The sequence below is a fragment of the Lethenteron reissneri genome, chromosome 48 (genome assembly GCF_015708825.2).
Source record: "Lethenteron reissneri isolate LAM-NWPU_2019-01 chromosome 48, ASM1570882v1, whole genome shotgun sequence".
NCBI classification, from domain to species: domain Eukaryota; kingdom Metazoa; phylum Chordata; class Hyperoartia; order Petromyzontiformes; family Petromyzontidae; genus Lethenteron; species Lethenteron reissneri.
Genome location: NC_083826.1, coordinates 1,380,879 through 1,524,698, shown reverse-complemented (window position 1 = coordinate 1,524,698; position 143,820 = coordinate 1,380,879). Strand labels below are relative to the sequence as shown.

The 143,820-nt window shown below is 48.4% G+C and overlaps 4 protein-coding genes across 9 annotated transcripts; 3 read left to right on the top strand and 1 right to left on the bottom strand.

The window, feature by feature from the left end:
- The first annotated feature begins 59,216 nt into the window (after positions 1–59,216).
- LOC133354680 (DBIRD complex subunit ZNF326-like) lies at positions 59,217–83,468 on the top strand. 3 transcript variants are annotated; one of them, XM_061571728.1, is made up of 14 exons: positions 59,217–59,312; positions 60,978–61,067; positions 62,821–62,930; positions 64,443–64,479; positions 68,929–69,766; positions 70,339–70,438; positions 70,795–70,835; positions 72,167–72,212; positions 73,778–73,811; positions 74,386–74,533; positions 75,322–75,418; positions 76,436–76,569; positions 78,021–78,116; positions 80,186–83,468. In XM_061571728.1, the coding sequence occupies exons 3-14, from the start codon at positions 62,888–62,890 to the stop codon at positions 81,179–81,181; spliced, it is 2,610 nt and encodes an 869-aa protein (XP_061427712.1). In that variant the 5' UTR covers positions 59,217–59,312; positions 60,978–61,067; positions 62,821–62,887; the 3' UTR covers positions 81,182–83,468. The 3 variants fall into 3 exon arrangements, with proteins under 3 accessions (XP_061427712.1, XP_061427714.1, XP_061427713.1); XM_061571729.1 differs by lacking the exon at positions 59,217–59,312 and adding an exon at positions 60,523–60,716; XM_061571730.1 differs by lacking the exon at positions 68,929–69,766.
- A 2,017-nt stretch (positions 83,469–85,485) lies between these two features.
- On the top strand, positions 85,486–94,857 carry BRCC3 (BRCA1/BRCA2-containing complex subunit 3). Its single transcript, XM_061571782.1, has 8 exons — positions 85,486–86,186; positions 86,950–87,070; positions 88,322–88,408; positions 89,449–89,537; positions 90,508–90,563; positions 90,734–90,865; positions 91,748–91,791; positions 92,887–94,857. The coding sequence occupies exons 1-8, from the start codon at positions 86,082–86,084 to the stop codon at positions 93,036–93,038; spliced, it is 786 nt and encodes a 261-aa protein (XP_061427766.1). The 5' UTR covers positions 85,486–86,081; the 3' UTR covers positions 93,039–94,857.
- Positions 94,858–98,502: 3,645 nt separating this feature from the next.
- LOC133354720 (calphotin-like) lies at positions 98,503–109,957 on the bottom strand. The gene is made up of 9 exons (XM_061571774.1): positions 109,841–109,957; positions 106,893–107,372; positions 106,408–106,462; positions 105,627–105,660; positions 104,703–104,850; positions 104,485–104,599; positions 103,765–103,898; positions 101,569–101,664; positions 98,503–100,123 (listed from the first exon to the last, which is right to left on the bottom strand). Exons 2-9 carry the CDS (start codon positions 107,145–107,147, stop codon positions 98,666–98,668), a joined length of 2,295 nt encoding a protein of 764 aa, XP_061427758.1. The 5' UTR covers positions 107,148–107,372; positions 109,841–109,957; the 3' UTR covers positions 98,503–98,665.
- A 304-nt stretch (positions 109,958–110,261) lies between these two features.
- On the top strand, positions 110,262–129,340 carry LOC133354578 (DBIRD complex subunit ZNF326-like). Of its 4 annotated transcripts, none has more exons than XM_061571524.1 (13): positions 110,262–110,351; positions 112,056–112,154; positions 112,884–112,991; positions 113,505–113,547; positions 114,434–115,175; positions 119,261–119,330; positions 121,009–121,080; positions 122,538–122,547; positions 123,758–123,899; positions 124,325–124,436; positions 124,736–124,869; positions 125,569–125,664; positions 127,325–129,340. In XM_061571524.1, the coding sequence occupies exons 1-13, from the start codon at positions 110,336–110,338 to the stop codon at positions 128,090–128,092; spliced, it is 2,412 nt and encodes an 803-aa protein (XP_061427508.1). In that variant the 5' UTR covers positions 110,262–110,335; the 3' UTR covers positions 128,093–129,340. The 4 variants fall into 4 exon arrangements, with proteins under 4 accessions (XP_061427508.1, XP_061427507.1, XP_061427506.1 ...); XM_061571523.1 differs by having other exon boundaries at positions 119,261–119,372; XM_061571522.1 differs by having other exon boundaries at positions 114,434–115,247.
- The last annotated feature ends 14,480 nt before the right edge of the window (positions 129,341–143,820 follow it).

Genomic DNA, 143,820 nt, shown 5'->3' with positions numbered 1-143,820 from the left:
CGGGGTGGGTGGGGATGTGGGTGGCGATGTGGGTGGGGTGCTTCGGGGCTTCTTCCATCGTGAGCACGAAGCGAGAGACAGCGCACGAGCAGAGGCGGAATTCACGCCTAACCCCATCCTTATCTGTCGCTAACCAGGGCTCCGTGGGGGAATTACTGCGGGGAAGATTTCCTCCTCTGCCGACAGCAGCCAAGCAGCCGGCTTCGTGAATGTTTTACCCCCTCGCCGTTTCAGCACGAGCGAGGGTTGGTTGTTGTTGTTGTTGTTGTTTTTGTTGTTGTTTGTTGTTGTTTGGGATGCCGGACTTGACGTTTAACCCACTGGACAATGCGGGCGACGGAGGTGGCTCGGTTTAATCACGCGGCTTGGCAATATAAAACAACGGTATGAATTTTTTTTAATTAATCCTTTCTGGCAATAAAACAGGAGGGGGTTAAGATGTTCAAACCAGGAATCGAGTCTGGATGAAGCACACGCGTGCTTGTCGCGAACATGCAAACAAGCGTGCTCTGATAATCACGGCATTGTCTTTGAAACTGATTGGCCTACACCAGAGACAGCTGCCTTATTTGAGGCTTTCATACTTTGAGACTGGCAAAAAAGGTCCCATGCTGAAACAATGTTGCTGGGATATTTTTGTTGAGTTTAAATCTCAACCCCTCATTCCCTCTGGCAGGTCAGGTGTGGCGACCTAACGTTCAGGTGCTTCCCATCTCTTCCAAGACATTTGGCCAGCGTGGAAGAGTAGGCCAAGTGCTCATTAAGACTCACTTATTTCTAAGGGCCTTTTCTAATTCTTGAATCCTTTGTTTGGAGGTTGGATCTGATCGGTGTAAAGGGGAGGATCGTGAAGAGCAGTAGGAAGGGCAGTCGCCATCCAGCAGCAACGGAGGGTGGAAGGGCGACGCTCACAACAACGTGCGGAGCGCCGGGCGGCTAAAACGCAGCACGTTGGCACAGTAGGGGGCACAGCTGGTGCATCTGCCAGCCATCTCAGTCAGTCAACCCGTGGCATCTGGGGTCTGTTCCGTAACCGTAACCTCCTGCCAGCAGCGAGCCTTCGACACTTCATGTGGCCCAAAGTGCACCTGGCCTGGCACAAGCGCCGTGGTGACGTCGCCGCCACTGAATGGCAGCTGCTGGGTGTTGTTGCGGGTGTGTTTTGTACAGCGCCCTTGTGATCTACGGGCGAAAAGCTCTTTCGAAGTATACATTATCATCATTATTATAATTCTTAGAGCCCCCGTCTGCCAGCAGTGACATGATGCAAGCGATTACAGGGCCGTACCTTGATTTTATATATTTCTTCCCACTGGGTAAGGGTGCCTTCAGGCTGAGTCAACGTAGAGGGAGCCCAGACCCTTTTTCAGATGGCAATTATCACTGGCACGATGGGACGGGGAATTGAACCGAGGAAAGCGAGGCGATAGTGTGGTGTGCGAAACGTCACCAAAGATCCCCCGTGTAGCCTTTAAGGGACTGTAGGGGCAAGTGCTGTTAGCGAGCACCTATGACGGCCGGCACGGCACACGAGCGGGTGGGTGGCTAGCATCGCGCCCGACCGCGTTTGTCTCCCTAGTGGCAATGTTTACACACCTCAATAGGTACTCATTTGAGGCTGAGTCGACCTAGGGGAGGCCCGGGACCGGTTCAGATAATCGTCACTGGTGGGGGAATCGGACTCGTGTCGCCGGGTTCATATCACAGCGCGCTAACCGCTACACTATCACTCCCCACCCACACACACCACACACACATGCAGCCACACACACGCGCGCGCGTTACCGCCAGCGCTGCTATTCATAGGCACGCCACCACACTGTGAGTGATGAATAACTCTTTGTCGGAGCCAATCTGGGGAAGGCTCAAGCAAAGTTCAGATACCAGCTGCCACTTAACTACTTGTTTTTATTTTGCCAGATAAGGCCCCTACTGAGCTGTATAGCCCCTTCAGAGGCGACCGGGCCACAAATGATAGCTCAGCGAAAGTCGCTTATTACGTGGAAAGTTATAGCAGCCAAATACTCTAAACGCGTGATATTGATTATAAACGTCGAGGGAAGCCCCCAGAGGACTTGGAGAAAAATCCACGCGGCCACGGGGAGAGAGAGAGAACACGCAAAACCCCTAATCTAGAGCAGACATCGTCAGTGTCGGGTTCGAACCCACGCCCCTCCCGTGTAGCAGCGAGGTAGTTAACATCTCACTACCGTGCTGTGCATCGTGACCAGGGACTCGAACCGAGATATTTGGGGTCAGTGTGTGACCTTCTCTCTCTCGCACTGGCGGTGATCTTGAGCTTGAGGCCAGGCAGGTAACCCAAGCCCCTTCCTACCCACCACATCCCCGCAGAAATAGCTGGGCCCTTCACGTGTGGTTCTCAGATAATGCCTCGTCCAGTCACCCACTAGCAAGCCCCCTGAGAAGAAGCACTGTGGTAAAAAAAATAGTTTTAATAAAAATCGAGACAACGTTGAACCCAGGGAGAAAATGAGAAATCTCCACGTTGCTTAATTAGCGGCAACCCGTGTCCGTTCCATGAGACTCAACACTTTAGTCAACATTACCGTGGTCCGCCTTCACGGCAAGTGTATAAAGAGTGAAGTATGGCTCATTACCAGAAATGTCACATGACATGTACTTTTCCTTTGCGTGCCACGTGGGTGGTTTTATTTGTTATTTGACGAGCGTGTTTGAGTCCTTGTGTTGTTCGCGCTTCGCGTGACACTGCCAGCGCAGTGGGAGCATCAGCAGATAATTACTAATTATCGATCACGGATGGAGAGTTGGCAGTAATTGTGGAGGCGTAGGGTTAGTCGTCTCCCCAGGAATCGAGCACAGAATGTTCGGGTTCGAGAAAACTTCAGATCATCTTTCCCAGCTGGCAGGCATTCACATTGTGAAGTGGAGCTCCTACAATAAAAAAACGTAATTATGTTCCAGCAAGAATAAAACACAATATGCCAATATAGCCAACAAAAAAGAGCGTTTTAAATCAGTGCATAGCAGCTGACATGACACACTTAAATAGGAGTCACTCTAACAACAACAGCTGCAGACGCTGCAAAAGCAGCAACAACAGTAACAACAACAGCAGCAGCAGCAATAGTAGCAACAACGACAATAACAGAAGCAACAACTGCACAACAGCAACGAGAACAGCGGCAACAACAACAACAGCAGCAACAGCATCTTGCCAGACACGCTGGCAAGATGCCAGCGTGTCTGTCCGGTGCTCGCTGAGCTGCGTTGGCTTCTGGCTGCCGCACCAATACAGTGGCAGGACGCACTTATACTGATAGGAACCACCTGGTTCCACCTGGCCACAGGGGATTATTGTGTCCGTCCGTCGTGCATCCAAAAATGGGAGGGATGGGGCTGGGTGGAGAGGGGAGGGTGGGGAGGGGCTGGGTGGAGGGTGGGAGGGGTGGGGCTGGGTGGGGAGGGGCTGGTCACCCCGTGGTGCCCTTATAAAACTCAACGTTTAACCTACTCACGCCGGCTTGTGCCCGCCCTCACAGTCGGCCATATTTGCGGAATACACCACGCCGCCGTTGACCCTGGCCATTGACCGAGCAACCCAACGTTCCTACCAGCTCCCTCCGCAGGAATGTGTTTACACACAACGTGCTCGCCACTAATGAACCACACATTATCTCGCTGATCTCGTCAAGGAGCATACACCACCATCACCACGCGAACTGCGGTCATCCTCGCAGCGGCTTTTGGCTGGTCATTGAACAAAGGTGGTCACTGCATCGCGTCCTTGATGCGCTTTTGCGTCCGTCTGGAACGCTCTTTCTTCCGATATTAGGAAGCCACTGGAGCTACGCACTTTGAAATAATCTAGCTTGAAAACGTATTTATTTATAAACTGATGTTTGTGTTTAGTTTGTTGTCTTTCCCCGCACCGCGGATTAGCGCCGTTGGCTACGTACGGTGCAAAATAAATTACAATATAAGTTGACTAAACAGACACGTGGCGTCTGACAAAGAACACGGAACAAAAGCTGAAAAGTGCACAAAAAAGCACAGCGATGCACGCCGGTCATGCCACTGCGAGACGGAGAGACAGGAACACACGGCTCAGAAAACATGCACATTAGAGGCATCGCATTGACCGCGAAGAAAATGACAAGGGCTTGGTTCAGGGACACCACCACCAGAAGCGATGGTCGCGGATTGACCCGCGACGGACTGGCAGTCGGAGGAAGCGACCGTGCCGGAGAGGCGACCACCGTGATGGCGCGTGGAGAGGAGCTCACCGTGCGGGAGCGAGATGGACTTCGCCGCAGCCACAGCACCGACGGATAGCGACCCCGTCGGGGGAACGATCGTTCCGGCGGGCAGTGGATCGATCGACGCTGCCGGTGATGAACGACGATTTCGCAAAGCGAGGGCCGCGTAGATTGCTGCGACCGCGATACAGTTCACGGAAGGCTGAATGTGGAGGGCGAAACAGATTCACCGACGGATGCAGCACCGGGCCGTCGAACAACCCACCGAGAAACGCACTTCAAATGTCGCGAAAGGGGCCGTCCATAAATGACGTCACACGATTTTTGACCCCCCCCCCTCTCAAAAAGTCAGACCCCCTTCAATTATGACGTCACAAAGCTCTGCCCCCCCCCCCAAAACCATATTTCCATTTTGAAAATAAAACATGCTTCAAATCGCATTAAACTATTGTCATTGTAGTGCGTATTTAATGTGGGGCTGCACTATGATGTTGTAGGAGTGTTGTTATAACAATTATATATTGATTTAAAGTTGCGCATTTTGATGTGACGTCTTCTTCTTCTTTAGTGCTGCCTAACAGCGTGTGCGACTTCACGATGATATTGGTCCCGGTCTAGCACGGCGTGTAGAGTTTGTGCTGTTGTTAATTGTAGCCATGTTTTGATGTTACTGAGCCATGTCGTTTTTGGCCGTCCTGGTCGTTTTTTCCCTTCGATTTTTCCTTCCAGGATTTGCTTTAATAGCTGGTATTTGTGGTCGTTTCGGGCAATGTGGCCTCGGTAGTAACACTTCCTGCTAATGATGGTCTTCAGCAGTTGCCTGTCAGTGCCCATGTCTTGCAGAACTTGTGTGTTGGTGGTTTGGCTGTCCATGGGATTTTCAGCATTCTTCGATACAGCCACATCTCGAAAGCTTCGAGCCTTTTTGTTGCTGTTGTTGTCAATGTCCACGTCTCTACTCCGTACAGCAAAATTGACCAGATGTAGCATTTCAGTGTGCGCAGTTTCAGTGATATACTCAAGTTGCGGTCTGCAAGGAGTGTTTTCCATTTAATAAATGCTTGCCTTGCTTGTTCAATTCTGCTCTTGATTTCGACTTCATGGTTCAACTGATCGTCAATGATTACACCAAGGTATTTAAATCGGTGTACTTGTTCCAATTTTTCGCTGCCAAGCTTGATTGTTATTTCGCTTGTAGTTCGGCTGACCTTCATAACCTTTGTTTTCTTTTTATTAATTCGTAAGCCCCATATTTGACTCTCTGTGGCAACCTCGTCCAAGATTTGTTGTAGGTCTTGTTCCGAATCGGCCAGCAGTGCAGTGTCGTCGGCATACCTGATGTTGTTGATGTATTGTCCATTGACTTAAATACCAATGTTGTTATCTGCTAGTGTTCGATCAAAAATCTGCTCCGAGTAGATGTTGAAAAGACTGGGTGAAAGTGGGCAGCCTTGTCGTACACCTTTTTGTATTGGTGTTGGGTCTGTCAATTCGTTGTCATATCGGAGTTGGGCTGTTTGCTTCCAATAAAGAGCAATGATGAAGTTGATGTCGTTTTTATCTAGTCCCAGTTGTTTTAATAGAGCTGCTAGTCGGTCGTGGTCGACTGAGTCAAAGGCTTTCTCGTAATCTATGAAGCAGATGTACACTTCTTTCTGATGTTCGTAGCATCGCTGTAGTAGTATCTGTAGACAGAAGATTGCTTCTCTTGTGCCTAGTCCTTTGCAGAAGCCAAACTGTGTGTTCTTCAATGCATTTTCGCATGTGGAGCGTATGCGCTGTTGGATCACCTTCAGGAAGACTTTCAGCACGTGGCTCATCAAGCTTATCAGTCTGTAGTCCTCGCATTTCCGGCTTGTTGCTTTCTTTGGTATGGCCACAAAGATGGATTGTAGCCAGTCGGATGGAATTTTATTGCCATTGTATATTTGATTGTACCAATTAGTCAGTTGTCGTATGTTGTTACTGTCTAATAGTTTGAGCAATTCTACATGGATTGTGTCGGGCCCGCACGCTTTGCCTGACTTAGCTGTTTTGATTGCATGTTCTACTTCTGATGTTAAAATGTGTAGAGCGTCTTTCGACATCTGTTGGTCTTTTTCTGCAGGTGTTCTCGTGGCGCCATAGAGCTTGTGTATATAGTTTGTCCAGGTGTCCATTTTTTCTTGTTTATTTAGGATTGGTTGGTTGTTGTCCGCATACAAGGTAGCTGTTGGGGCTGGTCTGTAGATGTTACCAGCTTCTTTGAGCTTCTTGTGCAGAGTAAAATTGTCATGTTTTTTAATTAGTTCTTCAATCTCGGCGCATTGTTCTTCCATCCACTTTTCTTTTGCCTGTCGGATTGCTTCTCTGATCTTCTGTTGCATTTGTTTGTACTTCTCCAAGTTGTTGTTTTTGTACATTCTTCGTTGGCTCATTAGATCGAGAATACAATGTGTCATCCATCGTTGTTTCTTTTTCGGTGGCTGATGTCCCAGCCTTAGCGCGGCGAAAGAGTTTGTGTACGTCTGAGAAGCTGATCGCTATACCGTCGAGAGCCTAGTGCTCTCAGAAGGGTCACCCAAGGCGGGAAGACTTCAGTGGAGACGTCAGACAAAACCCGTTTCGAAAGGTCCCCACATGACCTTTTCAAATAAATGGTGATCCAAGAAAGCAACGGGAAACTACTTGGATTATTTCTCCCTTGAAAACTTCAATGATGACGAGCAACATCAACACAGGCCCTGAGTATGGGCGTCCTTTAAATAGGACAGGGGGGCTAAGAATCTCCGAGCTTGTGTCAAAGAACCCTTTCAAAGTAGCAACTTGGAACGTTAGAAGTTTACTTCAAGCAGGAAAACTAGCCAATGTCATACAAGAAATGGATCGACTTAAAATCAACATAATCGGTCTAAGCGAAACTAAATGGCCTGGAACAAAAACGTTTATATCGAGCGAACACCACATCTTCTGCTCCGGAGGAGAAGAAAACACCAAACAAACATGCGGTGTCGCCTTTATAGTACACAAGAAATTAGCGAATAAAGTCAACAACTTTACCCCAGTATCAGAACGAATAGCACTACTACAATTAGCAGGCAACAAAGTCAACGTGAACATTCTACAGGTTTATGCTCCAACAGCAGATAAACAAGATCATGAAATCGAATCGTTCTATGAGCAACTAACCAACACGCTGAAGCCGCTGAAGAAGCAAGACATCACTATAATCCTCGGCGATTTCAATGCCAAGGTTGGCCACGGTCGAATGCAGAACATTGTCGGAGAACACGGACTAGGAACAAGGAATGAACGAGGCGACAGACTGGTTCAATTCTGCCAAGAAGAACGTTTCAGTATTGCTAACACGTGGTTCCAATTACCACCTCGACGACTGTACACGTGGACCTCGCCGCAAGACTCCGACAACAACATCGTCAGGAAACAAATCGATTATATCCTAATTAACACCAGGTTTAAGTCCAGTGTGATTACAGCAAAAACCTACCCTGGAGCCGATATATCGTCAGATCATAACCCAGTAACAGCTACAATAAGACTCAAATTGCGATCAATACAATGTACAAAGACGAGACGAGCAGACCTGGAGAAACTGAAGAACAGCGCCGATAAAAGACAAGTACAGCAACATCTCAACGATAGCATCCGCTCAATAACAACAGAAACAGCAGATGTCCAGGAGTACTGGCGCTCGTTCAAACAATGCATCACAGAAACAACAGAAGTCATGCTGGGACATCAGCCACCGAAAAAGAAACAACGATGTGACGTCACGTTTCTCAAACCCCCCTCTCCCCTCGTCATACATCGTCACAAATGTCTGACCCCCCCCCCCCTAGGTGCGTGACGTCATTTATGGACGGCCCTAAAGGCTCAGCTCCTAATGACGTCCCGCGGTTGTCAAATCTCAATTTGCGCTCGTCCCGCGGAAGGGCGCCGGGCCTCCCGCTGCGAGAATATGCAGCGGCCTCACGCCTAGAGGACTGGCAGCAAAGCTGAACTAAACTAAAACACATTTTTATATCAGATGAAGCCCATTGAGCTGCATAGAGTAGCTCTTGTTTGAAGACGCGACCTGGCTATCACAAACGAGAGCCCAACTAAGTGGCGTATCGTGTGGAGGGGAAAAGCCGAAGGACCCGGAGAAAAATCCACGCGGAGGGAGAGAGACACGAAAACTCAAAATGTACAGCAGGCGTCAGGGTTGGGATCAAACGCACGCCCCCCCTGTATACCAGGCGAGGTAGTTAACATCTCGCAACCGCAGCGCACTAACCCATGCCTCCACTGCCTGCTCAAGCATACATTCACACAGTCATGCTCTCTATCATCATCATCATCATCGTCAGGCATAGTCAGTCCACACCGCCGGATGAAGATGTTCCCACGCTCTCGCCATCGCCCACGGTCTCGCAATGCGATCATCCGAATGAGTTTCTGCACGCCAGCCGATTCTATCGCTCCAGCATCCGTGTCCACACGAGACGCCACCTCGATGAGTTGTCATTCGTGGCCAGATCGTTTCTCACAAAGAGCTAAACAGCTCAGTGCGCCTTACCTGGTAAAATAAAAAATAAACATAATTCTAGATTTGAAGCTTTCGTGACTGCAAGAATTCATACTCTTAGGTTTTTTCGGTAAAGTCACGTAGGTGAAAAATAAATAATAAAGATAAATAATATAAATAATAGAAAAAATAAGAATTATTTTATTTATATTATTTTTTATATTATTTTTATTATTTATCTTTATTAGTTATTTTTTACCTACGTGACTTTACCGAAAAAACATAAGAGTGATGTTTGAAGCAGTCCTACTCTGCCTGGGGACCGCTTGGGGAGGACTTCATGCAGCAGTGGATCGATCATGACCGACCGACGACGACGATGACGGTGATAACATCAGGCAGCACATTGACACCCAATTCCTATACTGGCGAAATCCTTGCGGCTGATTAATAATGGCACAATCACTCCAACCCAAGATCGCGGCTCCTCTCGCCCTCATCCACATCGCCGTGACCCTCACGGTCTCGGACACTTAACGCTGTTGGAGGGGCTCCGTCTTCGCAACATGCAGCCTCTAAAGCCTCCGTAGCAGTGCCTCTTGGCATCGCTACGTGACTGCGCTAATGCGATTAAAATAAAACGTGGAACGTAAATGAAAGCGCTTTCATAAAGATTAATTGAAACCGTTCTTTAAAGAAGTGCTTTGTCTTCTTTACACCGATGTCGAATAGTAACATAGCGGTGGTTGTTAAGGGGTCCACAACTCGTAGCGATGGCCAACAGGGCGCGTGTGGGGGGGGGCAAGGCGCCCCCCTCACCCCCCTCACCCTCAGCCTGCCCTCAGGCGCCTCACGCCGCTTGACCCCAACCCCGGAGCGGTTGGACAGCGCGGGCATCGAGCGGCAATTCTCCCGTCAAAGGTTCAAACGCCGACGCGTTGACCCACAAACACCACCCCACCACCACCACCCCCCACCACCCCCGCCATCACCACCCCCCACCACCACCAACCCCCCCCCACCACCCCCCACCACCCCCCACCACCCCACCACCACCCCCCCACCACCCCACCACCACCACCCCCCCACCACCCCCCACCACCACCACCCCCCACCACCCCCCACCACCACCAACCCCCCCCACCACCCCCCACCACCCCCCCACCACCCCCACCACCACCACCCCCCCACCACCCCCACCACCACCACCCCTCTCTATTTATAGACTTCTGCTAATTAACGGCAGATGGCGGCGCCTCTCTCTCTCTGCGGCTTCGCTCCTAATCGCTCCCCTCGGTCAGGGAAGCGACTCCCCTCTCTCCCCTCTCCCGTCCAGGACAACAGGGACGCTCTGAAATATTCACGAGCCGTGTCGCCCTCCCTGCGCGGGGAGTGCCGCTGAGCAAGAGGGGGACGCATTCTCGTGGACGGGGAGCGAGGCCTCTCCATGGGACGATGAGCGGATGACGCCCCCCTGACACCGTGGACATTGACAACAACAACACCGCTGCTGCTGCGTGAGAAGCCACTGCGGTTCGTGCTGCTGCTGTATGCTGCTGCTGCTGTATGCTGCTGCTGTATGCTGCTGCTGCTGTATGCTGCTGCTGCTGTATGCTGCTGCTGCTGTATGATGCTGCTGTATGCTGCTGCTGCTGTATGCTGCTTTATGCTGCTGCTGTATGCTGCTGTATGATGCTGCTGTATGCTGCTGCTGCTGTATGCTGCTTTATGCTGCTGCTGTATGCTGCTGTATGCTGCTGCTGTATGCTGCTGCTGTATGCTGCTGCTGCTGCTGTATGCTGCTGTATGCTGTTGCTGCTGTATGCTGCTGCTGCATGCTGCTGCTGTATGCTGCTGTATGCTGCTGCTGTATGCTGCTGCTGCATGCTGCTGCTGTATGCTGCTGCTGCTGTATGCTGCTGCTGCTGTATGCTGCTGCTGTATGCTGCTGCTGTATGCTGCTGCTGTATGCTGTTGCTGCTGTATGCTGTTGCTGTATGCTGTTGCTGCTGTATGCTGTTGCTGTATGCTGTTGCTGCTGTATGCTGCTGCTGTATGCTGCTGCTGTATGCTGCTGCTGTATGCTGTTGCTGCTGTATGCTGTTGCTGTATGCTGTTGCTGTATGCTGCTGCTGTATGCTGCTGCTGTATGCTGCTGCTCGTGCTGCGTGGTTCTGCGCTGTGTTTTTTTTTATTTTCCGGGTCGTAACCGCGTGTCGTTCGGCACCGTGTCCGAGGGTTCGCTCCACGTTGCCGGGAGATGTGGAATTGGCTGTATCGATCGTGGCGTGATTATGATGACGATGGTAATCGTGGTGCTGATGATGATGGTTGCTATGATGATTCTTCTTCTTCTTCCGTATGGCTGCTGATGTCGATGAAGAGCAACAGCTGTCATTTCACACGCAGGTGGTCAGACCCAGATGAACTCGTGTCAGGAGCCGCGGAGTGCATCATCGCTGCGATGTCTCCTACGTCTTTGTTGATCTGGGCCTTGCGTCGTGATCACGTGGTGTACGGTCTGTTCTGGATGACCGCAGTCGCCACACCACTACTACTGGAGAGTTGTATTTTTGTTTTCCATTTGTGCACCATCAGGTATCCGCATCTGCTGCTGCCATGGTTTGTGCAGCGGATGCGATTTAGGGTGGGACCATGAGTTCTAGATTTGAAGCTTTCGTGACTGCAAGGATTCATACTCTTAGTTTTTTCGGTAAAGTCACGTATTTTATTTTTATTAATTTTAATTTCATTTTTTACCTACGTGACTTTACCGAAAAAACTAAGAGTATGGAACCATGAGCTTCGTGGAATATCAAACCCCGGGATCTTCTTACATTGGGTGTTTCATGTAACAATGACGGTGGTAATAGTGGTGGTGGTGATGATGATGGTTGATATGATGATGTTGTAGCAGCAGCAGCGGCAGCTGCTGTTGATAATAATACTTCTGATTGCATTTTTAATTGAAACGGTTTTACTGGCAAATTCCGACGAGACGAAACGCCTCATTGTCACGGGCGTCTAGGGCGCAATTGGCAGAGGAAGCAACAGCAGCGGCATCGGATAACAACAAAAAATGACAACAATGATAACCACGTGCCGCACATCCGACTCGCTGGGGACTGGAGATACGGGCGCAGACGTATAAAGGTCGGATATGTGAATATCAACATAACACGACGTTTACATCGTGCGGAAATACTTCACTGGTTGTGAGCGGTTCATTGATCGGAGTGAATATATACAGTATGTGACCGTCAGATATTGTGTGTATATATCTTACTAAACAAGTACTCGAACTCGTAACTTTTTAATGGCACCTCCAATTCACGCAGGTTGGCTACGTACGGTGTGAAATAAAATCAAAATATGCACATCACACGACTGGTCGAACGCTCATTCATCACAGGCCACGGCGGTGAGATGTTGACTACCTTGCCTGGTATACAGGACGTCGTGAGTTCGATTCCGACCCTGACGCTTGCTGCTGTATATTTGTAGTTGGCGTGTCTCTCTCTGTCTCTCATCATCATCACGGTGGCTAGGAGATGTTAACTACCTCGTCTGGTATACAGGAGGTCGTGGGTTCGATCCCGACCCTGACGCCTACTGCTGTATATTTGTAATTTGCGGTGTCTCTCTCTCCCCGTGGTCGTGTGTATTTCTCTCCGGGTCCTCCGGTTTCTACCTCCACATTTACAAAACGTCGTGCGTTCAAATTACGTGGCTTCTATAAATGTCCACTTCGTTGAGCTGTCATTTGTGGCCAGGTTACTTCTGACCAAAAAAAACAGCTTTACAGCTCAGTGATGCCCTAGCTGGTAAAATGTGTTTATTTTACTTTATTCTTTTTCGACTCACCCCGTTGGTGAGCGGCCACGAACCTGTCACACTCCCGTCACGCTCCCGTCACACGCCTGTCACGTGACGCCGTCACGCGCGCCCTCACGGTCGGCACCGCGCACTTGCAATCCAGAAGTCGCCCGTTTTATTCCATCTCCCAGTTGAAACGACGATGCAAGTTTCTTACAATCCCCCCCCCCCCCTCAAGCCCTCACCCCTTTCCACTCAGCAGTCTAACTGGGTTCATCGCAGTCAGAATCAGGTTTTTTTTCATTCATTCCTTAGGAACTCGATGAGCTATGAAGCATTTTTTTTAACAGACGTCCACAATGATCGTCAGGCTGCGCGTGGCGACAGGGTCAAGTCTGGGTTCCCCCACCTCATCCAACATGTGTGGCTGAGCGGCGTGGAAGAGTAGGCCAAATACCCTCGAGAGGGGCTCTCTAGACGCTCTCCAGAGCTCCTCTAGTGGAAGCCCTTCCGCCAACAGCGGCGCGAGCGAGCAATTGCACGGCTGCGCCTTCCCCCTCCTTGTACAAGTGCAGTGCATGGTGAGACACGTGTGGCAGCACGGTAACGAGGACAGCGCGGCTGTGAGAGAGGTCGGCAGGAGGTGGCTCAGAGGTCAGAGGTCACTGCTGAGCTCCAGGGTTCCAATCCCCCGAGGCAGCTGTCTGCGAGCAAAGAGGATCCTCAGGTGGAGTGTGAGTCGATGGTTTCATCCCGGTCACGAATGACTCTACAACAACAAAAACCCCAACACGTCAAATGTGTTTCTGCAATTGATTTTCATCAACTCCATCGCTGAGAAGTAACACCCTGGAAGGACGCTCCTCTGGTGGGATCTCAGATGTCGCTCGGCGATTTCCGCTGCCGAACACGGAGCACCGCGAGGGGTCCTGGAATGGGAACTTTGTCTAGCGAAGTGACGCCGATAGGACTATTAAGGGTAAACTTATGGAAACAAATACATTACGTAGCTCCACAGATGTGAACTTATCAATTATTAGTATTATTGCTGAGCCGCCCATACTGGACATCTGTGATAAAAAGAGCTTCATAGCTCATCGGATTCCTCCTCTTGCTGCAGTCTAAATACAGATTATGATGATTCTGAATATTGTTACTATTAATATTGTTACTATTAATATTGTTACTATTATTACTATTAATATTGTTACTATTAATATTGTTACTATTAATATTGTTACTATTCTTGCAATGGGTTTATCAAGGCAATCTTCACTGGCATAATGAAAATATCCACGGGGGGTTGTGTGACACTCCGATTACAACCGAAACGTGCACGGCGACAGAGCGAACGACACCGCTGGGGACTCCACGTGGCCCCACACTTTCAAGTGCAACGCAGGAATTGCCCCCTCCGCCGTCCACATCCAATCTTCACGCACCGCGTGTTGCTCAGCCGGTGCCGTCTCTTCTATTTGACCGCGGCTATCGAGCCGCGCGACCTCGCGGATTCGAGCCAGCCGGCGGCGGACCCTTACAGCTCCAGCGAACCATCCCAGCGCTAGACTCAGTGCCCAACAAACTCAGTGCTCAACCAACTCAGCGCTAGACTCAGTGCTCAACCAACTCAGCGCTAGGCTCAGTGCTCAACCAACTCAGCGCTAGGCTCAGTGCCCAACCAACTCAGCGCTAGGCTCAGTGCCCAACCAACCCAGCGCTAGGCTCAGTGCCCAACCAACTCAGTGCTCAACCAACTCAGCGCTAGACTCAGTGCTCAACCAACTCAGCGCTAGGCTCAGTGCTCAACCAACTCAGCGCTAGGCTCAGTGCACAACCAACTCAGCGCTAGGCTCAGTGCCCAACCAACTCAGCGCTAGGCTCAGTGCACAACCAACTTAGCGCTAGGCTCAGTGCCCAACCAACCCAGCGCTAGGCTCAGTGCACAACCAACTCAGCGCTAGGCTCAGTGCCCAACCAACTCAGCGCTAGGCTCAGTGCACAACCAACTCAGCGCTAGGCTCAGTGCCCAACCAACCCAGCGCTAGGCTCAGTGCACAACCAACTCAGCGCTAGGCTCAGTGCCCAACCAACTCAGCGCTAGGCTCAGTGCCCAACCAACTCAGCGCTAGGCTCAGTGCCCAACCAACCCAGCGCTAGGCTCAGTGTTCAACCAACTCAGCGCTAGGCTCAGTGCCCAACCAACTCAGCGCTAGGCTCAGTGCACAACCAACTCAGCGCTAGGCTCAGTGCCCAACCAACCCAGCGCTAGGCTCAGTGCACAACCAACTCAGCGCTAGGCTCAGTGCCCAACCAACTCAGCGCTAGGCTCAGTGCACAACCAACTCAGCGCTAGGCTCAGTGCCCAACCAACTCAGCGCTAGGCTCAGTGCTCAACCAACTCAGCGCTAGGCTCAGTGCTCAACCAACTCAGCGCTAGGCTCAGTGCCCAACCAACTCAGCGCTAGGCTCAGTGCTCAACCAACTCAGCGCTAGGCTCAGTGCTCAACCAACTCAGCGCTAGGCTCAGTGCACAACCAACTCAGCGCTCGGCTCAGTGCCCAACCAACTCAGCGCTCGGCTCAGTGCTAAACCATCCCAGCACTCGGGCGCGTGGTTCAAATCGGAGAGGGACGCATCGATCTCAGCGCCCGCCCCCCCGAGTCACTTCTCGCCGCAGTTCAATTTTCTTTCGAAGCGGGCGTCGCCTTCAAAGGAAAGTGTCGCGGTGCTGTGGGGGACAATGTGGATGTGGCCGAGGCCGCATCGTTTCACTGCCTTTACAAAGAATTGGACATTGCACTTTTATATGTGTGTGTGTGTTGAACTATTTTCGCACCGTACGTTGGCAAACGTGCTAATCGGAGGTGTTGTTTCCTCTATTGGACCACGGCGATCGATGTATTAATACATATTCTGATACGTTCTGTTGCTGCTGCTGCTGCTTCCCATCGTGAGCTCAGCACCGTGAGACGTCACGTGTCCGGTTCGATCACCGTGGACCGTCAAAGTCCAAATGTTGATGTCCACGGGGACATCGCGACTCCGCGAACATTCTTTGTGAACCTCGTGGCGCTTGTCTCAGGAGGGTCCTGCCAAGTTTTGTGCAGCAGGGGGAGAATATTGCGATGGAGATTTGGGCCAGGACGCCAGCCACACAGTGGATCCACTCTTTGCAAATGACGTAACGGGATCTTTAACATCATATTCTTGGTTCTTTCGGTAAAGTCAGGTAGAAGGGAAACAATCAAATAGTACAAACATAAAACAAAAAAAATCCTCACGACGTTTCGACTGCAACACAAGCAATCATCATCAGGTGTGAAATCCACAGCAAGAATTGTTTTTAAAAAGTGGCGGTTTGTCTTAACTTCAGCACCACGGACAGCGATTTGGCAGTTGGCCAGATGGACGAGTCCATCTATGTTCGGAAAAGAGGAGGGGGGAGCAGATAATGGAATGCGGTCTGAAAGTCACCGTAAGCGTGAACACAATCAATTAAGACCCGAAATGGTTGATAAAATCCTTCCAATGATTACTAAGCCAGAATCCATCTTCTCAGTTGAAATTGTCTCTGTGTTTGTATATGTGAATAGCCTCATGAACGAACCTCTCATGGTAGCCAGATGGCTTTCACGTCCACTGTGAAGCAGACGGCGCGTAGTCGTCATTGCGGTTCCTGCACTACCGCAGCAGTGATCAGCGCGGCCGCTCGATTCGAACCGTGAACTTCTGCAACAGGCAGCGAAGACGCTACCGCTCGGTCACGTCACTCCAAAGCCAAAGGTCCCCGATATAGCCTTAACATACTGTTGAGGCAAGTGTTGTTGGGGAGTACCTATGGCAGCCGGAACGGCACACGAGGGTGTGGGTGGCCAGCACCACGCCCGGCCGCCTTTGTCTCCCCCGTGGCGATGTTTCCACCATCGCACCAGGTGCTCATTTGAGGCTGAGTCGACCTCGGGGAGGCCCAGGACCGGTCCAGATAATCGTCGCTGACGCTGGCGGCCGTGAGCGGGAATCGAACACGGGGTCGTCTGTTTCGTCAGCTTAGCTGCGCTAACCGCTGCACCACCGCTCCCCCCACGTCACCTCCCACACCTGTGCGGACACGTGTTAGTCCCCTCGTATATGGGTAGGTTCCACCGCTCCAGCTACTCCGGCCTTTCCTACCGCGAAGGTGAAGGGCTGCGACATCTGAATGCACGGCCGCTACTGAAAGTGCTGACACTCGGCGATGTTTTCCTGGACAAATCAAATGGCACCGCGATTGTCATTATAACCTCATTCCTGCTGAATTCTCCCGAGCAGAAATAAAACAACGATTGGACGCGCGCACGGCTGCGATGCGACGCGCGGAAAACAAACAAAACATCCGGTGAAGAAGAACTCATCCGTGTGGGATGTGTACACGTTCATATATTTATACGTCTTCATTTGCTTCGTTAAATTGGGACGCGTGGAGAGGCAATATCAGTAATCGCATGTGCGCATGCTGTTTGGGCAAATCCGGTGGACACACTGAATATCACGCGTCTCTCATGGCTGTCACCGTGTCTCTGGGAAGGAGTAACGAACTAAAACATCTGAGCACAATCAGCAATTACGGTGCGGCCTTAGCCGGAAAGATACATAATAGGCGACGTTTCAAGCGATGGCCCTTCTTCACAGCACATGGATAGAGAGAGCAGAGAGATCGAGGCTCTACCCCGGTGTTCTTCACTAATTTTCAAAGGTGGGGAGGGGAGGGACACTTTAGCCGATAAGCCATCATCAGTGTGAAGGCCGCCACACATTTGAACCCATTGGGGGTTTGACAGCAGCACAATGATGATAATGCGGGGTGTTCTCACTCGCTGTGTATTCATAAGAGAGGTTTTTTATGGGTTAAATCACGTAAATTTGTCGTTAAACCCGTCACCACCCGTCGACCCGCCAGCACCTGTAAATGCTGTGTATTTTCTCTCCAACACACCGGTGTGCTGTACTAGTGACGAATCGGCAAGTTATCTGTACGTGACAAACCTTACCAGTTGGGTGTGTCGGGTGGTGGCGGGTTTAACGACACATTTATATATTCACGCGATCTCACCCAAAACACCTATGTTATGGATGACATTGGTCGCGAAAGCCTACAGCGCGTGAAACTCGCTGTGTCTTGCCGTGTGTCCTCACTCGCTGTGTCTTGCCGTGTGTCCTCACTCGCTGTGTCTTGCCGTGTGTCCTCACTCGCTGTGTCTTGCCGTGTGTCCTCACACACTGTGTCTTGCCGTGTGTCCTCACTCGCTGTGTCTTGCCGTGTGTCCTCACTCGCTGTGTCTTGCCGTGTGTCCTCACTCGCTGTGTCTTGCCGTGTGTCCTCACTCGCTGTGTCTTGCCGTGTGTCCTCACTCGCTGTGTCTTGCCGTGTGTCCTCACTCGCTGTGTCTTGCCGTGTGTCCTCACTCGCTGTGTCTTGCCGTGTGTCCTCACTCGCTGTGGATTGTCGGGGGCCGCCAGTGGCCCACGGGCCTTGCAACGAAGGACGCCGCTCTACGCGATGTGCTGATGAAGGGCCATTGACCCGAAATGTCGCCCATTGCGTCAGAATCAGAATCTGTATTTACCCCGGAGAAATCCGATGAGCTATCAAGCTCTTTTACACGGACGTCCAACACTTGCCTTGTTCAAGCCACACAGTGTCGTTTGATGAACGCGTTGAGTTGTTTTACCCGACAACTGTGTCCACTGTTGCCTGGAAAGCAAACGCATTAGAAGAAGGAATTTAATTCAATGTTGTGATGGAGTCGTTGGTGTGCTCTTTGTGTTTGTGCGCCAGCACCGATGCAGCATCGCAAGAGCACGTGTTTAGCAAGGAGCACGCTTGTGGGAAACACAGGAATAAAACATCATCGCTGCACATTGCGTCATTTGTTTCCACTCTGCTCTGTCTTGTTGTGCCAATGTGCTCGAGTGGTGCACGCATCTTTCCGACACCAATCTCTCTTACGTCGCCGTCAAATCATTCTCTGTGAGGTCTTCCTCTCTTTCCTGTTCCTTCCATTTTTACGAACAACACACTTTACATTTTCCTGTTATTGTTCATCCTACATACGCGTCAAAATAAACATGCAAAAAGTTAAATCCGTGGTTCAAATACAACAACAACCCATGCATTCATATGCTGCCCATTGACATGTCAACAAGAGTGCAGCCCATCCTAGGAACTGGGTGGCATGACAACTCACCTGAAACTCACCTGATCTTCAACCTAATACTCACCCGACACAACTCACCAGACACGCACCCCTCACATACTGCCGTGGCGAGATGTTAACCACCTCGCCTGGTATACAGGAGGTTGTGGGTTCAACCCCGCCCTTGGCGATGCCTGCTGCTGTATATTTGGAGTTTGCGGTGTCTCTCTCTCATCACCATCACGGTGGCTAGGAGATGTTAACCACCTCGCCTGGTATACAGGAGGTCGTGGCTTCAACCCCGCCCCTGGCGATGCCTGCTGCTGTATATTTGGAGTTTGCGGTGTCTCTCTCTCCCCGTGGTCGCGTGGATCCTCCGGTTTTTCCTCCACATTTAGGAGCGAGGTCGCGCGTTCAGAGTTATTTGGCTGCAATACACTTCCCCACGAGGATGATCCACTTCGTTGAGCTGTCGTTTGTGATAGCCAAGTCGCTTGTGAGAAAAGAGCTATTGTATAGCTCAGTGCGCCTGAGCTGGTAAGTAAACGAACAATTGTTTTAGACATAATAGAGGTATTTTGGGTTAGATCGTGCAAATATATAAATGTGTCGTTAAAACCCGCCACCACCCGACACAGCCAACTAGTAAGGTTTGTCACGTAAACAGAACGTGGCTAATTCGTCACTAGTACAGCACTAGTGTAGTAGTGTATAGTAGTGTAGTGTATAGTGTAGTGTATAATGTAGTGTATAATTTAGTGTATAGTGTAGTGTATAGTGTAGTGTATAGTATAGTGTAGTAGTGTATAGTATAGTAGTGTATAGTATAGTGTAGTATACTAGTACAGCACACCGGTGTGTTGGAGAGCCAAGCCACAACATTTACAATCTGAGTACGACGTTTTGCCAGTGATTACAACTAGCTTCATCAGGTGACATCCAGATTTGTGTAGAACTCCACCTGTTTCCTTATATGGAGGCATAGATGTGGTGACCACACTTCTGCGCCCTTGCGCGAAGTGGGGTGGGGGGGTTAAGGAGAGTTTATGGTTTCTATAGCGAACGAGCCTGGCGTGGCTGAGTAGGAGCCATGTTGGGTTGCTTTTTTTTCCACTGCAACAACCCGAGCCGTGCCGCGGACGTCTCGCTCAATGCATTCAAAGAGTTCACCCCCACGTCCTGCCATTGATTGGCGCCCGAGCCACATTCAGGTGTCTTGTGTGAGGCCACTTTCACGAGTTGGTTCTGGCTCAGCTCAGCAAATTACCCAGTGGCATAACGCTGATGACGTCACCCTGCTGCTCTATTTAAGACCGGGAGCAAGTGGAGGGCTTCACTATTCTGGCAAATCGCCGATGATGCTGGATGTAATTACCAGCGAAACGTCGTACTCAAAATTTTAAATGTTGTTGATTCACTCTTCAACACACCGATGGGTTAAAGTAGTACATTATTTGTATGATTGGCCGTGTCGGGTCGTGGAGGGTTGCGACACATTTATAAATAACGCCATCTAACCCAAAAGCCGCTATTATTAATAATATTGGTCGCAAAAGGCTACGTGTTGAACAGCATAACGCTCCTTTGCAGTGCCAGTTGGCAAGCGTTTCCACTCAGCAGACACACCCCGACGAACACCGCTTGACCTCACACCTCACCAGACACCACTCACCACTTAGCAATCTCCATCTGAGCAGACAATTGACAGTCCAGCAGGCAGCACATAATTCATTTTAATTTGTGGGTAGTCTCTATTTTACCCAGGTCAAAAGTTATAGGTGTCTACACAAGTCAAAATTAACCCTCTTTCACCCTGGATTCTTACGGTCAGACCTCACTAGAATCTGCGTGCTCGAGAAAGTATTGTGAATGGTAGACACAACACAAGTTAATTAAGTTACTTGTGTTCATTAAAAAGGCCAGTTTTGGTAAAACATTGCTTCAAACATACCAGATTGACTTAGAAGCTGGCCTTTGACGGGGTCTCTAGGCAAAACTGTAGACTGTCCGACTGGTCTCTGATGGGGTCTCTAGACAATAGACTGTCCGACTGGTCTCTGATGGGGTCTCTAGACAATAGACTGTCCGACTGGTCTCTGATGGGGTCTCTAGACAATAGACTGTCCGACTGGTCTTTGATGGGGTCTCTAGACAATAGACTGTCCGACTGGTCTCTGATGGGGTCTCTAGACAATAGACTGGCAATCTGCTCACTGACGGAATCTCTAGACAATAGATCAACAAACCTAACCCTGTTCATACATTTTGCCCTTTATTCAGCACCACGTTCAGACATGAGCAGGACACTGTTTGGATGGATATTGCATTTGAACAGCAGGTGGTACAATTGGCGATGACATTGTCAAAAAATTGGCAACCCCCGTCCAGCCACACTGGGGAATTTTGTCAGCATCTGCTCGCGCACGCCACTTCTGTCAAAAGTGCTGCAAGCCAAGGAGCCTGGGTCTCTGTGGGGTTTTGCCCCAAATTAATTACTGTCCACCGGCACTGCAGAAGCAGCTGCATGAAGCTCAAGAATGCCTAACCGAGTGGCTCTGTGGTCAGAGTGCTCGACTCACTATCTGACGGACATGAGTTCAATTCCCAGTCGAGACGCAACTGTGCCTATCATCATTAGCATCACTGACGTCGGCAGCTCACTCCTGGGGTCGAGAGACCGAGTTTTGTGTTTTTTGAAGAGTTCGTGCCCGCCACAGGAATGTGGAATTTCCACCACTCTTTCAGGGCTTTCAATGGAGATTAGTACCGCCACACACTCTGTTCGGAAGGGTTAAGTTTGCGACTTGAAAGAGCTTCTAGACACCACTTGTGTTGTCAATCTTTCACTAAATTGACAATCACTACCTTAAAATGGAACTGGCCAAACATCCAAACGCAGGACTCTCCTGAAACGTTTTGAGGTTCAGTGAGGCTCTCCGCACTAAATATCGACCTTACACTTCACTATACCCAAGGGCAGTGTGGTGGCGGAGTGGGTTGTGAACCCAGTGACCCGAGGTGGATTGGCGGACCGCTGCTCACATCACTGGTGAACTGGTCCTGAACCCTCGCTTCCACAACGCGCACTGACCAGCGTGGTGAAGTATGGTCAAACAACGCCCATGACTGACACGGCATAGGAGGGCCCTTCTTTAACCAACAGTGGACTGACGGAGGGCTGTAAACAATTGTATTCGACACCCACCGAGTGTTTTGTAAGAATGCAATGCAATGCGGCATTGTTTTAATAATACCATCGTTTTCAGTCGGGACAGCGTCGTTTTCGATCGTATTTATTTTCAGGTTTCTCAGAATACGTTGTCCACATTTTACGAAGTCAAAACCAACGCATCCTATAATTATTCTCTCAATATCAAGCACATGCGTTTTTTTTTACCTTTAACTGGGTAAATTGTGTTAATACCAGTGACATGAAGTATGGTCAAACAACCCCCGGTAACCAAGAGGGCGTGGGGGAGGCCATAATCCAGAAGTGAATTGGCAAATGCACTAACGGGTATTCATTCCTACTTTGATGACTAAATTGAGTAAAAACGCGGCTGGAAATGTGCACATGAAACGGAGCTCAGTAAAAGCACGGCTGGCTGTGTAGGTAGCACCGTCTGGTGGCCACACAGCAGAACGCACATTCTCCTCCACCATCAACCAGCGTGATGGGCAAGATGGGCCCCCCGTAAAGCGTCCCCCACTTGCACATGCCGTCAACTTGTTGCCGCTGTCCTCCTCCGTCTTGTGCCAATATGCTCCAGCAGTGGCAACACCTTTCTGGCACCACCCTCTCATGTCGGCACAAGTTCTCACAGCTGCTGGATACCCCAAGACGACTTTGAGACATCGTTACCTAAATGTTGTGCCCCGATTGCATGCAGGAAGGTCCGGATCCAGCTCTTCGAGGATTGCGTGGAGGGTTGCCTGAGACGGAGCTGTTGTGTGGGGCTCCACGTGACGGCGATTCACCGCCAACAGGGATCGGTAACCGAGGAAAACAAGAAGAGACATTTTATGGGAATTAGGTTAAAAAAACCTCGATATTTTTCGAGAGCCGCAATCCATGCGCTCACAAGACGGTACGTAATCAATACAACGTCAAACCATGTTGTTTTCGAATCGCTGTTTGAAGAACAGCAGACGCACACAAAGATCTGCAATGCCGCGTTGCAAATATTTTTTGGCCGTTTAGACATTCGATAATAATAATTAGGAGGGTTTTTTTTATTATTTTACGTTGCAATGATAGCCTCGTGGAGCCTTAAGCTGCCCTTAAAGAGCCGCATACGGCTCCTGAGCCGACGGTTCAGAATATTTATTTATCCTGCAGGAAACTGTTACGCTGTAAAGCTCTTCATCACAGATGCCCAGTGGGGGCGGGTAAGGACGTCACAACAACAAAGAGTACAGAAAAACACGATATTCGTGCAAAGTACAGGAAAGGTAAACAAACCGCCCGAAAAACACAACCAAACAGTTTCATTTATTTGGTATAGCCCTGTGAGACATTCAGCTCTTGAATCGGGTGCAACCGCAACAAAACAACAAACAAAAACATGAACAAGAAAACATCTTAAAGTGACTATGTGACTATGCGCAAACAGAAAAATCCAGGAAAAAAACTGCAAAGTCTTCCAGAAAAAAAAGCAGCGTCCACCAAATTCTTAGGTTTTTTTCGGTAAAGTCACGTAGGTAAATCATCAAAATTAATGAAAATAAAATAAAATCACGACGTTTCGGAGGCAACACAAGTCTCCGTCATCAGGTGGGACCGTCACAGCCGGATTAGCTGCATCAAGTGAGGCAATGATTCAAGATGTAATCCCTTAAAAGCGAGTTGAGGGGGGAGGAGAGGGGGAGCTCATCAGAATGTGGTAGCCAATGAATGGAACGTATCGGGAGGGAGGGGGGCGGGGCTCAAAGACGGCACGGAGTGCCACGTACAACGCATCGGGAGGGGGAGGGGGGGCCTGATACACATGATAGAAAAAGAACGCAAATGCCCATGTTTATACCAATGCTGGCTGAACAATGAAGAGAGTACTGTTAAACACTGGGGATGTTAACACTCGGTAAAGTGAAGTAAAGTAGTGCCTGTCACGAAGCCATACAAATATACAAACACAGACATAATTTCAACCGTGATGATGGGTACAAACTTAGTAATCATTGGAAAGATGTTATCAACCACGCAAAAAAGACTTAATTACACTTTTTTGGACCATCTTATCTGACAGGCACTATTTTACTTCACTTTACTGAGTGTTTAACAGTAATCTCTTCATTGTTCAGCCAGCATTGGTATAAACATGGGCATTTGCGTTATTTTTCTATCATGTGTATCAGGCCCCCCCTCCCCCTCCCGATGCGTTGTACGTGGCACTCCGTGCCGTCTTTGAGCCCCGCCCCCCTCCCTCCCGATACGTTCCATTCATTGGCTACCACATTCTGATGAGCTCCCCCTCTCCTCCCCCCTCAACTCGCTTTTAAGGGATTACATCTTGAATCATTGCCTCACTTGATGCAGCTAATCCGGCTGTGACGGTCCCACCTGATGACGGAGACTTGTGTTGCCTCCGAAACGTCGTGATTTTTATTTTATTTTATTTTCATTAATTTTTATGTTTTACCTACGTGACTTTACCGAAAAAACCTAAGAATATGAATCCTTGCAGTCACGAAAGCTTCAAATCTAGAATTAGCGTACACCAACGCTGTGCGAAAATCCCAGTGGGATGCAAATCAAACAAGAACAATAAGACAACTTAGATTAAAGCCATCAGTCTAACTCCGTACTACACTCAACCATGCCCATCCTATACCATGCGAAGCCCACTAAGATATAAACTCATTCTCTCAGGAGCGACCTAGCCGCCAAGGGGACGTCCATAAATGACGTCACGAGATTTTGGAGGATTTTTGACCCCCCCCCCCCCGTCACTCGGCGTCACAAAAAGTCAGACCCCCCCTCAAACATGACGTCACAAAGCTCTGCCCCCCCCCCCCCAAAAAATAAATAAAACATGCTTCAAATCGCTTTAAACTATTGTCATTGTAGTGCGTATTTAATGTGGCGCTGCACTCTGATGTTGTAGGAGAAAAATTTCGATTTAAAGCTTTCGTGACTGCAGGGATTCATATTATTGGTTATTTCGGTAAAGTCACGTAGAAGGGAAATAATAAAATAATTATCACGCCTGATGATGATTGTTTGTGTTGCAATCGAAACGTCGTGCTAATTTTTTTTTGCTTTTATTATTTTATTATTTCCCTTCTACGTGACTTTGCCGAAAGAACCAAACGTGAGAACATTTATTAACAAGTATAACCCGTAAAAACAAAGTTTTTCACTCTAAATCCTTTATATGCGTGGCGGCTAGAGTCCTCTCGTCCTCTGGCTTGAGATGGCTGCCACCTATGGGTCAGATGATTGTCTGCAGTATTAAACAATTGGTAATTAAATATTTAATTAGTTTTCCCTAAACAGTGTACAATTTTGGAAAAAAAAAATCACGAACATTAATTGTCTCGCACAACGAGTCTGTGTGCAAAATGTCAGCTCGATTGGATCACGGGAAGTGGGTTAAAAAACGACCGAAAGGTTTGCACGGTCGTAAGCAAGCAAGCAAGCACGCAAGCAAGCACGCAAGCAAGCAAGCGAACTTAATATAAAGGATTTAAAAAGTATATTTAATTAAATAGTACGTGTTTTCTATATTTATTTAAAGTAGGGCATTTTGATGTGACGTCACATTTCTCAACACACCCCCCCCCCCTCGTCACACATCGTCACGAATGTGTAATTGTTTAAACTTATCGACCGGGCGATGGTGCCGATCACGCACGCGTTTGCATGCACTTTGAACTCATTTCGCACCGTGTACCTCGCCAACCGCGATAATTATCGGAGATGCTGGGTTACCCGGCTGCCCGTAAACCAGCACAGCAGAGGCAGTGGCAAGGGTTGGTGGGTCACAGACAGATGTCGCGTCCAGGAGCACACTTCCCCTGCCCATGCCAGGGGAAGGCTGGTACAGCCCCCTGTGAAAAAGAGCTTTATAGCTCATCGGATTACTCCAAGATAAATACATATTCTCATTCTGCTGGACTCCACCTCTTCTGTCTGTATGGGATAGCGTGTTTCTCCCCTCGCTTGGGAAGCCGCTGGCAAAGGCTCACCGTGTCGCCGCTGCCATCCCACTCGTTTGTGGTTCCTCCTCGCGCCTCTGAGTCGTCTTCTCTCTCTCTACGAGAGCGAGGCCGTTACCAGCTGACACTTGTTATTAAGGCCGACAAGACACGCGCATGCAGCCACACACACACGCGCGCATGCAGCCACATACACGCGCGCGCATGCAGCCACATACACGCGCGCGCATGCAGCCACATACACGCGCGCGCATGCAGCCACACAAACGCGCGCGCATGCAGCCACACACACGCGCGCGCATGCAGCCACACACACACACGCGCATGCAAGCCACACACACACACGCGCATGCAGCCACACACACACACGCGCATGCAGCCACACACACACACGCATGCAGCCACACACACACACGCATGCAGCCACACACACGCATGCTGCCACACACACACGCGCGCATGCAGCCACACACACACGCGCGTATGCAGCCACACACACACACGCATGCAGCCACACACACACACACGCATGCAGCCACACACACAGCAGCATGACGTTCAGCAGCATCACGTGCATCAGCATAACGATTTTCTAAACCATCTCAATGCACAAAACCCGGCCATTCAGTTCACCATGGAAATGGAGGTGAATAACACACTCCCATTCCTGGATATTTTACTTGGGCATGGCCTAAATGGTAAAATAACACACAGCGTTTACAGAAAGCAAACGCACACTGATGTCTATCTGAATGCAGATTCGCATCATCACCCAGCTCAGAAATCCTCTCTTATCAAGACGCTCATACATCGGGCTAAAACAGTGTCAGATGGTGAAAGTCTAGTGAGAGATTAAACATGTTAAAAGAAGCACTAAGACAGAATGGCTGCAATAATGCTCAAATTAACAGAGCACTAAATGCCAAATCACGATCGCAAAGCAAGACTGCTGAAAGCGATCAGATTGTTAAAGCAATAAAAAATACAATTTATCTCAGGAGTAACTGACAAATTAGCCCGTGTTTTGCAAAAGCAAAACATTACAATAATATTTGATACAGTACACAAAATTAAACAACTAGTAATTTGCACTAAAGACGAATTACCTAAATTATCAACAGAAGGTGTATATCGGATTAATTGTGTATGTGGCAAATGCTATATTGGACAGACAGGGCGTAACAGTGTAAGACTAAAAGAACACCAGAGAAATATTAAACTATCGCAAACAACTGTCGGCAGTGGCAGAACATGCTTGCCAACAGGGACACTCAATTGCTTTTGACAACGTTGAAGTGTTGTGTTAAACTAGTTACTACTGGCAAAGACTAATTAGAGAATCCATTGAAATTGAGAGAAACAAAAATAACTTCAATCGCTCAGACAGCTACAGGCTTAGTGCGGCCTGGAAGCGTATTATTAAATTAGATACATTACATCTTCTTGGTTCTTTCGGTAAAGTCACGTAGAAGGGAAGTAAAAAAAATAATAAAAATAAAACATAATAAAACAATTCTCACGACGTTTCGGCCACAACGCAAGTAGCCGTCCTCATGTGAAAACCAGGTTTGTCGAGGCGACAGCGTCTGAATGAAACAGCACACGTGCTTGGAGCATATATATATAATCTGGGTTGGAAGGGGGGGGGGATACATTACAATTCCTTATATGGGAAACAAACACTAACTGATTACTAACGTAGCATAATTACAATAAAACACATTCCAACTGATTACTAATCTAGTATATAATTACAATACCCCCCCCCTCAAATCGTTGTATCTGATGAGTTGATGAGTTAATGATGACGTCACCCTGCTGCTGCTCTATATAAGAACGGGAGACAGAGCCTCCCTATTCTGGCAAATTGTTCGATCATGCTGGATGCAATTACCAGCGAAACGTCGTACTCAAAAATTGTAAATGTTGTGGTTTCACGCTTCAACACACCGGTGGGCTAAAGCAGCGAATGATTTGTCTTTTGTCAACTTGACACTTTTTTTTACTGATTGGCCGTGTTGGGAGGTGGAGGGTTACGACACATTTATAAATAACGCGATCTAAACCCAACAACGTTGATTATGAATAATATTGGTCGCGAAATCCTACGTGTTAAACTGACTAACCTCTATGGGGAGGATACTTTTCTTAAAACCAGAAAATTGGAGAAGCTCCGCATTAAGCAGATGAAATTGATGTCTTCATTGGCGTTCCTCAAAAGGTGCAGAGATTCGAAGGTAATACCAAACGCAGTTAAAATAACACATCACATAAATTATTATAAAGCTAACAAAATACTTCACAAAGCTAGCGAATTATTATTAATAGAATACAACACAAAAGGAGTGAATTAGCCAACATTTCGGAATCGCTAAAGCATTTACACTTGGATCTAAGCAATAGTGTGTCCATGCATGATTGGAATATAATCGATACCATAACACAACAATCGGCTAATAATGTTTAATCTAACAAAAGCTAACCAAACTAACACATTTTATAGACTTTATAATAAACAGATCCCTACTAAAAACGAACAATTTAAAAACAAAACCGTAATGAACTTGACTAACACTGATTTAACCACTGACATGATTTCTAGCCTTTCAAAAGGCCTTAACTTTGCCGTTACCCCACAAGCAATTCCAGTGGATGAGATAATTGCTGAGGTAGAATCAGCAGTAAGACTCCTTCCACATAATGAGGCAGAGATGACTAGACACGAGGTTGCCAAAATAATTGAAAATAGTAAAGTACCAAAAGTACATGTTAACTCGAACGAGGCAAAAGCCTTAAGAGAGCTTCGTCTAAGTAAAGATATTCAAATCCCAGCAGCTGATAAGGGCCGCACTACTGTAGTGATGTCACGAGCCGATTATGATAATCCAATTGAAGATTTATTAGAGGAAAGTACCTACATTAAAATTAAACGAGATGCAACTAATACTTTGGAAAGTAAGACTACTGCTATCATTGCAAATTCATTAATCCCAAAAAATGAGCAATTCCTAATTAAGCCAAGGGCTTCAAAACCACCTAGACTGTATGGGCTGCCAAAGATCCATAAAATCGGCATCCCATTACGACCCATAGTCGGTACAATTGGCTCTGCCACATATAAATTAGCAAAATATGTAACTAAACAAATACAGCCCTACATCGGTAGGACATCTTCATTAATAAGAAATTCAGAACATCTTGAGAATGTGATTAAAGATATTAAACTTAACCCTAATGATATTTTGGTGAGTTTTGATGTGATTTCGCTATTCACTAAGGTTCCAGTGAGCGAGTCGCTTAAATTACTTGATACACGGGTAAAGAATACAGGTTTACCAAAAGATATTCCGAAACTCGCAGACCATTGTTTAAATAACACTTACTTCTTATGGAGAGGCGAATTCTTTAAACAAATGGAGGGAGCAGCAATGGGCTCTCCTTTATCTCCTGCTATAGCAAATTTGTACATGGAAAACTTTGAAACCAGAGCACTTGCCTCGAGCACATTAAAACCATCCTTTTGGTTTAGATGTGTGGATGACACTTTGGTTGTCTGGCCTGTTGTATATGTCGGATTATGAAATTTTTATAAAAACAATAAAAATTTAAAAAATGCGTAATTCGAGGAAATTATGCTAATGCATGTAATTATATGCATACATTGTGATAATCGTATTAATTTATGCGAGTGCTTACAATTATGTTAATGTGTGCAGTTATGATAATTAGGCTTAGCTTCGTTATCCAGAGTTGTATCAATCAGGATAAAACGATTATCTTTGATTAAACATGTATTAATTATCTTAGTGTGTTTAATGTTATGTTAGGTCTCCAAATTCATATATCAACGCACGATACAGTTCTTATAAATAAGACAGTTTTGCATGGACTTGGAAAGAACACTCAACCACTTTGTTTTAAGCAATTTTAATACTAAACAAACATATGACACTCTAATATGCAAAGGCGAAAGCATACGTCCATATATTCATTGGCGAGATTATGCAATTAACGAAAATGAATGACTAAAACACTTCTAACAACCGTAATTTCTCCTGTCCCACCGCACATCTCATGAGTTCCACCGCGTAATGAGCATATAAGGCAGTAGGGAGTTCTTAAAACAGGCATGCAGCGATATTCATATAAAGGCAACTTATTATACCCCAAAGGCGAAAGTATACGTCAATAGATTCATCGGCAAGTATATATATATTTAACGAAATGTCTGGGAATAATGGTGTGCGACGGTGTGCGTGCCCTTTTAAGGGATATTCTTATATTCTTAGGTTTTTTCGGTAAAGTCACGTAGGTACAACATCAAAATTAATATTAATTTTGATGTTTTACCTACGTGACTTTACCGAAAAAAACCTGAGAATATGAATCATTGCAGTCACGAAAGCTTCAAATTGGGATATTCTTATCTCTGGCTAAGCTTTAATTATTTAATTGGCAAAGTTCTATGACAAAGAAACAGGTTTAACACGATACTCTCTGTCTGTGGGCGTGTAGATTCGTGGCGAAGGTTTCAAAAGTTTAGCGCAAATTGATGAAACTATTGGTCGTTGATTAAAAAAACGAAAGGAAACAAAAGAAAAACTAAGGCCCTTTATAAATGGCGCATTTTCTTAGTTCTTTCGGTAAAGTCACGTAGAAGGGAAGTAATAAAATAATAAAAAAATAATAAAAATAAAACATAATAAAATAAAATAATTCTCACGACGTTTCGGCTACAACGCAAGCAGCCGTCTTCAGGTGAAGAATGAGACAATGCCAAGCTAGGAGCTTATATATAAGCTGCGTTGGAGGTGGAGGAAAGAGCGCCTTAACAAAAGAATGTGCATGTGAAGAGGAATTTAGCATATTCATGGAAAATGCGTAGGAGGTGGGCGGGGGGGTTTCAAAGTCATATTATGCCCATGCATTATGCAGGATCAACAGCACCAAGGGGGGGGGGTGCAGGGATTAGCAGTAACAAAGGAAAGGAATGTTAATGATATGTAGCTGCAGTTACTCAACCACCACGTAGAAAACTAAAGTATAAACTACATAAAAAACTAAAGTATAAATAGCATAGCGCCATCAGTATACTTACTATACTATACACTAAGCTGAGTTACTAACAGCAAGTAATACATTACAATTCTACGTCGTAAAAATTATATAATATGCTTCCATCTAAACTTTATTCTATTGCATCACACGAGCATATACCGTACTATATACTGCCAACATTGAATTATATACTGTATTGCTGTAAACCAACCTATATCTTATACATTTAATATAACACTATGTATTATTCTACCCACCCTAATGTGTGTCGAAATGGTTTATTACGTCCTTCCAATGATTGCTAAGCCAGAATCCATCTTCTCGGTTAAAATTGTCTCTGTGTTTGTATATGTGGATCGCCTCATGAACGAATCTCTCATGATAGCCAGATGGCTTGCAGAGAACCTCTGTCTTGGAGAAGTCAATATCATGTGAGCCCACTGAGTTGTAACAGTGATCTGCCACGGCTGAGGTGTTTGTCCTACCGTGTTTCAGGTCAGCTTTATGTTCACGGATGCGGTCCGAGACATGTCGTTTGGTTTCCCCAATGTAACTGCTACCACAGAGGCAACTTAGTTTGTAGACGCCAGGGTACTGTATGTCTGGAACCACATCTTTTACAGACGGTACCAGATCACGGATTTTATGTACTGTGTTGAATCGGACCTGGATCTTGTGTTTAATCAGGATTTTGGAGATCTTTTTTGTGACCCCAGCAATGTAGGGTAAGGTGATGGTCTTGAAAGGCTCCTCAACAGGATCCTTCTTGATGGTTGGAGTGATGGCTTTGCGGATTGTGTAGTCGGAGTAACCATTAACCTTAAGAGCTTGGCGTACGTGTTTGAGTTCACTGGCAATGTGTTCATGGTCGGAGATGCATTGGGCTCTATGATATAGAGTCTTGATGAGGGAATTCTTCTGGGATGGATGGTGGTGGGAATCCGGTTTTAGATAAGCATCCGTATGGGTGGCTTTCCTGTAGACAGAGTGGCTCATTGAACCATCAGGTCTCCTTTTGATTAGGACATCCAAAAAGGGTAGCTTGCCATCTTTTTCGACTTCCATGGTGAATCTGATGGCTGGGTGTATGGAGTTGATGTGGTCGAGAAATTGGTCTAGAGCAGCACGGCCATGTGGCCAGATGACAAAAGTGTCGTCTACGTACCTCTTCCATAAGGTCGGGCGTAGAGTGGCAGTCTGGATGGCGTCCGTCTCAAATTTCTCCATGAAGATGTTGGCTACAACCGGAGATAGGGGGGAGCCCATTGGGGTGCCCTCAGTTTGCTTGTAGAAAGTTTCATTCCAGGTGAAGTATGTATTGGTTAAGCAGTGTCTCACCAGGGGGGGTACCCCAGCATTCAGTCCATGATGAACCAAGTCTTCAATGATTGCGATGGTATCAGGTACAGGAACCTTGGTGAATAAGGAAACCACATCAAAACTGACAAGCAGGTCGTCTGGGGACAGGGCAATCCCCTTGATTGTCGATACCAGGTCAGTAGAGTTTAGTACCGCAGAGGTGGTTTTTCCAGTGAAAGGCCGTAGGATTTCAGACAAAAAACGAGCCAATTTATAGGTGGGGGAGTTGATAGTAGAGACAATGGGACGAAGAGGTGTATCTTCTTTATGTATCTTTGGCAAGCCGTATAATCTTGGTGGCCTGGCTGCAGAAGGTTTCAACGAGAACTGTTTGGTCTGATCAAATAATGCGGTTGAATCAGAAATGATTTTGTTGGTTTTAGTGACGAGGCTGTTGGTGGGGTCTCTTTTTATTTTTGTATAGCTGCCATCGTTGAGTAGTTCTTGAATGTTGTTATTGTATTCTATTTTGTCCATGATGACAGTGGCATTGCCTTTGTCGGCTGAGAGGATGACAATGTCTTCCCTCTTTTTTAATTGAGCTAATTCAAAACGCTCATCTTTGCTGATGTTGCTAGCTGGCATCTTAGCGTTTTTGAGGGTTGCAGAGATTTCAGATCTTGCTACGTCTGCAGCGATGTGACTCAAGCCCTTGAGAGCTACATCTACTCGAGCAATTATATCATTAACTGGTATGTGTCTAGGTGTGACTGCAAAGTTTAGTCCTTTAGCTAAAACGGATAATACATAGTGTTATATTAAATGTATAAGATATAGGTTGGTTTACAGCAATACATTATATAATTCAATGTTGGCAGTATATAGTACGGTATATGCTCGTGTGATGCAATAGAATAAAGTTTAGATGGAAGCATATTATATAATTTTTACGACGTAGAATTGTAATGTATTACTTGCTGTTAGTAACTCAGCTTAGTGTATAGTATAGTAAGTATACTGATGGCGCTATGCTATTTATACTTTAGTTTTTTATGTAGTTTATACTTTAGTTTTCTACGTGGTGGTTGAGTAACTGCAGCTACATATCATTAACATTCCTTTCCTTTGTTACTGCTAATCCCTGCACCCCCCCCCCCTTGGTGCTGTTGATCCTGCATAATGCATGGGCATAATATGACTTTGAAACCCCCCCGCCCACCTCCTACGCATTTTCCATGAATATGCTAAATTCCTCTTCACATGCACATTCTTTTGTTAAGGCGCTCTTTCCTCCACCTCCAACGCAGCTTATATATAAGCTCCTAGCTTGGCATTGTCTCATTCTTCACCTGAAGACGGCTGCTTGCGTTGTAGCCGAAACGTCGTGAGAATTATTTTATTTTATTATGTTTTATTTTTATTATTTTTTTATTATTTTATTACTTCCCTTCTACGTGACTTTACCGAAAGAACTAAGAAGATGAATCCCTGCAGTCACGAAAGCTTTAAATCGAAAAATGGCGCATTCTAATCATTCGAGGAGTCGCGATGCCTTCACGGCCAGCTGATGGTTCATGTAATTTGTAATCAGTCTTCTGATAATTGGCTAGAGTTGATAGGATTGTGTGGGTGAGATGGATAGTCTCTTAGATAAGTTCTTGTGCGAGATCAGGACGTGGATGCGTGCGCGTGTGTGGTTCTATGAGTGGGGGAGGGGTTGTGGATACAAACGGCTTCGCTCGAGCGTGGCTGCGGTGAGCTGCTGGCTTTCACGACTCCTTTCTCTGCTGCTAGCTGAGCGGCGTTGGCACGATGTGGTCTTGGAAGAGGCTCGGTTGCTTGGCGCTTGATGGGGCTTGGCTGCGCTTTGCGCCAGCACCCGTACACTCGAGCACTGGCAGGCCGGCACCGGTGCTCGGGCACTGGACGACGTGACGGTACTCGTTCACTCGTGTGCGGGCAGGCTGGCGTTGGGTTGACGTTGCGTGTCGTCGCTGGCTCGAGAATGATAACCGAAATCTCCGTCGGTTTCACTCGCACCTCGGCTTGGCTCGGTGTAGCGATTCTTTTTCGGTGGTGCATGCAGACCTCGGCTTGGTTTGGCAAGCCCGCTACTCAGCGAGCCATCGCCATTCTGGGTGATGAGAGAGCTCCTCCGTTGGAGGGAATGAGATGAGATGATGAGCTGAGCTCTGATGAGCTCCGATGGTGCGAGTTGATGGAATCGTGCCTCGGTTTTTATCGGGAAAATCCACTCTGTTTTTCGATTTGTTTCAAAGGACCGGAACCATATACTTTTTTTCGTTTGTCTGCGTGGACACAGCTGCGTCCGTGTGTCCGTGTGTGATTTATTGGAGGAATAAAGTTATTAAAGCGAAGCAGCTGTCCGTAATAATGAACCTGGAAAGAGGGGGGGGGGGGGGGTTCCTCGCGAAACGGCGTCACAGATGAGTCATCAGGCTAAAACCAGACTGACGATTCGCGTTCGCACCGAGAATTACATAATCACAATCAACGTTTTTTGGGTTTAGATTATGAATAATATTAGTCGCGAAAGCCTACGTGTTAAACTGAACGATGATGACCCCAAGAGCCCAATGAGCTTCACGTGTTTTTTTATTTTTTAAGGGGGGGCTTGGATCACATTCAGATAAATACACAATTAACCTCCGAATAAAAACGCAAAAATGCAACAATTCCACAGAACTAAAATGTAAATATGCAATAAAGTGCCATTATCTGCACGGATAAAAGAAATCAAGATTGAAGTGTCAGTTTAACATGTAGGCTTTCGCGACCAATATCATCCATAGTTTTTTGGGTTATATCGCGTAAATATATATATTTATATAAATATACGTAAATATCTACGAGGTTAGATCCCATATTTATATATTCACGTGATCTAACACCCGACAACCTGTATTGTGGGAGAGTCTCTTACAATCGTTTCACATTTTCGTAAACGTGATTCGTACAAACAGATAAGTTACGTTTGAATTCTGTTCATTTGCTTATAGTCAAAGTTAAAACTCAGAAACGATAATTGAGCACGGAGGTGGCGTGAATGATAATAACGGCTGCGTTTCCCCACTATGGGATGAAAGCACAAACCTCAAACGCCGTATTGAGCGCTCTGAAGCTTTGTGCTTGTGGCACATGATGGGACCGGGAGTCGAGTCAATTCCGCAAAAGAGTCAGAATATTTATTTATAACTGGGGGAGGAATCCAATAAGCTATGAAGCTCTTTTTCATTGATGCTCAGTGCGGGCGTGTCGGCAAGTTACAACAACAAACAAAACACAAACACGACAGGAGTGCGACAGAGAAACAGGGTATGCAAGTGGTACAATATAATTAATGTATTAATTAGTGAGTTATCGAAGTCTGACTTGTCGACATTAGACAAGGCAGCAGAAAGCACAACGCAATTGCAGACCACAACAAGACAGCGCCACACAGCAGTATAATTCCAAGTGCGCATCCCTGCACGCTTCTTTGCGCACGGAGAGGTGAACGCGATCACTTCTAACTGAATAAAGCCCAAGGTGGGCTTGGGCAGGATGTGGCACGGCTCGACGGCACGATGGCCAACGGTCAAGAATAATGAGCGAGTGGCAATCCAAGGGAGTGGAATGCGTTTTGGAATGCCTCCGCTGAGTAGACGGAGCGACGACATCAGTGTGACACGTTGTCCTGCTCCCATTGTCGTGCCCCCATTTTGCATGTCATGGATTTACCCTCCAACACACCGGTGTGTTGAACCAGTAACTAATTGGCACATTTTGTTTACTTGACAAACCTTACTAATTGGCTGTGTTGGGTGGTGGTGGGTTTACCGACACATCTATATTTACACTATATAAACAAACAAAAAACCTTTATTACGGACGAAATCAGGTCGTGCTCAGGCACCTGGGTGAATTGTTACATTGCAAGATGGCGGGAGGTGGTCGTGGCTTTGGGGAAGCCTTCGTTCAGCTGTGGATCGAGTGTGGTTGATGACGATGAGTCTATTTGTTGCTGTAAGTGTCCACGATGATAAGGCACTACGACGAGCTCTCCTTTGTGGCCAGGTCACTTCTGAAAAAGAGCGACATAGCTCAGTGATATTCTTAGGTGTTTTCGGTAAAGTCACGTAGGTAAAACATCAATTAATAAAAATAATAAAATAAAAATAAAGATCACGACGTTTCGGAGGCAACACAAGTCTCCGTCATCAGGTGGGACAGTCACAGCCAGATCATGTGTGTATCAGACCTCCCCCCTCCCCCCTCTGCCCAATGCGTTGGCGTGGGCAGCAGTGTGTCGCTTGCGCACAATAGCTTCCACGCCGTCGCCCACCTTTTTGTTGGCCCTTCTCTCCCGATACTTTCCATTCATTGGCTACCACATTCTGATGAGCCCCTCCCCCCCTCTCCTCCCCCCCTCAACTCGCTTTTAAGGGATTACATCTTGAATCATTGCCTCACTTGATGCAGCTGATCTGGCTGTGACTGTCCCACCTGATGACGGAGACTTGTGTTGCCTCCGAAACGTCGTGATCTTTATTTTTATTTTATTATTTTTATTAATGTTGATGTTTTACCTACGTGACTTTACCGAAAACACCTAAGAATATGATTCCTTGCAGTCACGAAAGCTTCAAGTCTAAAATTAATAGCTCAGTGAGGTTTGTGTGTGCCCTCGCTATGTGCTTTACCCCAATTACACCTGATGATGAGCGCTTGTGTTGCATTCGAAACCTCGTGATTTATTTTTAAATCCTTTATATTAAGTTCGCTTGCTTGCTTACGACCGTGTAAATCTTTCCGTCGTTTTTTAACCCACTTCCCATGATCCAATCGAGTTGACATTTTCCACAGACTCGTTGTGCGTGACAATGTTCGTGAAAATTTTTCCAAAATTTTACATTTTATAGGACAAATGTTATATTTAATTACCAATTGTTTAATACTGCAGACAATCATCTGACCCATAGGTGGCAGCCATCTCAAGCCAGAGGACGAGAGGACTCTCGCCGCCACGCATATAAAGGATTTGAAGTGAAAAACTTTGTTTTTCCGGGTTTGCTTATTATCTGATTTTATTTTATTTATATTTTATTTCCACATACGTGACTTACCGAAAAAAACAACTGAGTATAGGTTTAACTGGTGAAGTATAAAAAAAAGAATTCGAGTGGAATGTTTAGAAAGGCTTCACCAACTACGTTATCTCCTCTGCCCGTGGCTGTCCCCTCTCCTGTCGGTGTTGCGATGGTGCCCCTCGCTTTGCAAACGGAACCACTCCGGTCTCATCCACGTGATGCGTGCGTTCCACTCTGTTCCGTGCGCGGCGTTTCAAGCCTCATTGGCATTCAGACGCCACACACGTACAAGTGGTGCTGTGGCGTGTCGGTGTGGCTTGTGTCTGTGGTCTGAACAAGTTAATTATTTCAAACAACAAAACTATTATTTCACGGCATTAAACAGGTAATCTTGAATCTGGAATTGGATTTGCACGAATCATTGTCTCGTAAGCTGGGGGGTTTTTTTCCTGTGAGTCAAACAAAAAGGTTTGCCATAAATATTTCTAACACGTCCCTGCGGGGTGGGCTGGTAGGAACGAATAACCAAAGAATATAAACATAATGTATTATTATTACACTTGTTTAGCCAGGAAAGCCTCACTGAGTCTAAAGGTTTTTGTAGGGTCCTGCCAAGTGTTTGCAGTAGGGGGAGATGTTGCTACACCTAATCGGACATCGGACGATATAATCTATTGTAGGCTGGTTAATTTCGTTCCTACCAGTATCAGCATGACTGCCAGGGCAATCATAGCTACTCACAAAGTCCATGAATTGTTATTTATTTTTTGATCGAGCAATTGGCCGCATAAAAGCTGCTCACGCCGTCTACCAGGGGCATACAATTCTTGTCCAGACCAGCGACGGAATCCAAAATTAAGACCTCCACAGAAGAAGACTGCAAGGCTGGAGCCAATGGAACCATTTAGTGCTCCCAATTAAGTTTTGGCTACGAGGATGTTTCAAGTAATCTCGATATTCATAAACATTCCCCTGCAATTGCTACTGCGTGTCCATAATGTTCCGACGATAACATGCCTTGCGAATTACAATATGTTAAAAACTTCACTTCTTGCGTAACGATCAATTAATCCCGATTAGCTAAAGCTACCGGCAAAGGCGTGGCGGTTCCAACCAAGAACCAAGTGGCTTTGGGGAAGGGGGCTGGAGGGGACCACATTAAATACGCACTACAATGACAATAGTTTAAAGCGATTTGAAGCGTGTTTCATTTTGGGGGGGGGGGGGGCAGAGCTTTGTGACGTCATATTTGAGGGGGGGTCTGACTTTTTGTGACGCCGTGTGACGAAGGGGGAGGGGGGGGTCAAATCGTCCAAAATTGCTTTGAACATAACGGAACGCGATTTGGGGGGGGAGTGGGGCGGAGGTGGCCGTTGCTTGCAACTAAACAAACTGTTATTTACCAGGTAAAACCACCTGGGAGATATGAGCTATTTTTCAGAGGCCACATGTGACGACAGCTCATAAAAGTGGCGTACGTCATCATGGTCATCTTCGGCTGGATAGAGTATTTCCCACGCAGTGTCTGTTATGGGGGTGGTTTAACCTTACTACTTTGTGTGGTGGTGAGTATGGGTGTCTGTGGGTCTCTGTGGTGTGGTGAGTCTGTGGGTCTCTGTGTGGTGGTGAGTCTGGGAGGGTCTCTGTGGTGTGGTGAGTCTGGGGGTCTCTGTGGTGTGGCGAGTCTGTGGGTCTCTGTGGTGTGGCGAGTCTGTGGGTCTCTGTGGTGTGGCGAGTCTGTGGGTCTCTGTGTGGTGGTGAGTCTGTGGGTCTCTGTGTGGTGGTGAGTCTGTGGGTCTCTGTGTGGTGGTGAGTCTGTGGGTCTCTGTGTGGTGGTGAGTCTGTGGGTCTCTGTGTGGTGGTGAGTCTGTGGGTCTCTGTGTGGTGGTGAGTCTGTGGGTCTCTGTGTGGTGGTGAGTCTGTGGGTCTCTGTGTGGTGGTGAGTCTGTGGGTCTCTGTGTGGTGGTGAGTCTGTGGGTCTCGGTGTGGTGGTGAGTCTGTGGGTCTCGGTGTGGTGGTGAGTCTGTGGGTCTCGGTGTGGTGGTGAGTCTGTGGGTCTCGGTGTGGTGGTGAGTCTGTGGGTGGTGAGTCTGTGGTCTCGGTGTGGTGGTGAGTCTGTGGGTCTCGGTGTGGTGGTGAGTCTGTGGGTCTCGGTGGTGGTGAGTCTGTGGGTCTCGGTGTGGTGAGTCTGTGGGTCTCTGTGTGGTGAGTCTGTGGGTCTCTGTGTGGTGTGGTGAGTCTGTGGGTCTCTGTGTGGTGTGGTGAGTCTGTGGGTCTCTTGTGTGGTGTGGTGAGTCTGTGGGTCTCTGTGTGGTGAGTCTGTGGGTCTCGGTGTGGTGAGTCTGTGGGTCTCGGTGTGGTGAGTCTGTGGGTCTCGGTGTGGTGAGTCTGTGGGTCTCGGTGTGGTGAGTCTGTGGGTCTCTGTGTGGTGAGTCTGTGGGTCTCTGTGTGGTGAGTCTGTGGGTCTCTGTGTGGTGAGTCTGTGGGTCTCTGTGTGGTGAGTCTGTGGGTCTCTGTGTGGTGAGTCTGTGGGTTCTCTGTGTGGTGAGTCTGTGGGTCTCTGTGTGGTGAGTCTGTGGGTCTCTGTGTGGTGAGTCTGTGGGTCTCTGTGTGGTGAGTCTGTGGGTCTCTGTGTGGTGAGTCTGTGGGTCTCTGTGTGGTGAGTCTGTGGGTCTCTGTGTGGTGAGTCTGTGGGTCTCTGTGTGGTGAGTCTGTGGGTCTCTGTGTGGTGAGTCTGTGGGTCTCTGTGTGGTGAGTCTGTGGGTCTCTGTGTGGTGAGTCTGTGGGTCTCTGTGTGGTGAGTCTGTGGGTCTCTGTGTGGTGAGTCTGTGGGTCTCTGTGTGGTGAGTCTGTGGGTCTCTGTGTGGTGAGTCTGTGGGTCTCTGTGTGGTGAGTCTGTGGGTCTCTGGTGTGGTGAGTCTGTGGGTCTCTGTGTGTGAGTCTGTGGGTCTCGGTGTGGTGAGTCTGTGGGTCTCGGTGTGGTGAGTCTGTGGGTCTCGGTGTGGTGAGTCTGTGGGTCTCGGTGTGGTGAGTCTGTGGGTCTCGGTGTGGTGAGTCTGTGGGTCTCGGTGTGGTGAGTCTGTGGGTCTCGGTGTGGTGAGTCTGTGGGTCTCGGTGTGGTGAGTCTGTGGGTCTCGGTGTGGTGAGTCTGTGGGTCTCGTGTGGTGAGTCTGTGGGTCTCGGTGTGGTGAGTCTGTGGGTCTCGGTGTGGTGAGTCTGTGGGTCTCGGTGTGGTGAGTCTGTGGGTCTCGTGTGGTGAGTCTGTGGGTCTCGGTGTGGTGAGTCTGTGGGTCTCTGTGTGGTGTGGTGAGTCTGTGGGTCTCTGTGTGGTGTGGTGAGTCTGTGGGTCTCTGTGTGGTGTGGTGAGTCTGTGGGTCTCTGGTGGTGTGGTGAGTCTGTGGGTCTCTGTGTGGTGTGGTGAGTCTGTGGGTCTCTGTGGTGGTGAGTCTGTGGGTCTCTGTGTGGTGTGGTGAGTCTGTGGGTCTCTGTGTGGTGTGGTGAGTCTGTGGGTCTCTGTGTGGTGTGGTGAGTCTGTGGGTCTCTGTGTGGTGTGGTGAGTCTGTGGGTCTCTGTGTGGTGTGGTGAGTCTGTGGGTTCTCTGTGTGGTGTGGTGAGTCTGTGGGTCTCTGTGTGGTGTGGTGAGTCTGTGGGTCTCTGTGTGGTGTGGTGAGTCTGTGGGTCTCTGTGTGGTGTGGTGAGTCTGTGGGTCTCTGTGTGGTGTGGTGAGTCTGTGGGTCTCTGTGTGGTGTGGTGAGTCTGTGGGTCTCTGTGTGGTGTGGTGAGTCTGTGGGTCTCTGTGTGGTGTGGTTGAGTCTGTGGGTCTCTGTGTGGTGTGGTGAGTCTGTGGGTCTCTGTGTGGTGTGGTGAGTCTGTGGGTCTCTGTGTGGTGTGGTGAGTCTGTGGGTCTCTGTGTGGTGTGGTGAGTCTGTGGGTCTCTGTGTGGTGTGGTGAGTCTGTGGGTCTCTGTGTGGTGTGGTGAGTCTGTGGGTCTCTGTGTGGTGTGGTGAGTCTGTGGGTCTCTGTGTGGTGTGGTGAGTCTGTGGGTCTCTGTGTGGTGTGGTGAGTCTGTGGGTCTCTGTGTGGTGTGGTGAGTCTGTGGGTCTCTGTGTGGTGTGGTGAGTCTGTGGGTCTCTGTGTGGTGTGGTGAGTCTGTGGGTCTCTGTGTGGTGGTGAGTTTGTGGGTCTCTGTGTGGTGTGGTGAGTCTGTGGGTCTCTGTGTGGTGTGGTGAGTCTGTGGGTCTCTGTGTGGTGTGGTGAGTCTGTGGGTCTCTGTGTGGTGTGGTGAGTCTGTGGGTCTCTGTGTGGTGTGGTGAGTCTGTGGGTCTCTGTGTGGTGTGGTGAGTCTGTGGGTCTCTGTGTGGTGTGGTGAGTCTGTGGGTCTCTGTGTGGTGTGGTGAGTCTGTGGGTCTCTGTGTGGTGTGGTGAGTCTGTGGGTCTCTGTGTGGTGTGGTGAGTCTGTGGGTCTCTGTGTGGTGTGGTGAGTCTGTGGGTCTCTGTGTGGTGTGGTGAGTCTGTGGGTCTCTGTGTGGTGTGGTGAGTCTGTGGGTCTCTGTGTGGTGTGGTGAGTCTGTGGGTCTCTGTGTGGTGTGGTGAGTCTGTGGGTCTCTGTGTGGTGTGGTGAGTCTGTGGGTCTCTGTGTGGTGTGGTGAGTCTGTGGGTCTCTGTGTGGTGTGGTGAGTCTGTGGGTCTCTGTGTGGTGTGGTGAGTCTGTGGGTCTCTGTGTGGTGTGGTGAGTCTGTGGGTCTCTGTGTGGTGTGGTGAGTCTGTGGGTCTCTGTGTGGTGTGGTGAGTCCTGTGGGTCTCTGTGTGGTGTGGTGAGTCTGTGGGTCTCTGTGTGGTGTGGTGAGTCTGTGGGTCTCTGTGTGGTGTGGTGAGTCTGTGGGTCTCTGTTGGTGTGGTGAGTCTGTGGGTCTCTGTTGTGGGTGGGTGAGTCTGTGGGTCTCTGTGTGGTGTGGTGAGTCTGTGGGTCTCTGTGTGGTGTGGTGGGTCTGTGGGTCTCTGTGTGGTGTGGTGGGTCTGTGGGTCTCTGTGTGGTGTGGTGGGTCTGTGGGTCTCTGTGTGGTGTGGTGGGTCTGTGGGTCTCTGTGTGGTGTGGTGGGTCTGTGGGTCTCTGTGTGGTGTGGTGGGTCTGTGGGTCTCTGTGATGATGAGCGTGGGTGGGTTAACTGCTTCTCGATGCTGGTCATTGCAAGTTGTTGAAATACACAATGTATTTTGCTACAGTGCCCTCTGCTACCTTCAACATCAGAAGCGCATTTGAAAGCGCACGATGCAGTGACGCCTTTGTTCGGTGGTTTGCCAAAAGCCGCCGCTGCGAGGATGAGCGGAGTTCGCGTGATGGTTTATGCTCCTTGACGAGATCAGCAGCAAGGTATTGTGGGATTTGTGTCATCACGGCACACGCACACCCACCTGGTCTGCATCTCCACTTGTGCCGCCGTAAGGAGCGCTCCTTCGGACGTTTTTTGTCTTTCTGTTTTCGCAGAAGGGCGGGCAGCGACTTCTTCCGCTTCCATTTTTTTACGTCCGATTCCAACCTGACACAACAACAACAAGCGTAGAGAACGGAGGGAATGACTGTGGCCGAGAAGACCTGAAGCTTCGTGCGGAGCGACAGACCAGGTAGCTTCCACACAGCGTTACGCAGCCGATGAAAAGATATTGCCGCTCGACTGAATCGGAGCGAGACCTCTGCTGTTAAACTGGAGCCGGTCATAAGCACACTACCCAAGTATGGGAAACTCTCCACTCTCTCCACGACTGCCCCATCGCTGATTGGGAGTTGTCTTTTTTCCGTTTTCGCAGAAGGGCAGGTGACTGAGGCACCTCGACCCCCTAAGCCGTTAAAATCTGGATGCGTTTTTTTCGTTTTTTTTTTTGTGAGCTGCCCCGGTAGGGCCTTCTTCCTTTTCCTTTTCTTTCTTTTCTTTGCAGCAGCAGCAGCACCATCAGCAGCAGCAGGAGGAGGAGGAGCAGCAGCAGCGGGAGGAGGAGCAGCAGCAGGAGGAGGAGCAGCAGCAGTAGGAGGAACAGCAGCAGCAGGAGGAGGAGCAGCAGCACTTCGTTTTTTCCTATTCCACCACTTCGCAGCAGCAGGAGGAGGAGCCCTTTGTGCTTCTCTTTGTTCTGCTGGACGTGCTGTTGCACGTGATACTGATGCTGCACGTGCAACAGCAGCATGACGTTCAGCAGCATCACGTGCTGCTGCACGAATTTTATTTATTAATATTTTATTTCCACATGTGTGACTGTACCGAAAAAAACAACTGAGTATAGGTTTAACTGGTGAAGTCAGTATGGATCGACAAGGCAGGCCTACACCATCGCCCGAGGGTCTGTACCTGATTTATCTAGTTTGAAGGACTCCAAGCGGTGTGGGTTTCCCTAGACTCAATCCCAACACTCTCTCTCCAGTTACTCAGACGCTCCTGTTGGCTTGTCCTCGCAGCACGTCGACACGTCGCACGGACGTTCGAGTGGCTGGACTCGAGAGTTGACGGCCCGGGAGCTGACTTGAGAAGAACTCCCCTATGCCTCCTTCACCCCTCTCTTTATCCACCTCACAGGGGGTGCCGCTCCTCTGGCCAATCGGAGCGCTTCAACTGCCCTCTCGCTGGCTTTGGGCGGTTCGAATCCGGTTAGCGCGATGGATTGCGTTTGTCTCTAACAGTGGGCGGGACCCCGTCTTCCCGCCGTTCGTTTGTGGATTGCGGACCCCTGCCTGCCTTGTCGATACGTGTGTGTGGGGGGGGGGGTGCGTTTCAACCGTGGTGGCTGGACAGCCCCCGCCCTGACCATGCCATCTCAACCCGGGTCACAGGGCCGCGGTGCGAACCAGCATCGGAGGAGGTCGCCCAATTCCCTGGCCGCAGGAAACCGTGAAGATTATCCCTAGAGGGCTTTTCGGATTAAAACCTGCCGGCCAGGAGACCTCCCCTCGGAGCTCTGTGGGAAGATGTGTGAGGGTGTGTTTGTGGGGGGGCGGTGAGGGGGAAGCGGGGTCATAGATGGGGTGCCTGACGAGCGGCTTCGCGGCGGCGGCATCACAAAAGCGCACGATGCAGTGACGCCTTTGTTCGGTGGTTTGCCAAAAGCCGCCGCTGCGAGGATGAGCGGAGTTCGCGTGTGGTTTATCCTCCTTGACGAGATCAGAAAGGTGTTGTGGGCTTTGTGTCGTCGCGGCACACGCACACCCACCTGGTCTGTCTCGACTCGTGCCGCATTGAGGCGCTCCATGTGCCGAATTTTATCCGCTTCCTTTTTTTTACGTCCGATTCCAACCTGACAACAACAAGCGTAGAGAAGGGAGGGAATGACTGTGGCCAAGAAGACCTGAAGCTTCGTGTGGAGCGACAGACCAGGTAGCTTCCACACAGCGTTACGCAACCGATGAAAAGATATTGCCGCCCGACTGATTTGCAGTGAGACCTCTGCTGTTAAACTGGAGCCGGTCATAAACACACTGCCCAAGTATGGTTAACTCTCCACTCTATCCACTACTGCCCCATCGCTGATTGGGAGTTGTCTTTTTTCCTTTTTCGCAGAAGGGCGGGTGAAGGAGGCACCTCGACCCCCGATGCCGTTAAAATCTGGATGCGTTTATGTATGTACCCTTGTGCGTGAGCTGCCCCGGTAGGGCCTTCTTTCTTTTCTTCGCAGCATCAGCAGCACGTTCTGCAGCAGGAGCAGCAGCACGTGCTGCCCTTTGTGCTTATCTTTGTTCTGCTGGACATGCTGTTGCACGTGAAACTGATGCTGCGCATGCGTCGCGGGCGTCGGCGTCGCGGGCGTTGAAGACAGCATTGCAAGCGGCAACGATGGCGTCGATCAAAGATCCATTCAGTCTTTTGGGTCCAGGCCAAGTTATATAGGTTTACATAGCACCTTAAACCCCAAGGCGCTTTACAACAATCATAACATTGTACGTAAGATGAGTGGTTGAAATAAAGAGTGGGATTGTTATTCTTGGTTCTTTCGGTAAAGTCACGTAGAAGGGAAATAATAAAATAATATAAAACAATACAAATTCTCACGTTTTGACTGCAACATAAGCAATCATCATCATCATCAGGTGTGAAATCCACAAAAAGAAATTATATTTCTGTGCACTGCATATATATTAGCAAATTATATACAGGGCAGATAACGATGTCTCTTCTTTGGATAATCAACCTCACAACGTCTACAAATACTTCTTAGTTGTGTCACACTTTAAAGGACAGACCGATAAAGCAATGATTTGTACAAAGTGTCTCCGGAGAAACCACGACACTGGTGTTCAGAATTGACTACGAATTCGCGCCACGCAACGTACCTGGAAGATGGCTTGTACAAGGAGCAGAGTTCAACGTACAGAAGCAGCAGCAGGTTTGTGGTGGGGGGGGGGGGCGAGCGCTTGTTAGCAGCAGCACTTATGAAGGCTGCCGGACATTGTGGGTGGCTACGCCTGACTGCACGAATAACCAATCAGCTTCAACCCACTGCGTCACTTCCTGTTACTGCCCCGCCGGCTATTAAAGCAGAACAATAAATACCTGATATGTTAAAGATGACTAATCGTCCCTTATTGTTACAATGTTCATGACGAACACGTGTGGAGGCGAGTTTCAGGCGAAGCATCTCCATCACACGTTTACCCTCACCTGGCAGCATCGTGGTTGTCCGTGAATCACACTCATGACGTCACATGCACGAGCTGTAGGGGCGGGGCTCTGTCCAATCGGTGACGCTGTTTTCATTAATTTAGCACCACGAGCGGGGAGTGTCATCCCCCTGTAGTTCCCTGTTGTGGTGCCACGCCGCATTCATTACCACGTTGCCCTCAATTCTTTGTACGAAACAATATAATAAGTTGTGCGTTCCAATACAAACACGAGTACGCACATACACTCCCATGTACACACACCCACACGAATGGACATCTATATAAAATCGCGAATCTGTCTGTGTGTGTGTCCCCGGACCATACGCACTTTCATTGGACGGCGGTTGCCCCTGGCAACGGGTAGCCACGCCTTCGCCGCTTTCATTGGACGGTTGCCCCTGCCAACGGGTAGCCACGCCTTCCCAGCAGCCGGGTGGACGCCATATTTTTTATTCCCGTTAAAAATAGGTGCACGCATTAACACGTGACTCTGACGTAAATTCAGTAAAGTTTCACGTCCTCTTCACCCCCCCCCCCCCCCCACCACAATGTGTGAAATTACTATTATAGGCTCGGTTGATTATAAAATTATAGCGATTACACAGTATTATTCTAGCGCGGGGGGGGTGGGGGGGTGGGGAACGCCACCCGTACCCAACGTCAGCCGGGTGGGAAAATCAGGCGAGGCCGGAGGCTCTGCACGGTGCTAGGCCTCGACACCCACCACGCAACTCTGAGGTAAATTCATCAAAGTTTCACGTCCGCTTCACTCCACCCCCACCACAATGTGTGCAATTACTATTATAGGGTCGGTACATAATAAAATTATAGCGATTAGACAGTTGGATTAGCCATGTTTGTTTGTTGTAGTACAGACTTAGCCTCATAACTTTCATCTAAATTGTCTTATGGTTGTTATTCTTTGACTTCCATCCCACTGGGATTTTTGCACACAGTGTTGAAATACGCAGTTTTTTTCTGGAAGACTGCTGTTTTTTCCTCCAATTTTCTCTTGCGTGTAATCACTTTAAGATGTTTCGTGTTCTTTTTTTATTTGTTGCGGTTGTACCCCAGTCAAGAGCCGCATGACTCTTATGGTTATCTATATAGATAAAAAGGAAATTTGTGAATGTGTGTCTGTTAAAAATGTTTAACGTACTTCCCCACATGCAACACACTTCAAATTTGCCATGTGGGTACCTTAATAAGTGTACACCATGCTAAAATTCTAAAAAGAGACTTTTTATTTGGGGTGGGGGGAGCGCAATAATGCATATATTTTGCACGGCAAGTGAGCTGTCACGTCATATCTCTGTCATGTCTGCCGCGCATGTGGAAGCGTAACGCAGTGTGCCTGCTCATCTCACCACCCCCCACCAACCCTCCGCGGCGTGGGTACAGTGCCATACAAATGCCTTCCAGGTCTAAGGCGTTGTTCGCAAAGCATTGCTTTATTATTTCAGTCGTTTACTGCCGTACGCACCCTGAAAGTTGTGTGTGTCTGCTGCAAACGCGTGTATGTGTACCTATGGACGCGTGCGTGTATGTGTGTGAGGGGGGGAGCGGAACCCAGCCACCCAAATTCGATTCCCGCTCATGGCCACCACCGGTGAGCATTATTTTTACCACTCCTGCGCCTCCCCTAGGACGACTCAGCCTGAAACGAGTAACTGGTGTGGTGTGTGAACATCACCACTGGGAAGACAAAGGCGGCCGGGCGTGGTGAATCCAAGACCCGGGCGAAGCCAGGTAGTAAAGCTAGTACTATTATACAATATGCTACACACTATACCATTGACAGTCGCGTGAAAGGTACTAAGAGGAAGCAACGAAATATGTCAATGGGAGAGTGGTGGTAGGAAGCTTGCAGCGGAGCAAAGAATCCATTCCCTGCGGAGAATACAAGATATATAGTCAATGTCAGTGAGTGGAACGCGGTCTGAAAGTCACCTTAAACGTGGACACAATCAGTTAAGATCTGAAATGGTTAATTACGTCCTTCCAATGATTGCTAAGCCGGAATCCATCTTCTCAGTTGAAATTGTCTCTGTTTGTATATGTGGATCGCCTCATGAACGAATCTCTCATGGTAGCCAGATGGCTTGCAGAGAACCTCTGTCTTGGAGAAGTCAATATCATGTGAGCCCACTGAATTGTAACAGTGATCAGCCACGGCTGAGGTGTTAGTCCTACCGTGTTTCAAGTCTGCTTTATGTTCACGGATGCGGTCCAAGACATGTCGTTTGGTTTCTCCAATGTAACTGCTATCACAGAGGCAACTTAGTTTGTAGACGCCAGGGTACTGTGTCTGGAACCACATCTTTTACAGACGGGACCAGATCACGGATTTTATGTACTATGTTGAATCGGACCTGGATCTTGTGTTTAATCAGGATTTTGGAGACCTTTTTTGTGACCTCAGCAATGTAGGGTAAGGTGATGGTCTTGAAAGGCTCCTCAACAGGATCCTTCTTGATGGTTGGAGTGATGGCTTTGCGGATTGTGTAGTCGGAGTAACCATTCGCCTTAAGAGCTTGGCGTACGTGTTTGAGTTCACTGGCAATGTGTTCCTGGTCGGAAATGCATTGGGCTCTATGGTATAGAGTCTTGATGAGGGAATTCTTCTGGGATGGATGGTGGTGGGAATCCGGTTATAGGCAAGCATCCGTATGGGTGGCTTTCCTGTAGACAGAGTGGCTCATTGAACCATCAGGTCTCCTTTTAATAAGGATATCCAAAAAGGGTAGCTTGCCATCTTTTTCGACTTCCATGGTGAAATTCGCTCAAGATTCACGGTAAAAACTACCAGCGTGTCACCTTCCCAGCCAAGACATTCATCAGCACAACACCTGTGTGCCATTAAAATCCACACCGAGTTGAGACATCGCCAGCATGCAAGACACAGTCCAGCACATCATAACTGTGATAAAAACTCATCTTTTATAACTAAAGACAAGACCCTGGCACTTAAAGTTGATGGCGAATCCATGTATTTTATTTGGGAAGAACGGCATCCTTAGGCAAGACAGGTTTGTCACTCACGGAAAATGAAGCAGCGACCTGTAAACAAAGGTCCTGTGAAATAAATTAGCAATAGATGGAGCACATGTTCCACGAAGTAGCCTCTATAAATTGGTACTTGAAGTAAATGCCAGACATGCACTTATAAACCAAAGATGCGTCACATTAACTCCATTTACAACCCAGCCATTTCGATTGGGTTGAGAAGAGAACAAACCCGTGACGGCAACGGCACACGATGGGCCTGCTCGTTTAGAACGACGTCGCAGGATCTTTAACGTTTGCTGTGTCGAGCAGGTCGCGAGTATTTTACGGTTAATACACCCACAGCAATAACCAGGGCGGCCTTACGGATTCGAACCCACAAGGAGCGGGGCGGGGAACGTGTTCCCGCTGGGCACGTCACCGCTCCGCTGGCAAGGTGCGGTGGGCATCGATCACTTTGGCCACGATGGCGTCTTCATCTTGATTGGCAAGAAGCACGAACTGCGGAACCCGGCAACGTTTAAACCCAAACGGGGCAGACCGCATTAAGGCAGTCCCATGCGCACACAATAAAACGTAGAGACATTTCTAGTTCTATAGAGGCGTGGGCCTTTAGCTTACATGATATCAGAGCACCGGACCGTATGAAGACTCGCACCCATTTTTCATTTGTACAATGAATTTTAATACAAAGTACCCCAATTGCAATTCTTAAAAGTTGAGTAACTTTTTCATTGTTTTGTTCTCTTTAAGGATGATGTATAATGTTCACAGTAGCTTCCTGATTGGAGCTGCTTACGATTGGAGTAAATTTGTTAAATAAAGCTCATATTTATGAATCAGTGCATTTTGAATTGCATACACTTAAAATGTTAAAGTAACGTACACATTTTCATGCTCAGCAGTGAGATACATCATTTTGCAACACTTACTTTGTCATGTCCTATCAAATATATAATTTTCATTGTACAGCACTTCACCAAAAAAAGCCCTATGACTGAATCACCCATCATGTGCCCAAAATCTCAGATGTGGGAAGCTAAGCAGCCCTGAGCCTGCCGAGTGCTTGGGTGGGCGACTGCAATGCAGAAGCAGGACGTGGTGGGCAGCAGACGGCAAAACAGCCAAAACCATTCTCTTTGGGTTTTGCGGTAAAGTCACGTAGGTGACAAATAAAATGAAAACGTGACTTTACCGAAAAAACCAAAGAGTATGGATCCTTGCAGTCACGAAAACTTCTAGTCTAGAGCCAAAACCATTGTTGTACTGTCCTTATATGCCCCCACTTCTACGCTCTACGTTCACCAACCTGTACCGACATGGTGAAGTATGATCAAATAGCCCCCGTTAATCCGAAACCCACAAGGCATGGGGAGGCCCTCATCCAGTCGTGGACTGACACAACACCGAGTTCACGCAGTCGTCGTGCGGCAGGCGCGCCAGACGCACGCTGTAGTGCCGGTCCCAGATGTAGCCGTTGTGATCCTCTGAGCCGCTGCAGGAGTCAATGCACACAGACAAACGTCCCAGGCGCTCTCGTTTAGCCGATAAGGACGGACGGTCATGAGTCAATTTCAATCAGGTCAGACCAGGTCAGTGACCCGGAAAAATATATCTAGTAAATCTGCCGCTATTGTTGTGGCTACTAGTCATGCGTCCGATTCTGTGTACCAGGAATTCAGAAAATAGTCAGGTGCAATTGCAGTATTATTACACTTGTTTACCCCTGAGCTTGAAAAAAAGAGACGATGGGAGAGAATTCTAGTTTGAGCAGTGGCAAGTAACAAGCAAACATTAGAAGTGTTTGGACTGATTATTATGTTTCTTTACCCAGGAGAGCCTCACTGATTCTCACGACTCCGATTCAAGAGGGTCCTGCCAAGTTGATATTGCAGGGGGAAATTGATTGCGATGTATATTCCATACTCTTTGGTTCTTTCGGTAAAGTCACTTAGATATAAAATAAAATAAATAAAATAAACACAACGTTTTGGGCAAACACAAGCGTCCGTCCCACCTGCTGACGGACGCTGTGTTGCGCCCGAAACGTCGTGATTTATTTTATACCTACGTGACTTTACCGAAAGAACCAAAGAGTATGGATTCCTGCAGTCACGAAAGCTTCAAATCAAGAATGTATATTCCAATTAAGACCGAACACTTTATGGATTCCTCAACATGTGTCTTTGTCACAAGAGACGGTGCGGTCGGGGTGCTCGCAAGCCCCCACGCTTGACGCCGGCGTGCAACGCTGCCTGACCTCGCGATGAAGTGGCGGCTGACGTGCAGATGGAAGAAGCTGCACTCGTCGGTGGGGGTGTAGGCCCGCTGGGCGCGCGGCGTGCGCTTGAGCTCGCGCGCCGTGCCCAGCTCGTACACGCGCAGCTCCATCTCCTGCGCGATGGGCGGCGGGTTGAGGGGGTCGCTGATGATGCAGCCCTCTGGCCACGCACGGCAGCTCACGTACAGCAGCCTGCGCACGTCCACCCAGAGCAAGGTGGTCAAGGGCGGGCGCTCTGCCGAGCAGGCAGATGGGAAATATTTGGTGGCTCAACTACAACTGCTTTTTTTCCCAACAGTGTCTCCAAGAATCATGCAACTGCAGTGGCTGATGTCAAGGGGATGTCCTGTGCTTTCAGAACCAACTGTCTTTTTACGTAATTTTTTCAGAATCAGAAGTTTATTTCCCGAGTAAAGCCCATTGAGTAAATAAACTATTTTATACGCTTTCATTTAACTCACACTGTCTGTTGTTGTTGCATCCTCAAATCTTGTAACACAATTTTAACCCACTTCCCAATGTGGTATCGACTGCAAACTTGGTATACTTATGTCGTCATACTGATGACAATACTATATTCTACCATAAAACATATTTTTAAACATTATTCTTTTTACGTTATGTTTCGGCTTGGGTATAATTGTCCACGGTCAACCTACGTTGGCTGTAATTGGCCACGGTTCCTTACATTATGGCAAGCTTCAGGGCCACTTCCTGGAGTTCTTCCATTACTAATACATTTCATAAAAGGGTGTTTAAAAACAAGTTTTTAAAATATTACTTATTTCAAGGGTGACTCGGCTGGCAGACAACATCGATTGTGCTTTAGCCATCATTTCACAAGATGAAGTATCCATCTGGACCATTGCAAAGCAGTGTAACCACTGGCGGAGCCAGTAGGGGGGTGGCACGTGCCCCCCCAATGATCTGATCGAAATCCCTCATTTCGATGGGATCATTAGCGTGTATTAGTAATAAATCCAGATTTTGTGACCCCCACTGCCACTGTGTAGCATATTATTGTGCCAGAAACTCTGAGATAATAGGACAATAGTCCATAATTGGCAATAAGTAACGGCAAAGCAGTTATAAGTGACTCAATTGTGCGCAGTTGCGTATAGAGTACACGACTTCCCTGAAGGCATTCACCTTCAGCGAGCGCGATGCCGATCACACAACGCGGTTCGAAATCGACCCTCGATCGATGGCTGCGCTATCGCCGCACACGCGTCGAATAAAAAGCAAGGGACAAGTCCTTACTTACTAACAACTCCTCTATCATTTTTCATTGCTGGAAGGGTTGCCCACCCCACCCTGAAAATCCTGGCTCCGCCATTGAGTGTAGCCCTTCATGTTAGAGAATAGCCCACGGAAGCGGATATCCCAGAGCTCCCTCTGAGATCCTTTCAAATTACATATGGGTGGTACATGACCAGGCGAGAGCCCAGTGAGACGAATGTATATATATATTTTAATGCCCTGGCTTACAAAGTCAGCAATTTAAAATAGAACAATCACAAAAACCCCATGAAGTTGAATAACATAATGTACAGCCCTTTGTTAATCCACTGCTGGATGATGGCCTCCCCATGCTGTGCCTGTCATGGAAGTTGTCAGACCATACTTCACCATGCAGGTTGGTGAAGGGGGGTTGTGCCCCCAGTATAGGTTCTGATATCACGAGTCAATGACGTCTATCCATGACCGGAAATCCCACTCGGGGAGCTAGGATTACAAGAAAGTGTGCTAACCACAATTGCCAGAGCAATCTACTGCAGACTACACTACTACTGCAGACAATGTATGTGAAACATCAAATGTACTAATCACCAAACACCCAATCAATCACACACACACACATCATACAAATAAAATAAAACACCACCACCGCTGCTATCACGATCACAGCTACAGCCTTCTCGCCCTGTGCTAACTCACTCACCAATCTTGTGCGGAGTGTAGGCGAGCCCCCCTTTCACGAAGATGAGGTATTTCTGGGGACAGCTGTCGTCGGCATCGAACGTGGCACCGCTGCTCGACTGGCTACTCGGCTGCGTGGAGGACGATGCCGACGCTGGCGGCAGCGATGCCGGCGCTGATGCCGACGTAGAAGCAGCGGCAGCTGCGGTGGCAGGGGAGTCGGATCTGTGAGTGGCATCTGCTGCCCTCTGCATCGCGGGCGGCGGCGGCGTCGCGAGCGGCGGCGTCCATTCAGTCTTTTGGGTCCAGGCCAAGTTATATAGGTTTACATAGCACCTTAAACCCCAAGGCGCGAGCGGCGGCGGCGCCGCGAGCGGCGGCTGCGTCGCGGGCGGCGGCGGTGTCGCGAGCGGCGGCTGCGTCGCAGGCGGCGGCGTCACGAGCGGCGGCTGCGTCGCGAGCGGCGGCTGCGTCGCGAGCGGCGGCTGCGTCGCGAGCGGCGGCGTCACGAGCGGCGGCTGCATCGCGAGCGGCGGCTACGTTGCAGGCGGCGGCGTCACGAGCGGCGGCTGCATCGCAAGCGGCGGCTGCGTCGCAGGCGGCGGCTGCGTCTGCGTCGCGAGTGGCGTCGCGGGTGGCGGCGGCTGCATCGCGAGCGGCGGCTGCGTCGCAGGCGGCGGCTGCGTCTGCGTCGCGGGTGGCATCGCGGGCGGCGGCTGCGTCGCAAGCGGCGGCTGCGTCGCAGGCGGCGGCTGCGTCGCAGGCGGCGGCTGCGTCGCAGGCGGCGTCTGCGTCGCAGGCGGCGTCTGCGTCGCAGGCGGCGGCGTCTGCGTCGCAGGCGGCGTCTGCGTCGCAGGCGGCGTCTGCGTCGCAGGCGGCGTCTGCGTCGCAGGCGGCGTCTGCGTCGCAGGCGGCGTCTGCGTCGCAGGCGGCGGCTGCGTCGCAGGCGGCGGCTGCGTCGCAGGCGGCGGCTGCGTCGCAGGCGGCGGCTGCGTCGCAGGCGGCGGCTGCGTCTGCGTCGCAGGCGGCGGCTGCGTCTGCGTCGCAGGCGGCGGCTGCGTCTGCGTCGCAGGCGGCGGCTGCGTCTGCGTCGCAGGCGGCGGCTGCGTCTGCGTCGCAGGCGGCGGCTGCGTCTGCGTCGCAGGCGGCGGCTGCGTCTGCGTCGCAGGCGGCGGCTGCGTCTGCGTCGCAGGCGGCGGCTGCGTCTGCGTCGCAGGCGGCGGCTGCGTCTGCGTCGCAGGCGGCGGCTGCGTCTGCGTCGCAGGCGGCGGCTGCGTCTGCGTCGCAGGCGGCGGCTGCGTCTGCGTCGCAGGCGGCGGCTGCGTCTGCGTCGCAGGCGGCGGCTGCGTCTGCGTCGCAGGCGGCGGCTGCGTCTGCGTCGCAGGCGGCGGCTGCGTCTGCGTCGCAGGCGGCGGCTGCGTCTGCGTCGCAGGCGGCGGCTGCGTCTGCGTCGCAGGCGGCGGCTGCGTCTGCGTCGCAGGCGGCGGCTGCGTCTGCGTCGCAGGCGGCGGCTGCGTCTGCGTCGCAGGCGGCGGCTGCGTCTGCGTCGCAGGCGGCGGCTGCGTCTGCGTCGCAGGCGGCGGCTGCGTCTGCGTCGCAGGCGGCGGCTGCGTCTGCGTCGCAGGCGGCGGCTGCGTCGCAGGCGGCGGCGGCTGCGTCGCAGGCGGCGGCGGCTGCGTCGCAGGCGGCGGCGGCTGCGTCGCAGGCGGCGGCGGCTGCGTCGCAGGCGGCGGCGGCTGCGTCGCAGGCGGCGGCGTCGCGAGTGGCGGCTGCGGCGGCACTTCTACTTCCTCCGCCGGTTCCTCCTGCGGAAGAACACAACAGCAACAATCAGAACGATCAAAGATCCATTCAGTCTTTTGGGTCCAGGCCAAGTTATATAGGTTTACATAGCTCCTTAAACCCCAAGGCGCTTTAGAACAATCATAACATTGTACGTAAGATGAGTGGTTGAAATAAAGAGTGGGATTGTTATTATTCTTTGGTTCTTTCGGTAAAGTCACGTATAAAGATAAAATAATAAATTAAATTAAATACTAGCATACGACGTTTCGATTGCAACACAAGCAATCGCCATCAGGTATAAATTAAATAGGAACAAATCTAGTATACTTAGAAATGTAATGTAATACAACAGAGAGTCGGATAACATAACAGTCAACACCCTATCTAGTTGATTACATTCTTCCTGAGAATGCTAAATTTGAGTGAGAGATTAAACACAGAACCAGAAACATAGACAGATATATAAGCAGACAGATATCACAGAGAGAGAGAGCAAACATAGGCACAAAGAGACACTACGCCTCTGTGTAGAGGCCTTAAATAGAGAAAGGGGGGGCGGGGGCGGGGAGAGAGGGAGGGGTTAGAGAAATTAGCATGTCCATGAGTGGAAACGGTGAGTGGCAAGGTGTAAAAAGCTTGAGAGAGGGGGGCGAGGGGGGCAGGGGGGGAGAGGGGTTAGAGAAATTAGCATGTCAATGAGTAGCACGATGAGTGGTACGGTACGAAAGCTTGAAAAAATTAAGAGGCAGGGAGAGAGACACACTAAATTAACTAACCTAGGGTCGGTCAACACACAATTAACGCATAGCCTGGTTGATTACGTTCTTCCAAAGATTGCTAAATTAGAAGTTAAGTGTGAAATTTGAAAAAACACAGACACGAAGACCGATACACAAGCAGAGAGAGACCTAAAAAACCCAGAGAGAGAGAAAAACAAACTTAAAACTTCCCCGTAGAAGTGGTACAAACTTAATTTGGAGCTTTCGTGACTGCAGGAATTATTCTTGTTTTTCTCTCTCTCTCTCTCAAATTTAGCATTCTCAGGAAGAACGTAATCAACCAGATAGGGTGTTGACTGTTATGTTATACGACTCTCTGTTGTATTACATTACGTTTCTAAGTATACTAGATTTGTTCCTATTTAATTTATACCTGACGATGATTGCTTGTGTTGCAATCGAAACGTCGTATGCTAGTATTTAATTTAATTTATTATTTTATCTTTATACGTGACTTTACCGAAAGAACCAAAGAATAATTCCTGCAGTCACGAAAGCTCCAAATTAAGCTTGGGATTGTTATTCTTGGTTCTTTCGGTAAAGTCACGTAGACGGGAACTAATAAAATACTATAAAACAATACAAATTCTCACGTTTCGACTGCAACATAAGCAATCATCATCAGGTGTGAAATCCACCAAAAAATTATATTTCTGTGCACTGCATATATATTAGCTAATTACAGGGGCGGTTTCTTCATTAGGGCGATTGGGCGACGCACCACCAATGTCATTCAACCACAGAGTCACGCTAGCCGTCACTGTCAGCCTCTGGATATAGTCCAATCAGCGTCATGTCACGTTCTGTGGAGTACCGCCTCTTTTTGGGCGATTTCACTCCGGCTGAGAATCGCCCCGAGTGGCCCCATAGACTTACATTCAAAGATGGTTTTTTTTTCGAACGGGGGCGCTCCAATGCATTCTCTATGGCTTCCGGGAGGGCATGCACTAACGTGCTTACGTCATCATACGTGCTAACGTCATCATACGTAAGCACGTTTCATCCAACAATATAATTTATCGCCACCTAGTGGAATCTTTAATAAAATAAACTTGAGTGGTTTGTTTTAATAGTGAGTATAGAAACAAACAAGATGTATTGTAAGAGTCGCTTTATTTTTCATTAATATTAAAGAAGTGAAGTTGCCTTTACATGCTTAAGCTGTTAATTTATCCATTGCATGGGTGGACCTTATCCTTATCAATCATCCAGACATTTGCCCCCCCTGAAAGATTTTGCAGGAGCCGCCACTGGCTAATTATATATGCAGGGCAGATAACGATGTCTCTTCTTTGGATAATCAACCTCACAACGTCTACAACATACTTCTTAGTTGTGTCACACTTTAAAGGACAGACCGATAAAGCAACTATTTGTACAAAGTGTCTCCGGAGAAACCACGACACTGGTGTTCAGAATTGACTACGAATTCGCACCACGCAACGTACCTGGAAGATGGCTTATCCAAGGAGCAGCGGTCAACGTACAGAAGCAGCAGCAGCGTTGTGGGGGAGAGGGCTTGTTAGCAGCAGCACTTATGAAGGCTGCCGGCACTGTGGCACACGTGGGGGGTGGGTGGCCACGCCTGATATGTTAAAGATGACTAATCGCCCCTTATTGTTAAAATGTTCATGACGAACACGTGCGGAGGAGAGTTTCAGGTGGAGCATCTCCATCACACGTTTACCCTCACCTGGCAGCATCGTGGCTGTCCGCTGATCACACTCACTACGTCACACGCACGAGCTGTAGGGGCGGGGCTCTGTCCACTCAGTGGCGCTGTTTTCATTAATTTAGCACCACGAGCGGGGAGTGTCATCCCCCTGTAGTTCCCTGTTGGGTTGGAGCATTCATTACCACGTTGCCCTCAATTCTTTGTACGAAACAATATAATTTGTGCGTTCCAATACAAACACGAGTACGCACATACACTCCCATGTACACACACACCAACACACGAATAGACATAGCAGTGTATATACATAGACGAATGTGCATACATACCGCTTTGTACATACACACACGAGTGTACATACACAGCAGTTCACGTACACAGGGATTGCGTTCTGCTACACAAACAAATGTGTGAACAAATGATTGTACATACACGCATGTGGATTATTAATAATATTATGAACATTGTCCTCATGGTTAGAGAGTGTAATAAAGTCATTAGTTTAGTTTATTTGCATGAAGTATATTCAAAGTTCATACTTCATTTTTGTTTCCTTTTCCTTCGGCACATTGGTTCGGATTATTCTTCCCGTTTCTGAAATCTCTCTAGAATCATTTGCATTTTCTTCATTATTTTTTTGCATTCAATTGTTATTCTCGGAAGTAATGCTCCGCATATCTAGAACATACCTAAGCTCATGTGGCCATTGTACTTAAACCTAAATAGGAATATGCATCATTGCTCGCTTCGGTGTTAATACGGATGGGAATCTCCTGGCATAATCATGTGCATGTTGTTAGTTTGCACATTTACAATGGCCTGTAAACGAATATCAACTTGGGTCCGACCCTGACCCTGACGCCTGCTGTGTGTTTGGCGCTTGCGTCTCTCTCCTCGTGTTCGCGTGCAGCTCCAGGTTTTCCCTCCACATTTATAAACAACATCACGCGTTTAGAGTATTTGGCTGCTGTATATTTCCACTTGATAATAAGCCACTTCGCTAAGCTTAGCATTTGTGAGCAGTGTTAGGGGGGGGGGGGGTGGTAAAATAATTTAGGGTCACAAGACATCTGGACCACCCTGGCAGATCATTACGTCATCGTTCTTCTTTGTAGTCCCGCGCGATGACTGCCATCGTTTCCGCGCGATGACGCCATCGTTTCTGCGCGATGACGCCATCGTTTCCTCGCGATGACGTCATTGTTTCCACGCGATGACGCCATCGTTTCCACGCGGTGACGCCATCCTTTCCGCGCGATGACGCCATCGTTTCCGCGCGATGACGCCATCGTTTCCGCGCGATGACGCCATCGTTTCCGCGCGATGACGCCATCGTTTCTGCGCGATGACGCCATCGTTTCCTCGCGATGACGTCATTGTTTCCACGCGATGACGCCATCGTTTCCACGCGGTGACGCCATCGTTTCCGCGCGATGACGCCATCGTTTCCGCGCGATGACGCCATCGTTTCCGCGCGGCGACGTCATCGTTTCCGCGCGATGACGCCATCGTTTCTGCGCGATGACGCCATCGTTTCCGCGCGATGACGTCATTGTTTCCACGCGATGACGCCATCGTTTCCACGCGGTGACGCCATCGTTTCCGCGCGATGACGCCATCGTTTCCGCGCGATGACGCCATCGTTTCCGCGCGGTGACGTCATCGTTTCCGCGCGATGACGCCATCGTTTCCACGCGGTGACGTCATCGTTTCCGCGCGATGACGCCATCGTTTCCGCGCGATGACGTCATCGTTTCCGCGCGATGACGTCATCGTTTCCGCGCGATGACGTCGCGGGACGTGGTGACGACACGACGCCAGCTTCCGCACTTTCTAGTTTTTCCTCAAAGCGCGCGGAGCGGAGATGGCGCGTGAGCGCCGCGGTGAGACGACCGCCTGGACACCACCAGCACCACCACCACTAGCACCACCACCACTAGCACCACCACCACCAGTACCACTAGCACCACCAGCCACCACCAGCACCACCACCAGCACCACCACCAGCAGCACCAACACCACCACCAGCACCAGCACCACCACCACTAGCACCACCACCACCAGTACCACTAGCACCACCAGCCACCACCAGCCACCACCAGCACCACCACCAGCAGCCACCAGCCACCACCAGCCACCACCAGCAGCCAGCACCACCAGCCAGCACCACCAGCCAGCACCAGCAGCCACCACCAGCACCACCAGCCACCACCACCAGCCACCAGCACCAGCACCACCAGCCACCACCAGCACCAGCAGCCACCACCAGCAGCCACCACCCAGCACCACCAGCCACCACCAGCCACACCAGCACCACCACCAGCAGCCACCAGCACCACCAGCACCACCACCAGCACCACCACCAGCCACCACCAGCACCACCACCAGCACCACCAGCCACCACCAGCACCACCAGCACCACCACCAGCACCACCAGCAGCCACCAGCACCACCAGCACCACCACCAGCAGCCACCAGCACCACCAGCACCACCACCAGCCACCACCAGCACCACCAGCACCACCACCAGCACCACCAGCAGCCACCAGCACCACCAGCACCACCACCAGCAGCCACCAGCACCACCAGCACCACCACCAGCCACCACACCCTCAGACTCACCACACACTGACGCCACACGGACTCCCGTGGTGTGTGGAGCTACCGAGGCCGTGTTCCCCACAAGGCGCTCGCTCGCTTCTATACCGCTGAAGCTGCCTGCGCCACATCCATCCGCCTTGTTTATCATACCGTGTTACCATACCGTGTTACAACACTCTCAAGCCAGCCGTAGCAGCGGTCTGGACAATACACAGTGACACCCCGAGCCTCGCGGTGGCTAGGAGATGTTAACTACCTCGCCTGGTGCACAGGAGGTCGTGTGTTCGACCCTGACGCCTGCTGTGTATTTGGAGTTTGCGTGTCTCTCTCATCATCACGGTGGCTCGGAGATGTTAACTACCTCGCCTGGTGTACAGGAGGTCGTGTGTTCGACCCTGACGCCTGCTGTGTATTTGGAGTTTGCGTGTCTCTCGTCATCACGGTGGCTCGGAGATGTTAACTCCCTCGCCTGGTGTACAGGAGGTCGTGGGTTCGACCCTGACGCCTGCTGTGTATTTGGAGTTTGCGTGTCTCTCATCATCATCACGGTGGCTCGGAGATGTTAACTCCCTCGCCTGGTGTACAGGAGGTCGTGGGTTCGATCCCGACCCTGACGCCTGCTGTATATTTTGAAGTTTGCATTGTATGGTAACGCATGCATTCAATGGATTGAGATCAAGCTTCAGGTACAGCATTCATCTCGTTGTGTAGTCAGTCCATGGAGTTACAATTACAATGCTGTTTTTGATGCACAGCGTTAATGTCTAAGTTCTTTGATTGCGCATGAGAAGGTTTATGTACACCCAAATGATATGCTGTGCATTCGCATCAAAATGTGAATGGCTCAAATGAAGGGTAACAAAAATGAAGCAACAATTGTTTCTACTCTGCATGGAAGTATTATGACTGCTGAGTTTAAATTAATGTCCACATTTTTGCCCTTCTAGATTCCTTCGGTGGCAATTACATTTCAAGACGTGATGATTATGGTTACAGAGACACTGGCTCGAGGGGTCATCACCAAGACGTGTACCGAGGTACGACCTCATACTTGTCAACCCGTTATACTGGTAGGAACCTCCTGGTTACACCAGCCCACAGGGGATTATTGTGTCCGTCCGTCGTGCATCCAAAAATGGGAGGGGTGGGGCTGGGTGGAGAGGGGAGGGTGGGGAGGGGCTGGGTGGGGGTGGGAGGGGTGGGGAGGGGCTGGCCACCCCGTGGTGCCCTTATAAAACTCAACGTTTAACCTACTCACGCCGGCTTGTGCTCGCCCTCACAGTCGGCCATGTTTGCGGAATATACCACGCCGCCGTTGACCCTGGCCATTGACCGAGCAACCCAGCATTCCTACCAGCTCCCTCCGCAGGAATGTGTTTACAGACCAATTCATACCTTATTGGTCACCCCGTGCACTTATAAATATCAACGTTCATCCTTCAAAGTCCCATCACAAGGGAGAAACACAAACAAATAGACACAAAAATTATGTTATTTTTGCCCGTATTGAAATGGCTGCACGCCATGTTGACCTGCAAACCCAATGTCCCTGTACAAGAACACGGGTACACGTTATGGTTTGGCACAGGTACGAGACCTTGATGTCTCCGCGGTGTTTGTAATACAGTCGAACTTCCACGAGTCATTGAGGGTTTGGGCAGAAATGTATTCCCAAAGTTTGTGGTTCTCATTCATGCCGTGTGGGTAAATGACACAGTTCAGTGGTGGCAATCTGCCGGTGTTACTTCTCAGAACACCAAGTACGTGTGTAATGACAGGGTGACACCTGCTGACACGACAAAGTGACACCCACTGGCCTGGGAAGGCAATCGCGGGTACAGGCACAGAGGTAACAGTCAATCAGGGAAGGAGGCATACCTGGGGCAAAGGAAACAGGCGGGGCGAACCGAGATACTCCCGGAACCTGCTCGAAGGTTCCACGAGAGGGCGCCGCCAGAGGCGGGGCCCAGCCACGCCTGGGGGGGTGTAAGGGGGGGGCGGGGCTTAGCCACACCTGGGGGGGATGTAAGGGGGGGCGGGGCCTGGGGGGGTGTAAGGGGGGGGCGGACCCGGAGCTCGTGTGGGGGGGCCTGAGTCCTGGCTGCGTCGCTGTTCACCGACATCTCTCTCCCTCGCCCGTCAACGTGGAAGATCTCCTGCGTGGGTTCCATCGCCTGTCGTCGCCAGCCAGCGGCGGAGACGAGAGGGGGGACCTCGCCGAGTGATCGGCTGTGCGTGTAGCCGGTAGAGGTGTTACTGCCTCGAGTAATATTCAGTGTGACCAGTGTTGGCCTGTGTTGTGCCCAGTGTGAGAAATGCAAAAACATCAGCTATCAAAGTTGATGGTTACACCGTGCGTCAATGGTGCGCTGCATTGGTCAGTGTGGGTGTGTGATAGTCGGATATGCAACGTTGCACTGTTGCCCTTCCCACGCGCCTCTAATTAGCACGGTTGGCTACATACGCCGCCAAAGAAGTTCAACATACATATGAGGGATGAGTTTCAGACTTTTTTATAGGCGTTAAAGATAAATATGGGATTCGGGAGGACATCCCAACTCGACGTACACCAGTTTTACCGATTTACCGATTCATAAATGAACAGGTGCTTGCTCACTCAGAATATACGCATTGTGATTATGCATGGATTAAGCGATTTTCAGCTCGTGTAAATTGCATGCTGGCCATTCTGTAAGTGTAAAATTACGGAAGCTGAGCGCGAGTTGGGTGCGAAAAGTACATTCAGTGCTGCTGTCTTTTTCCATCTTTGTTGATTTTTTTGTGGTGCAGAGGAAGTGGGGCCGCCAGACGACCAACATGTGAAACCTACAGCACCGCAGCCAGCCTTCTGACAACGATGATCAAGATCATCAAGTCTGATCACCCAGCCGATCACCCTGGTATGACTTTTTTGACATCTGAAATGTTTTGTTCTGTCAAGTGAGAGCGATTGATAGAAGGCCGTACGACAACAACAATGGCACGTCTTGAAATCTATTTAGATACTATTTAGATTATTTAGCTGTTTCTTCCTTTTTACTTTCACGAGTTATTGTTAGGCCAAGTGTCTGCGACTGAGTCTTGTACAGCGCTCACTCCGAGATTCTTGATGAAAGGCGAAATATACATTTAATCATTAATAACAACAGCCAGAATGGTCTTCTATGCTTTTCTGTGTTTATCTTGCAAGTTAATTATATGCAGTATTTTTTAATGAAGATGTGAAACTTCTCATTCACAAATCTCAGTGTCCATAGTGAGGCCAGATCTGGTGTGAGATCAGCCAGTCATCTTCATCACAGCTGATTGTGATGATGATGGAGACAGTTTGGGGAAGCCTTGATCCAGTAGGAGACAAATGCTGTTGCTGCTGATATGATGCAAACGTGTTAAGAAAAGTCAAAATGATTTCCTGCTCAAATAAGCATTGAGACATTGGTGTTCATCATTAACAGCCCTGAGCTACTGGTGGTCATTCCTCATTCCTACACAATGTGGTACTTGTGTTATACACCCCAGAAGGATGATGGGTCAACCCAAATGTGTGTATATCTACTTACATTTTGGTACGTGTATATACGTACACAATCATGTTATGTATCTACACAATCACGTTATGTACATATATATTATGTAGATATATACATAGTGTGATTGTGTTGAAATGTTATCACTTGTCTATGGCTTTATGGTTAATTTCTGGGGATTTTTGCACACGGCGTTGTAATACGGTGTTGTTGTTTTTTTGGAAGATCTGCTGGTTTATTCAGGATGATTCTGTTGCGCGTCGTCGCTTTAAGATGTTCTCTGTTCATGTTTTGTTTGTTGCGGTTGCACCCGACTCAAGAGCCGCATGGCTCACAGGGCTATCTCCTATATATATAAAAGGCAAAGTTGTGAATATGTGTGTCTGTTCAAAATGTTTAGCGTACTTCCCGACATGCAACAAACTGGAAATTTGCTATGTGGGTACTTTCCAGACTGTACACCATGCAAACATTATAAAAATAAACTTTTTTTTAGGAGGGGGGAGCTCAATAATGCATCTTTTTTGCACAGCAAGTGAGCTGTGACGTCAAATCTGTCACGTGACCTGCGCATGTGGAAGCGTCACGCCTTGTAGTGTAGTGGTTAGCGCGCCACGCTACGAACTCGGCGACCCGAGTTCGATTCCCGCTCACGGCCACCACCGGTGACGATTATTTGAACTGGTCCTGGGCCTCCCCTAGGTCGACTCAGCCTCAAACAATTAACTGTTGTGGTGTGTGAACATCGCCACTAGGGAGACAAATGCGGCCGGGCGTGGTGAATTAAGTCCCGGGCGAAGCCGGGTCGTAAAGCTAGTACCTAATAAATGAAACTTTTAAAACGTTTGTTAGTCACTGGCAAGTGAATGCTCTTTGTCCGTACAGGTGGAGAATTTCGGGACACGAGCCCACAAGACGAAGGGTAAGTACCGAAACAAATACACTTGTCGTAAAAAACACATTTCGCTTGATACAAACTTGCTTGTCCTAGAATATTACAAGATGAAAATCACCGCTTTGTATTTACAATGAAAATGCCACATTTGTGTTTTTTACATCAAACATCGATCTTATATTCTTGTTAACATTTATTACTTTGGAAATTAACATCCTTCTTTGCTAGATTTGTATGCTCAAGTATTGTTTATTATTTGAAGTAATTAAACATCACTGTTTTTTAGGGTGCCGTTCAAAATCCAATTTGGTTATTGTCAAGGTCACGTCTCCTGGTCTTCATTTCCCTGTTAAACTGAAGGGATGCAAGTGTAATGACAGGAGAGTCAACCTACGGTGGGAATGGACTAGTGGCCACGGGTAGTAATGACGGGAGCCAGCTTGTAGTGCGAATGGACTAGTGGCCACGGGAAGTAATGACAGGGGAGTCAGCTTGTAGTGCGAATGGACTTGCGGCCACAGGAAGTAATGACAGGGGAGTCAGCGTGCAGTGCGAATGGACTGGTGGCCACGGGAAGTAATGACAGGGGGGAGTCAGCTTGCAGTGCGAATGGACTAGTGGCCACGAGTAGTAATGACAGGGGAGTCAGCTTGTAGTGCGAATGGACTGGTGGCCACAGGAAGTAATGACAGGGGGGAGTCAGCTTGCAGTGCGAAGGACTAGTGGCCACGGGAAGTAATGACAGGGGAGTCAGCTTGTAGTGCGAATGGACTGGTGGCTACGGGAGGTAACGGCAAAGGATTCAGCGTGCAGTGCGAATGGACTGGTGGCTACGGAAATGATCAAGAATAGGGGTGTGGCCAGGTGACGTAAGAGGACAGGAGTCGAACGAGTGGTCTAGCGCCAGCATGCAGGTTCAAGAATAGACCACGGGACAGGGGCGTGGCTACGCACCGAAAATAAGGAGAATTGGCAGGAGGCTCTGGGCTGCCTGGAATGGGGTCTCCGCCTGTTCAAGTGTTCGTGTTCAATAAAGAAACCATCCCAAGACAATTGGGTCCCAGTCGTCATTACACGAGTTTTAAAGGCAGTCCCTCGATATTTACTAGGTGCTCAACGGAGCTGAACGGTGAATTACCGTCAATGGCATTGAGTCAGAGGGTCGGCATAGAGGCAGCTAAGAGGAAGAGGCAAATCCTGAGCCACCTGGAAATGTGAACATACAACAGTGAGATTCTCAGCCGTTGACTTTTCCCATTAAAGATAACACATTGAGGAGGAGGGTCTGATTCCATCAAACTTAAACTTCCTTTTTACATCTGCATATTGAGTGGCACCCTTAGGTTTGTGTAGAAAAAGTGCGTCTTAATAATTAGTTTGTGTGAGAGTCGCAACTTAAATGTCAACAAATGCCTATTCACATTAGGCGCTACGGACTGTTTGCCTCCGCATGGTTTTTTGGCATGGCCGTGGGTCACCGTGCTTTGTAGATTGTAATTCCATTATGTTTTTATGTTGCAGTGCTTGCCATGTTTGGAAGGGTTGTGAATTTTAACCAAACAGATTGTCAATTTACATTAAAAAAACATATTCTTGGTTCTTTCGGTAAAGTCACGTAGAAGGGAAATAATAAAATAATATAATTTTTTCTAATAAATAATCAAACGGTATAAAGATATTTATTTTATGTTTTATTTTTATTATCTTATTTCCCTTCTACGTGACTTTACCGAAAGAACCAAGTATATGAATCCCTGCAGTCACGAAAGCTTTAAATCGAAATAAAAAAACCATACTTTACCATTTCTGGCATAACTACAGGTATTAGATATTCAAACAACAAATAGATATATTACAAGGCAGCAAGCCTGCATTAACTACGCATTCTTGTGGGAACGCAATGCAGAGAGTGTATATATGCCAAAAAGGGTAAGGCCTTTTTTATAATGCTGATACAGTCCACATCTGTTTAAAATAAGGAAGTTGTACAAGAAGGTTTACAGCGATTTACAAAAAATAAAGAATGATTACTGATTCTATCAGAAGTGTTGAACACCACAGTACTGCCGTTGGATTTATAAAGACCTCTGTAATCCACACGGCAGCACTAAAACGAATTACTTCACAATGTGAGAAAAGTGAAGCTCACAGGGCTCTGTGCCTGATGCAGACAACACTTTGATGTTTGTGAGACAAAAACGTGTTCCTCTTTTCAGAGCAGGTCACAGGAAATGTTCACAGGAGTCTCCGTGCATACTCATTAAGAGTTTAGAAAAAAATGCCCTTTAATACTTGTGTGTGAGATATCAAAAGAAATATAATAATATAACTTATTTACATATTGATGGCACAAGATGACACAATGAAGATTTGAAAATGAGAAGAAAATTCACGATGAGATTTTATCAAAATATGATCATACATTTTTTTTTAAAGGACACAAAGATCTGAAACCGATGCAGAGTGAACAATTCTCTGCTCGCCACTCCGCGAGTCGTTTACAGCGACGATGGTTCGCGTAGCGGCTCCCACGCTCTCGCCCTGCTCATCTCCGATCCAGCGGCACACAAAAGACAAGACAACTGGTAGCAGTTGGGGTGCATTCTTTGACCTCCAACATAGGGCTGCCACTCAGATATGGGCCTACACAGGCACAGTAGTAGCACACGGCACACCGTCCGTCGGCAGGGTCATCCTTGGACACAAAGGACAGAATGCGTATAACTATTTAGTTCCAAAAAATGTCCAGAAATGTTCACGTCTCGGTTGCTTCAAGACAGAAGTGTGGCTTTTGTGTCGGTGCGCTCTTTCCATCACTTTGTTGCTCATATCAGAAATGGAGGTTTAAAAATAATATTTGCCATTTTCTTGTGGAACTTTGCCATTCACAAATATTCAAGGAGATTCAAGTAATATTTGTATTTAAATATATTGGTGCGGCGCCGCAGTGGTTAGCATGCTGCCCTATGAAACCCTGGCGATCTGATTTGAATTCCCTGGCATGGATTTCATCAGTGGCGAGTGATACCTAAACGGGTTCCACCCCGCCCTCACCCCCCAACCTCATCTGCAACTCGCGCTCACTGGTGTGGTGAAGTATGTGCAAAGCAAATTCCATGATGGGCACAGTGTGGAGAACCATAACAAAGAAAGAGCTGTACATTTTTTAGTTATGGACATGAATGTTAAGAGACATGAAAAACCAACCAGGATAAGGAAAATGTTGGCAGTGATTATTATTCATTGGGCACATGAAGAAATCGGTGGCTCATTACGATCAGCAGTTATTTGGTTTGCGTATATGGTATGGTATGCGGAAAACATCTAAATTATGCTTTAATGAAAAGCCTTTAAGAAGAAAATGTTTCTTCAAAGATTGGGATTGGAATCTGTACGCCGGATTGAATGGTGGCCCGAGGAGCGGAAAGAGAGATGGTGCAGGACAGGGCAACATGGTTGGCAAGTACAGCGGACCCCACGAGTGGGACAAACGCTTGGAAGAACAAGATGACACTGGATTAAATTAAATAAATTGTCTATTGAAGTGGTCATTGTGTGTGGTGCTGTTTGGTGTCTCCACGTTTTAGCAACGCTGCCTTCTACCAGATCCCGAAAAACAATGGCTGATGGAAAAAAAACATCACTATCCATTTTACGGTGAAGTGTTGAAAGTGCCGCCCGTGCCGTATCAGCCTGTTCGGACATTAGAAAATCCACCTCAATAGGCAGCAACCACCACAATGTCAAGGAGGTAGAGATCCCGCAGCAGTTGTGAGGTTGACACTTGATCCCCAAGATTTGCAGTGAAAGTTTCAAGCCTTCTGGCTGTAGGGGCACATCCTCCTCCAGTTAAAATAATTCGTTTGGCTGGAGAAGGTAACTGGAATGCCAACAAAGTCTCCACTCTCTCTGGTTAGACGCTGAAAGTGCAGACCAATTAAACACGTGATTTAAAATGTGTTATTGACCCATTTGATGACTATGCCAGGCATCGATTCAGAGGCTTGCTATGGAGTAGCACCATCCATGCCAAATGCTTCGGCACAAAAACTCACCAACCAACTACTCTGTTCTTTGGAACCAAGTAAAGACGGAAACTGCCCAGTGTTGGTTTTGCTATTGTTTCCTTTACTTTGATGTGGACAATGTAAATCTTGTACCAGTGGTTGTTTCCTTCAATCGCACCAGTGAAGATGTATTCAAAGAGGAAAGTGATGCTTCTTCGCATCAGATTGGAAAACATATTTACAACAAGCAATTCCCAACATAAGCCTCCTTGTGTTGAGTTTGTAAGAAGCAGAAGCAACGGCAAGAATTGTATATTTTGTGTAAAGGTATTTTATGGTGTTTGGACTGATTTTGAAGCTGTTATTAAATATTGTAGGATTTATGCATTCACGTTAGTTTACCTATTTAAATGCTCATTTGCTGTAAAAGGTTATGATACCTTTTTTAAATGTGACTTTTGGTTTTCAGGTATGGCTATCGTGAGTCTTTTGACTCCAGGCAAGACGCTGATAACCTAGGCTACAATAAATCAGAGTTTTTGGACCATCAAGGCAGAAGAAGATTGAGAGGGCCTCAGCATGGTGGCCATAACTCACCTCCAGGTGAACCATATGGCCCACAAAGTCGAAGGAATGACTACGAGATGCATTACAATGCACCTGTTCAGCAAGAGCCGTCTGACCGGAGAGGCTTTGGATGGCCGGGCCAGAATCGAAGACCTGCCCATATGCAAGAATTTCATGGGCTAGGAAACTGGCCCCAATATAGGGGTCCGGGTAGCAGGGCTGATTTTGGAAGCATGAACAACAGGCCAGGCTTTGAATGTCAATATGACAGGCCTATCTTTGGAGGTCCAAACATACCAGGTTTTCGAGGTCCTTATAATAAGCCAGGCCATGGAGGTTTGACAAACAGGTCAGGTTTTGGTGGTCATTCAAATAACCGAAGCGTCGTATTTTATCCAACTGGGATAGTAAATCGGCCAGGCCAGTTACGGCCAGTCACACAAACGAGTAGCGTGAAAGCTGAAGGTCAAAATAAACTTGGAGGCCAACAAAGAAAGGCCTCCAAGAATACTGCTGCTGTGGAATCGAAGAAAGCCTCGTATGCTGCAGCGGGCACAAGCGTTGGCACTCTGCAAAGAGGTAATTGCACCTCGGGTGGTGGTGGTGGTGGTCGGCAGACCCATCCACTGTCAAAAGGCAATGAAGCAGGCAAGAGTGCCAGCCCAGCATCTGGGCAGAAGGCGAGCATGTCTGCAGCACCTCCAAAGCCGCCCGGTTCATCTGCAGCCATTGCAAGCAATGTAAGTAATGTGCTTTTTAATTGTTGTTTACGCTGGACTTGGAACAAAACATCCTTTGTTTGCCTTGCATATATGTACCAAAAAACAACAGTGTCTTCTATCGCTTCTACAAAAAGAGCTGTATAGCTCCAGTGGGCCTTACCTTGTAAACTAAATATAACTTGGTGTAGTTTTAGTCAATAGAAAAGCACTCTGGAGCACTCTACCAATTGAACGCACCCCTGAGTCTACAAAAAGCATCATCATCCAAACTCTTCATGTGCCCGCCAACCAGGATCCGGCCTGGTGGCACAACGGTAGCGCGGGCGGCTCACGATCTTGCAACTTCAAATCCCGGTTGGCGGTTGACTCAGCCCATCATTAATTCAGGTTGATAAAACAAGTACCCACTTTGTGGGGAAGTCAACAAGCGGTTGTCCTTTGGATATACTCTCCTCTGTCACAGCAACGTGGAGTTTCCACCAACTGGCTCAGGTCTGTAAGCAGGAGGCGAGCAATGCCTACGTGCTCAAAATCGAGCAGGGACATCTCTGACTTGCTTTGACTTGAACGTGATGTGTCATCCCCGGCAGCTGGTTAATCCAAACGCCTCGAGGTCTGTGAGGCCCGGCACGAGCCTCAAGAGGACGTTCCCACGAGGAGAGGCTTCGCAGGCAAAACAATTCAAACCCGGTGAGCGAACCCACCCATTTAGAGCCACGCCGGGATGAAGAATTGACGCAGAAATTTGTACACTCGCTTTATTATCGTGTGCGTCTTGTGATGTATGGCAGAGTGAAAACGATATGTTAACAGTGAGGAACTAGAGATTTTCACAATATCTCTATTTTATAATCTTAAAGTGTTGAACCATGGTTTCAAAGCTGGGGTCTGCTGAAATGCTTAGGGCTCTGTAATGGTGCATGACTGCTTCCAACTGTGTATACAATTCTACAAGGCCTCATGCTAATAGAGCTACGTGGAGTATTTGATTAAATTAAAGATTGTTTAATATTTTCTGTTTTATTTATTTCAATTTAACGACACAGAAATAAAGTCTTCAAGTTCGGCACCGGGGAAATCGGGACAGGTAAGCAACATTATCCCAGAGATCTCTGCGCCCAGCACAATCACGCTTCAGCAGTTGACGGCTCAAGGCCCAAAGCCTCCCAGCGTCCCCCTGGGTAACATTAACAACACTGGTCAACACACTTTTTCTGGCATAAGGTATTACAACGGTTTTAAGATAATTTTGGGGTGCTGATTCCAAATCTGGCATCAGTTTTTGTCTATCACATCAGGTTTTTGAGATATCAAATATTGCATTTTCAATAAAAACTGCAGAAGAAAAATATTAAATAAATGTGGATATCTACATAGAATGATATTATAAACACACTATCCTAAAAATATAGCACCATATTTTAACACTAAAGCAGTCACTGACTCGCAACAACTTGCAATCATAAGTGACGGAGTTTATTTTGGGTAAAATCAATGAAAATGGGGTATGCCGATAGCATAAAATGAGATGTGATAGAGCAAATCTGAGATCAGATTTGGAATCAGCACCCTGAAATTAGTCTAAAACAGCTGCAAAAGTCCAGGCCAGAAAAACATGTATTTTTTTTGTTGACCAGTGTAATGCCTGCCGTCTGCTGTAGATGGGGCCAATTAACCTCAGTACCCACACGTATCATCTTGCTGCATTCACCTTACCTCATGATAGAAGCAGAAGAAGGGCCGGATTACCACAGGGGCTTTAGGTACCGCCACAATGTTCACAAAACCTCGAGTGAACGTGACGCTACAGTCTCATTTCCATTGCACAGAAAGTAAAATTTTGCTAAAACTTATAGTTCATAGGAGATGAATTTGAAAATGTGTTCTGAAATATAACACATAATGGGTGCAATGTTGTTGATGCAAATTAATTTAACTGAGTCGGGGCTCTTATCTGGTTATACATGAGGGACTGGCTATTGCCAGTTTTGAAAACAAGAGATGACCACATTCACCAGGTATATTTCACTCAAACGTCACCCCATTAAGCCACGTGATAATCAATCTTCTGACCATTCTGACATTTGCAATGGCAACTTTGATCTGAGAGAAGATCAACATGCATACAAGTGGAGGAGGTGTAATGGCCGCTTAATGAAACAAAACATTTCAAATCTCGACCGAAGTTTTGGGTTTTTTGGATAAAAAATCAGGAGCACATCCCAAACCGCTAGACTTCACGGCAGTGAGAGCCAGACCCCTTGTTGTACTTTGTGTGTTGTGCAACATGTCTGGTGTCACATTGTCAAGCTGTTCACACGGTTGCTTAACACTAAAGTTAGTTTGAATATGTAGACCAATCACCACACACATGGCGCCTGAGTAATTCACTGTGTTGCCTCTGCGTGTTCCCTAAAGGCCACCCCAGAAGGCAGAACGGTGTCTATCATGGAGTTTTTGCAAGGTGAGTGTCGGACTTATTGTGACACTTTTAAGACCAACGTGGTGTTTGTGCCAAGTGTGCACCATGCAGATGGCTTTCAGGTTTCATGAAGATATCGAATGTTTCATCCCAATTTCGGATTTTATTTGTCTGCTCCCTGTCCCACTGTTCACGTGTAACTTGCATAAGAATTTAAATAAAGTGGCATTAAAGTTGGATGTAGACTTTAACCGTCAGTGGTAATAAACACACACAAAAAACCTCGATACATCCGGCAATAGCACTGCTGCCTCAATAAGAATATTGATATAATTGGGGATGTTTTGAGCAACGGTCCTTTATTCACAAGACAGAGAGAGACCAGAGAGGTGTGATTAGTGGGAGTTCATTTTGGTTGTTAAAATATTTTACATTGGCTCTCAAATTAGTGAATTACAAACTAATACTTAAACTAATCTATTTTACCAGGTAAGGCCCGCTGAGATATAGAAGTGACCTGGTCACAAACGATAGCTCGAAAAAGTGGCTTATCATTTGGAAATTTATAGCAGCCATATACTACAAATCCATGTTTATAAATGTGGAGAGAAAAACCGGAGGACCCGGAGAAAAAGCCGCGCGACCACGGAGAAAATATTCACACTCAAAATATACAAACTCTTTGGTTCTCTTCGGTAAAGTCACGGAGGTATAAAATAAAATAAATCACGACATTTCGGGCGCAACACAAGCGTCCAGTCCATCAGGCCCACTCCCACCTGATGATGGATGCTTGTGTTGCGCCTAAAATGTCGTGATTTATTTTATTTTATACCTACATGACTTTACCGAAAGAACCAAAGAGTATGGATTCCTGCAGTCACGAAAGCTTCAAATCATAATATACAGGCGTCACGGTCGGGATTGAAGTAGTTAACATCTCACCACCACGCCGCCCCATTGTTGCAATGAAACTTCAACGTGACCTTTTTCAGGAGACCGGCCAAATTGACCGGTCGATGCAGGAAAACGTTTCCTCGGGGGAAGGTGTTGACGGTAATTACGCCAGTAGCGACTTTCTCTGGATTTCCAAACGTGGAACATTCGATGTTGGAAAATGCACAAGCGGGGAGATGTTATAATGAGGCCTCGCTGTCATTGAATTTCTTTGAACAAAGTTTGCACTGCTAGACGCTGGTGCCGATAGGAGTGGGATAGACGAGAAAGCGCAATAAAGGTCGTAGAGGCAGGGAAATAATTTGGCGATGCAGCTGCTGCTGCTGCGTCGCCAGTGGTGCACAAGTGCAATTAATAAGCGCGACACATTCGTCACTAACACTGCGGCCTTGCCAGGGAATGTATCGGCAATATTTTCGGAAATTGCCCTGTGCTATAATTCTATAGCACATAGCAATGATTTTCACGTGCAGGTATTATGGTTAATGCAAACATGATCTCTTGTAAAAAGGTGTCAGTTTTGTTGCCAGATAAAAAGGGTAAAAAACCTATTATATTTTGCTACTAGCAAAGGAGGTCTCATGATGACTATTATTTAGTCAAATCAAGATTGACTATTATTTACACGTGTGTTTGTTAATTTATTTCAGACATGGACAAGGTGCAAGACATAGGAGACGTTTTGTAAGTGTCAATCTTGAATCGCTTAAGATGTCTGGCCGATGTGTGTAACGATTATTTATTACAGTTAAGCTGTGCGCTATGTTTACATTCGGGATATTCTTTATGATATCCAGTGGTGTTTCCCTGCTCTTGCAAGTCACAGGGTATTTAAGGTGCACTTAAAGTCTGCAAGCTTGGATAAATCTTTCACAAAAATCACAACCACAAGTAAACCTGAGCCGGTGGCAAACACGGCAAACAAGCTGTTCTCAAAGTGCTTTTGTTATATTACCCCAATTCGAATCCTAGCCCATAACCAGCAATCATTGGTGAGCGATATCCATTCTGGAGGGCCCCCCCCCCTTCACCAACTCGCACTTAGGAGCGTGATGAAGTATGGTCAAACAGTCTCATAACCAACACGGAGTGGGGGAGACCTTCATCCAGCAGGGCCCTGGCGATGGAAGGCCGTGTACGTGTTTCAGTTTTTTTTTTTTAAATGCCCGCGCCACGTTGTGTTTCCAACGTATGTCTGTATGTTGAGCTTCTTTCGCACCGTGCGTTGCCAACCACGACTCGTGAATGTGCCCCGTAGTGCCATGTACAAGTGCTTGCTGTGCAAGGTGAAGACTGCGGAGCGCTCCCAGATGGACGCACACATGCAGAGCGACATGCACAAGCACACGCTGCACGACCTTGGCGAAGACCACCCAGACGGGACGGAAATCTCTGACTTTCTCGATGTGAGCTCAAATCGGCTTCTGTCTTGAGCTTGAATGAACAAAAATGCGCGCTTTTCAAACTCCACACGATTATTCGTTTACGGAGTCTGCGTGTTCTCTCTCACCCGTAGTATGGATATTTTTCTGGGACCTCTGGTTTTTCCCCTCCACATGCGTTTAGAGTATTTGACTGCTATAAATGTCCACGTGATAAGCCACTTTGTTGGGCTACATAGCTCAATGTGCCTTACCTGGTAAGATTAAAAATTTGTTTATATTTTAAGTGATTTGTTTACCTTTCCTATACTATGTACTATTGTTTTTTTGTATTGTTGTTGTAACGTTCTGACCCTGCCCCTACTAGACATCTGTAAAAAAAAATCTTCATAACAAATAAATATTGTGATTCTGAAAAATAAAATTCTGATCTGGCAGTAGACAGAGAAGAATGTGTACCTCATTTGGCATCTAAGTGAATTAAACAATTACGCGAGAGAAAAGAACACTCTGCCATGGAGTATAATTTAGATGTGTGTGTATGAGAGAGGTCTCTTGACGTAACTTCGGATGTTCTGTGACAACTACTTCTGGGCCCATTCTCTTATCACGAGGTGGAGTTGCGAATTGTATTTTTGTTTTCGTGCGACACGCCACGATGAAGCTAACGTCACGAGGGGGGGGGGTGGGAAAATAACAATTTTAAATATACATTGAATGATGAAAGATAAATAAAAATAATTTAGTTTTACGTTTTTTACAAATGTATTTGTTGTGGTTGATGTAAACCTGTGATTTGTCTGTTCCTGCAGGCACTGATGAGCTGGAAGAATCGGCAGGTAGGCGACAGGAGGAGACGGGCCCATGGGCCGCTCACAATGAGTCTATCTGTTACGACGTCAGGCAAAGGTTTGTGTTGCCCGTGCGTGTTCACGAGAATGCACGTTCACTTGCCTTCGGCTAAAATCAGTGGCGAGTGATATTTGAACTCGGTCCGAAGGCCCCTTCTTCGCCAGTGAGGTGAAGTATGGTCGTACAACCCTCATGACGGGCATGGCTTGGGGAGCCTTTCATCCAGCAGTGGATTGATGAAGAGCTGTGAGCAAATTAAATCCTGGCCAACTGAACACATGGGTGTTCACGTAATGATCTGGCCAAATATTAGTCGTAATTAATTGACCAAGCAAATTTACATTTTATTTCGTTCAACCCGGTGAGAACTCGAGTGACCAGGATAGTCTCATTCGCAAGAGTGACCTTCGGCATTAGTTTACCAGTCGGGGTGAGGGGTGATTGCTGCTCTGTATAATCCCAATTGAGCAATTGGCAGGTAATTTGAACCCTGACTGGCACACAATGCCCAAAAACGATGTGATGTAATTTTTTACGTCCATTGTGAATCAGAGTGTAGTATTATTGAGATTACTTCACCCACAGTATTAACCAGGGCGGCCTCTTGATTCCAACCATGAGCCTTTGCAACAAGCGGCGAATGCAGTGCGAGAACTAGGCCGCATCACCGCTCCGTGTATTGTTTTAGCTCGCACTAGTAAGGTGAATACAGATTCAAACAATCAAATGTACTAATCGGATATGTATGTATATTGAACTTCTTTCGCACCGTATGTAGCCAACTGTGCTAATCAGAGGTGTGGGGGAAGGACAACAAACTAAATGCAAAAACAGTTCTCAAGAAACTCTAACGTTTTGACTGAAATGAGGCCAAGCATCTTGGGGAAAATCCAACAAAAGTCAGAACAAAACCCAGCAATTGGTGTCGTATCACAGGAGCAACCGTTAATTTGAACGCGATATTAACCGTTATAATTGCCGTGTTTCCCGACGTGTCTAAGTTGCACGTGTAAGCCTCGGGAGTTACATCCTCCTCGTGTTCTGACCTCTTTTGCGGCCTTCGTGTTCCCACAGCTGGAGCGGAGCTGGATGAAACCATGGAGGTGTTGCGCACCTCATGGTGTCGCGCATGCGGCATGTGTGTGCCGTATCTCGCCAGCAGTTTGCAGGGCCACATGAACTCGAAGGAGCACATCAAAAGGAGAGAGGTCAGAGAAACCTTCTCCAAAGGGGGAAATTTAAGGAATCTGCTCGGGTTTATTTTATGAAATGTATAGGATTTAACTTAAAACAGTCTGGTTGAATGATGGTCCGGTGCTCGCTGTTACTCGCTCACCGGTCGTTAGTTGCCTCCTTGTGACTCTTCTATCGCTGCGACTGTGGTTATCCATTAACTTGAATCATTGATTCCTCCAGCCATGCTGAGGATTCGGTCTACCGGACTGTTTTGTCTCCTCCGCAATGTGTTCACCCATCACACTGCAAGTCACAACAATACTCAACCCACTCACTCAGTCACCACACTGCAAGTCACAACAACACTCACCCACTCACTCAGTCACCACACTGCAAGTCACAACAACAGTCACTCACTCAGTCACCACACTGCAAGTCACAACAACAGTCACTCACTCAGTCATCACACTGCAAGTCATAATAACAGTCACCCACCCACTCAGTCACCACACTGCAGATCAAAAAATTTTTTTTCAGCTCATTTCCTCACACTGCTCGACTTGGGAAATCTCTCCCGTCATCTTTTTTCCTAAACTATAATAATTAAAGAAGTGCGCTAAATCGTATCTATCGCAGCTTTCAGTCACTGTGAGAGACGGCAATTGACCAATCATTCTGTTGTGCAGAACACACAAGAATAATTGGGCATCATTGTGGAGAATATAAGTAATATGATGTCTGCTTATTTATGTTGTTACTTTTATTCTCCATAAAAAAGTGCAAAGATTATCGGGCAGTTTTCCAGCATTGGTTCAAGCGAGCCTGACTGCTGATGAGAGACTGATTGTTGAAACCGGTCCAGAGTTTGCTGATGTTGAATCAATGCTCCTGAAAAGATGCGCTCGCAGATGGCCGTGCGGCCGATGCGAAGTGCAATCAATGCCTTCGATTTTAGTGTGGAGAGGCAAATATAAGGGAAACAAATATCAATGAATAACAAATGAATGATTACCAATCTATATAATTACAATAACCTCCCCCTCCTTGCCTCGAATCACTGCACCAGATTGAATTGAATTAAATTATGACGTCACCCTGATGCTGCTGCTCTATTTAAGACCGGAAGCAACAGGAGCGCTTCACCATTCTTGCCCGATGAAGCTGATTGTAATTATCAGCGAAACGTCGTACTACTCAAATTTTAAAATGCTGTTGATTCTCTCTTCAGCACACCGGTGGGCTAAAGAAGTGAATTATTTTGTCCTTTGAAAAACGTGACACATTTTTTACTGTTTGGCCATGTCGGGTGGTGGAGGGTTACGACACATTTATGAATAACGCGATCTGACCCAAAAACCTATATTATGAATAATATTGGTCGCGAAAGCCTACGTCTTAAATTGACGGAGGGGAGTGTCTGCTGTTTTACTTTGTTGGTATTGTGCAGAGGGTACCGTGCTTAATTGGTCGTTGTTGCCTGTAGGCTTACAACCGGAAGAGGCGGAACCGCGTCGTAACCGTGGCGAAGAGAATCATGGGCCAACAGAAACACTCTACCTTTTTCGAAGCGTTTCAAAAGGCAAGAATTTTTATTCCCAATCACCCATTTGTAGAGCCACGCGTGCATCGCCATGCAGTCACGTGTGAGGGCTAGGGTGCACAGGGAAGTGAATTGGCGCGTACACTTGTCGCTAAAGAAGCCGCCAACGCATTCGTCAAAAACGCTTTGCAGCCTCCGATTAGCACAGTTGGCTATGTACGGTGCGAAATAAGTTCAACAAACATACAAAAAAATAATCATCGACGTTTCGGGCAGTGGCCCTTCTTAATTGCATCTAGTACATAATGAAGGGCCATTGCGTGAAATATTTCCAATTTGACATTGTTTTATATTAAGGCAGTGGCATTGGAGAATGTGTCGAGTGCTTGTGCGCCACTGAAAACGCAGCATCACCAAATAATTTGTTTAACGCTAAAGAAATAGTCGCTTGAGATTTACAAATTACGAAGCGCAAATGTTTACATTTTCTACTCGCGCTCCACCGCGTGGATATTTGTTTTCACATTGTTATTGATTTACTCTTTTTATGTCCATTAATTACACAGCACTGGGTGAGTGCTGTCCCTGAGTTTGCTCAACTCTGGAGCAAAGCCCTTACACGTGCCTGGCTGTCTTTGCTGGGCATGCTTGTCTGTGGTTGTCATCAGCATTTCTATTTGGCAATACCTATGCACGAGTTTGCTTTACGGTTGTTAAACGACAACTCGTAAACCAGTAGCCATTATCGCCAATCGTTGTCAGTGAAGTTTAGCTCATGGTTCGCCCTAAACCGCATCCACACAAACCATGGCAGCAGATGCACAAATACAAATATAAGAACTCTCAAGTCGCGTGCGACTGTGGACATCCAGAACAGAGAACGTACAACGTTATAACAACGCAATGCCCCGATCCACAAATCCAAAGGAGACATCGCAGCGATGACACACTCCGCTGCTCCTGACACGGTTATCTGGCTTGACCCACCTGAATGTGAAATCGCAGTTGTTGGTCTGCATCCAAATTAGCTGTATGAAAGAAAAACAATAAGTTGAAGTTTAGTCACGAGTGCACCGATTGGCTGGCAGCCAGAGGTGGGACAAAGTCATTGTTATGCAAGTCCAAGTCGAGTCTGAAGTCATCAAATTCATGACTCGAGTCTGACTCGAGTCCAAGTCACATGACTCGAGTCCACACCTCAGAGGTGGGACAAAGTCATTGTTATGCAAGTCCAAGTCGAGTCTGAAGTCATCAAATTCATGACTCGAGTCTGACTCGAGTCCAAGTCACATGACTCGAGTCCACACCTCAGAGGTGGGACAAAGTCATTGTTATGCAAGTCCAAGTCGAGTCTGAAGTCATCAAATTCATGACTCGAGTCTGACTCGAGTCCAAGTCACATGACTCGAGTCCACACCTCAGAGGTGGGACAAAGTCATTGTTATGCAAGTCCAAGTCGAGTCTGAAGTCATCAAATTCATGACTCGAGTCTGACTCGAGTCCAAGTCACATGACTCGAGTCCACATCTCAGAGGTGGGACAAAGTCATTGTTATGCAAGTCCAAGTCGAGTCTGAAGTCATCAAATTCATGACTCGAGTCTGACTCGAGTCCAAGTCACATGACTCGAGTCCACACCTCAGAGGTGGGACAAAGTCATTGTTATGCAAGTCCAAGTCGAGTCTGAAGTCATCAAATTCATGACTCGAGTCTGACTCGAGTCCAAGTCACATGACTCGAGTCCACACCTCTGCTGGCAGCGAACGCCCAAACCGTACGGCGGCCTAAATGCCCACACGGTTCACTCGCCCTCGTGTCTCGGTCACAAGGTAAAGTCGCAGCCCTGCAATTGCTCTTTCACGCCACTCGTGGCGAAAGGGCCTCTCCTGGCAGGAGATCTAGAGCGCTTTAGATCTCCTCTTCCGTGCTTACCAGACCCACGGGGGAGAAATGGGCGTAACCATACTTTAGCCCACCACCGAATGTTTTCAATGCTATAAATTTTAATGCAACACTCCCATGCCAACTCTTCACATGTGGGTACGTTTGCATATGCTTTGCATTCAATAATTGTTTTTTGTTTTCTAAAACCCCTTTCTTTCCCATCAGGGTATAGATACATTTGAAAACACGAAGTTCTTTATTGACAAACAAGGAGACGTAAAACTATTCCAAAATAATCCACTGATTAAAAAGGTACAAATATTTTTGGGCATCGTGCCAGGCCAGAGCAAACCAAATGCAGAAAGTATCACCGAGGAGTGCGCTGAAGACGTTGACCCCAACGATGCTGAGCCCCAAACAATCGAGCAGCGTTCCGCCGGCGAGGCTCTGGAGAGAGTAGTAGGTGCCAGCAAAGGGAACGGGGATGCCTGCGTCATATCCTCCACTGTCGAAGCAGCCGTGCGGTGTAACGCTGCGTCATCAACGCAGGGGAACGAGGCTGTGACCGTGAGTCGGACGAGCGGGGAGAAGGAAGTTCACGAAGAAGCGGCAATTGAGGAGAAGGGAGAGAGAAATGTCGCGGGCCGAGTTGTGGAAGGGGAGTTTGAGGGCAAGATTGAAAATGTGGTTTACGAGGTCAGTGAAGAGGTGAGTGAAGAGGTCGAAGGGATCGTAAGCGACACAGATGAGAACGTGCGTGGCGATGATCGTGAATCTGTGGAGGGTGTGGGGATGAAGGGCGGCACGGAGGTCACTCGCGCAAATGACCTGCTTGCGGCGAAAGAGAACCCTGGACATTTTGTAGAGTCTCTGAAGGGCGGTGGTCCACACGCAGTGCCTACCCAGGCAGAGGGTGCTAGCAGCAACTCCAAACGGGACGTCTCGCTCGTGAAATGCGCCGACAGGGCGACCGAGAGCCACAAGACAAGCGTTACTCCCGACGTGGGCGTTGAGAGCCCCGAAAAGGTGACGAATGTGTGCACCGAGGAGGATGTGAAGAGCAGCAGCGTTGGACAGGGGAGCGAGGAAGGAGGAGGATGCGGAGTGCCGGCTTCCCGCAGGCCTGCCGCCCGGGGGAGGGGGAGCGGCCCGCGTGCCCGCCGTGGCCGCCCACGCGGGGCCAAGGGCGCCGAGAGGAGCGGTGGCAGGTCCCAGGAGTAGGCGCATCCCTCTTCTTGCTGCAGAAGTTCACGCTTCAAATGAAATCCGGCAGGTTGCCCTCGTTAATGCTGCGGGGGTGTATGAACCGTGAAAAGCTACACACGCCCATCTGCTTGGCACTGCTGATCACAACACTCATCTTTTCACACTCTCCGACCTCGGCACGTCTGACACCCCACCCCCCTTTCTTGGCTCAAGTCTCACCTTTTCTTCACGCACATTTTAAATCTCCTTCAGTCACTCCGCTTCCTCGCCCTCCACTCTCGGTGTCGGTGTTCCACAGGGTTCGGTTGTGGGTTCCTAACGCTTCTCTCTCGATATTTCGGCTCTTGATTATATTATCTCTCCTGATTTGAAGCTTTCGTGACTGCAGGGATTCATACTCGTTGGTTCTTTCGGTAAAGTCACGTAGGTATAAAATAAAATAAATCACGTCGTTTCGGGCGCAACATCAGCCAGCGTCCTTGCACGTCCCTGCCATCTAAATCATTCTATTTTTTCACAATTTTGAGTGAAGCCAAGTGCGTTGAGTGAAGGGGCTCTGTAAATGTGCTGGCATCATGGACCACTTCTTTTATTTGGAGATTACTTAATTTGGATTACACATTGCAATCACTGACACCCTATTGACGGACTAATACCAAATATCAGGCCAGTGGTGAGTCATCTTGTACCACACAGGGACAGCTGCTACTGGGAGTCCCCCTTTGAATGGTCAAGATGTGATTTGATGTTGTGTGCTTTGAGTTGCTGAGATGAATGCAGAGATTATGAAACACTAAGAGAAGTCAGCCAGACCACAGCTTTGAGAAAACGTAGGGCAGTGACTTTTATATCGTAATGGGGATTCAGTCAACTCTAAATTGTCCGTGGTTTGATTATCCGGGTTGCGGATTAACCATGCTTTTGAAAAAAAAACTGCATTTTTTGAGATATACCCTGTGAGGTGGTACGAACTGAATTTCTGAAAAAGCTCCCAGCACGTGCAATGAAACGTCGGATGTTGTGCCAATCTCATACGCAGCACAACCCAAAAATACATCAGGGAGCTGTGCGGTATAACCACAATAACCCCCCACCTATCGTTGCGCGCACTCTGGTTATGTTAGTTTCTGTTCTTCCTTGGAAGGTTCAAACATACGATTGCAAACATGTTGGAAAGTGAACCAATTTAATAAACAAAGAGACTGCACATGTCACTCTCATTCTACGTTAAGTTAACAAGAAAAAGGTGAACTTAGGTAGTAGGTTTTTTTCAGTCAATATGATTTGGCAAATGTTTTTATTCAGACTTTCTGCATCTTGTCCTTAAGATTATTCAAGTTGCCAATAGCCGCGTTCACACTTATACGCATGACAGTTTAATTAATAGTCTTTGGGTCTTTCGGGAAAGTAACGTAGATAGGTTCAAAGATTGTTATTTTTTTGTTATTTTATTTGAACCTATCTCTGTGACTTTACCGAAAGATCCATAGAATATGAATTCCTGCCAGTCACGAAAGCTTCAAGTCAAGTTTAATGAATGTGGAGATGTCGGGCGGTGGGGAGGGTCTTGCGACTGCAATTTGGCCAGATCAGTATGCACCTTCCGACCCACAGGGGGAGCATACTAATCTGGCCAAATGTGATGCAAGTGGAAGGAAAGATGAAGAAGGCAGAAGAAGAGGTGGGGGGGGTGATGTTGTGCGATCGGACACGCTGGCCCGGAGAGCGGACAGAGAGCTGGCGCAGGACACAGGGCAGCGTGGAGACGGTTGCAAGGACAGCGGAACACGCCACATGATGAGTGGGACGAACGCGTGGGAGACGAAGAAGACGAGTATGAGGCCCTACCCAAAATGCAACTGAACAAATAGGTTTTTGTTTTACCCTAAGTTAGGTAGACTTTATATTTTCAGTGTGTGTTTGTGTTTTCTTTTGCGGGCCACCGGATAATTATCCAGTGAAATAGCAGAGGAGGGGTGGCCTGGAAAAGAAAACGCACACTTAGGTTCAAGTTAAAAATTGAGCCTATTAATTTCGAAAGTGATTTTCCGTTTACATCCCTGAGACGGTGGTGGAAATTCCACATTATTATGGCGGGGGCAAGTATGAACTACTCCGGACGGATGATGGGCTGAGTCCACCCCCCCCCCCCTCCTACCAGGATTTCAACACACGTCCTTCCGATTACGAGCCACTTCCTATACCGTCGAGGCATTTGGCCGGATTAATTGTAAATTAATATAAATTGTTTCTTTTTTTATCACCTGACATGATTTTTTCATTTTAGAGTTTAGGCCTGAATAGTGACTGTTGTGTAATTTGATATTGCTGAATTTATCAAATTAAATGTCTTCAAGACGTTTTACTCGCGTTTATTGATGTCGTCCATGAATGGGGGTACAAGCAATGATGTGTTGGAGCTGTGACGTGACAAAGGCATCAGCAGTGTTCAGTGCTACTACCTCGCGTCTGAATGTCTTCCCGTGTGTGCTACCAAGCACGCGTTCACGGAATTTGCCAAATATCACAATTCCAGGACCCTCCATAAAACGAGGAATCAGACTTGGTTAAGTAAATGGCATCAGCCCTCGCACTGCCGGTGTCCACCCCAAATCCAGCACATTGGAGGCAATGGTTGACGGATCGGTTGAGGTCCACATCCTGGATTTCCAGTGTTTGGCAATTCCGGTTGCCGAACGAACACATTGTCCAGTCGCACTCATTACACACACTGCTTACTACAAATGAACCACAATACCTCGCTGATCTCGCCAAGGAGTATAAACCACCATCACGCGAACTCCGGTCATCCTCACAGCGGCTTTGGCTACAACATCGAACGAAGACGGTGACCGCATCGCGCGCTTTCAGATGCGCGTCTGCATCTGTCTGGAACACTCTTATGCGCTGGAGCTATGCACTTTAAAATCTAGATTCAAAACTGATTTCTTTAGAACAGCTTTTTGTGTGCAGTTGTCCTCCCCCCGCACCTCCGATGTGCACGATTGGATACCTACGGTGGTGCGAAAGAAGTTATACATACAAGTGCATTTTATCTGTACGGGATTGTTACCCTCCTCGCAGGTGTATAAACACTCATCAGTGGAGCTTGCCAAACGTCCAAATATAAAACCAGAGATTTGGCAATTGTTGCGCCACTTCTGTCTGCCTTGTCCGGCTTCCCACGCCTTTGTGTGAAAACTGGATTTAAAACATTCTACCGCGTTATGAAATGCTTGAATGGCACTATATAAAATATCTATACTTAGCGAATATTTATTTAAATTTTAAAGCAGGCGGTCATGTTTTGGAGATCGCAATCAGTACACAGCAGCTCAAGTGATTTCTCTCGCGGAATTACATCTTTATTTTCCAAAACTGCAAGCAGAATGAACTGGTTTGGGGAATAAACATGACTTATTATTTCACTGTGCAAACCGACTTTTTGGGGAAGGCGTTAACTTTACATCCCTTTACCAAGCAAGAATGAACATTTCCAGAATACTTGATTTCTATACAGATACAAATTCAGTCCACAGAGGAAATAATACTCATGCACTCCCTACATAAATCATTAATATTTTGACAAACATACATTCATGCATAGATATTTGTGCACAAGATGATACAACACGCTACAATGACAGTCTGGTTTGGTTATGTTTGTGGTTTTGCAACGCTCAAAATAGACGCCATTGAAATGGCCTATCATGTCACTGCTATAGACATTGTCATTATTATTACAAAACGATGTAGACGCTACACGTAAAAAATATTGAGTGTGATTTATATAAAAACAATTTTGCAAATATTGTAATTCTCGAATGTTTTTCATCTATTGCGCTACAATAGCCATTATTTGACCATACTTCACCACCCTGGCCAATGCTGGTTGTTGAGGGGCGGGGAGGGAGCACAGAATCATGGACAGCGACTCAGCGCGGTGCATCATCATGGCCATCCCTCGTGGATATTCAAACACATTGTCCTGCTGCGGAGGGAGCTGGTAGCAACGTTGGGTTGCTCGGTCAATGGCCAAGATCAACGGCGGCGTGGTGTATTCCGCAAATGTGGCCGACTGCGAGGGCGGGCACAAGCCGGCGTGAGTAGGTTAAACGTTGAGTTTTATAAGGGCACCACAGGGTGACCAGCCCCTCCCCGGGCACGTGGGGGGTGGGTGGCCGGGCACGTGGGGGTGGGGGGGCCATGCGGGCTGCACCACGAGGTGTCCACTAGAGGGCGGTATACCCACATTCACGTCATCGCCGGTCCGAGGGGAAAATCCTCCGATCTGACAACGCGACGAGGGTTCGCGCATTTCCGGTTTGGAAGTTGACTTCAGGATCAACAACAACATCATCATCAGCAGCAGCTCCTGGTCGTTTCCTCCCCTTGTCGTCGCTCGATCCATCCCCGCAACCTGCTCACAACTCCTCGTTCGCCGCCTCCCACGCAGTGACAACAACAGCAAGAAGAAGAAGAAGACCGCCTCGAGATCTCGAGACCCATCACCTCATCCAGTGCCGCATTGAAGCTCGTGCAGGGGCCTGTAACATTTGTTATAAAGTGGACGTTCATAAAAAAAAACACATTTTTTTTTACTTGCAGATTAAAGTAAATCGATTGTTTTCATTTGCTATACAGCCGGATAATAAGAAAAAAAATCGCTAACCTTAAACACCCAGTCGTTTATAAAAGTCGAAGGCGGTATAGTACTATAGTAATAGAGCAAGTGCAGAATCACTGAACCGGAATTGATAGCGCGAAATCATTTAGCGCGGGGCCCTTTGAACTGCGTGGCCCGTAGCTACTACTACATGTGTAGCTACTTGTGCCGCTAGGATAATAATCCGACACTGGTGGCCTCGTCTCTCTCCTCGTCTCTCTCGTCGTCGTCCTTGTCGTCGTCCCCGTCATGGTGGTGCAGGCGGCGCGCGTGCGCGCGGACGCGCTCCACGTGTGCCTCACGCACGCGCTCTCCACGGAGCGCGAGGAGGTCATGGGGCTGTGCATCGGGGAGGTGAGCGGCCACTCGCCACCCTCACCACCACCCTCACCAACACCCTCACCACCACCCTCACCGCCACCACCGCCACCCTCACCGCCCTCACCACCACCCTCACCGCCACCACCCTCACCACCCTCACCACCACCCTCACCACCCTCACCACCACCCTCACCACCATCCTCACCGCCACCCTCGCCACCCTCAGCGCCACTCTCACCAACACCACCACCCTCACCACCCTCATCACCACCCTCACGACCACCGCCACCCTCACCGCCACCGCCACCCTCACCACCACCCTCACCACCACCACCCTCACCACTAATATTTTCAAGAGCCGCAATGCACGTGATGAATACGAGACTGTTGTCCTCTTAAAATAACGTTACGAAGGCAGCAGTCCTTAAAGAGCCGCATTTGGCCTTGGAAAGCCGCAGGTTACAGACCCCAGTCTGCCAAGTCCCACAGACCCAATGCACCCTATTCACCCAAGTACTACAGACCCAATTTAACCTATCCACCCAAATCCCACAGACCCAATTCACCCTATCCACCCAAATCCCACGGACCCAACTCACCCCAGTCTCCATCTACCCAGGTCTTAGAGACCCAGTTCACCCAGACCCGACCTCTCCCCCATTACCCCCATTACCGCCAGACTGCATCCACTCAGCCCCTACAGACCCCCATCGACACAGGCCCCATCCCACCCAGACCCGACTGATCGCCGTACCGCCAGCCGAGCCTCCCGCTGCTCTGGGTCGCCCTCTTGCAGGTGGACACAAGCGAGGTGGTTCACATCTACTCGGTGATCATCCTCCGGCGCTCGGACAAGCGCAAAGACCGCGTGGAGATCTCCCCGGAGCAGCTGTCGGCCGCCTCCACAGAGGCCGAGATATCCTCCCCCCGCGGCCGCTTGCACCTCTCCATCTTTTTCCACTGGCACAACCGTGCCGTGCCGGGCCGTGTCCAGGTGTTTTCCCCCCCGCCCACCGTAGAAGCCGAGCCGTGCTTGCTGTGATGTCACACAGCAAATAGGTCTTGTGCATGTCATTATCCCTGCTCCCTCGCTACTGCTTGGGCCCAAGCCAGCTGTGTACAGAGGATGAGCGCTAGCCTTAATGCTCATTTTGGGCGAGAAATCACTTTGACTTTTGAAAAGGAATTGGCAAAATATTGCAATGCAGGACCCACCTGAAAATTACTCTTGAGACTCCTTGGGTCTTTCCTGTATACATTTGCTGTTGTAACTTTCTGACCTGCCCCGACTGAACAACTATTAAAAAGAGCTTCTTAGCTTCTCGGATTTCTTTCGGATAAAGATTATTCTGAATTACATATCCTAATTTTACAAGGCTTGTAACCTTTGTGTCATTAAAGTGTAAATATAAGATACTAATTCAAGTGATTTCTAGCTGAAATGAGCATTGGGACGGTGCACATATTCTGTTTAAAGAGCTGAACTGGGGGTGGAAAGTCCACTATGGAGGGAAGCCTCAATAGGACAACCGCTGTCAACTTCGCCACTAAGTGGTGCTACTCGTTTTGTTGATACTCATTACACTCGTCAACAAAAAAAACATTTTTCTGGCCTGGACTTTTGCAGCTGTTTTAGACTAATTCCAGGGTGCTGATTCCAAATCTGATCTCAGATTTTCTCTATCACATCAAATTTTTATATATCGGCATACCCCATTTTCATTGATTTTACCTGAAATAACCTCTGTCACTTATGATTGCAAGTTGTTGCGAGTCAGTGACTGCTTTAGTATTAAAATATGGTGCTGTATTTTTAGGATAGTGTGTTTATAATATCATTTTATATAGATATCCACATTTATTTAATATTTTTCTTCTACAGTTTTTATTGAAAATGCAATATTTGATATCTCAAAAACCTGATGTGATAAACTGAGGCCAGATTTGGAATCAGCACCACAAAATTACCTTCAAAGCGTTGGAATACCTTATGCCAGAAAAAGTGTGTTGACCAGTGTTATCAGAGGGACGATGGGCTGAACCAGCCTTTGAACTCCCAACCTTGCGATTGGGAGCCGGGTTCGCCCTGCCGCCGGCCCTCCTGATGGGTTCCCAGTTCCAGTCGTGGTCTCCGCAACGTCTCTGCTGGTCCTTGACTCGTTTCCACAGACTGGCGGTGCAGAGTGGGAAGCCGATGCGCGTGGTGGGCTGGTACCACTCCCACCCACACATCACGGTGTGGCCCTCGCATGTCGGTGAGTGTGCACAGCAAGCAGGAACCGCGCCGTAGCGCTCTGACAGTGTCCACATTGAAGGTCCAGCCTTGTAATTTGCTTGTTGGCTCAACTGCTGGCAGAAGGGCCTCCATGCTGACCAGATGTCTTGGAAGAGGTGGGAGTACCAACGTTTTACTCCACCACATGTGACCGGCCAATCATCAGTCAGAATCAGAATGTTTATTTACACTGGAGGAATCCGATGAGCTATAAAGCTCTTTTTCACAGATGTCCACTTGGGGCAGGTAATAACGTTCACCGCAATCAACTGGTGAATGCATTTATGCTGCTGGGGGTAGCTAGACGGTGGGGGGGTGGGAGGGTTTAAGAAACTTGCAGCATCGTTTCAACTGCCGCGCCGGGAGATTGGATCGAACCGGCGACCTGGATTGCAAATCTGCGGTGCCATCGCACCACTGTGGCAGCCAGTGCGGGTCCCAGGATCTCAGCAGTGTCGGCTGTGTTCAGACACAGAAATTAACTCCCTGAGCTACCCAGTCACCTCTATCAAGACATCAAACTCATGCCAGCCAGCCTACCTGTGCGTCTTCTAATTATTGTTGCTATTGGAAATGTTTTGGGCTCTTTAACAAATGAAGAAGAAAGGAGAATCACTGCCTTCGAAATGAAAGCCTTTCGTTGAATTCTTAAACTTTATTATAATGAGCAGCACTTAAACAAGGATGTCCTGGATAGATGAAGCAAAGAATCAGGGCTACTTATTTAGGTCTAGTTCAGGATCCTGCAGTATTTTGGACATGTGGCCGGGGTGAATGGCGACTGAGGGACCGGGAGAAGGAGCTCGGGAGAGAGGAAACCCAGGACATGGGCGGGATGGAACGCCGTCGCAGTTGAATGACGCAGCGACGGACAGAGTAGAAGTGGAGATGAACCACTTCAAGGAGATATCGGTGAAGGAGTCTGTCATAGCCCAACAGGCCAAGGGACCAGAAGAAGAAGAAGATTGGTTGTTTGGGGTGCACGGTGGTAGATGCGTGAAAGTTGTTGGCGTGTGTCAGACGTGGGCACGCAGGCCATGTACCAGATGATGGACGATTGCTTCGTGGGACTCATTTTCGCCTGCTTCTCCGACGACAAGAACACCAAGGTGAGAGGCCACAGCGGCTGCCCTGCGGGCTCCCTCTAACGCTGTCCCTCTTAACGCAGCGTTCTTCATTTTCAGAGCGGAGCCACTTTCCCCCGATATGCCATCGCCAGTGTGAGGGCCGCCACACATTTGAAACCATTGGAGGTTTGACAGCAACAACCATTTGTTTATTGATGGGGGCTGCACATCAGGGGCCACCAGTGATCCGCGAGCATTCCATTATGGCTCTGCAGATATTGTTCAAGCAACTTACTAAAGGATGCTGTTTATTTTATGATTACGCCTTGCCGAACCTCATGACTTGTTCAGGAGGATCCTGCCAAGTTTGTGCGGTAGGGGGCGATGATTGCTCTCTTATCCCAGCTGAGTACTGTAATTTGATTGTAGCTGCGGCTACGTTATGGGTCCTGCAGATGTTATTGTCGTTCAGAGCCTTGAAACAGAGAGAATTGGGCTCCAGCAGGCACGAGTAAAAATGAATAATTTTAATTGACAGCTGCTGTTTGGTGTGTGTTGGCCAGTGTGTGGGCTGGGGTGTGGTCTTATTGTGTTGGTTGCTGTGTGAGTTATTGGTTGGGGTGTAGGTCGGTGTGTAGGTCTGTGTGATGGTTTTTGGGGTGTGGGTTACCGTGTGGGTCACTGTGGGTCACTGTGTGGGTCGCTGTGGGTCGCTGTGTGGGTCACTGTGTGTGTCACTGTGTGTCACTGTGTGAGTCACGCTGTGTGTCACTGTGTGAGTCACTGTGTGCCACTGTGTGGGTCTCTGTGTGTCACTGTGTGAGTCACTGTGTGTGTCACTGTGTGTGTAACTGTGTGAGTCACTGTGTGTGTTACTGTGTGGGTCTCTGTGTGGGTCACTGTGTGTGTAACTGTGTGAGTCACTGTGTGTGTCACTGTGTGTGTCACTGTGTGTTGTCACTGTGGGTCACTTTGTGTTCCCCTAACGGCCGGCGCCTGCCGTCCCCCACAGACTGGCCGCGTGCTGCTCACCTGCTTCCAGTCCATGAAGGTGCCCGGGGAAGAGGAGTGAGTGTCCCTCACTTCTCCGCTATTCACACCACTGCCTCCCGAGCCTCACCAGACACGCTCACCACACCATCACTCTCACAACTCACCAGACACTCACTCTCACCAGACACCCTCACCACACCATCACACTCACAACTCACCAAACGTTGTCTCTGTGCGTGCTGCAGGATATCGCGAGTCGAGATCCCGGTGCATGTGGTGCCGTGCCCGACCATCAGCCAGATGTGCCTGGAGTCCATCGTTGAGCTGCCCAAGAGCCTGTGCGAGGAGGAGCAGGACGCCTACCGGAGGGTTCTCAAGTACGTGAGCGCTTACGGCGCGAAAGGGAGTTCAACATACGTACTCGCAGCTCGCGACGGGGGCCGTGGCGTACGGCAAGAAGGGACGGGGATCCATTACCCGCTTGTAATCTCACGCGACCTGTTGTATTTATTGTGGAGCGTCAAACGTGCGAATTGCATCTCGGCAATTGTACCTGCACGGTTTGAAACGGGGTCGCGGGAAACTGCACACAGGTGGGCAGGCAGCCAGAACTGGCGCTGCCAACAATTGCTCAAGCCCTGTAGCCTGTCCATAGGGTGGCGATCAGCGCTGCGACTTATCCCAATGTATCAATTTGCGGGTAATTTTCGAATTTGCCAAATGTGGACCGTGACGTTGCTGGATCTCTAACGTGCAACGTGAATCGGACGACGCGTAGCTTACGGTTCACACACCCGCGGTAATAACCAGGGCGGCCGCTCGGTCCAAACCGTAAACCTTTGCAGCGAGCGGCAAGCACCCTGCCGCTGGGCCACATCACCTCCCCTCCCCCAACTGTCTCGCATGTCGTCTTGCGTCTATCCTTGTATCTGCCTCGTTGATTTCGTCTCATTTAAATTTCGATTGAAAGCTTTCATGACTGCAGGGATTCATATTCTTGGATCTTTCGGTAAAGTCACGTAGAAGGGAAATGATAAAATAATAAAAAACATAATAAAATTATCACGACGTTTCGGCCACAACACAAGCAGCCATCCTCGGGTGAAGAACAGAGCTGTCGGAAAGACAGCGTCTCATTTCGTCTCATTTGTTACATAATCCTTACAGTGTATTAGCATATACTTTTGTGCCAGTTGTAAATGGCAGTGACGGTAGACATGACGTTTCCGCTCTCAGACTGATTCTGTTTGTGTTTTCAGTTTAACCAGCCTGGACCCCATCACTAAGATACACAACGGGACAGGTAAGCGGACTAACGCACTGCCCCAAATCACAGTGGCATCTTTCGTAAGAGTAGTTGGCTATTGTGTACCTGCGTCGCGATTCAGAATTACAAAATGTAAAAAATTACACCACACACCACTTGATTGAAATACCCATGGCGATCCTTTGCTGAGAAAACCTTGCAGGGACCCTCCTTAAAAAAAAAAGTCATGAGACTGAGTCTTTCCTGGGTCAACAAGTGTAGATGTAATAATAGTGTGATATTTTAATAGTAATAGGTTTTTACCCTTTCAACTGGTACAAAAACTGACACCTTTATACAAGGCATCATGTTTGCAATAACCACAACACAAGCAGTCAAAATGCAAACAAAAAGAAACAACTCTGATGATGATAATGATATGCACTGTCCTTGAAGTTGATTGGTTCACACCCGAGACAGCTTTTCTTAGAGCCGAGTCTCCATTGGTGTTGGACCAGATGATGCCAACAGGCGTTAAGGAGGTCTCATAGTGTGATATTTGTGTAGAAAAGCAACAAGAGCTCAAAACTGTCCCGGAGAGCAGCACGAGTGGTGCTGCCTGAGCACCGCAATTGCTCAAAGTAGTTTTCGCTGTGTGGTTGGCACACAACTGCGATCCAGCGTGTTGAGGAAAGGGTCGCGGTGGGATTTTGTATGTCCCTGGTCTCCTGAATTCTCCAAAATAGACTTGAACCTCGATGTGGATTAGTTCGGCTTCCAAACCCATCCGACTGTAAGGCAGCCAGCAGCAGGCGGCAGTGCACCAAGCGGGTTCCTGCACCCATCTGTGTGGACCTTCGAGCATGGGTTTGAGATTCCTCTCATCGCTTCATTTTTCTCCCACAGTGTTGATACTGGGCAAGGCTGTCTCAGATAAATAATATATATATATCCATCATGAGCTCATGTTATACTTGGGGTTTGTTCATTTTTCAAAGGAAACACGCCAATACCACAAATCACTCGCCATTGTCAGCCACGGTCAATCCACCGCTGGGGATGAAGGTCTCCAGAAGCCGCTACCGTCTCTCGCCGTCCTGCCGCGCGACAATCCTCCGCACTCTCCTCCCCTCCTGTGTTGCGCGTTGACAGTTTTCACGAGGAACCTGTGCTCCCAGATGGCCTACGTGAGTGGGCCGCTGCTGCAGTTCCTGGAGGACCGCATAGAGCGAAACGCGTGGAGGATCCGCGAGCTCCAGGCGGAGAAGCAGAAGCTGCAGGAGCAGCTGAAGGCCCTGGAGTAGTGACCCGGGCGGCGGTGACGCGGACATGGCCGGCTCAAAGCTCCGTTGTCCGCGTGGTCACTGGGATTGTTGCTTTTGGTTCTCCATACGTGCGGCCAGGGATTCGATCAGTGGCCTGTGTATGCTCATGTTGAGGTTGGCGAGTGAGGCAGCGAATGGCTTCGGTTGCCTCACGGTGAAAGTCCACTGGTGAATTATCGCATCGGGCATTGCCGTTCCTGTGTGATCCACGGTTTGAGATTTATACTCGCATATATAGATTCAGACTTACATAGAGAACTATAGACTCAAATGGACGCGGCTTCAAGATTCGCGTCGTGAATATTCCAAACGCTGCCAGTAAATGATCGCCAGCCGGCAGTGGCGTTAATTGTGGTCTATTGTATGAGATCGGTGACCGCAGTCTTGCTGCGGGCTGCTCCGAATTGTCCATTGGCGCAAGGAGATAGCGGCGTCTGCCGTGCCGACGTGTTCCCACTGCCACATCACACCGGCGGGAGGTACGAGCCGATGTCCGGTGGCCCCGCGACGACGGCTGTGGTGTTGGTGGGGAGCGCGAAAACGAGAGCGGCGCGTTACGGTGGGGGGCAGGGGGTCAGCGGGTCAACCATGCAAATGCTGCCGCCCCAACCCCGTGGACGTGTTGAACCCCCGCTTCACGAGCAAGAGGTCTGGGCGGTGGATATACGTGGACGTAACGATAAGCGTGGAGCGGTGGCACAGCGGTTAGCGCGCGCTGCACCACGAACCTGATCAGCCGAGTCGGCATCCCTGGCCACAGAACGGGTCCCGCGTGCCGCTTGCTTCACCAACTTGCACTGACCACACGATCAAGTGTGGTGGTAAACGACAACAAAACAACCCCCGTAACCCAACTTGGTGTGGCCTTCCTCCATCCGTGGCTTGATAATGGCTGTAAATTATTTTATTGTGCAAATAGACTCTTATACAATCCACATAAACAAGGCTACTATAGAATCTACATCAGGAATCTATTGAGTAATGTAAACATACGGAACTGTAATCTACATTGAAATGAATCTGGAGGATCTCGTGGCGTAAATTTAGAATCCAGAATGTAGATTTCACAGCTGTAGAAATGTAGAGGAAGCATCGTGTCGTGAAGTCCCACGTGATAATAGTTCACCTGGCCAGGCGGCTCAGAAGAATCGGCGACTCGCAATCGGAAAGTTGCGAGTTCCAATCCTGCTTCGGGCTCGACTCGGCCATTCGGTCACCTTTGGGGTCCATAAAATGAATACCGCTTTGTGGGAAGTTGATGGTCATTGTCCGATGGATTCATTCACCACCATAGGAATGTGGAATTTCCAACGCTCGTTCAGGGCTGGAAGCAGATGCACGTGATGTCAATTGCCACGTGGAATGTCCCAAGATGAATGAGTATCCTTGCGTTTGTTTTGTAAACCGCGTTTGGAGTTAACATGCCGAGCGTGTTTGAAATAACACCCGTTTCTCTCATCAACTACAATCAGTTATCCTACAGCGCCGCGTGTTATTATAACGGGAATTGGATATAACGTGATGAATGTATGAGGGAACACATTTTTTTATAACATGGATGTGAGCGGGATAAAACTGTTCACCCTGCAAATGCATCTCACGTCGTATCGCGGACTCTGCTTGATCCTACATTGTTATTAAAATGCGATTTTTCCATAACCCGGTGTTCATCAGGAACGCAACTACCACGTGATAAGAGAGCGGACTACACCATAATCAACCTTGGCAAACTTCTCGTCCTTAGTCATGGGATTTGACATGTATGTAAATATATAAATAAAACTACTGTCAACAAGGATATTAATGTGTCGGTCTTTTAGTCCATCTCAGCATTGCATTGTCACTTTAAGATGTTTTCTTGTTCATGTTTTTGTTTGTTGCGGTTGCACCCGATTCAAGAGCCGAATGGCTCGCAGGGTTACACCTAATACATGAACTTGAACCATTGAGGGCGTAGTTCCGAGAGAGATCACGCCGGAGCACGTGTCTGTCTCGGAGGTGTTGAAACCCGCGTGAACATTTCAGTGTGGTCTAATGATGTGTGAAGAATGTTGGTTTATAGTAAGGTCCCTTTGGGGTGGGTCTTCCAAGACAGAAATATAAATGAGATTGATACTGGTAGGAACCACCTGGTTCCACCAGCCCACAGGGGGGGGATTATTGTGTCTGTCCGTCCGTCGTGCATCCAAAAATGGGAAGGGTGGGGCTGGGTGGAGAGGGTGGGGAGGGCTGGGTGGGGAGGGGCTGGGTGGGAGGGTGGGGAGGGGCTGGGAGGGGAGGGTGGGGCTGGGTGGGGAGGAGCTCGTCACCCCGTGGTGCCCTTATAAAACTCAACGTTTAACCTACTCACGCCGGCTTGTGCCCGCCCTCACAATCGGGCATATTTGTGGAATACACCACGCCGCCGTTGACCCTGCAGGCCATTGACCGAGCAACCCAACGTTCCTACCAGCTCCCTCCGCAGGAATGTTAATTATCAAGATGCAGCAGCAGCATCATCGGTTGTGATCAATTCCAGAGGTGGGACAAAGTCATTGTTATGCAAGTCCAAGTCGAGTCTGAAGTCATCAAATTCATGACTCGAGTCTGACTCGAGTCCAAGTCACATGACTCGAGTCCACACCTCAGAGGTGGGACAAAGTCATTGTTATGCAAGTCCAAGTCGAGTCTGAAGTCATCAAATTCATGACTCGAGTCTGACTCGAGTCCAAGTCACATGACTCGAGTCCACACCTCTGATCAATTCACTTCTCATTCACCGTCACCACTCGCTACGCTCACCAGGCTGAGGGGGGGATGACGTCACGGGACGCATTGGGGCGAAATGCGCGCTATGACGTCACGATCCCTACGGTGGAGGGAACGTCACGCGACACTCCAGAGTTGGAGAGCGATGATGACGTCGAGACGTGCATGACGTAATGCGAAGCCAGTGATGTGGAAGGATGACGTCACGCAAGCGTGGGGCGATGTTGATGGTGACGGGAGATGACGTCACGCGACGCTGGTGGGTCAGTGATTGAAACGTTTTCATTAAGATACCAACATTTTCAAGTGTCGTAAATATTAATACCAACTTGTAAAATGTACACAGTCGCCATTTTTCCACAGAACTTCCGCGGCTTCCTGATAGTTGCACAATAACAAGTCACCAGAAACTGTATTAAGAATCATTTATTCAGAGCACATCCATAAACACCAAAAAATTATATCCGTAACCACATCTGCTGTTTATACAATTCGTAATTTAACAGGAAATACAACAAAAGTCAGCTTTGTGTAATGACCGAAATTCGAGAGCACTCGCCCCAAGCAAATATGCAGCCAAACAGACTTCCAGGAAGTAGGTCACGGCCTCCTATTGGTGCAGAGGCCTCAACGGTGATTGGCCGGGAGGCAAGGTTTGAAGGGATTGGCGGAGAGGTTCAAACTGAAAAAACGGGAAGCGACGGTTGAGAACCGTTATAAGGGAGGAGGACGGTGATTGGTTGGAAAAAAGACAATGAGAGACGTTTTGAGAGAAGGGCTCAAGAGGGATAAAAGGGAAGAGCTAATGGAGCAAGGACGTTGGGGAGAGAGTACGAGCTACAAGCAAGAAGCCGGGCCTCATGTTGGTGCTGCGTCGAATAAAGGGCTCCGAGTACAACGTGTGTTGGTGTCGTTACATTTGTAACAATGTACCACTCAAGACAATGCATGTACAGGAGTTCTCTTTGCTGGTAGTGAAATATGATTTCAATGATACATCTCGCTTTCTCTTGCAACTCACAGGTGGCCTGTGGTACAGAACAACTCCATCCATGACCCGCCCTGATTAGACATCTGGGGGAAAAGAGATGCAAAGCTCTGCCGATCTCTCCAGTCTAAATATATGTTCTGATTCTATTAGGGCTCTTCAATTAGATTCTCTTACTGGTAGAAACCACCTGGTTCCACCGTCCATCGTGCATCCAAAAATGGGAGGGTGGGGAGGGGAGGGGCTGGGTGTGGAGGGGAGGGTGGCAGATGTTGCAACCGGGTACCCGATACCCGTAACCTACCCGATACCTGGCTACCCATACCCGGCTGGGTACGGGTACCCGTTTGTGACCCTGGTGCGGCCGGGTACGGGTAGGCCGTGAGTCACCAGTGAGTAACCGTTTGTCACTCATTTCGGGTAGGGTACGGGTAGCATACGGGTACCCGTACCCGGCCGGGTACGGGTACCCGTTTGCGACCCTGGTGCGGCCGGGTACGGGTACGGAATCAAAACCCGTTTGCGACCTCTGGAGGGTGGGGAAGAGCTGGGTGGGGAGGGGTGGGGCTGGGTGGGGAGGGGCTGGTCACCCTGTGGTGCCCTTATAAAACGTTTAACCTACTCACGCCGGCTTGTGCCCGCCCTCACAGTCGGCCATATTTGCGGAATACACCACGCCGCCGTTGACCGAGCAACCCAACGTTCCTACCAGCTCCCTCCGCAGGAATGTGTTTAAGAGGGATGAGTGTTCCTCCTGCCCTTCTTCCCTCGCCCCTGTGCTGCCCTGCCCCTCTTCCCCCTGACGGACCTCACCAGGGTCCCCTCCGCCTTCCCCACGTCCTGGCTGAGCTCAGCCGCGGAGCTTTCTCCTTTGGCAGACTCAACCGCTCTCTCACCTCCTCTGGAGCCATCGCTTCCTTTTACCGCCTCCACCAATTCTGCAGAGTCTCCAGTAGAAGCGTCGCTTCCTTTTACCGCCTCTACCAATTTTGCAGAGTCTCCAGTAGATGCGTCGCTTTCTTTTACCGACTCCACCAATTCTCCAGAGTCTCCAGAAGATGCGTCACTTCCTTTTACCGACTCCACCAATTCTCCAGAGTCTCCAGTAGAAGCGTCGCTTCCTTTTACCGCCTCTACCAATTTTGCAGAGTCTCCAGTAGATGTGTCGCTTTCTTTAACCGCCCCCACCAATTCTCCAGAGTCTCCAGAAGATGCGTCACTTCCTTTTACCGACTCCACCGATTCTCTTGTGCTGCTGGGTTTTCCAATTGTCTCTCGGGCCTCCCCAGTCTTGTCTGTTCCCTCAATGAACTTGGAAGAATCTTCATCTTCATTACATGTGCTACCTGCTTCTCCAGTGTCCATTTCTTCAACCAAATCTGCAGGTTCTTCATATTCAGGATTTGTTTCCACAGCCTTACTCAGATTTTCACTTTTGCTCATCTCTTCAAGTGGACAGCAGGCTCCTTCAGTCAAACCCATCTCTTTGACATCATTTTTAAAAGCTTCACTCGCACCCTCAGTAGTGATGCTAGTTTCTTCAACTGCTTTGCCACACTCAACGACAAGCACACCACCCTTCTCACCAGATACACTGGCCACCTTCTCAGTGTCAGGATCCACTTTTCCAGTTTCTTCAAGGAGCGCAGGTAAGTTTTCTATCGCATCCTTGGTCATCGTACCGACCTTACCAGTTGACTGAGCAAGGTGTCCCAAAGTATTGCCCGTAACCTCCGCTGCCTCGTTGGCATCTTTAACCCCATCGGCAGATTTATCCAAACGTGGCCCTTCTGCTCCGCTTATCTTCGCTACATTTCTACTCTGTTCTCCAACCTTACCAATCTTTTTAACCGCCCTTCCCGATTTATTCTTACCCTTGCCTCCTGTTGCAACAGCCTTGTCCTGCTCCAGCAGCCGTGTCTTCTGCTACAGTTACACCTGTAGCCTTACCCATTGCAACAATTACTCCTCCTGTTGCAACAACCTGAGGTGTTGCAACAACAGCCTGAGGTATTGCAACAGCCTTAGGTGTTGCAACAACAGCCTTAGGTGTTGCAACAACAGCCTGAGGTGTTGCAACAACAGGCTGAGGTGTTGCAACAACAGCCTGAGGTGTTGCAACAACAGCCTGGGGTGTTGCAACAACAGGCTGAGGTGTTGCAACAGCAGCCTTAGGTGTTGCAACAGCAGCCTTGGGTGTTGCAACAACAGGCTGAGGTGTTGCAACAGCAGCCTTAGGTGTTGCAACAACAGCCTTGGGTGTTGCAACAACAGGCTGAGGTGTTGCAACAGCAGCCTTAGGTGTTGCAACAACAGCCTGAGGTGTTGCAACAACAGCCTTGGGTGTTGCAACAACAGGCTGAGGTGTTGCAACAGCAGCCTTAGGTGTTGCAACAACAGCCTTGGGTGTTGCAACAACAGGCTGAGGTGTTGCAACAGCAGCCTTAGGTGTTGCAACAACAGCCTTAGGTGTTGCAACAGCAGCCTTAGGTGTTGCAACAGCAGCCTTAGGTGTTGCAACAGCAGCCTTAGGTGTTGCAACAACAGCCTTAGGTGTTGCAACAACAGCCTTAGGTGTTGCAACAACAGCCTTAGGTGTTGCAACAACAGCCTTAGGTGTTGCAACAACAGCCTTAGGTGTTGCAACAACAGCCTTAGGTGTTGCAACAACAGCCTTAGGTGTTGCAACAACAGCCTTAGGTGTTGCAACAACAGCCTTAGGTGTTGCAACAACAGCCTTAGGTGTTGCAACAACAGCCTTAGGTGTTGCAACAACAGCCTTAGGTGTTGCAACAACAGCCTTAGGTGTTGCAACAACAGCCTTAGGTGTTGCAACAACAGCCTTAGGTGTTGCAACAGCCTTAGGTGTTGCAACAACAGCCTTTCCTGTTGCAACAACAGCCTTAGGTGGTGCAACAGCCTGAACTGCTCCAACAGCCTTAACTCGGGCAACAGCCTTTCCTGTTGCAACAGCCTTAGGTGGTGTAACAGCCTTGACTGGTGCAGCAGCCTTGACTGGTGGAACAGCCTTACGTGTGCCCATGGCTGTCTTGGCAGCGACATTAACCACTTTCTTGGTTACCACTGCCACCACGCTGCCCGCTTCGGCGATCGCTTTCTTGCCCTTCTGAGCCACCACCTTCGTGTTGCCGGCCGGTTTGCTTGCCAGTCCAGCCCGTTTGGGGCCCTCCGGCGCTCTCTCTGCTGCCTGCAGGGCGCCCGACTGGGCCTTGCTCGACTCGACACTCGCTCCGACGCTCTCTTTAAATTTCCGCAAGAGTTCCTCCTCTTCCCTCTTCATCTGTTCCATCTCTTTCTCATAGAGGGCCTTTAAACAAGAGAATGCATCCGCAGAAAGGTCAATGTTGGTTCCCGAATAACAGTTCTGTACACTCTGCAATCAATTGAGCGGTTTCGCATTAATAATGGAAATGAGATAGGAAGTTTGGCATTCGTGCTATTCATGTAACGCAATGGTGCCATGTTTCAGATACAGTCCGCAGTAGTTTCACAGTAGCGGGTAATTTTGCTGTGTGGCATCCCAATTGAGTAATTCGCAGGTATTTTTTTTCTCAAATTTGGTCAATTTGGACCATGATGCTGGCACACAATAAGCTGCTCTATTCGAATGTCACGGGATCTTTAAGGTCTACTGTGAAGCAAATGGGTATTTTATGGTTATTACACACCGGCAGTAATAACCAGGGCAGGCCTGCTGGATTCGAACTGCGAACCTCTGCAAAAATCTGCAAAGGCGCTACTGCTGAGCCACATCACCACCCCACAAGACTAGTTTTTAGAATTCCAAGCCCTGTTATTACAACTTTATTGTGTAATTAGTTACCAAGTTATTTCAAGGTGACGTTTGGTGGATCATGCAGATTTGAGAAAATCCAAAAATCCTAAATTCTCTGGGCTGTGACATGGTCAGGAGAATGCGGACTGGCAAATGAATCGGAAGTCTCCGAATCAAAAGTTTATTTCCCCGAGTAAAGCCCATTGAGTTTTACTCAACTCGGCCGGGGGGATATCATCAAATGATCTCACAGACACTTCTGTGTGGACTTTTGAGTGTTCTTCCCCTTGTAATGCAAGGGGCCTTCCCCGGGTACTGCTGTTTACTCCTACATGCACAGCAACGCTTTAAAAAGAAATTGACCAAAACACCTCTGTACAGAACCTTAATTTAAAATTAAATAGGACTGAGATTTACCGAGGATTCCTGGGGTTAAGGCGTGCAATTGGTATTAATCATGAGCCAGTTACCGTGATCAACATAACGCAATAATCTAAACGCTTTCACAAAGTAAAAAAAGAAGTGGTGATTGGCAAAAGTGCAGGGTTTTAAGAAGGCCTGTCGTGGCATAACAATGTATTCACATGTACTTAACATAAATAACAATTGTTCATAACAGTAGAGGACAACAACAGTGCTAGCTAGCAATGTTATAAATGGTCATAGCAATACTTAAAGCTTTCGTGACTGCAGAAATTCATATTCTTTGGGTCTTTCGGTAAAGTCACATTGCAATCAAAACGTCATTATATTTGTATTTTTTCTTATTTTTTTCTTATTTTTTCTTATATTTTTTTATTAACTTTATTTTCATTTTATTTATATATTATTTTATTATAATTATTTTTTCTATCTACGTGACTTTACCGAAAGACCCAAAGAAGATCATAGCAATAATCGGGTAGCATGTGGACAACATGGTCAACCATTTTCAACGGAATGAACATAATAATGATAGAAAGAGTAAAATGGATAACCTCTTTGTACTTCTCAAACAATTGGATATTCTTCGGCTGGGAGAGGATGCACTTGGCAGCGTGTATGGCAACTTCTTTTCTTTCTTCCAAGTAATTCTAAAACACATGCAAAACAGCGTTTCAGCTCAACACAACTGCGATCGATTCATAACTATTTTTTTGGCCGAGATGGCTGCGAGACTAAAAAGCCAGTGTGTTGTACATCCCTCCTCCACCCGACAACCGAATAAATGAAGTTGTCACGTGAACAAACGTGCCAATTTATTATAAAAAAAATTGCAGGTAAGGCCCACTGAGCTATCCTAGCTATTTTTCAGAAGCGAACTGGCCACAAATAAAGCTCAACAAAGTGGCTCATCACGTGGACATGTATCGCTGCCAAATATTGCTTCAGCACAACGCAGATATGTTGTAGATTTTAACAATTCTGAAAATTATGCTGGTTGTAACTACCAGTGAAACATCCGTACCCAGTTGTTAAACATTGTGGTTCGCTCTCCAACAACATTACCGGTGGTGCTGTAGCAGTAATAAATCGGCATGTTTGTTTGAGTAACAACTTTATTTATTTGGCTGTAACAGGTGGAGTATGGTGCACAACACACATTGCCATTTTTACTCACGTGGTGATGTGACCCAAATATAAATTATCAATCATGTTAATCACGACAGTGCATGTGTAAAATTCACTGCTGCAATTGTTTTCAGTCATGAAACAGCACACGTGCACGTTTCTGACTCGCTACCGAGGCCACCATCTCCCGACTTGCCAGGGTAGGATGGCAGTACAGGATGGCAGTACAGGATGGCAGTACAGTCGTCTCCCACGCAGTTTATCCCACTCATCATGTGGGGTGTTCCACTGTCCTTGCCAACCTTCTCCACACTGCCCTGTCCTGCTTCAGCTCTTTCCGCTCCTCGGGCCACCGTGTCCTATCGCACCACAGCCCCCCCCCCCCCCCCCACCTCTTTTTCTTTCTTCCTATTGATCTCTTTCCTTCCACTTGCATCACTTGCACCTTCTGACCCACATAATTGTCCTGCTATCTCTCCACACGACCGAACCGCACCAGCCTTTCTACGTCATCTTCCCTGTAATTTCTACCACCTTGAGTCTTCCTCTCACTTCTTCATTTCTCACCCTGTCCTTCCTTGTTAAACTCAACATCCACCACAACATCCTCTTGGTCCTCCCTCTTTCTTGTGCCCCAGCACTCGACCACATAGAGCAGCATCGGCTTCACTACCGTCTTGTACACTTTTACCTTCCAACAGGATGGCAGTACATCGAGTGGGATAATTCCCATCCGTACAGGGATTGAGTGTTACACCCCACTCACACATGCAGGGTTTCTACGGGTACTCTGATTTCCTTCCAAAGGTATAAACCCTCACTAATGGAGCTGGCCAAACATACAGATATAGGACCACAGAGCGTTGGGCCCATTGTTGACACTGGTTGTCTGCTTTTCTGTCAATCTGTCAGCCCACTCATGTTACTCGCCTCCCCCTTCTTTCTCGAGGTGCCGCATATATCACGTGGCTCTCTTTCACACCCAGTGTTAGTGACGACGAACGCATCACCCTCTCCCCTCGTCGCCCCATATTTTTTTACAATTTCTGCCTGTAATCCAGCACGGTGGAGGCGAGGGTTTGTGAATCCCACAAATGTTCCGGAGCTCACTTTCCGTGGGTGTTAAAGAGGTGCCATAAACCCTGGCTTGTCAGGAGAAGGCAGTACAGCAAAGTGCGGACTAATATCGCCTGTCACTTTCTTTATGAATCAGAATATTTATTTATGGGATGGTGTTGCCCCCTCACACGACTGGGTTTACTCTGGGTGCTCCGGTATCTTCCCACTTGCATTTACACTAATTGGTTGAAAACATCTTAATATGTAGAGGATCACAGATCGTGGACAACTTGTTGGAAACACTTGCTCACCGCCTGGCTGCGGCCTGCCAGCCCGTCTGTGGTTCCTCAGCAATTGTGAGATGAAATTTGCACGAATTACACTGTGAAACTAAACATTATTATAACACCACCTGCCTACCACTAACATATGCATTGCAAAGAGTGGCTGAGTTCACAACGCTCAACAAATGTTTTTAATAAATATATGTATTTGTCTTATAATCTGGTCGAATACGGTAAGTGCTACTGTATTAAAACTTAAGAAAGACAATTTAGCCTCACCTGTTTCTGGAGTACGTGTGTATTCGAAGCCATGTGCTCATTCAGGATTTTAGAATCGTTAACCAAATAGGTGTTGCAGGCGTGACACCGAATCATGTCTTTAACCTCCATATCATCATCCAATTTTAGCCGTGCTGTGAAAACAGGGCAAAAGACACATTTCTTAAAAAAATACACCCTCTTACGCACATGTCATTAATTCATGACCAAGTGGGAGCCAATTGAGATTTGTTAATATAAAGGTTGATCTGGGACACGGTGAATCGTCGCGTGGCTCAAAAACCTGGACAGGGTGACATGGTAGGGTCAGTCACAATAACAACAATAATGATGATGACGATAATTCCTACAGCGCCGTAAGACGGCAAGCCGTTACAATGGTAAGCCGTTACAACGGTGCTGTAAAAAAAAGAAACGTGCAGTCATTAATCCGTCGTAATGCGAATGAGAGGAAAGTCACTGGTGAATACCGACAAGGTGAGTGCAGGTTTGGGCGAGTCTTTAAACGAAGGCAGCAAACTCAGCGGCTCGGATGTGCGCCTGCACGGCTGGGGAACAAACTCTGCCCCGTGATCGTGGGCCGGAGCTAAGTGGCGTGAAGGGAACGTGGGAGAAAGCATCTCTCTCGTGTAGGCAGCAGCGCAAGACTACACAAACGCGAAAGCAGCCGTGCAGACGGACACGCGCGCAAAGGGTGCACGAGTCTGGTGGCGTAAAAACCTTTATCAGGATCGCAGGGAATATTCACGGTCGGTTCCATCGTACTTCCCCAGGCACCCTCCTCCCTCAATCGCATCCTCTGCTTACGTTTCTCATTTCGAGCTTTCATCAATTCCTGCGGAAAAAGAGCGACGGTCACAAGAGAACACGCACCACCAACCCCCTATTACACGCTTAAGCCCTCCTACAATCCAATGCGACGCGACAATGCGATTTACCCTGAGGAGACGGAGGGCCATGGGGCTCTCGCCGAAGGATTCATCGACGATCCTCATCGACTCGCAGTGTGGCTTGCTCTTCAAGTGCATCTCCAGCTCGTCCTCTTCGGTCGTGCGGAATCGGCACATCGGGCACGACAAGAGATTCCTGTTGGTTTGGGACACCGCCTCAGTCACGTGACATGATACCAATAAGGCACCCGGCCAGGTGACTTAGCGGTAGAACAAGCGGCTTGCAGTCCAATCGGTGGGTTGACATTTCAAAACCTGGTTTGGAGCGGGGGGGGGATGACTCGACCCATTATCCCTCCAGGGTCAATAAAATAAGGACCGCTCTTTTGGGGATGTCAATCGTGGTTGTCCTGTGGATAAACTCATCCCAGTCACGGGAATCACTGTGACAAAAATGCGACAGATTTGTAACGTGATGCTGGCGCAACACGGTCTCTTTTTTTTTATAACCTTATCATACATTTAATGTTCACTGTGAAGTAGACACCGCATATTCACGGTTAATTCACTTGCGATATTAACCAGGGTGGACGCAAGGCCCAAACCGCAAACCTCTACAGCAAGCGACAAATTCCTCCAACACACAATGACGGGTGTCTACTGCATTGTTGCACGATCCATCAACTGAGCCCCCAAGTCACTACATCAAACACGAGGCCTACACACAGGTGAGACCGATGACAGGTTGAGGCTCTCGCAGGTGCGGGTCATGCAGGTGTGACTTCTCAATAGGTGAGGCCTAGACAGGCGAAGCATCCACGAGTGTGCCTCGCTAGTGAACACGTCACCAGGCATCCTTCGCAAAGAAAGACAGTGCATCTCACCGGAGGGTCAAATCTTGATAAAGGGAAATCTGTACACGTGTCTGCATGGGCACAACGCCCTAAAATTTTTTTCAAATAAAAGACTCACCTAACCTCTGCCCAGTGTCGCTTTTTTTCGCTCCCTGTAATCCAAAACACGAAAGTTGGACACTGAATGATCAACATGCGTTGCCTCCAGCAGATGGGTCAAACATTTATACACTCAATTGGCAATATACATAGCAATCATTGCCCCCTACAGGCAGACCAATGCCCCAGGTCACTCTTGCAACTGATGCTTATTCTGGTCTCTTGGGTTATCACCTAGAGAAACCAAACAAAGACTGCAAACAACTCAGCAGAGGTTGAAGGAAGCCACAATCCAAATAGCAAACAGAGCAGCTGCGCGATTATTTTCCCACTCCGATATGAAATCAATGTTAACTTCCAGGACCATACATCCAGTACTCTTAAAGATTGCGAAAACATTGTATAAATGTGGTTCACTAAACATAAGCGTGCCACGAGCCTACTTATCACTGCAACTTTACGATGCACGATGCTTGTCGTGCACATTGTCAGTTATACACCAACATTAATTTAATGAACTAAAATTACTGATGCAATAAAAGAGCTACGTCGTCAATTACTCTTAAAAACATTTTGCAAAGTACTCATTTAATGGGTAATTCATAATTGCTTTTTGGCGCAGAGCGTGTGAGTGAAATACCAATGTGTGTTGAACACCCTGACACAGCTTTTTGACCACAAAAATCCACCAAGAATCATATCAGTTGCAAAAGCTTGCATGTTAAATGCAATGGTGAATAACAACTTATTTAGAACTTGAATTTAGATATTATTATTACTTCAGGTAAGATGTCACATACCTGGGGGATAAACGTCTAACTCCAGTTCATCCGGCCAAAGGTTCACAAAGAAATCCTGCAAGAAAACAAGATAGAGCTCGAAGGACAACCTCGTCGAATGTTCACACATTGTGTTGAAATAACAATTACGTCGCAAATGTATGCACTCAAATCCTTATCGGCAGTCAACTAACTCCAACATCCTTTCACTGCCGATAAAATAACTTTTTATTTGGCTGAAGGATCCAAGGAATTAGGCCAATTCGACGACTCTGGACAGAAAATTGACACGTTCATTGCTGCGGGTGATGTCCATTCAGTACGCCGCAAGGACACTGTGCCACCGAGTCATCTACGCGCGTCTCGACTCGGCAAATGTGTGCGACGTCAGTGGCACAGCCCGGCTTGTGCTGTGGAAAAACCACCTGGTGCCTCAAGCCGTGCCAAAGCGGTCCGGCACGGCCATGGCGCCACTTGGTCGTACAGCACGAAGTGTCACGAGGTACCTGATTAGCATTGGCGTCATCCTTCAGTTTTTTCGACGGTGTCGCCGCTGGATCCTCCTTGTCAGTATTTGCGCACTTTCTCTTCCGGCTCAAGGAATCGGTCTGGAAGCCCGTGGTACCGGGCGTGTCCCATTGCGCTTCGTAATCCCACATGGCCATCTCCAGGTCAAGGGCGTTGGCTGCGGATGAGCCCAGGACTTGAGAAGCGGAGCTCTTTTGATCGCCGCTGTCCTTCTGCTCAGCGGAATGCTCCATGCTAGTCGACCGATCTACGATTAGGTGACTTTGAAGGTCGCACACACACAACCCCTCAAAGCACGGTCAACGAGATGAGATGGAGTGTCGGTCCACCCTCTCGCTGTTTGTTGAAGGCGCTGTGTTCAGCAAACTGGACGCTGATGCGCGGTGAGGTTTGGTGCATTGCCGAGACAGCCCGCCACACGCCCGTCCGCTTGTCGAGCTCACAGCGGTCTCAAGAAGCTGCGAACAGAAAGCAAACTTCAAGCTCACAAAGGCCACTGCAACACGGTTTCATAGAAATATAAGGAAACTAACGATTATCTTTATAAATTACCAGACCTATACACAAACAGAAAACAATTATTCCTTAACATTATTACGATTCATAGAATATTTTTTTGATGAGGCCACCTAATTATCTGGTCAAATTTGAGTTGATATTACGATCCGTCAACCGACACAGCCAAACAAATTCAACCGCCATGTGTACAAGCATTTAACACGCCATTTATTATCTATTGTTGCAGATCACCGGTAAGTTGAAGCGAAATTCTCAACCAAATTTAGAAATGAGATACGACTGACCCTGGATTTTTATTCGAATTTATGATGCATGAGATTGTCTCAAGTGAAATGCCGTTAATCTAATTGCTGATTTTAAATGAGATTTGCTCAAAGGTGAGTTAGAAATTGTACAATTGGTGCGTGGTTAAACGCTTGTACATCACGTGACAATCTAATTTGTTTGACTGTGCCGGGTGGAGGGTCTTAAAGACACAAATTTGGCCAGAAAATTACGTGACCTAACCCAGATTTTTTTTTATAAAGATACATTTATTCCACTGCCATTTCGGAATTATAAATTTCTGCATGCATCATCTTTTTTACAACTTTGCACCTTCAATTTCTTTCACTGCAGTCGTATGAAGGGAGCTAGGGTGCCCTCTAAACCCAGCGGCCTGAGTTTGACTCATTACCGCAGCTCACCACCTCATTGGTGAGTTATCATCTCTAAACCTGTCCTAAGAACCCCCACCAGCATCAAACCGCACTGACCAGTGTAGGAAAGTTACATAAAAAAAGACAACACTGCGATGAGAAGTATCTGTCTTGACAAAAGGGCTTCAATAAACATGCACACAAAAATCGACATCTTATATGTATGTGTTGCAAAGGGGGCAGATGAACATTCAGTGATGACTCAAACAAAAAAATAGAATCGTCTGTCCTTCGTGTCAGATATCCGACCTTTTCACAAAATAATCTCCCCTGGCCAATTAACCGCCTTACACCCAGTGCAATATTTATGCATGGCTGTTCATCACTAGTAGACTTGTGTAACTAACCATCAGTAGGCCATAGATGGAACATTTCAGAAAAAAACACAGGAGTGCCATTGTGGCCATGCAAGCAAAACAAAGGGTTACCATCAAGCCAACCAACAGACCCACAAAGACCCACCGAGAATACGGTACAGTGACCCACATTTATACCTACGTGACTTTACCGAAATAGCCAGAGTATTAATCCTTGATCGTTTCTGCGTGGATTAAATATCGACCGTTCTATAGGATTCGGGGGGGGGGGTAAAAAGTATGTGTGCGTACAGGGGAGGGGTCAAGTTTTGATAGATTTTTGCGTGCCTACTAATAGTTAAGGGCGCCACGGTGGCTAGATGTGAACTCCTTCGCCTGGTGTACAGGAGGTCGTGGGTTCAATCCCGACCCTGACGCCCGCTGCCGCTGTATGTGTGGAGTCTGCGGTGTCTCTCTCTCTCGCGTGGATTTGTCTCTGGTTCTACCCTCCACGTTTAGAATCGACGTCACGACGCGTTCACAGGATTTGGCTGCTGCTGCTATAAATGTTCACACCGGGGATGCTGATAAGCCGCCAACTTCGTTGGGATATCATTTGTGATGTCCAGGTCGCTTCTAAAAACTAGCTCAGTGGGGCCTTACCTGACAAAGTAAAAAAAATTGTGACATTTTATTGACCCTGAACATGATTTTCATATTCACGGCTCATCTTAACGTAAAACGTATTACGCTTTGGAGAATACAATTGGGGTCACGGGACTTGTGGAGCACCCTGCGAGCCGGATACCCCCCCACAACCTGCCCCCCCCACAACCCGGCCGGCCCCCCCCACAACCCACCCCCCCACAACCCGGCCGGCCCCCCCCACAACCCACCCCCCCACAACCCGGCCGGCCCCCCCCACAACCTGCCCCCCCCACAACCCGGCCGGCCCCCCCCACAACCCACCCCCCCACAACCCGCCCGCCCCCCACAACCCGCCCGGCCCCCCCCCACAACCCGCCCGGCCCCCCCCCCACAATCCCCCCCGCCCCCACCACCACCCCCCCACAACCCCACCACCACCCAGCCGCCCCCCCACAACCCGCCCGGCCCCCCCCACAACCCCCCCCGCCCCCACCACCACCCCCCACAACCCACCACCACCCACCCGCCCCCCCACAACCCGCCCGGCCCCCCACAACCCCCCCCGCCCCCACCACCCCCCCGTGGCACGCGAGGAGCGAGCGACCTTAGGCCCCCGTGGGGTTTCGGGGGTATTCGATTTTTAACAGCACCCCGAGTGCTTGTAGTGACTTTATTTTTTAAAGTCTCTTGAATACTCACAAGGCGTCTCGTGTTGGCTCGCAGCGAATGTAATTATCAAAATAACAACATCAACACGAGACTTACCTCGGCGCGTAACTCGCTGATCCAACAATCGCCTCGCGCTAGGCAAGACGGAGGCTTCGGACGTGCGTGATGACGTCATCACGCATGACCCGTCTGGCTCTTTCATTGAGTGCAACGTCATCACGCAAAGGTTGGCCAGGCTCCTTCGTTGTGTGACGTCATCACGTCGTGTTTAGTACGTGCGATAATCAATTCATAGATTATTTACACTGAGGATACCGAACATTGACATCTCTGGATATCATTGAAAAATAGCTGTTTGGCTCATCGGATTCCTCGTATAAATATTGTGATTAGAGCGTGTATTACGTCATCACGTTTCTGACGTCACCTCAGGAAATTGTGCATGAAACTCGGATGACGTCATCCCGTCGCGTTAAAACCCCGAAACACGCGTGCCGTCGTTTGCGTTGTGACGTCACGGCGCTTCTGTGCAAAAATACGTCGTGACGTCATCGCGCCGTGACGTCACTCTCCTTCGCGAAGAACCTTAAGATGGCGTCGTACAGAGGTAAGCTCTTTCTTGCGCGGCTGTCTTCGTCCGTAAAATAAATTAAGGTGAACAAAAAACGACGATTATATAATCTCCTGCGCTTCTAGAACTTGGTAACGCCGCTGTCACATCGCGTTGTGCGTGTTCTTTCGCACGTCTCGATCGTGGTGAGGGCAAGTCTTTGGTGACATGGCGCCAACGCCTTGGGGCAAGGCCTGAGGGCACAATGGCCCATGTGCTGTGGAGGGTCCGCTGCCCGAAACGTCGCCTATTCTCTTCATAGCACGTGAAGACGAATGACTGACCACTGCCCCAAATGTCCCCAGTCATATTGTTAAGTTGGAGGTTTGCCCCCTTTTCTCTGCGCCTGATGACCGCTTGTGTTGCGATCGAAACGTCGTGAGTTTTATTAATTTTATTCTTTTTATTTTCTATCTACAGTACGTGATTTGACCGAACGAAACAAAGAATACATATTGTTCCTAATTAAGGCCACGCAATGGGATAGAATGTGTTAAGTGTTGTTAAATTGTATCGTGCACCTGCCTTGCTCCGTTCAGTTAACATATTTACTCTTGTCTTTGAACGCCTTCAAGAGAATACTCTTTGGTTCTTTCGGTAAAGTCACGTAGGTGAAAATTTTGAATAAATAAATCACGACGTTTCGATTGCAACACAAGCAATCATCATCAGGTGTGACAACCACAGCAAGAAATGTTTACTGAAGTACTCGATTAGCTGTGATTTCTTATCGCGTTGTCTGTTAAAAGCTCTAACACACAAGTGGAATCCCTCCCCGTAGAGGTGGTTCATTATAGATTTGAAGTTTTTGTGACTGCAAGGATCCATACTCTTTGGCCTTCAAGAGTGCTGTGTATTGCTGGCCGCTTCTCGTTCTCGGTCTTTAGGCCCGTGCTCATCAATCACGATAACCTAACAAGTATAACCCGTAAAAACAAAGTTTTTCACTAGAAATCCTTTATATGCGTGGCGGCTAGAGTACTCTCGTCCTCTGGCTTGAGATGGCTGCCACCTATGGGTCAGATGATTGTCTGCCAGTATTAAGCAATTGGTAATTAAATATTTAATTTGTTTTCCCTACACAGTGTAAAATTTTTGAATTGTTTTTTTCACGAACATTAATTGTCTCGCACAACGAGTCTGTGTGCAAAATGTCAGCTTGAATGGATCACGGGAAGTGGGTTAAAAAACGACCGAAAGATTTGCACGGTCGTAAGCAAGCAAGCGAACTTAATATAAAGGATTTAAAAACAGTAACCCATGTATACACCATCAATGGCGAGTGCTGTTGTTTGTTAGCCGACCGCTTGGCGCGTTGGGCCTTCGGGCCTTCGTTCAGCAATCGCTGTAAAGACGATCATCATCCTCATCAGCTATGGTCGCGAGCCATTGCTGGCTGAAGGCCTCCCGCCGTGTCTCGCAAATGCAGCAACACAAACCCCCATCCTGCGCACGAGATTATTTCATCGCTCCGTCCACCTCCACTGCGTTCGGGAAGATTTATTATTGAAGGAGTTGTATTTCAAATAAATGTTCCCCCAATGTTTGCTTATTTCACGTACTGCATATGTTCGAAGTATTTACCCTCCTTTATAGTAACTCGGGTGATTGTTAATCATTCAAGCTGATCCCTGTGTTTAACACGTTGAATCGCCATAACCCGATGCGATTGAAAGAAGCTGTTGTTTTTGTGTTGAGCAGGTGGTGGTGGTAGCTACTACCGTGGGGATAACAGTGGCAATTGGGACAATGATGGAAGGAGGTCGACAAGAGTTTCTGATATGCAAGACTCGTACGAAGGTGCCACATTTATGCAAATTCATCTGAAATATATGGAAATAAAGTCACCATCCTAAATGCAACATCCGTGTGGTTATTGTTGCGGAAGTGACTCCTGACCCCATAGATGCATGGAAATAAAAGCCCCGAGCATTAATAGTTATTTTTGCTCCAGTTCGTTTTAAACGTTTTGCCCAACTGACCAGTTTGTCCACTTTTCTCGAAGAGAAACATGTCTTTATACTAAAGTTTCATTCATATTGAATCATCTTTATGTATGTTGAACTTCTTTAGCACCGTATGTAGCCAACCGTGCTGATCAGAGGTGCGGATTGTGGAATTCCCTCGTTCATTAGGGATTTTGCGTCTGTTAACGTTTTTAAATCACGGCTTAAAACTCATCGCTTTGTACAGGCTTTCTCCGTAAACTTAAGATTTTATGCAAAGGTCTTGTGGGCCTTGCGCTATAGCAAACTCGATTTTATTGTTACTGACGGTGATAATTACAGACCACCCGAAGTGGAAAATGTAAAAAAAAAAGTGTTTACCGCTATTACCCTTTCCAATTCCGATGCCGTACATATACGTCGTAAGTTTTATCTTCAGATTCCGCTCCAATGACGCACGTGTGCACTTGCTGCTTTTTTTGCAAACATAACTTTCAACGGAGATAATTACAAAGATGTCCTTCGAGATTTCTGTTGCTTTTTTTGCTGTGCATATACTTAATTCGTCTCCTGTCTTCCCAAGGCATGCATAAAGACAGCAGAAGTGATGGTAATTACAGCACAGCCGCTGCGCTGCTGAGCACCATGCTGAAGATGATGACTTCGGACGGATCCCAGCCTGCCGCCTCAGGTGAGTGTCTGGGCTGTGTGAGATGTCGATTGGGCAACAGCGTGGTGCAATATGTCACCACTTTTCTGTAAATCCTATCACCAAATCGTGCAGAATGCACCGGATAAAAATATGCTTTTGCACAAAATAATTGGAAAGCCAAGCTCCAACCATTACTATTTCAAACATGCAACAGTATGGCATACCTGTCAACCCCTTATCAGTGCCTATCTTATTACAGACCAATTCAGACCTTTATTGGTCACCCCGTGCCCTTATAAATCTCAATGTTCATCCTACAAAGTCCCATCACAATGGAGACGCAGACAAATACGCAACATTTTTGCCAGTATTGAAACGGCTGTATGCTATATAGACCTGAACTCAATTTCTCTGTCCAAGAATATGGGTAAGCCGTTTGGGTTGACAGGTATTGGATGGGAGCTTTTTATTTTTCTCATTGTGAGGATTGACCTCATTTCTGGTATTGAGAGTTCTGTGCCAAAGTGGCTGCACTTTTGTGTCTTTCTACAGTCTCAGAATCGGGCTATCCGAAGGATTGGTCGTCATCACAAGAGTAAGTGAAACATTGCTCGCACGTTTACAAAGTGGGGTTTTACCAAAAGGGATTTTTCTATGTCTGCAAAATTACCAACGCATTGTGTTCCTGCCAGGTGCAGTTTATTTTAAGTCCATATTTCAAAATGACTCGCTTGACAGTTAATTAGCACTTGGTATAGAGTTGTGGTTACTTTAATCCACAGTCGTGTGTTTGGTAGAACAGTTTAGAGTACATTGCGGACAAATTGGGAAACTACCAAGACAGGGTTTTCTCAACGCTGAACAATCGTGATAGTTTGAGTTACCTAAAGTCTTCAAATTTCATCAACCTACGTGTGGTGGTGAACAACTGCACATGGTACAATTTGGAATGGAGCACATTGATTTCTGTATAAAAAAGCATTTTTCTATTCTTTGGGTCTTTTGGTAAAGCCATGTAGATAGAAAAATAATAACATTATCATGACATTTCGATCGCAACACAAGCAATCGTCATCAGGTGAAAAATATAGCGGGGAGAGCTGCTGAGGCAGGAAAAAAATATATCCTACCTCAGCAGCTCTCCCGCTATTTGACGATTTCTTGTGTTGCGATATAAATGTCGTGATGTTATTATTTTTCTATCTACGTGGCTTTACCGAAAGACCCAAAGAATATGAATTCCTGCAGTCACGAAAGCTTTAAGTCAAGCATTTTTCTATTTAAATATTTTCATTTTACTGTTTGCCAGCCTGACTGTCTAGTTCAATGATGTTGTAAGCCCACCCCCAATGTGTGTGTGGGTTTGCACCTTTCTTCGTGTGCATTTGTAAATTCAAGTTCTCTAAAAAAAACAGGCACACTCAAAAGGAATGGCTTACCAGCTTGTTTTGTTTGTAACGTGGCTTGTGGTTGGTTTACAGGTACAGCTATCGCAGATCGAATGACTCGTCACAGCTAGGATCCGGTTATAGCGCAGGCTACAGCGAGCCTTACAACAGTCAGATGACCCGTCAAACCACCGACTACAACTACCAGCCGCGCAGTGGGCAGCAGCACCAAGGCCAGTATGGCCGCAGCAGCAGCTCATGGCAGCCCGATTATTCTTGGCAGAACAGGGGGCAGGGCTACTCGAAGGGGCATGACTTCTCGCAGGGCACTGGATGGCAGCCAAGTGGTCGGGGCAAGCGGGGCAAATGGGTGGGCAGCTCCCGAGGACGTGGCGGTATGCCCAACGCGCAGTGGAAATCTGACGGGCAGGGCTACGGAAACCAGACTGCCAGGGCCGGGCAGGGCTCTTCGAATTGGTCCAGTCAGCGCTCGGGCTCTCAGAGTCAGACGGGGAAGTTGGACTTGCGCAGCCAACCAGCTAAGCAGACCCCTGTGAGCGGGGCCAAGGTTCCAAGTCTTGTTGGTGGTGTAGGGCAGAAAAAAGAGAGCATTGCGCCAAAGGGCCAGGTCGGCCAGCAGAGCTTGCCGGCCAAGGCTCCCCCCACTACCAAGGCAGTTGGCACGACGGTGCTGTCCAAAAACCAAAAGCGGAAATTGAAGTGGCTTCCAAACAAGATCAACGCGATGGTGCCCGCTCAGAAGCTGCCGTCCTCAGGCGCCCAGCCGGGGGATGGGGCTTCTGGAGCAGAGAAGGGCCACCTCGGCAAGCAGCCGGTGAGCAGTGCCGGCTCGGAGGTGGGCGGCGGCGCCTGCACGGGACCGTCTGGCATGGCCAATGTGCCGTCTGTAAGTAGCGGCCGCTTTTTGTTGTCCCTGTTTAAAGAAGTGGAAGGCCGGCTCACTCGGCATGAAATGGCCGTGTTGGAGCAACGAGCCCAGCCCTGCTTCGATCCTGGGTTCAAATCTGGGCGACCGCCCGTGATTAAACCAGGCTCTAAAGTGAAGGGAGGTGATGGTCTCGGCCAAGTCGCCAGTGACCGCACAAATACGACCATCTTAAATTAGTTGTCACTCAAATTGACAGATTGAAGATGCCAGCTCTGGGGGTGGAGGTCTTGGCTTGAGTGGCATGCGGTAAACTCTTTAACAGGGTGTATGAGAGCACTTTCCATTGTTGGATGAGAAGAGGCCTATTGAAATGACTCCAGAAGTAGTTCTTTGATGTCATTTTATGTGGTCCCTTCTCCGCCACATTGTGATGCTCTGCTCGCTGTGGGAGTGGTGATGCCATTGATGCAAATTTTATTTGGAGATTGAGATTGAAAATGACTCGAGCAATTGGCCCACAGAGCCAGTGTCGGGTTGGTAATGGCTGGTGCGCCTGGCTCTTTTTAAACATCGTACTAAGCGGAGGTGCTGCCTCGTGCTCATCCATCACGCTGGTGGCGCTGGGGTCGGAGGAGCGCCGTCATACGTGCTCCACCCTCCCTTGCCCCCCCCCCTCCCGCCGCGCACCCCCACCTCGCACCCCCACCTCACACCCCCCAGATTCAGCCACAGTCAAGCCTCAGGCCCTGGCACCATAAATTCGGTGGGATGCCCGCTTTACTGCAGCCAGGGCTCGCCGTGCATCGTTTGCGGTGGAGTCCTCTTAACGGAAGGCACCTTGCTCGTCATAGCAGGGGTGCTACCCGTACGAAGCGCCGACTCGGGCTCTAAACCAAAAGGATGGACGTTTAAAGTTTTGTTGTTAATGAGCAGAGCGTGCAGCCCCTGTCAAAGGCCTTAGCAATATTGAGAGTTTACTACTCTTGACTTTACAGAGGCCTTTGAGGGCAGAACTCCATAAATGTGGCATTGAATCAAAGCGGTTGACTGTTGAATGGACTTTATGAAACCCATAGTAATGGCTTGCAAATTCGAGAGTCTCTTTAAAAGTTTTCACAGTTGCTTGCTGGTGAAGAATTCGGTGATAACAGGAGCAAGGATAATTGGTCGGTAGTCAAGAGATCAGGTGGTAAGCGTACTAAATCCATATAGTTACAGCTGTGAAACTAATACCAAATGCAAATGATGCCCTGTTTTAATATTATAATTATTCAACTATAAACAAGCTTAGATTTTTTGCTGTAATATGTGGTTCGGTTATATTTACAAAACATTAACTTATTTCCCATTGCATAGGCAAGTGCTGCATATAAGGTGTTGCTGGTAAGATTGTATTGGCAGGGAGTTAAAGAAGAGGCTTGCTAAGACTAACCTGAAATGTGGCGTTTTATCAGGCAGCGATGTTGAGAAAGAAAGACCTCAGGAAAATATTCAGTCTTGAGATGTAGGTGCGGTGGTCCGGTGAAGAAAATCTACCGCACAGAATTAAGAAAGTGCTAGATGCCTGGGTCAGGAGGTGAGAAGTGAATTTGGGACAATTTGGAGAAAGCAAACGATGTGGATTGAGCGTTTTGCTGAGGGGAACGGCTTCCTGGACGAAGCTGTAGAAGAAATTATGTTGTGGAAACCGGCCTAGAGGTAGAACAAGGAAACGTGCTTGTGAGGTGACTTTAAGAAAGGCTGTTTAACAAAAACTGAGAACTCTGGTTCAGACTGGGCGGAGGGAGCTTGAACCAAGAAACCTGGCAGAGCACTCGATGAAGACGCTTGCAATCACTTGATACGTTTGAAACGTGTCTCGTATAGACCTTGTTAGAATGTTTACAGAGGCCTTGGCCAAGTACACTGTGAGGTTGTTGACCTCCACTAGTTTTTTTTATCCCACAGTCGAGTTTACCATTCACAAGTTAATTCAGGTATCAACTGATCAACTAACATATAATATCTTATTGGTTCTTTCGGTAAAGTCACGTAGAAGGGAAGTAATAAAATAATAAAAAGAAAACATAATAAAATAAAATAATTCTCACGACGTTTCGGCTACAACGCAAGCAGCCGTCTTCAGGTGAAGAATGAGACACTACCAAGCTAGGAGCTTATATATAAGCTGCGTTGGGGGTGGAAGAGCGCCTTAACAAAAAGAATGTGCATATGAAGAGGAATTTAGCATATTCATGGGAAATGCGTAGGAGGTGGGCGGGGGGGTTTCAAAGTCATTATGCCCATGCATTATGCAGGATCAGCAGCACCAAGGGGGGGTGCAGGGATTAGCAGTAACAAAGGAAAGGAATGTTAATGATATGTAGCTGCAGTTACTCAACAACCACGTAGAAAACTAAAGTATAAACTACATTAAAAACTAAAGTATAAACTGCATAGCACCATCAGTATGCTTACTATACTCTACAATAAGCTGAGTTACTAACAGCAAGTAATACATTACAATTCTACGTCGTAAAAATTATATAATATGCTTCCATCTAAACTTTATTCTCTTACATCACACGAGCATATACCGTACTATATACTGCACCCCCCCTTGGTGCTGCTGATCCTGCATAATGCATGGGCATAATATGACTTTGAAACCCCCCCGCCCACCTCCTACGCATTTTCCATGAATATGCTAAATTTCTCTTCATATGCACATTCTTTTTGTTAAGGCGCTCTTCCACCCCCAACGCAGCTTATATATAAGCTCCTAGCTTGGTAGTGTCTCATTCTTCACCTGAAGACGGCTGCTTGCGTTGTAGCCGAAACGTCGTGAGAATTATTTTATTTTATTATGTTTTCTTTTTATTATTTTATTACTTCCCTTCTACGTGACTTTACCGAACGAACCAAGAAGATGAATCCCTGCAGTCACGAAAGCTTTAAATCGAAATTTAACATATAATAGTTGCACTTGTTACCTTGGAAAATAGTTGCCACCGATTAAACATTATTTGGTAATACCGCTGCATTACCAGTGGGGCACAAGCACAAATAACACGAACATTCAATACATTTGTCAATGACACTGGCCGGACAAAACAAAAAAGTAAGTATATCATCGGTGACATTTCGGGCAATGACCCTTATTCACAGCTCAAGAGTTTTACATGCGTGCTGTCAAGAAGAGCCAATGCCCAAAACATCGCTTGTTACATTTTTCTGCGCCGCTGTTATTGTCGTATGCGAGTGTTTTTGACACTGGTTTGGGGTCGGGTGTTTCCCGCTGGGTTTTTCCAACGGCGTTTCCCTCCAGTTGCATTTCCGTAACAACGGTAATGCTGCTGCTTGGCCGCGTTATTTTTATGCTACAATACGTACAACAAGTAGATCCACGATGATCGTATCGGCTGGATGTGCAAAATATCGACAAATCGTGGTTTATGTTCCTTTTATAAATGTATTTAGACAAATACTTTCTGGCAGTTCAAGCATTAATTCAAGTTATAAATGTCAATTATCTTTTAAATTGGTGCTTTTCTAAATGTTATTAGGAGTAACTGATGACGTGGTCGTTGTATCACGTCATAATTTGTGTAGTGTATGTCATTACTTCTTTGACGTATAACAGTGACGGCATGTGCCTCTGTCGGTGTTGCAGGTTGTAAATGTGCAGGCCTGTGGCAGGATTTTGTTGAGTGAACTTCAGTCGAAGAACGTTTCCGACATCTTGCTGTACAGCTAGACAAAAACAATATAAAATGTGAAATACAATTCCATAGTTATGTGAAACGGATAACAGGACAGTCGTCACATCTGTAAATTGTATATCGTATCACGTAATTTCACGAAAAAGTAAATTGTAAAACCTTGGCAATATTTGTGTATGCAGGAAAATCCCTGCTGAATCAATTTCCCGTGGTCTTGCCTGGGATGTTCCATCAGTTGCTTGTTAATTATGTTTGTTTCGTGTTGCTGCCAATGTGTTGGTGCAAGTCGAGAGAGGATGGTTTAAGAGCTGACCTGTTGTGGTGATGCAGACCGGAGAGGCAACCGGGGTGACAAATGCACAGCAATCTGGAGGCGCAGTGAAGAGGAAACTGACCCAGGGTGAGCAGCCGTTGGCCAAAAAAACCAGATTTGAAGATCACTGTAAGTACGCGCGATCCGAGAACGACTCATTTTCAGTGGATGGGCGAGTTAATCTATATAAGAACGTTTCAGCATTGATAAATTAGTACATTTGGTATTCGCACCGTTATTATGGTGCAGGGCTATCGCATGCCTTTATAGACTTGCCGGCAATTACAGTTGAGCAAATTGAGGGTAATGTTGACATTTGGACCATGAATATGGCACACAATGGCCTCGTTCCGAACGGCGACGTGAGGGGATCTGTGACGTTGATTTTGTACGCTCGGTGCACCCACAATTACAAGATGCACTTTTTCCCCATATTTTAAAGAAAAATGTTTGGGGGTATGACTAATAATTGTGTGACCAGATGTGTATTCCATTATTGGCAGTGGTTACAAGTTGTGATGCATCTTACAAACAAGCTGGGATTTTCTGTTCTCCGATCTTAAAACACCTTTTCACATGTATTATTATTCGTTTCCAGACTGCAAACATTTTGTTTGGATGGTGGGTTTTCTTAAATTTGTCTTCATAGCATTCTGCCAAGTTGTACCCACGGCACAAAGGGAGAGGGCTGGCCAACACAATTCCCTCTGGCACAAATGTCTGCAGTCGGCAGTGATGGCTCGTGTGTTGTGACGAGGCTCAATCGCGATGAAATTTGTACGCAGTTGCCCAGTTCCATTGCTGTCCTAAATTAAAGGTCACCTTTCTGACTATTTTGGGCTGATAGCCATGACCAGGTCTTGTCATATAGATTTTATATAGCGCCTTAGTCCAAGGTGCTTTGCAATCATAAAATTGTACATTTGATAATAGTGGTGAGAATAAATAGTGGGGTTATTAAAAGTGGTGGTGTCGTTATGGTGACGGCAAGGAAGACAGGTTGGAGTGTATGAGGGGTTGGGGTAGTGATCAGGGTTGGTAGTGATAGGGGTAGTGATATGGATAGTGGTAGGGGGAGTGTTTGCCTAGTCGTAGCTGCGGGCCGGGCATGGAGTAGCAGTAGCAGGATAGGCAAGGGAGATGGATTATTACTCGTGTCATTTCCACATGCAATACTTCCTGCGACTTACTGTTATGCAATGCATTTTAAAACACTTTTCTGTGTTTCAAAAGTTATTGTGGGGGTGGCCGAACTGCAGTCAATTGCCAGCTCAGATCATCGTATCCAATGAGCCGCCAATCAGGTTTGGGGAAATGTTTTTTTTACGGCCCCTTCAAGCCACGTCCCACTGAGCCACAGAGCAGTCGAGTAAAATATTTCCCCTGAAACTGGTTGACTTGTTGGGATATGGAGATCTGAGCTGGCACTTGACTGCAATTAGCACCCTGGAGTTTTTGAAACCATGATTATTGTGCCATGTCTTACGCCTTCTTTTAAAACTTTGTTTATTATTCTTATGAAATGTTTCCAGCCTTACATACCCTTTTGGCTGGTGGATGTTCATCATCAGTTACACAAATGTTCAAGTAATTTGTCTGCAGTTCAGATGATTCAAAGTTCCAATATTGACATTTACAAGTTTAACTTACAGAGTAAACATATGTTGAGTTGTTTTGTATGGCTATAAGAATGACTCTAATAAGTTAAATTATCTTTAACAATTCAATCTAGATGAAATGTAACCCATTGCACTGTTTTTTTCAGCACCAGAGAGTGAAACCACCAGTATATTTGGAGGACTGTGGTCAACGAAACCCAAGGGCCCTAGACGCAAAGGTATTGTGTTTGCATTACTAGCGTGGGCCATGTCACACCAAACGCTAGGCGAGTCAATACATGGACGCATTAGCGGCACGCGGGTGTAGCATAACACACCGGTCCTCGTAAAACAGTCTTACGATGTCGCCGTTGCCCTTGAGTGAGCTGCACATTCTCCCATCAGAAGTTGCCTTAGATTCAGCAGCAGCTTTCCCATTCGAACGTGCGGTGACGCCACGAGTCGTACTTTTCTGATGCCACCGTCCACCAATAAATTATTCCGGAAACGAATAGAGGAACCGTCGCGACCAAGCATAGGACACGAGGAGTCAAATCTGCCTTTGGAGCACGGAGCAGCCAATTTGTCATCGGGCTGGGTGCTTCTATACGGCAACAGATTGTGAAGCTTTGTGTTCAGCCGCTCGTAAAAACATTCGTCTTCCGGCTGTTTGGTCATCACGATAACTGATTTTGACGCACCACCACCTTACAACATTTTCTGACTGCGATTGCGAATCGTGGGAAAATAATTATTACTAAAAATGTGCTTTTATACCGCACACCAAAGGTGTTCTGCCAATATGTTCACACGGTGTTTTCCTACTCAAATGAGCATTGAGTTGTTGGTGCTCCTCTCCTGTTGACAGTCCTGAGTCGGTGGTAACAAATCGGGGGTTGGGGCAAATCTTACCCACAGAACAACGACTGTTGACTTCCCCATATTGGTACTTGTTTTGTCGACCAACGGAGGGAAGATGGGCTTAGTCAAATTCCCCCCCCCCCCCCAACCAGGATATTAACGTAAAGCTTTTAGATGTGGGGGCTGCTCACTTTCCCACTGAGCCACCTCGCCCGTATAACCACTTCAAGGAAATTACATTTTATTCAATGGTCAGTGGGTGTGGTTAAAGTTTCTTCAAACAAGCAATCCGTTCACTCAAGTCTCGTTACTGTGCCAGACATGGTCATTTGTTACCCTCCTGTTGTCTTATTATCATGAAAATATATTTAGATTTGGATGGTGTCGTTCATGCAAATTGCATCTCACAAGCTGGAAGGCAGCAGCCAAGCAGTGAGCTGGTATTTCCAACAATTGCCCAAGCTTTGCAGTCCTCTATATTCAGATGTTTTCGGCCAATTAATGAGTGCATGTGGGAAAAGGAACAGATAATATCAGTCGGCACTTTCCTGTATCGCCGCCTTAACCAGGGGTCGACGAGCGGCAGCTTCGGAGACACGCGGCTTTTTTAATTAAAGGGACTGCATTGCGGCTTTTGAAATATTGAGGGTATCTTTTACCGAATGTGAAAAACATGGCTCCTCTTGTTATATTGATTGCTGTGACCCCCTGACCATGGGAGTCTAGTTTACCATGTCCTAAGCCATACCCTGCCTTGGCAGAATGAAGATCATGAATGTTGTGAGCAGAGATTAACATTTTGCTTTGCTTTTTTTGCATGTCAACTGGATGAAAGGTACCAAAAAGTGAGTCTTGCATCTTATTCAAATGGGTTGTGACTCTATATGATTATTTCACTCTCAGTGTTAATCAGGGTGGCCAGCCCGATTTCGAACTGCAAACCTCGGATGGGTTGTGATTGGAGGCCTTTGGTTGCCCAGTCACTTAATTATACTGTATGTGGCATAAGCACAATTGTCACGCTTTTTTTTTAAGATGGACTTGGAGAAAGTACAACAACCACAATTGGCATGAAACATGTGTTTTACCATATATATGCATGCACGCACTTGAAAGAGTCTCCCCAAAACTTTGCAGGAGGGTCCTGCTATGTGTTCGTGGTAGGGGCAACGATTGCACACAATGGCCTACACTAAATCGAAAATAACATCGCAGGCTCTTTCATCCACTGAAGTGGGCAGTGGTGCCTATTGTATGGGAATTACACTTGCAGTGTTAATCAGGGCCGCCTGCTAGATTCGAACCACGAATCTCTGCGAACAGTCAGTGAACGCGCTATCGCTGTGTCTGCCTCCTAGTGCAGAAACATAAAAAGGTCAAACCAATTTGCTATATTCCAGCAGTACCAGGTGAATTGTACTGAACACAAATAACTTTCGCTATGGCATGCAGAGTAGACTTACCTCAAGTTTAAATTGATTGAAGGTTTGCCCGAAACCTGGCAATAATCCGGCACCAAAAATATGTCGGCTTGCTTGCCATGGCGGTAACGTCGTATGCAATGTGACGTCCTGATGACGAGTGACGTACAGCTTGAGACTTAACATTATCACTAAATATATACTTCAGCGGATGAATGCATGTCGGAGAGCATTGAACAGTCCACGCATTTGCATAATTCTTCCTCCTTGGGTTTTTTTTTTATTGGCCCGGGTGCGATGGTGCATTCCTGTAGTCCCCAGTTCTCTGGAGGCATGGTGAGGTGTATCACGTGGACGGGAGAGTTCGAGACCCACTGGGCTGCGAGCTGACGGGGAGACGCCAGTATATAAATAAGTGGATGTGAAACCATCTGTGCCGATCTATGAATATGATCCCATTTTGTTTATGTCCATTTACCTTGATTTCCTCCCACAATTGTAGTCGTTAATAAAACTGACCAAACACCCCAATCGATAACAATAATTTTAGACTTTTTAGCCTTGTTCTTTATTGGGCAGATTAATAACAACTATTTATTGATACTTGTTTCCCCACACCTGTTTTCTTACTCAGGCCACAGTATGGCTGCAGCCTCTGCCAGATCCGCACGAACAAAGCGTTCTTCATCAAGGGCCACTTGGAGAGTGTGTACCACCAACAGTCGCTCTCTTTCCTTGAAGAGGAGTTTGACAAGGATGTCTCCAAGTTCCTGCATGTCAGTGTAACCAGCCACCCACCACAGCAGCCAGCCATCCACAGTGACACCCAACCAGTCAATCATCCAGCTGCTCTGCCTCAACACCCACTCAGCCACACATCTACCACAACATCCACTCATACACCCAGCCACGACAACACCCACTCAGCCACCACAACACCCACTCAGACACACATCCACCACAACATCCACTCATACACCCAGCCACCACAACATCCACTCAGCCACCCACCCACCACAACATCCACTCAGCCACCCAGCCACTCATGGACCCACAAAACCCACCCAGCCACTCACCTGCCCAGCAAGTGCTTTAGTTAACTTGTCCGCACAGACCTTTCAGTGTTACTACCTTCAAATGTGTGAGTTTTCTAAAGGATCTCTTGTGTCCAATTTTCTACCATGTTGCCGGACGTATGCAGAAGCTAATCTGGAGGAAAGCCGACTTTGTTATGAGGCGGGGAAACGAATCTAAGTGCGTCCTTGGCAACAGTGACGACATCTTCACGCGGACTACAAAGCGAGCAGAAAGAGGTTGGTTCTATGGTTCAGTGGCGTAATGTGTTGCAAAGGCTGGCAGGATGCGTTGTCGCTTTGTCCTCGCGTTGCAATGACTAACATCGCACACGCAATAAATGCATCGTCAACCCCGGCCCCGACACCTACGGGGTCCCGAACCAGATTCACGTATGTCGTCTTGTTAGGCCGGCATTTCACGTGTTTTGATTTTGACTGGTTCTGCAAATAGCCGGTGGAAAAAATGTGCCGTGAATGCCTTGTACTGGTTCAGCAGTGCAAACCATCGTTTTGTGTGTCTGTGCGCGTGTGTGCAGAAGCAATCGTCCTGGATGAAGCACTGGAGATGAGAACAGCAGTGCAGTGTCATGCCTGCAATATGTTTGTGCCGTACACATTTTCAATGGTGGCTCAGCACCTTGAATCTCCGGAGCACCAGCAGAATAAATTGGTGTGTGAGTATGGGACGCTGTGGCTTTATGGTTAGCACACTGCGGATGGAAATTAATCCACTTGATGTGCTGCCTATTCTGGCAAGCCATGAGAATGGTGGCTTCGATGCCTCGGGTAGACACTAAATTTCCAGTAAATTAACTTGTGCAGGAGCCCCATGCTCTAAGTTGCAGTGGGAGATTCCTGTAAATTAAATCGCTTGGATTATTTTTCCAGGTTGTTGACTTCCTGCCGCAGCCCTAATGCGAAATAAAAAGGCACCCTAAACCAATTTTTTAAATACTATAACTTTTCCTTACCAAAGTTTACTTTTCCAGTTAATATTTTTTCCAGTTCAGGGGCACCACGGTGGGGAGATGTTAACTGCCTCGCCTTGTATACAGGAGCTAGTGGGTTTGATCCCGATGCCTTTATAGTTGGAGTTTGCATGTCTCTCTCCCCGTGGTCACGTGGATTCTTCTCCGGGTCCTCCGTTTTTTCCCTCCACATTTAGAAACATTAGTTTAGAGTTTGGTCGCTATAAATTTCCACCATGATAAGCCCCTTCGTGGAGCTATAGTTTACGGCCAGGTCGCTTATGAAAAGAGCTGTATGGTTCAGTCGGCCTTACCTGGTGAAATAAAAATAGCTTGGTTTGTTTCTTCCAAAATCTATCGATTGAATCTCAATGAGAGTTCCTGCTTGTCTCTTTTCAAAGGTGTACGTGACTGAAAGGAAGACTGTGGTGGTTGCTGTTGCCAAGAGCATTCTGGGAAACGATAACAACTCCGTCCTCCTCAAGCACTTCAAAGAGGTGTGTGCACTTTGGATCACCTCGACACATTAGCGTGTCGTGTACACAGCTGCTTGGACAACAAAGGTTGGATTCACGGTTAGGCTCTCTAACGGGGCCATCCACACGCTCACCACTCGTCACTTCTAAATTCCGTGCGGTGGCCGCACCCAGAAATCTATAATAATAAATAATATCACGAATGTTTTCACAGGCAATATTGTAGTTCGTCATGATTGATGGTTTTATTCTGACTTTAAATATGGGATTTGTGCTGAAGATGTTTGGTGCAATTTCAAGCGAAACACCGTCGTATCTAATTGCCAAATTTGGATGCGAGGTTTTTCAAGTTACCGTCTTAACTAAAACAATGATAATCGACGCGTTGATGTACGCTTCACATTTTTTATTTGTTTGGCTGTGTTGTGTTTTGGAAGGTCTTGCAAAGACATTTTGCCAAATCATTCCGTGGCAAAACCAAACAATCTATTATCTCACTGTCTCTGTTGAGCCGTGTCCTCTCTCAAATAATCGCCAATCAAGGCCTTCCATTTAGCTCTGTCCATGATGTTCACTCAAGAACCTTGCATTAGCTAACTCCCAGTTATTCATTTTCTTGCGTACTTAATTCGCCATGCTCCCCAGCTTCAGTCGATCTATTGATTCAAAATGTATTACTACGTACCCATAATTCCATCGTAGCACATCGAAATTAAAGCCCCGTACTAAGTTTTATATTGTTAAATTATTCACAGCTGCCACAGGGTGCTGCCACGGCACCGTGGCATCTGTGAATAACATGAGAGTCACAAGATTCAGACTTTCCTGGGTACGCAGGGTAACGGTAGTCGTAGTAGTAATGGTTACACGCCAGTTTTGCTGCTCCACTTGATCATGTGGCAGTGCTGATGGGGCACCATGGTGGCGAGGAGATGTTAACTCCCTCACCTGGTGTACAGGAGGTCGTGGGTTCGATCCCGACCCTGACAATGCATGTGTATAGTTGGAGTTTGCATGTCTCTTTCCTCGTGGTCACGTGTATTATTCTTCGGTCCTCCGGTTTTTCTGTCCTTATTTTGGAAACATGACTTTAGAGTATTTGGGTGCTATAAATATCCACTTGATAAGCCACTTGGTTGAGCTATCATTTGTAGCCAGGTTGGTTCTGAATCAGAGCTCCATAGCTCGGTGGGCCTTACCTGGTGAAATTAAAATTAGTTTAGTTGAAATGGTAGAATAGTTTAGAGATCCTTTTCCCTACCCTGAATTAGAAATGGCCTTGACCTGCCCTGGAAGGGGGGTTGAGGCATCTCAGGGCTCAGATTCTCGCGGGACAGGGTTAGACTCCATCTTAACCCCACCCATAGTCACGCATCTTCGCACTCACCGATAATCTACATTAACAAATTTCAGCAACTTGTGAGGCTTTTCTGGATGAACAAGCTTAATCAAATGTATGCAACTTTAACACCACCCTGGCACAGTTGTGTCTCTGCTGCTACATTTGTGGTGTTACCAATTACATGAGAAGTTTAAGAATGTGTGGGATGTGCAGTTGTGCAGTGCACCTACATTTCTTTTTGCGTTTGTTTGTGCCACAATCTAGGAAGCCACATAGCAGCTTGGATCGACACTCATTGATGGACTTTTAATTTATATCATTTCCTTTCTTTTTTTCCAGGGCAAAGAACCCTTTAACAACCCCGAATATGAACACCTCTTCATTTTCTCCGGCCATGGCAAGAAGCAGAATCCAGTGGCAGTGGTCAGCGAAGAAACCAGCAAAGAAACAGCCGCTAAAGATGATGCAGAAGTCGGGGAGGCAGCAGCGGAGCTGGCTACGCCGCAGAGCTCTGAGCAGACACCCGCTGATGAGGCAGAGATGCAAGGCATTGCACAGGAAGATGCCGACGATGATCTTCTGAAAGAAGACGAGCTCGCAGAGGCTGCGGCTGGGGAGCCCGAGTTGTCGGAGGGTGCCACTGCTGACGGTGTTTCAGGTGAAGATGTGGCCAATCCCCCTTTTGACCATTTGGAAACAGAAACGCAGGAGGCCGATCTCGGAGAAGATGGAGTTGTTGTTGACGACGGCGAAGATGCAGTGAGCTACGGAGACTGCGCCGCCACCGCACCGGCAGCAGAAGAAGAATCGTTTCTTGGCTCTGTTGGTCAGGGCGATGCTCAGGAAGGTCAATACGTAGATGGTGAGGAGTCGGCGGCGTCTGCTGTCAAGGCAACGCCTGTCCTGGAAGAGGCGGTGTCGCTGCCCGCAGAAACCCTTCCATTTTTTGAGGATACCATGCCGTCCGATTGGAGCCAGAGCAACGCGAGCGTGGAGATGCCCATAGTCATGGGAGGAGGAACGGCCGCCGTTGTCCGCAAAAGTCCGTACGGGACGCGGAAGGCTGGGAGGGGTCGTGGTGGGGCCAGCAAATCTAAGGCCACATAGAGGGCCTTGTTTCAATGCACAAGTTTATTTGCAAAATGTGCAGCCCAATTAAATTTCCTTCAATTTTTGCCGTCATCGTTTTCAGGTCTTTGGTATGTATTACTAAAGTGGGGCCACATGTTGGAAATGTTGATTAATGCCCGATACACGTCTCTCACATCCGGCCAGTGCCCTAATGACATCGTCGCAATGGGTTAAGTGCTCTTGTCACGTCAGCGTGTTATATTGTTCATCAGACCCTGCACGGTCATTCTCCCTGTGCGAGTGGTAGCGTGGTTTTGTCATGTATGTTGAACTTCTTTCACGCCGAACGTAGCTAGCCCTGCTAATTGGAGGTGTGGGGGAAGGACTACAAACTAAACACACAAAGCAGTTCTGAAGAAATCAGTTTTCAATCCAGATTTTTTTAAAGTGACTAGCATTCCAGATGGCCGCAGAAGCGCATCTGAAAGTGTGCAATGCAGTCACCATCTTTGTTCGATGGTTAGCCGAAAGTCCTTGTGGATAATCCTCCGATTAGCCACGGTTGGCTAACGTTGCAGTGCAAAAGAAGTTCAACTACATTAATCAGTGGAAACCTGTGCGTGCTACCGATTATTTCACTTCCACTTTTTCACTTAACTCCTAGTTCTTCAATAGCTACTTTCCTGACATTTTGTCGGCTAAGTTGGAAACGGTGGACCTGTGTTTAATAGCAGTAGATTAAGTGCATTCAAGAGCAGATGGAGATTTTAATTGTATTCTGTGATATGTTTAAAGAGTAATGCGGAATTCAATTATCTTCCATCATTCAAAGTATTGATTTTCAGAGTCGCCCATATTTTCCTCCCATATCTGAAGAGGCATTTAACACATTTATCACATTAACCTACAGTGTAAGGGGTAGAAGTTGTTTTAATAACTACTTGGTAAAATGAGCTGGTTTTATCGTAGTAGTTGTTTTTTAATGTTTTTTGTTATTGTAGATTAGTGCGGGAGGAGGGGTTGGTGCTTTTGAATGTTTACTAATTTAGATGCTTTGCTGTTGTCATGTGTAGTCACGCCAGGTAGATTTTGTTTTGCCTCGTGAGAAATCCAGAGATATGGGTGACTTGTATTTGCGAGATTGGACCTGGGCTCACGGTAATTACAAAACAAATTAACTTGGGCACAGAAATTAAATGTCTAAATGCAACTGTTCACGTGGGAAATTCAAAGTTGTTGTGTCCAAACGTCAATGTATTTACGAATAAATTCCTTCGAATGCAAGCTGACTGGCTGATTATGTTTAGACTGATCGATTATGTTTAGACTGATCAATGCAACTGCAAATGCTGGGTGGTTGTAGTTCTTGTTTTATCATCTCTGTTCATTGACTCTGCACTTGCTTTCTTAAGAATTGCGCTCACCAGCTTAAAAACCAGGCTACAGTCTACATTATAGACTTCCAGTACACCCACCAAGGTTAAGAACCAGGCTACAGTCTACATTATAGACTGCCAGTACACCCACCAAGGTTAATAACAAGGCTACAGTCTACATTATAGACTGCCATTACACCCACCAAGGTTAATAACCAGGCTACAGTCTACATTATAGACTGCCAGTACACCCACCAAACTTAACCAGGCTACAGTCTATATTATAGACTGCCAGTACACTCACCAAACTTAACCATTATAGATTGCCAGTACACTCCGATTAAGAACCAGGCTACAGTCTACATTAGTGTTATTTTTATTTACTTATTTTTTTATTTTTCTATCTACGTGACTTTACCGAAAGAACCAAAGAATATGAATACATCTTAAGTAGACATGTTCAAACAATTTTGAAGATGGGAAACGCTCTGCAGATTGCGTGATGAGAGCACCGAGACGAACGGATGAGGGCGCTTCACCAAGGCACTTCACGGTAACAAAAAGATTGAAAAGTTTATAGAAAATTGTACTGCAGGAATGAAGGCATCAACATACATTGGAGGCTATGATGTTGGGGTTGATCTGTCGGTGCAGCTATCATTGAAGGATCAACAGTATGTAGACCTCGGGCAATAACTGAATGTTGATCACTACCCAAAATGAAATGAAATCAAGCAGCAGAATGGGATTGTGGGTTGTTCCTATGTACTTAAACCACTCTCCGAATAGCAGAGAAAGTGGTGGGAAAAGTTAAGTGAGCAAGGTCTGTTGCTGTACATGTCAATTGGGCATCAACAAAGCAGCTGTGTAAGGTCCTTGGTATTTTGATGAACAATAAGTCTTCGCTGAACGCTGTAGGTGCGTTCCTGAGAAGTACCGTGTTGAGCGAAAAACGCTATCCGCTAAAGCAATTTCCCCATGAATGTAACGTTTGGCGAGATGGCAGGGGCACTAACTGAGGGTATGCGGTCGTATCACTTGTTCCACTTACAGTATCACTCCGCTCAGCCGCGGAGCTCAAAGTAGTTCGTCAGAAACCGCGTTATAACTTTGGGCGTTCCACGTTATAACGGACGCTTTCGGCGTTGTGCGACAGTGTTGCCGAATGGAAGAACCGCGTCATCGTGAAAATGCGTTGTGCGAACACGCGTTAAGCGAGGACTTGCCGTAGATGTTAAAGAAAGTTGCTCGTAATTTGTTTTTTTAAGTTAACACTTGGTGGCTATCCGAGACTCTGCTTGGTGATCCCGCAGTGCTGGCCCAGCTGGGACAGGATGGAGGACGGCTTGAACATCCTCCACAGTACTGCGGTGCAATTCCCAGCAGTGACCTGCAGGTCGCACTCGTGACGTGCATCATCGCTGCCGTCCACGAGATGTCCTCGCACGGGAGATCGGTACACCAAAAATAACAAGAAGAGCCATCGGTTTTTTTTTCGAATTCGGTACGAACAAAACAAAAACACACCATAAATTCTAGATTTGAAGGGAAACGAAACGTCATATCTCTGATCGTGTCCGCGAGCACAAGTCAGATCTGAAACACGGCAAAATTGAGTCTTCTGCCGTTGCTGATCATTGCTACAACGCTGTGGGCTCTCATGATATTGTCTTTTCCGAGACCAAGGTGCTCTGCTAACCTTCTGGCTACCATCAAAGGTTTGTACACGAAGCCATCCAGATATACAAACACAGACATAACTTCAACCGTGATGATGGGTACAAACTGAGTCATCATTGGAAAGATGTTATTAACCATGTAAAAAAGATTTAACTCCACCCCATCAATATTTTCAAGAACCGCGATGCTGCGCACGATGAATACGAGACGGCGCTTCCGTAGCGGATAGCGTCACGAGGCGGTTTCTTTAAAACAGTCGCCTACGGCTCTGGGGCTGCGGGTTGCTGATCTCCCCCCCCCCCCCCCATGCCCTGCCCGAGCCCGTCACTGGCTGGAACGCGCTCGCTGCCAGGGAGGGTGCGAACGCGTCCTCTCGCCAATGATGGCGACGGCCACCACCACCACCACCCAGCCTTTGCCCTGCCAGGGAGGGTGCGCACACGTCCTCTCGCCGACGACGGCCACCACCACCACCCAGCCCTGGCCCGTCGACAGAAGGCCTCGACGTGTCCCCCTCGCCGCCAGCGGTGGCTGTGCACGTGGCCTTCAACCCAGCGTGGTGGAGGCAGCGATGGGTTGGCGGGTCACGCAAATGTCGCGAAATGTCCCTTGGCCCGTGGGCTTGGGCGAGGTGGCGTACCCTGGCTCGCTCGGATGAGGGGAGTACAGCAAGTGGGCTCATCTCCCCATCTGTCGTAGGAGACGCAGGGGTTTTTTTTTTATCTCCGGGCGCTCCGCTTTCCTCCCGCGTGTAAAAAAAACTCTTCGTAAATTGGCTGACGACTTTAAAATGCAACAGAAACCCCAATGCGGGACCATCCTGAAAAAAAGAGTCCTAGGACTCTGCGTGACTTCCCTGGGTATATAAGTCATTATGAACGCGTTCGGCGAGAACGCAACGACGAAGTTGATCATTCCGAGTACTGTATCACTCCGCCCAGCCGCGCGGCTCAAGAAAGTAGTTCGTCGTCGACCGCTCAGAATCCGCGTTATTTACAGGGTGCGCGTTTCGCGTTATACCGGTGCGCGCTTCGCGTTGTGCGAATGGAAGAGCCGCGTTACAGCGACAACGTGTGGTCGCGTGAAAGCCACGCGTTGGTTTGACTGTCATGCGACAGAGCGGGTGGGACAGTGCTGCCCGCTACCGTGTGTGGACCAGAGGTGTCACGAGAAACACGGCGAGATGTTAACTCTCTCGCCTGGTACACAGGAGGTCGTGGGTTCGATCCCGACCCTGTCGTCTGCTGTGTGTTTCGAGGAGAGTGCGTGTCTCTCTCAGTGTTTGGCTGCTATAAATGTTATGGCACGCCGCGCCATAAATGCTGCCACTGCCGTGTGCACGAAAACCCGGAGCGGCGCTCGAATCCGTTGACCAAAGTGATCGACGACTCCACCGAAGATCGGGATCGCCTGGCTCGACACGAGGCGCGCGCATAGAGTGAGATGAGGAAGATAGTGGTGGTGGTGGTGATGATGATATTCGGATGTTGATGGTGATGGTGGTGATGATGATGATGGTGGTGTTCATGATTATGCTGGTGTTGATGATGGTGGTGTTGATGATGATGATATTCGGATGTTGATGGTGATGGTAGTGATGATGATGATGGTGGTGTTCATGATTATGCTGGTGTTGATGATGGTGGTGGTGTTGATGATGATATTCGTGATGTTGATGGTGGTGATGATGATGATGATGGTGTTGTTCATGATTATGCTGGTGTTGATGATAGTGGTGGTGTTGATGATGATGATGATATTCGTGATGGTGATGGTGGTGATGATGGTGGTGGTGTTCATGATTATGCTGGTGTTGATGATGGTGGTGGTGTTGATGATGATGATGTTCGTGATGTTGATGGTGGTGATGATGACGATGGCGAGGCATAATTTCCCATGATGCTCTGACAACGACGTTCCATTGTTGCATTCCATGCCCCCTTGTGTGTGATAATGAACGTATTCTACACGGGCCCTACCCCCCCGTCCCCCACGAGAAGGTCCACTGTGCAACGTGGCTGTGTGTCCATGGGGTCGCCGCTCGGCTCGCTCTCCACTGAGCCAGTCCACGAGACGACGCTGCCCCATGCCTACCGCGGCAGCCTCGCGCTAAAGGCGCAGCCCCTGCAATCGCTTCGCCTCGTGCTGACGCCACCAAGCTTGGCGGGGATTTCGTCGTCGCGCGCCGCCGCCGCCGCCGGCGAGGAAGCCGCCGCTGCGCCAAATGCCGCGAGCCTCTCGCGGCAGCGCTCACGAGGAGCGCTCTCAGCTGCAGCTCGCTCGCGTCTCGAGTCGCCTCGCTTGATCCACGGGTCACGGGAGGGAGGGGGGGAGGGAGGGAGGGGGGACGTAAGGGGGAGGAGGGGAATGGAGGGGGGAGTGGGGGAGGGAGGGGAGGGAGGGGAGGGGGGGAAGGGAGGGGGGAGTGGGAGAGGGAGGGAGGGGAGGGGGAGGGAAGGGGGAGGGAGGGGGAGGGAAGGGGGAGGGAGAGGGGAGGGAGGGGGGAGGGAGGGGGGAGGGAGGGGGGGAAGAAAGGGGAGAGTGGGGGGGTGGGGGAGGGAGGGGAGGGGGGGAGTAGAGGGGGGGAGAGAGGTGGGGAAGCGAGGGGGGAGTGGGGAAGAGAGGGAGGGAGGGGAGGGAGTTGGGGAGGTGGGGAGGGAGGGAGGGAGGGGAGGGAGGTGGGGAGGGAGGGAGGGGGTCGCCGCCCTCGCTCCGAACGTCGACCGCCGAACTTGAAGTCGCTCCAACTCACCTCGCTCCAACTCACCTCGCGGTCAACGTTGACATCCCCTGACCCAAGCCGAACCGTCGGACAAGAAAGCGCCTTTTTAAGCATCGGGTGTTGGGGGGACTGGCGGGAGTAGGGGGTGTGTGTATTTGGTCTACTCTTCCACTGATGAGCTGGGAGTACCCACGCTTTTCCCCGCCTGCCGAGATTGCGACCTGCGGCGTCCCCGTTTGTGACTGCCGGGTCGGGCACCTTGAGCAGCGTCACTGCCCACGTGGGAGGTCACGCCCGGCAGAGTGCTGCCCTTCTCCCCCTGCTCCGTGACGCAGCTGCAGGAGTTGTTGCATATCAACTTGGACCATTCGTCTTGACTGCCGCGCCGCGAGAGGTCGCACTGGCGATCTGCACGGATCGCAAGTCCGTGAGGCCGCCAGCTGCCCGGCAACCCGCGTCACCTCCACTCCTGCGCGTGGAGGTCACACGGAGGTCACACGGAGGTCACACGAGGTCACACGGAGGTCACACGAGGTCACACGGAGGTCACACGAGGTCACACGGAGGTCACACGGATTCGCCTTCGCCGCTGCGATTCCTAAATTCGAGTGCCGGTAGATGCCCGTGATGAAACCGGGACTTTTAATCGCGGTGAGGTGATGATGGGCTCAGCCCCATCAACTGGAATGCCTGAACCAATAAAACAATGAAAAGAAATGAACCATCACGTGACAGTTTCCAAAAGTAAAGCCCTGGGGGAATTAAAACATCGATCGGTCGGTCCGTCAAGCGGTGCTCAGTAATGCCTTGTGCAGATCGGCTGCGGGAAGTGCGGCTGCGATACACCAAGTGCCAACCTGAGGTCACCTGATGTTCTTTCAGAGGCTGCTCTGTGATATCTGCGTCCGTGGACCGTTCTCTAATGAGCACGGAGGGTTGTCGCCTCCCGCACCGGAACTCTGCGAGGGTTCAGAACCGGCCTCGGCGCGACGCGGATGGCAGCGCCATCGGCATGAAATTGGTGGTTGTGGACTGACGCGAAACTAAAGAGTGAGCCAAGTCCGGCGAGTTCCTCGATTGGATGCAGTGGCGGCTCCTGCAAAATCTCTCAGGGGGGCAAATGTCTGAATGATTGATAAGGATAAGGTCCACCCATGCAATGGATAAATTAACAGCTTAAGCATGTAAAGGCAACTTCACTTCTTTAATATTAATGAAAAATAAAGTGACTCTTACAATACATCTTGTTTGTTTCTATACTCACTATTAAAACAAACCACTCAAGTTTATTTTATTAAAGATTCCACTAGGTGGCGATAAATTATATTGTTGGATGAAACGTGCTTACGTATGATGACGTTAGGGCGAGCCCTCCCGGAAGCCATAGAGAATGCATTGGAGCGCCCCCATTCGAAAAAAAACATCTTTGAATGTAAGTCTATGGGGCCAATCGGGGCGATTCTCAGCCGGAGTGAAATCGCCCAAAAAGAGGCGGTACTCCACAGAACGTGACATGACGCTGATTGGACTATATCCAGAGGCTGACAGTGACGGCTAGCGTGACTCTGTGGTTGAATGACATTGGTGGTGCGTCGCCCAATCACCCTAATGAAGAAACCGCCCCTGGTTGGATGGGTGTCAAAAAGCGCATGACGCGGATCTCCCATCCGGGAACTCTGTCCACACAACGCGGAACGCCCACCCCGTGACGACACCGGCACGCCCACCCCGTTACAACGCGGAACGCCGCCCCGTTATAACGCCGTTTTCTGAGCGTCCGACACCGAACTACTTTCTTGAGCTGTGACACTGAGCGGAGTGATACAGTAATGCGGAGTGATACTCCCCCGTCCCCCGCCGTCTCACTGCTCGGTGCGCGTCCATCGCATCTCGCCGAACTTTATCGTTACATTATATTCATGGGGGGGAGGGGGGGGGGGTGATGTTTTCACTGAAGGCGGTTTTTTTTTCCGCTTAAACGAGGACCTCTCTGCCACGTTAAACGAGGACCTCACCACGACGTTAACGAGGACCTCACCACGACGTTAAACGAGGACCTCACCACGACGTTAAACGAGGACCTCACCACGACGTTAAACGAGGACCTCACCACGACGTTAAACGAGGACCTCACCACGACGTTAACGAGGACCTCACAATGACGTTAAACGAGGACCTCACCACGACGTTAACGAGGACCTCACCACGACGTTAAACGAGGACCTCACCACGACGTTAAACGAGGACCTCACCACGACGTTAAACGAGGACCTCACCACGACGTTAAACGAGGACCTCACCACGACGTTAACGAGGACCTCACAATGACGTTAAACGAGGACCTCTCTGCCACGTTAAACGAGGACTTCACCACGACGTTAAACGAGGAGCTACCTGCACGGCAGAGGCGTTCCATTGGCGGCGTGGGGCGCGTGTCGTCCCCCACGTGGCGAGTCGAGGCTGCCGCCTCCAACGCAGCGGCAGTGACAGCCTGCGTCAGGTCACATGTGCGTGTTGTGTCCCAGACGGGATTCTGATTATTTAAGCAGCAGCAACAACAACAACAGCAGCAACAACAACAAAAGCGGACAGACACTGCCGCCTCCTCCGGCATAGCTGCCCGGCCGCATCAAAAATGACAACATATTTATTTGACACATCCCATCAGTCGCACGGCCGAGTGGCATGTATGCGTGCGTCTACTTTACATATTCATCTCTGCATGGAATAGAACAAAACACAAATTAGCAGTAATTCTGACACAACCCATCGGTCACACGACCCTCTGCGAGTGGATCATTTCAGCAGCATTGAGTCTACACAAGCAAAACTCTGGACCGGTTTCGACACGCAGTATCTCATCAGCAGAGCCAGGCTCGCTTGGTGAACTCACAAATAACTCGAATGCATGTTCCCATTGCTGGCATTTACACAATACGGGGAACTAATTTATGGCTGAGTCAGCCTAGGAGAGTCCCAGGCCAGGTAGACAAAAATCGGCAACTGGCCAGGAATCGCAGTGAGCAAAAACAAACACACAGAGACAAAGGTGCCCCGTGTAGCCTGCATCGGCCATCGGGGCAAGTGCTGTTATCGTCGACCTACAGAAACCGGAATGGCACCCTTGTTTCGCTCTCCCTCGTGGCGATGTTTTACACGCCGCCCCAGGCACTCATGTGAGGCTGAGTCGACCTAGGGGAGGGCCCAGGACCGGCTCAGATAATCGTCACTGGTGTTGGCCGTGAGCGGTAATCGAACTCAAATCGCCATTTTTGTATTGCAAGGGGCTAACCACTACGCCACCGCTCCCCATAGGACAACAAAGATCCCCCGTGTAGCCTTAACAGACTGTTGGGGCAAGTGCTGTTAGCGAGCAGCACCTATGAAAGCCGGAACGGCACACGAGGGGTGGGTGGGCCAGCCCTACGCCCGACCGCCTTTGTCTCCCCAGTAGCGATGTTTTACACGCCGCGCACCAGGTACTCATTGGAGGCTGAGTAGACCTAGAGGAGGCCCAGGACCGCTTTAGATAATCGTCACTGGTGTTGGCCTTAAGCGGGAATCGAACCCGGGTCGCCAGATTCATACACAGCGCAGCGCGCTAACCACTACGCCACCGCTCCCCAACGCCGTGTATGTCCTCTGTGTCTCCATAGGGCACACATGCGCAACTCTCACACACACACACAAATCTGGTCAAGTCCAAGAATTAATGTGCATATATGTTTAGGCACCCGAGTTTATGCATGGCACGTTCCGCGTGGTGCGGGTCCTTTCATAGCCGCAGACAATCCCTGTCTGTGCTCCAGGGATTGTCTGCTGCACTCGCGCGGGTTATAATGCAGGGGAGAGTCCAGTGTGTTGCCGCTCGAATCGGTCACAGTGCGGTGGGGAGGGGTGCGTGTGTGTGTGTGTGTGTCTGTCTGTCTGTCTGTAGCGGTCAGCGCTACGCTGCGCTCACGGCCAATACCGGTGACGATTATCTGAACCGGTCCCAGGCCTCCCCTAGGTCGACACTGGGGAGACAAAGGCGGTCGGGCGTGGTGCTGGCAAACCCACCCCCTCGTGTGCCGTGCCGGCCTTCATAGACGCTGCTCTCTAACAGCACTTGCCCCTACATTCTGTTAAAGCTATACGGGGGGTCTTTGTCTGTGTGTACGTGTATGTGTGTGTCTGTGTGTGTGTGTCTGTGTGTGTGTGTCTGTATGTGCGTGCGTGTGTGTGCGTGCATGTCTGTATGTGCGTGCGTGTCTGTATGTGTGTGTATGTGTGTCTGTGTGTGTCTGTGTGTGTGTGTGTCTGTGTGTGTGTCTGTGTGTCTGTCTTTGTCTGCGTGTGTGCGCGTGTGTGGGTCGCGGACGTGGTCCTGGCCACCCACCCCCTCGTGTGCCGTGCCGGCCTTCATAGGCGTTGCTGGCTAACAGCACTTGCCCCAACAGTCTGTTCAGACTACACGGGGGATCTTTGATCGCATTGTGTGTGTGTGTGTGCACACGAGTGAGTGTGTGCGTGTGTGTGCCTGTGTGCGTGTGTGTGTGAGGCTGGCTTTGTGTTTTGCGGTAGTGTAGTGGTTAGCGAACTGCGATACAAACCCGGCGACACGAGTTTGATTCCCTTTCACGACCAAAAAACATAACCGCGGCGAATATTTGAACAGGTCCTGGGCCTCCCTTAGGTCGATTCAGCCTGAACAACGGTGTGTAAACATAACCATTGGGGAGACAAAGGCGGCCAGACGTGGTGCTGGCCACCAACCCCCTCGTGTGCCGCTGACATCCCTTTGCCCGAGCAGCCTATTAAAGGCTATACGGGGGATCTTTGTCTTTGCATGTGTACGTGTCAGCAGGGCTCTGTGCAGCATCGCGAGAGGCGAGGAGGTTTGCGTCGCTCAATGGAGGCACGGGGATGGGCCGAGAGGGGAGGGGGGGGCGTTTTTGTCTGCTCACCCACTGAGACAATGTACCACTGGCAGAAGTTGAGAATTATAATAATAATGATTATTATAGTAATATTCATTCCGAGCTGCCAAAAGATTCAAACAAATTATTGGGTCGCACTGCCGCTGCTGCTGCGTTGGCAGTGGCACACAGTCAACAACAACAGCAACAAACAAACCGACAGTTTAACACGTAGGCTTTCGCCACCAATATTATCCATAATAGTGGTGGCGGGTGGTGGCGGGTTTAACGACACATTTGTATTTACGAGATCTAACCCCCCTCCCCCCCCCAAAAAACGTAAAACCACAAGAGGCAACGTTTTGTGCCAAGGCCCCATTTCGCGTCTTGGCACCGCAGCGTGGTCCTCGCCACTGAGCGAGGGCCCCTCTTCGTGTGTGGAACATCTCTGCCAAGAAGTTCACGGTGCACCCATCACGCATCCCACTGCACAAGCCATGGCAGCAGATGCGGGACACCTGACGATGCACGAATGGAAAATGAATCAATTAATGCAAACTCTCCAGTAGCAGTGGTGTGGCGACTGCGGTCATCCAGAACAGACCGTCCACCACGTGATCACGACGCGATGCCCCGGGCCACAGAGAGCAAGGAGACATCGCAGCGACACCGCTGCCTCCTGACGCGGTTGTCGGGGCTTGATCTGCTCCTGGACGTGACGTTTTAGTTGTTGCTCTGTATCTACAGCAGCAGCAGCCATACGACAGAAGAAGAAGAAGATTGCCAGTAACGTCGCATTATAGAGGGCGCTTCAAACTAATGTAACGTGAATAGATTAAAAACGTCAGTCTCCATCATCGTCAACACGTTGCCTGGAATCTTCTCCAGGTGGTCTCCAGAGCCCGGAGGCACATCTCTCGTGGTGTTGTTGCGAATTCTCAGGAGCGTTCACATGTTTATGAAGCACCCTGTCCATATCTGATTATTTTATATTTCAAGGCCGCACGAGTGTCACTGACCGAATGCGCGTTTGAGGGCGTTTCAATTTTGTTGCCAAAATTCTCGAAAGAAAGTTTGGCTTGCGGTCAACCAGCTCCGTCTCCAGAGAATCGGCCGCTCACGTTTAATTACTCGGCAGGCAGCGGACGTTTTTCTTTGCTCGCAGCGGCGAGGGCGGGCGGGCGGGGGAGAGTCGAAGTTATCGTAAAGTTGACGCTACTTCCTGACCAACAACAACAACCCGCACGCTTTCCTGGAGGTGACTGACACGGCCTAACGACATGCCGAGATGCTTACGCTGCTGCTGCTGCTGCTGGTGGTCGTGACCACGGCGGGTCTCTGGTGTCATCTTTTTTTTGCCGACTTTATATTTATTTACTTTTGTCTTGAAGGATCCGAGGCCAAACCGGTCTCCATTGTCCTGCGGAAAAAAAACTGACGACAATCATTCCGCTGACGGCAGACCGCATTTTATTTTTATTTTTAACGAAACGAGGACAGATTGCAAATTGTGTGAACGTGTGCGATTGTTCGTATCTCTCTCTGTGTGTGTGTGTCTCTGTCGATCTCTTTACGAGTGTATGGAGAAATGATCGTTGTCATGGCGTTGTCATGCCACTGCTGCTGCTGATCCTGCGGCTGCGTTTGCAGGGGTGCACAAAAGCACAATTAACAACAACAATTAACAACAATTAACAACAACATTTAACAACAACAATTAACAACACTTTGGCCGTAAAAGAGAAATATATATAATAGTTGACGTTTCGCGTAAAGTCCCGTATTCATATGACACGTGCTATAGGGAAGATCCATTGACTGAAACGTCACCGATTAAAGTTGATGTCCTCTCTCAGCCACATTTTGGCAGATGTCTGCAAAGCTTGCGAGTATTTTTCTTTTCACGAATCACAAGTACAGTAATCTCGATTTGCACGTCGCCGTACGCCGCGCGTACACGTGCCGTGTGGTACAATCCCGTGTGGTACAATCCCGTGTGGTACAATCCCGTGTGGTACAATCCCGTGTGGTGCAATCCCGTGTGGCGCAATCCCGTGTGGTACAATCCCGTGTGGTACAATCCCGTGTGGTACAATCCCGTGTGGTACAATCCCGTGAGGTGCAATCCCGTGTGGCGCAATCCCGTGTGGTACAATCCCGTGTGGTACAATCCCGTGTGGTACAATCCCGTGTGGCACAATCCCGTGTGGCGCAATCCCGTGTGGTACAATCCCGTGTGGTACAATCCCGTGTGGTACAATCCCGTGTGGTACAATCCCGTGAGGTGCAATCCCGTGTGGCGCAATCCCGTGTGGTACAATCCCGTGTGGTACAATCCCGTGTGGCACAATCCCGTGAGGTGCAATCCCGTGTGGCGCAATCCCGTGAGGTACAATCCCGTGTGGCGCAATCCCGTGTGGCACAATCCCGTGAGGTACAATCCCGTGAGGTACAATCCCGTGTGGTACAATCCCGTGTGGCACAATCCCGTGAGGTGCAATCCCGTGAGGTGCAATCCCGTGAGGTGCAATCCCGTGAGGTGCAATCCCGTGAGGTGCAATCCCGTGGCCTGTGAAGGAGAATTGTCATCTGTCCCACGTTGCCCATTGCAGACTCCAAGACGCCAGTGAAGTGCTGAACGGCGTTCACGCGCAAATGAACGCGAACAACGCCAGGACAAAGACAAAGGGTCATGTGTCAATAACGTTGCTCTGAAAGGGAAGATTAATATAAAATAGGGAATCCTTTCTTGGATAATGCCCCCCCGCCCCCCTTACAGTAGACCAATGCAGCAGGTCCATTGCCTGAAATGTCGCCTAATGCGTGTCAGCGTTCTTCTGTGGGGCCACGGCGTTGTTGATGAACGCTTTAAGTTGTTCATGTTGTTGTTGTTAGTTGTAGTTAGTGCTTCTACATCACCGCCAACGCAGCAGCAGCATCACCGTAAAAAAAACATCTGTTTAATAGCACGAGAAGAAATGAGACGAAAAACCCAGCTGTTACATCTCTCTTCAATTTTTCCCAAGTGTCATCCCCCGACTCTTTGCGTCTCCGCAGCGCCGATGCATCACCCGGCACTGCTCACTCCGCCCGCGTGCCGTGCAGGAGGAGCAGGAGCAGCAGGAGGAGATGGAGGAGGAGGAGCAGCAGAGGGAGGAGCAGGGGGATGAGGAGGAGCATCAGGAGCAGGAGGGGGATGAGGAGGAGCGCGCCTCGACGGGCCGCGCTTTTGTGGAATTCTGCGCGTGGGGGTGGGGGGGATCGGGGGTCGTGGTCTTCGCAACCGACGCACGCACACAAGGCAAAGATCCCCCGTGTAGCCTGCGACGGAGTGTTGGGGCAAGTGCTGTTCGCGAGCGCCTGTGAAGGCCGGGCGCGGTACACGAGGGCGGTGGGTGGCCACACGGACACACACACACACACTTGGACACACACACACTTGGACACACACACACTTGGACACACACACACTTGGACACACACACACTTGGACACACAAAGACAAAGATCCCCCGTATAGCCTGAACAGACTGTAGGGGCAAGTGCTGTTAGTGAGCACCTATGAAGGCCAGAACGGTACACGAGGGGGTGGGTGGCCAGCACCACGCCCGACCGGCTTTGTCTCCCTAGTGGCGATGTTTACACACCGCACCAGGTACTCATTTAAGGCTGAGTCGACCTAGGGGAGGCCCAGGACCGGTTCAGATAATCGTCACTGGTGTTAGCCGTGAGCGGGAATCGAACCCGGGTCGCCAGGTTCATAGCGCAGCGCGCTAACCGCTACACTATCGCTACACTACCGCTCCCCCCTAACCGCTACACACGGACACGCACATGAACACACACACTTGGCACACGAACACACACACACATAGAACACACACACATACGGACGCACACACACACGCCACTGAAGAACTCCGCAAACAGCGATGAAAAGAGACTTTGTAGGTATGTGCTTGCCCCAAGCCAGCACATCCACCACCACCACCACCCCCCACCCCAGCACCACCTTCTCTCGGGCCTCGTCAATGTACTAAAGATTTGTGAAAATAAATAAATTAATTAAAAAATGAGAAAAGGAGGGAACCGAAAAATAATGGAAAGTGGGGGGAGTCCTCATTTGAATGTCAATGCGAGCCTTCAGCACGGTTAGACAAAGGCGGCGCTCCAACCCCGAAAGCAGTGAAACCCCCTCGCCTTTCTCGCCAGCACAATATAACAACTGTTGAGCTCGGTGGGCTTGCACAGTTGACCGCCTCCATCGGATAACAATGCTCGCCTCGCGCCCCTCTAATCCACACCCTGCCTCCACGCTCGTCCCGGGAGAAGGCAGGAGGAAGCAAGGCTGGGGAGGAAGAGACGGAGAAGAGAATGGGGGTGGTGGTGGTGGTGGTGGGGGGAGGACGATGCACGGATACATTAGAAGCAGTCGCTTTTTTTTAAAGGCATAGATTGTTTTTTTTATTGAACCCGACACCGCGATCGTGACAGAGGGCATATAGACGCGCATGCTGGGTTTAGATATCTGGGATTTAAACACCCTCTGGGCATTTATTTCTCCCCAGAAGTAGTGGATGTTAGGGGTTTATTGTGCCTCAGAAGCCACCTGGCTATCACTAATGATAGCTCGACGGAGTGGCTTGTCGTGTGGACATTCAGAGCAACCAAACACCCGAGACGCGTGATGTTGCTTCTACATGTGGAGGGAAATCCCCGGGGAAACCGGAGAAAAATCCACGCGACCACGGGGATAGAGAGAGAGAGAGAACATGCAATATCCACATATACAGCAGCAGGCGTCAGAGTCGGGATCGAAGCCACAACCTCGTGTACAGCAGGCGAGGGAGTTAACATCTCGGCACCGCGGCGCCCCACCGGGGTGATGATTGCGCTCTCCTCTGTGATTCCCTCTCGAACGAACAGAGAGACGAGTCGGTTCCGCACATACTGGCCCCGTGCACGATCTGATGGCGTTGTGTGATCGACTCCCCATGAATCGTCTCGGGCGACGCTCAACGTTTACTTTTCTCTCTAGATTTGAAGTTTTCGTGACTGCAAGGATTCATATTCTTCGGTTTTTTCGGT

What these genes read in the sequence shown, in the direction of transcription:
- LOC133354680 (XM_061571728.1), top strand. Translation starts at nt 62,888, where the DNA reads ATGATCAAGATCATCAAGTCTGATCACCCAGCCGATCACCCTG. An exon ending in CTGCAGCCATTGCAAGCAAT is followed by an intron (nt 69,767 to 70,338) that starts GTAAGTAATGTG and finishes CATCCCCGGCAG; the next exon opens with CTGGTTAATCCAAACGCCTC. An exon ending in AAATCTCTGACTTTCTCGAT is followed by an intron (nt 74,534 to 75,321) that starts GTGAGCTCAAAT and finishes CTGTTCCTGCAG; the next exon opens with GCACTGATGAGCTGGAAGAA.
- BRCC3 (XM_061571782.1), top strand. Translation starts at nt 86,082, where the DNA reads ATGGTGGTGCAGGCGGCGCGCGTGCGCGCGGACGCGCTCCACGTGTGC. An exon ending in CCGACGACAAGAACACCAAG is followed by an intron (nt 89,538 to 90,507) that starts GTGAGAGGCCAC and finishes CGTCCCCCACAG; the next exon opens with ACTGGCCGCGTGCTGCTCAC. An exon ending in GCCTACCGGAGGGTTCTCAA is followed by an intron (nt 90,866 to 91,747) that starts GTACGTGAGCGC and finishes TTGTGTTTTCAG; the next exon opens with TTTAACCAGCCTGGACCCCA.
- LOC133354720 (XM_061571774.1), bottom strand. Translation starts at nt 107,147, where the DNA reads ATGGAGCATTCCGCTGAGCAGAAGGACAGCGGCGATCAAAAGAGCTCC. An exon ending in GTTAGACGTTTATCCCCCAG is followed by an intron (nt 105,661 to 106,407) that starts GTATGTGACATC and finishes TTTGGATTACAG; the next exon opens with GGAGCGAAAAAAAGCGACAC. An exon ending in CACACGTACTCCAGAAACAG is followed by an intron (nt 101,665 to 103,764) that starts GTGAGGCTAAAT and finishes CATGTGTTTTAG; the next exon opens with AATTACTTGGAAGAAAGAAA.
- LOC133354578 (XM_061571521.1), top strand. An exon ending in TATGCAAGACTCGTACGAAG is followed by an intron (nt 112,155 to 112,883) that starts GTGCCACATTTA and finishes TGTCTTCCCAAG; the next exon opens with GCATGCATAAAGACAGCAGA. An exon ending in TACAAAGCGAGCAGAAAGAG is followed by an intron (nt 124,437 to 124,735) that starts GTTGGTTCTATG and finishes GCGTGTGTGCAG; the next exon opens with AAGCAATCGTCCTGGATGAA.